Source organism: Drosophila subobscura, chromosome E, assembly GCF_008121235.1.
Source record: "Drosophila subobscura isolate 14011-0131.10 chromosome E, UCBerk_Dsub_1.0, whole genome shotgun sequence".
In the NCBI taxonomy this organism is placed as follows: Eukaryota; Metazoa; Arthropoda; class Insecta; order Diptera; family Drosophilidae; genus Drosophila; species Drosophila subobscura.
The window spans coordinates 11,927,224-12,060,130 of record NC_048531.1 but is presented as its reverse complement, the minus strand read 5'-3'; the positions used below and the strand labels follow the sequence as shown (position 1 = coordinate 12,060,130).

The 132,907-nt window shown below is 47.0% G+C and overlaps 22 protein-coding genes and 1 non-coding gene across 33 annotated transcripts in view; 10 read left to right on the top strand and 13 right to left on the bottom strand.

Moving 5' to 3' along the window:
- LOC117890353 (SNF-related serine/threonine-protein kinase) overlaps positions 1–2,161 on the bottom strand; it is a 20,765-nt gene extending 18,604 nt beyond the window's left edge. The window contains exon 1 of the mRNA XM_034795145.1: positions 1,636–2,161. Within this exon, the coding sequence (XP_034651036.1) occupies positions 1,636–1,669 (34 nt within the window). The 5' untranslated portion in view covers positions 1,670–2,161. The remainder of the gene's footprint in view (positions 1–1,635) is intronic.
- Positions 2,162–10,353: 8,192 nt separating this feature from the next.
- Positions 10,354–20,982, top strand: LOC117891018 (transient-receptor-potential-like protein). 4 transcript variants are annotated; one of them, XM_034796177.1, is made up of 13 exons: positions 10,354–10,663; positions 12,702–12,862; positions 15,532–15,769; positions 16,623–16,765; positions 16,828–17,200; positions 17,264–17,498; positions 17,610–17,883; positions 17,947–18,339; positions 18,519–18,714; positions 18,781–18,945; positions 19,011–19,233; positions 19,313–19,652; positions 19,705–20,982. In XM_034796177.1, the coding sequence occupies exons 1-13, from the start codon at positions 10,592–10,594 to the stop codon at positions 20,309–20,311; spliced, it is 3,420 nt and encodes a 1,139-aa protein (XP_034652068.1). In that variant the 5' UTR covers positions 10,354–10,591; the 3' UTR covers positions 20,312–20,982. The 4 variants fall into 4 exon arrangements, with proteins under 4 accessions (XP_034652068.1, XP_034652069.1, XP_034652070.1 ...); XM_034796178.1 differs by having other exon boundaries at positions 19,014–19,233; positions 19,705–20,980; XM_034796179.1 differs by lacking the exon at positions 10,354–10,663 and adding an exon at positions 11,333–12,371.
- Positions 13,526–14,231, bottom strand: LOC117891019. Its single transcript, XM_034796181.1, has 2 exons — positions 14,069–14,231; positions 13,526–13,996 (listed from the first exon to the last, which is right to left on the bottom strand). Exons 1-2 carry the CDS (start codon positions 14,127–14,129, stop codon positions 13,662–13,664), a joined length of 396 nt encoding a protein of 131 aa, XP_034652072.1. The 5' UTR covers positions 14,130–14,231; the 3' UTR covers positions 13,526–13,661.
- Positions 20,983–21,767: 785 nt separating the features above from the next.
- On the bottom strand, positions 21,768–47,732 carry LOC117890569. Its single transcript, XM_034795501.1, has 8 exons — positions 47,618–47,732; positions 33,175–34,144; positions 31,443–31,682; positions 30,319–30,593; positions 27,354–27,477; positions 26,591–27,253; positions 24,013–24,496; positions 21,768–22,674 (listed from the first exon to the last, which is right to left on the bottom strand). Exons 2-8 carry the CDS (start codon positions 33,512–33,514, stop codon positions 21,981–21,983), a joined length of 2,820 nt encoding a protein of 939 aa, XP_034651392.1. The 5' UTR covers positions 33,515–34,144; positions 47,618–47,732; the 3' UTR covers positions 21,768–21,980.
- Positions 47,733–47,925: 193 nt separating this feature from the next.
- On the top strand, positions 47,926–52,365 carry LOC117890570 (sodium-dependent nutrient amino acid transporter 1). Of its 2 annotated transcripts, none has more exons than XM_034795503.1 (6): positions 47,926–48,052; positions 50,095–50,571; positions 50,659–50,887; positions 50,941–51,315; positions 51,377–52,020; positions 52,078–52,365. In XM_034795503.1, exons 2-6 carry the CDS (start codon positions 50,100–50,102, stop codon positions 52,329–52,331), a joined length of 1,974 nt encoding a protein of 657 aa, XP_034651394.1. In that variant the 5' UTR covers positions 47,926–48,052; positions 50,095–50,099; the 3' UTR covers positions 52,332–52,365. The 2 variants fall into 2 exon arrangements, with proteins under 2 accessions (XP_034651394.1, XP_034651393.1); XM_034795502.1 differs by lacking the exon at positions 47,926–48,052 and adding an exon at positions 48,185–48,209.
- Positions 52,366–65,072: 12,707 nt separating this feature from the next.
- On the top strand, positions 65,073–69,485 carry LOC117891487 (SAM50-like protein CG7639). Its single transcript, XM_034796968.1, has 5 exons — positions 65,073–65,226; positions 67,653–68,210; positions 68,277–68,388; positions 68,463–69,021; positions 69,096–69,485. The coding sequence occupies exons 2-5, from the start codon at positions 67,690–67,692 to the stop codon at positions 69,245–69,247; spliced, it is 1,344 nt and encodes a 447-aa protein (XP_034652859.1). The 5' UTR covers positions 65,073–65,226; positions 67,653–67,689; the 3' UTR covers positions 69,248–69,485.
- On the bottom strand, positions 65,612–77,017 carry LOC117891485 (SH3 domain-binding protein 5 homolog). Its single transcript, XM_034796965.1, has 4 exons — positions 76,411–77,017; positions 67,528–67,590; positions 67,291–67,468; positions 65,612–67,222 (listed from the first exon to the last, which is right to left on the bottom strand). The coding sequence occupies exons 1-4, from the start codon at positions 76,450–76,452 to the stop codon at positions 66,090–66,092; spliced, it is 1,416 nt and encodes a 471-aa protein (XP_034652856.1). The 5' UTR covers positions 76,453–77,017; the 3' UTR covers positions 65,612–66,089.
- On the top strand, positions 73,660–73,741 carry Trnal-aag. The gene has a single exon. It is a non-coding gene; the product is annotated as a tRNA-Leu (tRNA).
- A 735-nt stretch (positions 77,018–77,752) lies between the features above and the next one.
- On the top strand, positions 77,753–79,523 carry LOC117891486 (protein RRNAD1). Of its 2 annotated transcripts, XM_034796966.1 has the most exons (5): positions 77,753–77,850; positions 77,907–78,122; positions 78,185–78,999; positions 79,060–79,250; positions 79,312–79,523. In XM_034796966.1, exons 1-5 carry the CDS (start codon positions 77,773–77,775, stop codon positions 79,407–79,409), a joined length of 1,398 nt encoding a protein of 465 aa, XP_034652857.1. In that variant the 5' UTR covers positions 77,753–77,772; the 3' UTR covers positions 79,410–79,523. The 2 variants fall into 2 exon arrangements, with proteins under 2 accessions (XP_034652857.1, XP_034652858.1); XM_034796967.1 differs by lacking the exon at positions 77,753–77,850 and having other exon boundaries at positions 77,988–78,126.
- Positions 79,458–80,965, bottom strand: LOC117891488 (zinc carboxypeptidase). Its single transcript, XM_034796969.1, has 2 exons — positions 80,632–80,965; positions 79,458–80,573 (listed from the first exon to the last, which is right to left on the bottom strand). Exons 1-2 carry the CDS (start codon positions 80,923–80,925, stop codon positions 79,581–79,583), a joined length of 1,287 nt encoding a protein of 428 aa, XP_034652860.1. The 5' UTR covers positions 80,926–80,965; the 3' UTR covers positions 79,458–79,580.
- A 254-nt stretch (positions 80,966–81,219) lies between these two features.
- Positions 81,220–82,825, bottom strand: LOC117891489 (septin-2). Its single transcript, XM_034796970.1, has one exon. The coding sequence runs from the start codon at positions 82,598–82,600 to the stop codon at positions 81,335–81,337; it is 1,266 nt and encodes a 421-aa protein (XP_034652861.1). The 5' UTR covers positions 82,601–82,825; the 3' UTR covers positions 81,220–81,334.
- A 757-nt stretch (positions 82,826–83,582) lies between these two features.
- Positions 83,583–87,468, top strand: LOC117891483 (RNA-binding protein spenito). Its single transcript, XM_034796963.1, has 3 exons — positions 83,583–83,739; positions 83,963–84,597; positions 84,667–87,468. Exons 2-3 carry the CDS (start codon positions 84,026–84,028, stop codon positions 86,495–86,497), a joined length of 2,403 nt encoding a protein of 800 aa, XP_034652854.1. The 5' UTR covers positions 83,583–83,739; positions 83,963–84,025; the 3' UTR covers positions 86,498–87,468.
- Positions 87,469–88,336: 868 nt separating this feature from the next.
- On the bottom strand, positions 88,337–89,714 carry LOC117891491 (tctex1 domain-containing protein 2). Its single transcript, XM_034796971.1, has 4 exons — positions 89,491–89,714; positions 88,864–88,938; positions 88,601–88,800; positions 88,337–88,541 (listed from the first exon to the last, which is right to left on the bottom strand). Exons 1-4 carry the CDS (start codon positions 89,659–89,661, stop codon positions 88,376–88,378), a joined length of 612 nt encoding a protein of 203 aa, XP_034652862.1. The 5' UTR covers positions 89,662–89,714; the 3' UTR covers positions 88,337–88,375.
- Positions 89,715–89,975: 261 nt separating this feature from the next.
- LOC117891484 (PX domain-containing protein kinase-like protein) lies at positions 89,976–94,097 on the bottom strand. Its single transcript, XM_034796964.1, has 8 exons — positions 93,797–94,097; positions 93,363–93,648; positions 92,887–93,295; positions 92,636–92,817; positions 92,333–92,572; positions 91,966–92,279; positions 91,656–91,854; positions 89,976–91,558 (listed from the first exon to the last, which is right to left on the bottom strand). Exons 1-8 carry the CDS (start codon positions 93,896–93,898, stop codon positions 91,320–91,322), a joined length of 1,971 nt encoding a protein of 656 aa, XP_034652855.1. The 5' UTR covers positions 93,899–94,097; the 3' UTR covers positions 89,976–91,319.
- An 84-nt stretch (positions 94,098–94,181) lies between these two features.
- On the top strand, positions 94,182–95,779 carry LOC117891613 (COP9 signalosome complex subunit 4). Its single transcript, XM_034797150.1, has 2 exons — positions 94,182–94,833; positions 94,895–95,779. Exons 1-2 carry the CDS (start codon positions 94,273–94,275, stop codon positions 95,543–95,545), a joined length of 1,212 nt encoding a protein of 403 aa, XP_034653041.1. The 5' UTR covers positions 94,182–94,272; the 3' UTR covers positions 95,546–95,779.
- A 98-nt stretch (positions 95,780–95,877) lies between these two features.
- Positions 95,878–110,404, bottom strand: LOC117891610 (acetyl-CoA carboxylase). 3 transcript variants are annotated; one of them, XM_034797144.1, is made up of 14 exons: positions 108,361–108,490; positions 106,810–106,968; positions 106,310–106,671; positions 106,112–106,233; positions 104,436–104,802; positions 102,996–103,284; positions 99,193–102,926; positions 98,825–99,127; positions 98,587–98,757; positions 98,094–98,522; positions 97,166–98,035; positions 96,745–97,092; positions 96,536–96,670; positions 95,878–96,467 (listed from the first exon to the last, which is right to left on the bottom strand). In XM_034797144.1, exons 2-14 carry the CDS (start codon positions 106,949–106,951, stop codon positions 96,333–96,335), a joined length of 7,407 nt encoding a protein of 2,468 aa, XP_034653035.1. In that variant the 5' UTR covers positions 106,952–106,968; positions 108,361–108,490; the 3' UTR covers positions 95,878–96,332. The 3 variants fall into 3 exon arrangements, with proteins under 3 accessions (XP_034653035.1, XP_034653036.1, XP_034653037.1); XM_034797145.1 differs by lacking the exons at positions 106,810–106,968; positions 108,361–108,490 and adding an exon at positions 110,131–110,404 and having other exon boundaries at positions 96,326–96,467; XM_034797146.1 differs by lacking the exons at positions 106,112–106,233; positions 106,310–106,671; positions 106,810–106,968; positions 108,361–108,490 and adding an exon at positions 104,999–105,390 and having other exon boundaries at positions 96,326–96,467.
- Positions 105,521–118,020, bottom strand: LOC117891612 (hairy/enhancer-of-split related with YRPW motif protein). Of its 2 annotated transcripts, XM_034797149.1 has the most exons (4): positions 117,658–118,020; positions 117,365–117,579; positions 116,109–116,530; positions 105,521–105,600 (listed from the first exon to the last, which is right to left on the bottom strand). In XM_034797149.1, the coding sequence occupies exons 1-4, from the start codon at positions 117,867–117,869 to the stop codon at positions 105,556–105,558; spliced, it is 894 nt and encodes a 297-aa protein (XP_034653040.1). In that variant the 5' UTR covers positions 117,870–118,020; the 3' UTR covers positions 105,521–105,555. The 2 variants fall into 2 exon arrangements, with proteins under 2 accessions (XP_034653040.1, XP_034653039.1); XM_034797148.1 differs by lacking the exon at positions 105,521–105,600 and having other exon boundaries at positions 115,378–116,530.
- LOC117891611 (nucleoporin seh1) lies at positions 110,533–111,904 on the top strand. Its single transcript, XM_034797147.1, has 4 exons — positions 110,533–110,717; positions 110,780–111,217; positions 111,275–111,483; positions 111,539–111,904. The coding sequence occupies exons 1-4, from the start codon at positions 110,607–110,609 to the stop codon at positions 111,843–111,845; spliced, it is 1,065 nt and encodes a 354-aa protein (XP_034653038.1). The 5' UTR covers positions 110,533–110,606; the 3' UTR covers positions 111,846–111,904.
- LOC117891614 (mitochondrial dicarboxylate carrier) lies at positions 113,753–115,242 on the bottom strand. Its single transcript, XM_034797151.1, has 2 exons — positions 114,787–115,242; positions 113,753–114,729 (listed from the first exon to the last, which is right to left on the bottom strand). The coding sequence occupies exons 1-2, from the start codon at positions 115,197–115,199 to the stop codon at positions 114,279–114,281; spliced, it is 864 nt and encodes a 287-aa protein (XP_034653042.1). The 5' UTR covers positions 115,200–115,242; the 3' UTR covers positions 113,753–114,278.
- Positions 118,021–120,187: 2,167 nt separating the features above from the next.
- On the bottom strand, positions 120,188–121,851 carry LOC117890186 (RNA polymerase II degradation factor 1). Its single transcript, XM_034794891.1, has 2 exons — positions 121,611–121,851; positions 120,188–121,394 (listed from the first exon to the last, which is right to left on the bottom strand). Exons 1-2 carry the CDS (start codon positions 121,650–121,652, stop codon positions 120,426–120,428), a joined length of 1,011 nt encoding a protein of 336 aa, XP_034650782.1. The 5' UTR covers positions 121,653–121,851; the 3' UTR covers positions 120,188–120,425.
- Positions 121,852–124,040: 2,189 nt separating this feature from the next.
- Positions 124,041–125,598, top strand: LOC117890324 (ornithine decarboxylase 1). The gene is made up of 6 exons (XM_034795113.1): positions 124,041–124,346; positions 124,399–124,556; positions 124,620–124,917; positions 124,979–125,227; positions 125,287–125,355; positions 125,411–125,598. The coding sequence occupies exons 1-6, from the start codon at positions 124,074–124,076 to the stop codon at positions 125,549–125,551; spliced, it is 1,188 nt and encodes a 395-aa protein (XP_034651004.1). The 5' UTR covers positions 124,041–124,073; the 3' UTR covers positions 125,552–125,598.
- Positions 125,588–130,324, bottom strand: LOC117890323 (slit homolog 2 protein). 3 transcript variants are annotated; one of them, XR_004648571.1, is made up of 8 exons: positions 130,113–130,324; positions 129,195–129,781; positions 128,894–129,116; positions 128,540–128,829; positions 128,296–128,476; positions 128,076–128,215; positions 127,654–128,010; positions 125,588–127,412 (listed from the first exon to the last, which is right to left on the bottom strand). XR_004648571.1 is itself a non-coding variant. In XM_034795112.1 (8 exons), the coding sequence occupies exons 2-8, from the start codon at positions 129,586–129,588 to the stop codon at positions 127,395–127,397; spliced, it is 1,425 nt and encodes a 474-aa protein (XP_034651003.1). In that variant the 5' UTR covers positions 129,589–129,781; positions 130,113–130,324; the 3' UTR covers positions 125,588–127,394. The 3 variants fall into 3 exon arrangements, 2 of the variants coding, with proteins under 2 accessions (XP_034651003.1, XP_034651002.1); XM_034795112.1 differs by having other exon boundaries at positions 127,832–128,010; XM_034795111.1 differs by having other exon boundaries at positions 125,588–128,010.
- Positions 130,325–131,788: 1,464 nt separating this feature from the next.
- Positions 131,789–132,475, top strand: LOC117889706 (ADP-ribose glycohydrolase OARD1-like). The gene is made up of 3 exons (XM_034794127.1): positions 131,789–131,968; positions 132,029–132,203; positions 132,431–132,475. Exons 1-3 carry the CDS (start codon positions 131,847–131,849, stop codon positions 132,473–132,475), a joined length of 342 nt encoding a protein of 113 aa, XP_034650018.1. The 5' UTR covers positions 131,789–131,846.
- Positions 132,476–132,907: the final 432 nt, after the last annotated feature.

The window sequence follows — 132,907 nt, the reverse complement described above, 5'->3', positions numbered from 1 at the left end:
CTTCAGCCACTTTCTGCCACCTTCAGCCACCTTCTGCCACCTTTGCCACAGGCAGACAAGTATTTCCGTTTGTTGTTATTTGCCAATTTGGGGAAAACTGCCTGGGAAAACGAGACGCGTAACCCTTTTCCTTTTTTCTTTCTTTCCGACTTGTGGTGGCCTGTGAGGGGAGGGGAATGTGTGTGTTGGTGGCACTAAATCAGGACTCTCCTGTGTGTGGTATACAACACAGACCGCTTCCCTTTTCTGCAGTCGCTTTCCTCATGTTACGCGTTCGGTTTTGCCTCTCGCTCTGTCGAAGTTTTTTTTGCCTTTTGGGTTCTTTCATTTCTGGAATTACCCGACGTTCGCCATTTTTCATGCTACATGCTTTTGCGGCACACTCCCTGGGCCGTTTCCCTTTTAAACATTTCCCGCTACGTCCAACTACTTGACACTTCCGTTTCCGTTTTTTTTGGAGTTTAGGATTTTGGACTTGCTTTTGTCTTTGGGCTCCACGGCAGATACTGTTACTACTGACTAACAAGCCACCCTCTCCTTTCCGCACAATTCTCTATCTCTCTCTCTCTTAACGTTCATCTGGTGTGACATTTATCCTTCATCGCCTCTGTTTTCGTACTTCCCTTTGGCTTTCATTTCAGCTTTAACATGGCAAAAAAAAGTGAAAATAAAAAAAGAACGGAGAAATTATTTGGCCTTTCTTTTGTTTTATGCGTGAAATTTATTGTTTCTGACAATGGAAACGGCGTCGCAAATGTTTCCTGATCACAGTCCCGCCTTATCTGGACACCCTTTTTGGGGATGCCATGCCATGCCATGCCTTCCCCAACCAGAATCCGCACAGAACCGAATTGAGTGTCGGGCATTCTCGTATTTTATTGAAATTCATGTATTTTTAAAAGCCTCCATGCCCATTGGGATGCCGCGCTAAATCGTTTAAGCATTTGTTTTCACCATTCACAGCTTGATTTGAACAGATCTCCGTTCGGAACGGGTCGGTTCTGTTCTGTTGTGTTCGGTTTGGTTTTTATCTGTGCATAAAAGTTAATGTCTTGCATCAGTATCAGCATGATGGGCCGAAAATGTTTATTGTTTTGGCCCTTTATTAAAGCGTAGTTATCCGCCGATACTGATAGCTGGGGTGGTCCAAAAGAGAACAGAGACATCTGCTAAGCCATAGATTTGTGTTGATTTGATTTGTCTATTTGCAGTTGGCATTTAGGGGTTTATTCTGCTCCCCCTTCGATGGGTGTGCAGTGCCGAAAATACACTAATGAAAAGAAACAACTGTTCGAAGCCTGATTGAAAGAGTCATTGAGTTGAGCTCTTGAAAATAATTTACAATAATTGCCACAGTCCCCTGGCTCCTATCTCTGGGTGCATTTATCGGGGGCTGTATACACGAGTATACTAAGATAGCGAGACTCATATATATATAGTATACAGATAACCACGGGCAATCGAGCGCTGGCGGCTACCCTTATCAACGATGATACACAACACGAAAACGCAGCACTGCTTTGACAGCGGCCGGTTTTCTGTTGGCCTGTTACCGGAGTGCTCCGTTGGGTGTTGAGGCCTATTTTTGTGGCAGTGGCAGGCAACACCAGTTAGTCGACTGCCATTGGGACTTACCGCCTTCCGGCTCTGAGTCATCAATGTAGATCATGCTGCTGCGTCCCCGGGCGCTGGCTTCCCGCAGACGTTGACCCGTGCTGAAGCTGTTGCACTTTTCCGTTGGCTACGAACAAATATTTGTGAGTATTCCTCGGGCGTAAATGAGTGTGGTTCCTGCTTGTTTACACGTTTGCTTTTTTCAACAATATTTAATGGCAAGTATTATAATTTATTTAGAGCATTTTCGCTATTGCGTTTCAGGTTTTTAAATCAACTTCACTTCACTTTTTGACTGAATTTCCAAATGTATATTTGGGATATATTTCGTTTGCCCGATTCTTGTATTTTCTGCGCACTTAAAAAATGGCACAATAGAATTTTGTTTGCTTTTTGACTTTTGTTTATTTATAGCCGACGGCAGCGGTGGCGCACCACGTTGCGTATGCTTGATATTAGCGCGAAATTCGTTCGCCTGTGCCTCAGCGTGCTATTGTGTCATCGCGAGCGAGCGCCTTGCCTCAAACTGTTTTGGCCTGGCCCCATATTATTTTATTTGAGCCAGTTTCGCTGCTGCCTTTGGCTGCTGCTTCTTCTGCCATTTGCCAATGCTCGCATATGTGTTCCGTTCCTTTGTGGCCGCTCTTGGCGCTCCGTTATAAATGTGTTTTTGGCTGATAACTGCCAGAGGAAGAGGTAGAGGCGGAGGCGGAGGCAGAGGCACGGGGCCACGGTTGGCACGACTTGTCGCCGATCGGCTCTCGCGAGCATTCAATATGTATCTATAAATAAGCCCCCCCACAAATACACCCAAACTTCACTCGATTCCGCTCCCAAAAGCTATATGCACTCGCACTGGCACGAGTATTTGTGTTTCGTCTGTTTTGGTATTCGTATAAAAATAAATGGCAAAGCAATTTGTTTGCTCCCCCATCTATCTGTTTTCTCTCTGGTTTTCCGCTCAGTTTGCGGCTTGTGTTTGCAGACGAGTGAAAATCATTTTCCCCGCTGTCGTTTAGCACATTCGCTGTCGCTAGTATTCCGCCTCTGTTTTGGCAACAGCCAGCACCAATATATGCACTACATGTGCAGATCTATTGCTGGTGTATTCCCTGCTTTATGGCCGCCCCTACCTATTCACAGTTTTCCACTTTTTTTGCAACTTGTTGCCGCACCTGCGATTGTGTCACGTTTTTGGCTAGGACCTAAGTCTGGTCTCTCTCTCGGCCAGTCGCAGGCCATGCGGCGATTACCTGCTACTTGCATCACACAATCACACTGATATGAAGGGAAAAACAAGTTGTCAGATTAAATACTCGTAAATCTTATTGGAGAACAACTATGCACACCGATTGGTGCCAGTCTGGCAAAGGATGAAAGATTCTCCCCCATTCTATTGGAAACAATCAACATCTTGGCACCTCCATGGAACTTTATTATACTCGGAAGCATTATAAATCGTGCATAATAAATCTATTTGCTCGCGCATTCCCTAGTCTTGGTGTCTTTGTCTAATCTCGTAAGCATTCTCGAAACAAGTGTATAAATTCTGGCAATGTGTGAACTATAAATAATTGCAAAACAAACATACATATACGTACATACTTGTAGGTATCTAGAATCGTTATTAAATTACTCTCTTCTATTTTTATATGGGTTACCGGCACGGCGTGTACGATAAGCAGACACACCCCCTCCACTCCACTCCACTCCGCTCCACTCAACGCTCTTGGCCGTGGTCGCAGAGCCGTATCTTATCAAGCGGAAGAGAGTCTAATAGCCGGACGCGACAGCGACGACAACGACGCTTTAAAAGGCCATGCGTCATGGCCAGAATCATACAAGAAGTAGGATCGGAGAAGGGGGAGCACTGATTCGGCTCTCAGGCTGGCTGTCTAATTGGTCTGTGGATAGACGTGGGTGGGGGCAGAACTTAAATGGCTTTAAAAATGCTTCAAATCCCCGCATAAACAATAACAGCGGCTGAGCCGAAAGCGTACAATCCGAAGCCCTGGCCATTAAATTACTTATACGCGCCGCTGGCAGCTGCAGCCATAGAACTTGCCACTCCTGGTCCTAGTTGCCACGCTGGTCAGTTGCCACACGTTAAACCAGCAGGCAGCAAAAGCAAATAAACAAAATGCCTGCCACGCCAGGTCGGGGCAGTGCCACTTGATGCGAACGTGCCCCGACAACGGTGTGGTCTGGCGCCGTAGTCCGTGTAAACCTGTACAGCTCTGCCATCCCTTGGCCATCCCAGCCAAGTCCATTCCATTCCTGGCTGGCTTTAAAGTTTTCAGCCACAGTCCAAAATAAACAGACTGGCTGCCGAACTAAGCTGCGTTTTGATTTGGGCAGGGACTGAATGGCAAGGCTGGACATGTAGCTAGACCTATGCCTGCAGCTGGAACTGCACCTGGAACTGTGCTGGCTCAAAAATGCAGTCTGCTTTGATGTCACGACTACCACTGACCGCTTCCGCCCATGGCTTTGCCTCGAATAATGCAAATCCTATAAATGCGCCTAACGCTGCTGGCGGTCTCTTCGCGTGCTTTTTTCTCTCCCATGGAAAATGGCGGAAAGCACGTTTTGTTTTTAGATTGTACCCTAACACTACCCTAACTAGTGGTGCATCTACTTTCGACTGAAGACACCAAAGGGCTACTCATAAATTTTACGTATTTTGCTCCTCAGAGAACCCAATATGAATCTCCTTAGGAAAAGGGCATCCAAAGTTCTGTTTATAGTGTGAGAAAAGTGTTTTGCTTTTTTTTTGTTAGATTTGCTGTTGCTTTGGCTGTCGTTGTCATTGCTGTTGCCGTGACTATTGTTGTTGATCTTCCGCCTGCACACCTTGCCACGCCAGGGGCAGCAGCATTCAGATCCTCTATCTTTTGTGGGGCGCAAAGTCTGTTTGTTATTTAGTGTTCACGAAATCGTTTAGCCCTCCCCCGTCTGCTGCCGAGTTTTGTATTGTTTGAAACTGTTTTCTTGTTTTGTTGCCGCTGTTTGCACTCTTTTCACCTTATAAATGTTTACACATCACTGCTAATTCCCCATTTTTTGGGGAAATATTTTGACAAATTGTGGCACTCCGATGTCTCGGTTCGTCTCTCCGCTCGCACATTGCACGCGAAACTGTTTCGGCACGTTCGAAAATATTTTTCAATTTCAATCAAGTTTCGGGAAAAACATTGGCATCTACTCTCGGCATTGCCTGCCTCTGACAACGCCTCGTTGTGCGCTATTTTCGTTACGTGTTGTTGCCTCCGAGCACAATTTTCGAAATTATTTTTCCCGAGTTTTCCGCCGAGTTGTACCCCGGCTGCAGGCTGCAACATGAAGTCAGAGTCAGTGTGTTTACCTCGCTAAACTTCTTTGCGAGCTAATAATAAACGATGTTGTCCGGCAGGCAGAGGCAAGAAGCTAGCAGCAGCAGCCAGGAACCGGCGGCATACAGCCTCATTCCAACTGCAACACAGCATTGGTCCATTAGCCCCAATTTGCTGGGAATGTGGCAGCTGATGGGAGTGGTAGTGGCCGTACGTGAGGAGAGGCAGGCACGGAGAGAGGAACTGCCAGCGAAGAGCTCCGGGCTATTGCCACAGGTTGTTGCTGGCCAATTACAATTTTAATCTAAATGTGACATAATGATGGAAAAAATTACTCTTTTTATCGCCCTTCACGTTGTGATTATATCTGCATTATAAATGTTTATCGGTGAGCGATGGTATAATACTAAACTAAGTCTGAAGACGATTCTCGAACGAGCTGTTTTGGAGTGCTATGCACATCAGATATTTCGATATTTGATATTTCAGTTTATAATATGCAGGCACACCAGGTGGATGGTCCGATAGCATCAACTGTTATCTAGAATCCATCAGATGTGATATACAAATCCGTGTTAATGGGTGCAAAACATGCAATGAAAATGTATATAAAAAGAGCTTTCAAAAGGGGAACGGTAGAAAGCAGCAGTAAATTTTTAAAAATTGTTTAAAGGATGTTCTCGTTGTGGCTAAAGGCACTTATACTTCCGTCCACATTGGTAGATTTAAATTTAAATATGTATAGAGAGAGTATATAAGAATCGGTAAAATAATTGTGCCTGTCAGTACTTTGCAGTGCACTGCTTTGCTGGAAGATACGAGTCGGTGGAGAACATTCAAGGAGACGAGGAAACATTATTCGAGTATAACCTGAAGCTGGTGGGACGCGATCGCTTGTTAAACGGAACTATCATCAACCATGTAGATCTTGACGAGGACTTTGATGTAGGGTTAGATCTCTGGACATATAAGAATGGAAAGTGGGTGCCATTGAATGTCAATTTGTACGAGAAGCCCTGTTACTTTGTGAAGAACACTTATGCGACGTATTTCGAGAAATCCATCCGTGACTCAAACCTGCCCACAAGCGACAACAAATGTCCATTCCGAAAGGGTGAATACTTTATGAAGAATGTTAGGCTCAACACTGATAACTGGCCAGTATTTGTGCAGCAAGGTTTGAAAAAAAGCCGTGTTTCTATGCAGAGAAATGGCAAAGTATTTGGTGGCTTTACAGTGGTGATGAATCTTTTAAATGATAGCTTCTGATCTGAACACAACTAATAAAGTGGGCAACAGCTTCGATCTTTCTTTGATGCACATACACTAAGATATTTATCTATATGATTCAATCTCCCCAATGGGTTGCCAGGCATCCCATTCTATTGCAGCCATCGACCTTGCTCTACACATTCCGCCCACTCACAGACTGAATGTGTGGACCGGACCATACGGTGGCGGATCATACGCGAGCTGCGATCGAGTAGTCTAGCATTTATCCATCCTTCCGAATCAATTAGCTCGCCTTTCATCTCAGTGCTTTTAGCCATTCCATTTCATTTTTCAGCTGCTTCGAGGCAGTTCTATTTCTCGGTCAATAATGGAAAATATGCAGAATGCGTAGACAAATGGCGGTATAAATTATTTAATTCGAACAAAACATAGTTCGCCTTAATTATCTGCTATGTGTTAAGTATTTCTGGCTCTTTTCTGACTCGGCTCTTGATATGTCGAAGCTGCTACTAAGGTCGTTGTGGTGTCGTTGACTGTCGCATCTGCTGTGCCGTGCTGTGCTTTGCCTGGCGCCACATTTTATGACATTTCACAAATATATGTATTTGTGGGGATGGTTTTTATTTATTATTAAAAATAAGCGGCATTTGGCCTTTACACGGCTCGTTGACAGCCGGAGATCAATGTTAGAGAGTGGAGGAATGTGAGAATTTATCGTCGCAATCCTCGCAGGCCTTGCCGCTTGAACTTGTGTCAAAGTGGAGCAATGACAATGCTGCTGATAAAATGCGATGATTAATCAGTTGAAGACTGGTGCTTCTTCAGACATTCACACAGATGAACAGATACGAGTACTCGAGCATTCATGTTGATTTGATGATGCTGAGACCGATGCTTGGCCCACTTCCGGCGAGACTTGTTTACGTCTAACTGCCTGGCCGTGTAAACAAATGCACAGGTGAGTCCTATTTATACCCAGACTCTGGCCCATTTCGATCCGATTGGACCTGATTTCGTGGCGTCACTGGGGTGAGTGGTGAGTGTTCTTCCGCCTGATTTGCATCACATGTAAATACATTTAATTGACATTTCTGTGCGCGGCAGCTGGGCACTCGTTTATCTTAAAATATAATACAAAAAAAGAATGCATAATTAAATTCAAAATTCTATGACATTTGAACTGTAAATCGGTGGCCAGGGAGTGGAGCCGCCTCCTCCTAGAGAGATTGGAGAAGATGAAGTAGTCTTGCGGCTAACCGCAAAACAATTAAATTTGATTGCCTTTTAAACCCTTTGAGAGGCTGGAGCGTGCGTCGCAGGAGAGTCTCCGAGGTGGGGGAACATCCTCTGCCCTCGACTTCCTAATCCGTTTGGCAAGTTTTGTATCTCGGCACGTACGCTCCGCTCCCATCCATTGGTCCCACAGCAGTCCTGGACACCTCAGACCCAGCTGTGCTGCTGGAGCTGTCATGAGTTGCAGAAAATTTATTTTACCGCAAGGATTGCTCTTTGATGCTGCTGCTCCTCCGGCTCCTATTCGTCTTCCTCCTCCAGTTTTGGCCCAGTTCGTGGCTGCGGTTGGCAGGGATTTCGCCAGCACAGAAACACCAACACCACCTTGTTATGTTTGTTTGGATTTAACTAAAAGTCGACCCAGGCATTTCATTGATGAAAATTTCGCATTGTTTAAAGGGAAAAGCGGCTCAATGTATTGGCATGCTAGCTGCTCCCGGCTGCTGAGTGCGAAAACAGCGAGAAATAAATATTTAAAGATTGTGCACATGCTGCCTGGTGACGCAACTATCATCCAACCAACCGCCCATCCATACGCCCACACACAGGCCTTTGGTTGGCATGGTGTACGAGAAATATGAGAGAACAAAAAGAATACAAATAGCGTCACCAACAGCGAGAAAGATAAGCGGATGCGCCGCACAAAAGTATGCATCGAAAGAAGTGCTTGCCAGTGAATTGAGCGGGCAAAAAGCGATGCAAACTTTTCGGCTGGTGCTTTTAATGTGGAATGAACCAAATTAATGTTGTTTTACCATCATTTTCAAATGGATTGCCCGGCGCTGAAAATTGAATGATGGATATGTATGTGACAGTCGCAGCATTCCAATTGAATCATTCTGCCTTTCAATTGGAATGGTTAAACAGTTTTCATATTTAATTACATTTATATACATGTACATATGTAAAAATGTAAAAAGGAAGAGGGGAAAAGTGTACTTCGTGGAAAACGCATCTTTATCGGATATTCATCAGAGTCTCTCCTCACCAGGAATATTATTATGCGGCAGCATACTTGAAATAATAGAAGCGGCAGTGAAGCAGCGGCCATGAATATAATGCAAGAAAAACAATTTGATAGAGGCGGTGAGGCAGTCTGGTGCGAGGGTAAAAAAATCTCATCAACAAGAGAGGAAAACGGGAAGAAATATTGAATGCAATTTTATTTGCCACACGCTGCTGCTGCTGTGCTTTGGAGCAAGTGCAGCAGACCGTTTGGCGAACTGCTGGGTGAATTATGGAAATGTATCATATTATCCTGCTGGTGCTCCTGTGCCACAAGGGTGTGTGCGTGTAACTATGCTACTTACTGTCTGTCTGTCGGTCTGATTATGTTTGTATAAGGGACTGCCGCACACACAAACACAAACACTCTAGGCAACCACGTGGCAAATATTCTGCTCTTGGCCTGAAATAAAGCGTTATAAAGGATGGGAAATCCTCTTTACCACCGACGCGACTTTAAGGGCAAACAATGCCATTCCCATACACATTTACGAGTATCTTTCCCAGCTCCATGCATCCTCTACACCTGAGGTCGATCCTTTTGGCAACCACATACAGTTTGATAAAAGACGCAGTCATGGCAACCCATCTGCCTGCCACTAAATGAGTTGACCTGTGGCAGAAAAGACTGCCACCGCACCCACACCCGCACCAGGGCCACAGCCATCCTCCTCTGCACCTCGGCAGATATTTGTTTGTTTGGCTTTCCATGTTTTCGTGCAGTCATGCGAAGCTCCTGCCCCAGCCCCTGCCCCAGCCCCGACTGCATATGACGCTGGAATCTGCTCCGATTGTTCTCCATTATGAAATGGAGGGTATGGCCCCTTCCCTTCCCCCTTTTGGTGCTTGTGCATTGCACGAATATCTCATCAAAATCTAGTTTGAGATTTTTGATTTAATTTGACTTGGTTTTACTGCTCATACGGATGCAGACAGAGTTTATATTTTGATTTGCTTGTGTTGGTCGTAGTCTTGGTTTTGTTTTAGTTGCTGGTCCTGTTTACGACTGTCAAAAGGCTGTCTCTATCAGAGACATAAACGCTTGCGAGAAGCACACACCGGCTGTGCGGTCTGTCCGTCAATTTAGAAATGGACTCGCACTCGCAGTGCACTACAGTAAAAATATGAAAGCAAATTAAACATAAATTGAACGTTTGCCAAACGAAGGGAAAATAATGAAGGAAGCTCTGAGAAATTATATTAAGGAACAATTTATAAACAATTTGAGCATTTGGCCTATTCAGGCAAATTAGAAAAAAGAATGTAAGGGACTATAATAAGGAAGCAAGGTATAAAAAAGAATCCATTTTTCAATTTAGAACAATTTGAAGGTGCACTCAAATCAATTAAAATTGATTAGGAAATACAAAAAGCTGCAACACTAAAGTCTTTGTTCTTTTTTACAAAAATCAAATAACACATATCCATGGGAAACAAAATGAAATACTCGTGTATGGACAAGTTCGAATGCACCACAAATCAAATCAGTGAAAAATTAGTTGTAATTCAATTGGGAACAGTCGCGTCGCCGCTGTCCTAGTCATTGACCCAACTTTCCACATGTCTGGGTCCTAATCCCCTTAGAGAAGCAGCCACCAAAAGGCAACAACTTGTTGATAGCCGTGCGACCCCCGACAAGGTGATGCCTCGACTGTTGGGCAGTTCTGCAATTCATAAAATAAAAACAACTAGAGAGAGTGGTGGCTTTCAGGTGCGAGTGCGAGAATATACTTACTGGTGTGGATGTGGACCTCCAGGTGTATCCAAGCGCTGACAAATATTTGACGTTTTAGTCTAATTAAATTAGCTACAACGCCGCTGGCCGGCCCAGCCCTCGGGAAAGGTATATATTTCCATGTGGCAGTCGCAGCGTGTGAATTCCGCTAGTGCCACGTTCTCGTTCTCGTCTCGACATTGTCGCGTTGTGGCTCGCCGTGTTTGGCCCCAAATATGAAATACAAATAAAATAAAATAAAATATTATACTAGTACACACAAAGAGCATAAAGAGTGTGCGGTGCGGGTGGCCGTAGCGTATGCAACGTGCAATTGTTATAAAGTATATAAATTCATATTCCCAGTCCCCTGCCTAAGCCGCAGCACATCCGTACACGGATGAAACCCCAGCGTCCATTGTGCCATCGAGTTGAACAATTGCACACGTTTTTATGCGCTGGAATGCAAGAAGTAAGTGGCTTAAGAGCAGTCCGAGAAGCCAACTGAATTATGTGGCTCTATTGGACTAGCCAGAGGACGGAGAGCTGAGCGGTGGAGAAACTTCTCTTTCCGTTCGGTTGGGGAATGGGTGAATGGGACAGGGCTTCCTCCCATTAAAAGTTGTCAGTGGAACTTGCCCACAATCAAGATTACCACTTAGTCTCCACGCAGATTAAAGTACTTTTTGTTACATTTTATTTTTTAAAGTTCCGCTTAACTCTGTGCATAATTATGACACCTCAACGGATCCGACACTTTTGTATTTATATATCCTGAAAAGCGAACCACTATCAATCCAAATATAAGCGATGGGTTTTTGTCCTTCCTTTTATTCCATCAACTGGCCTGATAAAACCAAATTTATGATGGCACTTTTATGTGCGAATATAAATGTGTACTCGTATTTATCTGTTAAGCGGCAAAACGCCACCCTACGCACTTATATTTCTATCAAGTTAATTAAACAATTCCCTCTTTTTCCACTGAATATACATATACTGTACACAATGGTAGACCAAACAGGAAGTGTTTTTATGGCCCAGCCCTCTCGATGGTTCAGTGCTTTTTTTCTGCTGCCTTAAGTCCCGCGGAATATGCAACGCGTGTGCATTTTTTATGCGGAACACAAGCACTTTTAAATGCGTCTGAACAATTTAAAGCAAAAACATGTAGTGCGAGTGCAATTTTTTCCGTTTGCGGCATTTGAAACACTTTACGTTCGCATTGATGGGAAAAGGCTTATTAAACATTAATTTCGCTGTGATCGAGGAATGGTAGAGGGAGCAGGAAGCGGTGAGGAAAGATCCCCACAATGAATCATAAAAATTATTTCTATTGGCCAGCCGATAGAAGGGGCTGTAAACATTCAATTAAAAGCCAAAAGAAATATCAATAATAATTACAGCAGCTGGAAATGCAAGAGAGCAACGGGAAGAGTGAGAACATTTAAATGAAAATAATTCCACTTGTGAGGAAAAATAATAATAGTTCGTGTGTACCTCTTGTGGAAATGAGTGAAATAATTTCTTTGCTGAAATATGTAAACTGTGATGTGTGCTTTTCTGTGTAGTTTCGCGAATGATTCTGCCGGGGCCACGACGAGTGCGGAGTCCAGCGTCTGATCTGATCCGGAGAGTTCTCTAATTAAGTTTGCAATTCCTGAAAAGTTGCTGTTCTGAACTCGAAAAGGGCTTAGTCGAGGCGGCCAACGAGAAAAACATTATAAACAGCTTAAATGGAAACTTTTTGCCAGCAACCAGCAGCCAGAAGCCATAAACCAAGACAAAAAGCCCCGGACACGCACATGCACACCCGTCGACACAGTCGGACATAACTATAAAGGCAAAATCAACTTGAAAGTTGCATTTGGCCGGGGCTTAGTGCTGGAGTTTTTTGGCTTAGCCTTTGTGTATTTAAATATATGTATTTAGCTCTGAATGGCTATGTGGTAAGTCCCCCCCTGCCTGCCTGGCATTTGGCTGGAGCTGCAGTGCCGGAGCTGGAAGTTTGCCGACGACAGAACACATTCATGCTGCACCGTATGGAATATTAATTACAATCAGCTTTTTGTTAAGTGAATTATAAACCAAAAAGTGTATACATTGAAAGACAGACAGAGTGAAAGACCTCTTACAAATCCAACATGGGTCGCATTAAGAAGAAGAAGCTGCCGACAGGTGTAAGTACGAGCAGCAGATCAAATATATTTCGTAGAGGGTATTGGCACTCCCTGCCAGTCGCCAGCCATTAGCTGCCACTAAGCTTAAATGTGGGAAATGGCGCATTTCATTTCCATGCCATTTAGTCGGCCAACTCCGACTCTAGAGCCAGAGACAATCAGCAGCCGAGCAGCCGCCGCCGCCACCGCCGCCACTTTGCACTTAATTTTCTTGCAAAAGTGTGTTTATTTTTTATTTATTTGCAATTCCGTTTACACGCACGCACACAAACAGCACCTACACCCACTCACCCACCAGAGCACTGTACATGTCTGTTTAAAATATGCCAGGTATCGTCTGGGAGCGCCACACGCAGTGGCAGTGGGAGGAGCCGCGCCACAACAATGGTGGGTGGATGCTGTATCCCACTGGGATTACCACAACCTTTGCTGCTCGAGGAGAAGAAGTTCCTGCTGGCTGTAGAGCGTGGCGATATGCCGAATGTACGCAGGTGAGTAGCTGCTCGCTTTTTATGCCACCTACAGGGTATCGCTATCCTACAGGAATATTAGCCTCGTCTCCGCTCTCCACACCGCGTGCCTTTGCTGTCGTGTTTGCCGCTGACTCCCTGAGGAGGGGTATCACCCGTTCGTTAGCTGTACTTGCCGTGGGAATAACAGGTGTCGACTGGGTAGCACCGTGTGGGTGGGGCGACATAAATCGCATCAATTGCTGCCGCTACGGCAGCGCGCGGGTTGGTTTCAATTATTTGCATAGCCGCCTGCCTGAGGGCCTCTAACGGTTACCTAACTTGTATCTTACATGCCACTTAAAAAGCAATATGAGGGAACCACACAGCACATACTTATGTACATCAACTTTTACATGTTTGTACATACATATGTATTTCTGTATGTAAGGTCGTTCTTTTACAGCATTATTAAATTTACAATTAACCTCAGGGATCGTACTTCTAAAATACCTCGCCAGGGCTTACTTCCATGCAATCGCAGATTCAGATTTATATATATTATATATTCATCCAGCCATGACTGCCACTCTCGAATATTTCTGATTGCAGCCCTGCATCAACAAGCATAGAAATCGCTTGCATTCGTGGTTGTCATATTATAATTATAAACAAACTATTATATATTACTTTAATCGATAGGGAAACGATACATCTTGTACTTTTTATTTGGTGCTGTGCTCTGCTGTGCTGTGCATGTGCTGTGTAAGGAGCAATCATATGTACATTGTAGTGTTGTGGCCCGTTAATCTTTGTTTATGTATAGTGTGGCTGTGTCGGCTTAGTCTTCGATATCGACTAAACGATAGGGGTTGAGGCTCTTCATCTCCTCCAGTGTGTAGCGGTACGAGTCCTGGGGCATCTTTTCAGCGGATGGCTTCACCAAATAGTCCTCGCGCAGCTGCAAGCAGCCGAGACCGATTCCCTTCATGCGGCAAGCCCGGCGATAGAGCTCCTGCTCGCGGTTCATGTAGAACTGGCACGAAGACGATGGTTGACGGGGAACGAATGCCTGGATAGCCGCCAAGGGGTGGCCGGTGTAGCGTGGTCCCACAGTCGGAAAGGCAGCGACCTGAGCGAACCAGTTGTTGGAACCCATTTTCATGGTCTGCGTCTCTGTTCGGAGTGAAAGATAGGATGGAGCTGAAGAAAGGCATGGCACCCACACCTGTCCTTGTGTGTGCTTACCCTTGTTCTTCTGGGCCATCTTGATGACAAGTGCCTTACACTCTTCGGCTTCGGCTTCCATTCTAAAATCGGTTTAGATTTCCTGACAAGTAATTTAATCACCAAATGATGTTTTTTTTTTTCGTTTTTTTTAGTTTTGTAAAATTTTGTTCTGTTTTTCTAGTCTCTGAATTTTTTACAACAATTTATGTTGGCAAACGAACATAAACTGACGATTTTCGGCTCCACAGCCTGAAAGGCAGACTCAAATTTTGACAGCCAAGATTCGTGGCCAACTTGATTTCGGTTTCGGACAAACTGTCCCTGCACAGAGCATTCAAAAATATCGATGGAAACGAAATGGAAGCAGATATCGAGTTTCCACGTACCCATATTGATTCCTCCGTGGGCCCATAACTGATGGGAGCTGCTTTTTTGGCACTCGATTGATTGGCAAAGTTTTCTTTTTTTTTTTTGTTTGCTGGACCAGTGTCGAGTCCTTAGCCTCAGGGCCGAGCTAATTAGAAACTTCGCCTTCAACTTTGAAAGGACAAAAATATGGTGGGTCGTAAAAAAAACGAGAAGGGACGTGTGAGACGCTTCTTACGCGTCACAACTTTTATACCCGGCACTCAGTACTACATCTGCAACTTAGCGGTGTTTTGTCAAATTTTACATTTTTTCTTCATCTTCCATCTACATCAACAACACTACTCACGCCAACACGCTCCTTTAGCTCGCCACCCTCCCCTATAGACACACACTGCAGACTCACGGCAGAGGCAGAGCCAGCGGCAGAGGCAGAGACAGCGGCAGAGCCAGCGGCAGAGGCAGAGCCAGCGGCAGACGGCCAGTGTTTTGCTATAAGCTGCGGGACAGGGTGGGTTTGGCCACTGAAAATTAATTTCTTCATTGTGGCTATAATAATGATCCAATCGGATCCCATTTTGGTGATCTGATAGATATGGTCATTCCCTACGGAATGGCGTTTTTAGTTTTCTGTTATCTTCAAAATTGTAGATTTGGGAGGTTTTCGCCCTTTGCGGGGGCGGAAGGGGCGGGGGCTCATTTTTGAAATACACTGGTTTCAGTGTGAGCATACAGCAGTCTGGTGCCAAAATTTGGTGGCTCTAGCTCTTATAGTCTCTGAGAACTAGCCGACAAACAAGACGGACAGACGGACGGACGGACAGACGGACAGACGGACAGACGGACAGACAGACAGACAGACATAGACTCGGCTATTGATGCTGATCAAGAATATATATACTTTATGGGGTCGGAAACGTTTCCTTCTGTGCGTTACATACAACCGTTATCCGCACAAATACAATATACCCTATTTACTCTTCGAGTACCGGGTATAAAGAGGGGGTACTTTTTCCATATAATTTCTGGCCGAACTTTTCCATGAATGTAGGGATTGTGCTCCTGTCCCTTTAATGCAATTTTCAATAATTAGAAAATGCGATATTTTCATTCAGAATCCTGCAGAAGGCGCTGCGCCATCATCACATCAACATTAACTGCATGGATCCACTGGGCCGACGAGCCCTCACTCTGGCCATAGACAACGAGAACCTCGAGATGGTGGAGCTGCTCGTCGTGATGGGAGTGGAGACAAAGGACGCTTTGCTGCATGCCATCAATGCGGAGTTCGTAGAGGCCGTGGAGCTGCTGCTCGAGCACGAGGAGCTCATCTACAAGGAGGGCGAGCTCTATGTAAGTCTTAGCCACTCCGTTCCCCCTGCCTGTCTGCTGTGCTCAGCTAATTTGTGGTCGGAACGGGACCCGTAGCCAGAGTGGGTGCCAGCTTAGGCCCAGTAAGACAAGGGCTAACACGATTTTAATCAGTTTCCGTGTGTCGCCGACCCACACTCTGGGAGTCACGTACCGACGTCTTCTGCAGGCTCAAGTGATTGGGTGTGCGCGATAAGCGTCCAATGCCTCCCACTCACCCACTCCCCTCTGCCTCTCATTTATGCTCCTTCCACATGGAGTTGTCTGGGTCCCGCTGCCGCTCCCAAGTCCCGCTCCTGCTGGCTCATATTTATGCACACGAGCACGCTTCATTAGGCAGCCATTGGGCGCTATTGGAGCGTGAAAATTACTGTTGTAACGCATATGCAATAAAACGTTTAACAGGCTTAATGTCATCCACAAATGAAGCGACGCCCTGCTTCCATTCGGATGTTTGTATCCAAACATCAACCGTTGCTGCCCAGAGATACTTTTACGCAAAAATTGAGAGTGTCTGATTGAAATTGACAGTCTGAATGTGGATGAGCAATTCGACAATTAAATTTTCAATTGTTTACACATCCACGAGTTGGATGGCCATAATACAGTAGTAATCTTGCTCGCAAGTTGTCCGTTGCCCTCTAATTTTGAATAATATCAAAACAGTGTGATCGATATTTGAGAAGACGTGTCAACCCTAGAAGTGCGGTCACACTAGGCCATAAACAGAACATAAACAAAAACAGAATCTGTGAAGAATGGACAGCTTGCGCTTCAATCTGCTCTCCCAGAGAACTAACCCCTTGGCTTTCTTTTCATATCTTTTCGCTGGCAGAGCTGGCAGAAGGTGGACATCAACACGGCCATGTTTGCGCCGGATATCACGCCCCTGATGCTGGCCGCTCACAAGAACAACTTTGAGATACTGCGCATTCTGCTGGATCGGGGAGCGGCTGTGCCAGTGCCCCACGACATACGGTAAGTGGGAGGCAGCGGCACCTTGTGTGGGATTACGGATTAGCTTTTCACCGTTTCAACAGTTGCGGCTGCGAGGAGTGTATGCGCCTCATGGGCGAGGACTCGCTGCGGCACTCCCTGTCGCGGGTGAACATCTATCGGGCCCTGTGCAGTCCCTCGCTGATCTGTCTCACCTCCAGCGATCCCATACTGACCGCCTTTCAGCTCTCCTGGGATCTGCGGAACCTGGCGCTGACTGAGCAGGAGTGCAAGGCGGATTACATCGAGCTGCGGCGTCAGTGCCAGAATTTCGCGGTGGACCTGCTTGACCAGACGCGCACCTCCAACGAGCTGGCCATCATCCTCAACTACGATCCGCACATGTCCAGCTACGAGCCAGGGGACCGCATGAGTCTGACACGTCTCGTCCAGGCCATATCCTACAAACAGAAGAAGGTTCAGCTCGCTCTTCTGATGACACATTGGATGGGAGCTAATATTCTTTGTTCCCTTTGGCAGTTTGTGGCCCACTCGAACATCCAGCAATTGCTCTCCTCCATTTGGTACGACGGGCTGCCAGGCTTCCGTCGCAAGAGCATCGTGGACAAAGTCATATGCATCGCACAGGTGGCTGTGCTCTTTCCCCTGTACTGCTTCATCTACATGTTTGCCCCCAACTGCCGGACGGGACGGCTGATGCGGAAGCCATTTATGAAGTTTCTCATCCATGCCTCCTCCTATTTGTTCTTTCTGTGTGAGTACAACGTTTGTTGCGGCCTGTCCATTGTCCAAAGTAAACAGCTGGAGCTCCGATTAATGGCGATTCTCTGGGCTGGACGCTCACTCATTGCTGTTTGTCTTTCAGTCGTCCTCATCCTCGTCTCACAGCGGGCGGATGACGACTTTGTGCGCATCTTTGGCACGACGCGTATGAAGGCGAATCTGGTGGAGCAGGAGCTGCGTCAGCGGGGCCAGGCACCCAGCAAGCTGGAGCTGGTCGTGGTCCTGTACGTGGCGGGTTTTATGTGGGAGGAAGTGCAGGAGATATTCGCCGTGGGCATGAAGAACTACCTGCGCAATATGTGGAATTTTATCGACTTTCTACGCAACACACTCTACGTGAGCGTCATGTGTCTGAGGTGAGTACCAGTCCTCAGTCCCAGTCCTGCTACTCTTTCAACTTTCTGTTCTTTCACTCGCAGGGCCTTTGCCTACATCCAGCAGGCCACGGAAATAGCCAAGGATCCACAGATGGCCTACATACCGCGCGAGAAGTGGCATGACTTCGATCCCCAGCTCATAGCCGAGGGCCTGTTTGCCGCCGCCAATGTCTTCTCCGCCCTAAAGCTGGTGCACCTCTTCAGCATCAATCCCCACCTGGGCCCACTGCAGATATCGCTGGGCCGCATGGTCATCGACATTGTCAAGTTCTTCTTCATCTACAGCCTCGTGCTGTTCGCCTTCGCCTGTGGCCTCAATCAGCTGCTCTGGTACTTTGCCGCGCTCGAGAAGAGCAAGTGCTATGTCCTGCCGGGCGGAGAGGCGGACTGGGGCTCGCACGGCGACTCCTGCATGAAGTGGCGTCGCTTTGGCAAGTAAGTCCAGTCACCAAGCCAATTATCCAGCCAGGCCTCATAAGCTTGCCCATTCATTCAGCTAATTATGGTCGCTTCTCTTTATGGCCAAGAGCATATCGGTTTCTTGTACAATGGGGAAGGTACTGATGCTTGCTCACCTTTCCTTTCCTTTCCTCCTCTTTCGTTTCATGTGTCAGCCTGTTTGAGTCGTCGCAGTCGCTGTTCTGGGCCAGCTTCGGCATGGTGGGCCTGGACGACTTCGAGCTGAGCGGCATCAAGTCGTACACCCGCTTCTGGGGCCTCCTCATGTTCGGCTCGTACAGCGTCATCAATGTGATTGTGCTCCTGAATCTGCTCATTGCCATGATGTCCAATTCGTATGCCATGATTGATGTAAGTAGCTTCACCCACTCCCCATCCCGCAGAGCGTAAATTGTCCAAGGCATCTCGTGTTCGCAGGAGCACTCGGACACCGAGTGGAAGTTCGCACGCACCAAGCTGTGGATGAGCTATTTCGAGGACAGCGCCACCCTGCCGCCGCCCTTTAATGTCCTGCCCTCGGTGAAGTGGCTCATTAGGCTGTTTCGAAAGTCCAGCAAGGTCATCGATCGGCAGCGTTCCAAGGTACACTTCGGAGTTGGAATGCATTTAAGTGCACATTCTGATTTAATTTTGTGACCACCTCCCAGCAGAAGCGACTGGAGCAGGAGGAGTTCAACAAGTACGACAACATCATGCGCTCGCTGGTGTGGCGCTATGTGGCGGCCATGCATCGCAAGTTTGAGCAGAATCCCGTCTCCGAGGATGACATCAACGAGGTGAAGAGCGAAATCAACACGATGCGATACGAGATGCTGGAGATATTCGAGAACAGCGGCATGGACGTGTCCTCGGCGAACAAAAAGGAGCGGCGTAAGTGGAAGCTCGGCCATTCCTTTGCTGCCTTTGCTGGGTCCATGCTCTTCCATTTCTCATGTGTGGAGCTTTGCAGATTCCCGACCTCGACGCATCAAGGTCTGGGAGCGACGCCTGATGAAGGGCTTCCAGGTGGCTCCGGTTCAAACAAGCGGGGAATCTGATGCCTGCTGCAATGTCAACGGCGAAGGCGATATGCGGGAGGTCAAGGTCGAAAACATACCCTCCCGGCCGGCCAAGGAGACGGCCCGCGAGAGATTCCAGCGGGTGGCGCGCACGGTGCTGCTGCAGTCCACCACCCACAAGTGGAACGTGGTGCTCCAGGGCACGCTGCCCAACTCCCAGATCGGACGCTGCACCAAGAACGAGCGCAAGAACCTACAAAATCAAGGCAAGGCTATCGAAGAGGCCAAGAGGTGGGTCTTATTATATGTTGCAGCTCATATTTCAAGCTGTTTTCCGTTGCAGGCTTATCATGCTCAATCCCGGCTGTTCCTCGGGTCGCGAGTCGCCCATCCGCATCGAGTTCGAAGATGAGAAGTCGAGCACCTTGCTGCAGCTGCTCAACCAGATAAGCGAGGAGATCAGCGACCGCGAGCGTCCCCGAATCAAACCCATGTGGCGACCACCGCTGAAGTCCGTGAGCGCTAGGGCAATGGCAGCCAACAATGGCAGGTCTCATACGGCGCCCGAGTTGAAAATTAGCAGGAAGTCCCTGCCGCCACCAACTGCAGCTAAAACAACAGCTACAGCGCCTACTCCAAGTTCCGTTTCTCAGCTGGCTAGCAGTCGATCACGAGAGCTGCCTTTGTGCCCTAGCAAACTAGCGACGGCTGCTCCTGCTCTCAAGAAGTCAACACCAATAGCTTCAGGCACATCTTCACGAACTCCCTTCTCCGTGGAGCTGAAGGGTCGAGGACATATCTCAGATGGTGTGTCGGCGGGTAATGCAAACTCCTTCGACATCCACGTGGTCGATTTGGATGAGAGTAGAAGGCGCGTAGGCGGGGATAATTGTTCCGATATAAGCTCCATTGCCAGCACGAGTCCCCAGCGGCCAAAGAAAGGAAACTAAATGTGGTTGTGGCACGGACACTGACACTGACACCGAAACTGGTGATAATTCGCTCCACAAATGGAGCCAGCAGAGGCAGATGTCTCACAAATCTATCCACAAATACTTTACTTGCGAGTACATTCGGCCAACAATACAATTATTTGGGCAAATTCAATTGAAATGCTGCTCATTCAATGTAATTCAATACGAATGGAGCTAATTTATTCACACAGCATTCACATGAACGGCCAGGAATTAGCTGGCATAAACTAGGACAAGCCGAAGTGGGTAATACACTTTGTCGTTGCATTTAACATGCCAATCAATTCAGTGTGTGCACTGAAGTACTCCTACATATAATCAAATTGTTTTCCAGTTTTGAAGCCAATTTGCACATTTTGAAATAATTTAAAAAGTAAACTGAATACTCCTTACGGTAATTAACTGATCCCCATGTATGCATTTCCTACCCGGTGGCAATATTCGATTAAAATTGGAGTATACCCATCCGTTTTTACGTAATCCCCCTCTGACTGTGTCCCATAATGCCATTTACATATACCCAATGAAGCGTACATAGAGATGGCGGACCCTTCGAGCTTAGTGCCCTGCCCTGCCCAGTCCAGAGTTTTCCGGGTAAAACGTGCGTAAAGTCGTGATCCGGAAGCATCAAAGGCAATTGAGACATCAACATAAACAAGTCGACGGCTAAACGTTCCCTGAATTTCGGGGAAGAAAGCGAAAGAATTATAAATTCAATTTGATGTCATATCAATTGATTTTGTGCTACATCTCTCCCTCTGCTTCATGTCTGCTGACATGTTGCCATTCTCCCCAGGCTCTGACATTTCGACTTGGTTGTTCTGGGGATTTTGATGGGATTGGCCTGGGTTTAGCCAAGCTCCTTGGACTGAACGGAGCTGTGGCTGGTGCTGGATTTTGATGGTGCGTGGCACTTTTAAATTTATGCGCCACTCTAAACACACTTTGTATGCGCCCAATGCCTTGGAAAGATGATGAACGCTTCAAGTTCGAAAGGATCCTGCGAGTACGTGTGTATGGTGTGAGCAAATGTTTTTCCACCCTGCTCAGAGTGTGTGTGCCGGAAACTTGGTGCTATTTGCTGACATTTACGGGGGTATAAGCGCAGGTATTATGAGTATTATTATTCCTTCTTCTTTCATTTCGAGTTTCTCGGGCAAAATTAAGATAAATATAAATGTCATTTGCCCCTTGGTTTTTATGGCAACGGAGAGGTCAAATATGCGGCAATAAAGTACGATATGTTAATGTGATTAGGTTACCTTACTCATTACGAGTGTGTACAAGTATTTGTGATGGATATTCTGGGGAGGAAACTTTGTTTCTTCTTTGTCTCTGGTATCGTCATCTAGTTAGCATGCAAGCAGCGTCCACAAGAAGCTATCGAATGACCTGCGACGACAGTGAAGACGTTTCCAAATTTTGCAAAATTCCATTTATTTATTTACACAAATTCATTTGAATCTCAGACAACATACGAGTACGCATTACATTTCTAGGCAGACGAATTTACACAGAGACGGGGCTAGTTGATGTCTGTATGGATTATACAGTAAACTTATCCTAGAATGGTTCAAGCATGAGGAGGAATGGGAATTGCTTTAGATTAGTGATTGGAGGTTTCTGAACGGAGACAGATTAAGTTTCAATCGGTGCGGGCCAGCTTCAGTCGCACCGCTATCCTCCTGCACTTCCACATGAGCTGCGTTTCGAGTATGCTGAAGGACATGGCCACCAGGACGAGGCCCAGCAACAGGTAGGCACAGCAGGCGTACAGCTGCAGCGCCGGTCCGTTGAAGCTGCGGGCGGGCACGAAATCACCGTAGCCGATCGTCGAGAGCGTCACGAAGCAGAAGTAGGCGCCGTCCACCAGGGACCAGTCCTCCCAAAGGGCGAAGATCACAGTGCCCGCACTGATGTAGCACATGAGGATGAGGAGCACCAGACTAATGGGCACTCGGTGTTGCCGCTCCTCGCACTCGTCCTCCGTCTCCTCGTCCTGCCCACCGTCCTCGGACTCGCTGTGGCATCGCAGCTTCCGCAGCACGAACTGCTCGCTGCCCTGCTGCATGTACTCCTCGTCGTCGGAGGTTTCCGTTGCGGTGGCTGCCCCGTCGTAGAGCGCGGCCGTGGCATGCCGCTGGCAGCGCCGTGTGAGCAGCATCTTCTTGCGGCTCAGTGGCTGCATCGTGTGGCGGTGGAAGGAGGCGGCCGTGGCATTCAACAGGCCCCGCGAGCCACTCTGTCCGCAGCCTCCAGTCCTTTCACCCGAGTCCTGGGGCACACTCAGGGGGCTGGCTATCAGCGGCACCCGCGAGGGCGTGCCATGCGGGCAGTTGCTGTTGGCGAGCAAAGGAAAAAGCACAAAATGCCAGAAAATATATATTATTTTTACGCTGCAGCTGACCATAAAATAAATCAATTAGGTATAAAAAACAACCCCCAGGCAGCCTCAAGCCGTAAAAGGAGAGCCGCCTGCCAGGACAGGGCCAATCAATAAGGCATAAAACGTGCTCTATACGTGCAATCTCGGGCACAACACACACACTCACCAGGCGTACATATACGTATGGCCATGAGTGCCACAGAAGTAGCTTTCCCTTTGGAAAAATATCAAAATTTATTTTGGCAGCAACTTGCTCCTGCTCCAGCTCCAGCTTAGCCCACATTCAATAGGAAGGAGCAATCCAAACTGAATTTGATGCCAGTCCGACTGTCAATCCAATAATCTTTTAAAGCAACAGTCTCGAGGGAGCAACACTCGACCAACTGCACTCGATCTCTGGAGTTGACTTTGTCGAATCAATTTGGCCAAACATTTATTGGTCTGGCAGCCACTGCTCTGGCAAACACTTGCTCCAGATGCACTTCAACTGCTGCCAGAAGGCAGGCACAGACAGGACAGCCTCGGGGCCTTTTCGCCCTGTAAATATGTACATTTATACAGTTTGAATTTGTCAGCAAATTCCATTTGGATTCAACAGGAATTACTTCACAAATATGGGGTCTGGGTATGGGGAAGGCGATTCGGATGAGATTAATTGACCCGATTCGGTTTCAGTGCGAGTGGGTGCGCTGCTCGGCATACAATTAATTACAGACAAGGCTGAAACTGGAGTAGCCGCGCATCTGCAGCGTCGCGGGGGCACAGGTTCACTGTCAAAATTAATTACCAGCTGACGCTCCCACCGCTGTTTTATTAAATAAAACCCTCAAAATGCACGCTCAAAAGGGCGACGGAAAGCATCATCATCATCCGAGGCGAGGCATGGCGAGGCCCTCGGCACTCTGGCAGAAAATGGCACCTCCCTCCTCACAACCAGCCAGTGCATAATCTGAAAGGAAAGCGGAGCAGGGATGGGATGCACTGTGCCGTGCCGCTGCTTCTGCTTCTGGCTCTGGTTCTGAAGTGTTGATTTAAAGCGTGGCTGGCATGTAGAAAGTTTGTTTACGCAATTAAATTAACAGTTTCCAACCAAATTTCACTTCCAATTGGTGGCTGCAGCAGAGCTTTACTTTAGCCTTTGAAGAGTGCTTCAATTTGTATACCAAAAACCGATTTAGGAGGCCTTTGCCTACTAACTGCTGGCGACCGGTGGCACGGCACTTAACCTCTGACCAACTCATTTATGTGGCCATTAGACCAGTGCACTGGCGGTCTGCCACATGATACGTACCTCAAGCGCTCTCGCTCCTGCTCGTCCTCGTCCTCCATGATGTCCACGCTGCCAGTGGCGTTGGAGCATAGCAGGGTCGACAATGTGGCCGCAGCACTCGAGGATGTTGGTGGTGTTGTTCCTGCTGCTGTTGCAGCCATGCCACAGACACCTGCGGCTATAAAACTGTTATCGGACATTGTTGCGGCCCCGCCTCCTCCTGTGGCAGCTTTAATGCCGCCAGACAGTTGTGGGCTCGTCGCCGCCGCCGCCGCCGTCGCTCCTGTTGCTGCAGCCGTGTAGGTCAACAATGCAGGAGAGGAGGCTGCTGGCGATGCTGAAGCTGCGGTGCTTGTTGCTGCTGTTGTTAATGCATATGGCAATAAATCATGCCTGCTGGATAAATCACAGTCTCCCGTTCCCGCGCCCGCTACCGTTCCAGAGTCCATCAGCGCATTGATCTCGTGTGGCAACGGTTTGGTCACGAACTTTCCGCGTCGCACAGCTGCAGGGATTAAAGGTAAAGCATAATAAAAACACATTTCAATTTGATTCCAGGTCACAGAGGGAACAATATAATTAGCCATTAACCAAACTACAGAAAGAACTCCATGGAATGTTGGCCAAAAAGTTGGATCACAAATTGGCAAATGCAACTTCCGGCAACTGCCTGCCACACACGGTTAGCCCCAGTCAGCCGCCAGTTTAGCCCGTTGAAAGTGGCATAGGGAGTGGCAGCTGGGATGGTGCAAGTTTAGCTGCAGTTAGCGGGGGCACACAGCGGGTGGGTGGATGAACAACCAAAATTATTTGCTTTGCATTTACAAAGTTCGCCGAACAATGCAACAATGTGGCCAACGGTTTTTGGATGCCACTTCCACTTTTCCACCCCATCCCACGCCGCGCAGGGAAAGTTTGGCGTTGACTTTCATTAGCGGCTGGCAGTGGCAGTGGCAGGAAGGATGTCAGAGGCTATAATAACATCTGGCGGTGCTTACAGTGGAGCAATCTTCGGAGGTACGAAAAATTGTGCAACTAAAATCTGCAGAATAGACGATGGTCTGAAGGGAAAGGAAGGGAAGAACTAATTCAGAGAAGTTTTTAGCCCCGGCAGCGTTGATATTTTAGGAAAAATGGCAACCACAGTGGCTGGCTCCCATTTGGCGCCAAGGACCGAACAAACGGAAGCCACTCTTGGGACATCTTTCACTGTGGAGCTGTCAGCAGGACGCTGGCAAAACGCGATGCGGTCTCGGGTCCGGACATGGCCAATTTCAAAATATTTACTTTAACTTGGATGGCAATCGCAGCACCCTGACCCACACACGCACACACAAACACACAAAACACACAAAACACACACACCATGGAAGGATGGAAGGGTGTGCTCACAAAGATTCATTAGAGTGCATGAAATGGCGCCTGAAAGTGACTTTGGTCATGTGGCATGGCAGCAGCAACTTTGGTAGTACTTTAATGGTGTGGTCTGCCACAGAGGGTCGCTGTTGGTGTTGGTTTTGTAGCTGTTGCTGTTGCTGCTGTTGCTGCTGGTGCCTTGTTAGGTGTAGGTGTCGGGGGCAAGGACACTGGGGACAGTGGCTATCCCTTTTGATCTGTGTCCGAATGCCAGTTGAGGACAATTAACATGCATAATGGAATCAATGGAACACTCCGCTGACAAATGGCCAAATCTCACGCTGCAATTTGTTGCGGAATTAAACGGAATTCTCGGAAGGTGGAGGAGGAGGAGTAGGAGGAGCGCCTGCTCAAAAGCGTCACGTGCCGCAGCGAGTGGCACACGAAGAGGACCAACAACAAGAGCTGTTAACTTTAATGAGTTTTGCATGCGTTGCACAAGCAGCAGCACGAGCAGCCTGTGGATACCCCACATTCACTTTATTGTCGTTGTTGTCGTCGTCGTCGGCGTTGTTGTCGTTGTCGTTGTCGTCATCGTCTTTATGCCAAGTGCCAAGTCATCATTATCGTCAATAAAACTGTCGCACATGTCGAAAGTTGCCTCAAGTGCATGTTGTCCTTGTCCTTGTTATGTCGCCTCGTTCCTTGCCTTTCCTTTGCCTTCCTCTCCTCGGCGTGTCAAGCGGCTTAAGTTGGAAACTTTTAATGCCACAGTGGGTAAAGTATGTCTGCTTAACTCTGTCATTTTAACACGCTGCTGCGTCTGCTGCTGCTGCTGCTGCGGCTGTTGCCTGATGATGATGCTGCCAACAAATTGTTATATAATTGAACACGTAAATGAGCTCAGGGAGGGAGCACATACTGAAGGTGGGGCAAAAGTGCAGGGCATTGCCGACGACAACTGGGCGTATGATTGATTGATTACAGTTTGGGTTTGTTTCTGCTCCCAGGTTAGGACTAAAGCTGTCAGGGAAAACATTTTGCGGCCTTTGCATGTGCACAAAGCTGGCACAAATTGTTGATCCAATTAAATTCAGTTTTCATTGTTCGATTTATGCAAATTTACCCGCTCGACGACTATCATTATCGTTCATTAGCTGTTATCCAGTCTATGCCTACCATGCAGGCGCATCGAAGCATTTTAAGGTAAACCGCAGAGCCGTAGCCATGGAACAATACTCACCATGAATACTGGCTGTTTGGTAAGCTGGCGGCGGTGGCAATGTTATGGATTCCAGGGTGGCCGTGGACTCGGCGCCTTGGCCCACAATGGGAGGCTGGTCCAGAGCCGAAGCCAGCAGTCGGTGCTTCGAGGAGGCAGGCTGCAAATGAATCGTGTGGTACTTGACCAGCCCAGGCCCAGGCCCAGATCCGGGGCCATTGGCTGCATCTGTCGTCGCGGCCAGATGGTGGGAGTGCTGGGGACTGCCCGCTGCAGACGGTGCAAATGGAAAGTAAATCGTGGCAGTGGCAGGCCCATAACAATTGGGCGGCATAGCCAGAGGCATTGACCGTAGCATGCTGCTGGGCACCGCGACAAAATTCTGTTGAAGTTGCTGTTGGGGATGGCCATGGGCATGGGCATGTGGATGTTGGTGATGTTGCCGCGGTAGAGTCGCTGTCGATAATTGCTGCTGCTGTTGTTGTTGCTGATGTTGCTGTTGTTGCTGCTGTTGCGGTGCATATTTCAACATTGCGCTGCCCGTTGTTGTTGTTGTCATTAGCATGACATCCGGCTGCTGCTGCTGTTGTTGCTGTTGTTGCTGTGGCGGGTAAAAATGTTGCTGCTGCTGCTGTGCCATCTGCTGCTGCTGCTGATTCAAGCTGTGCAACAATTGACAGGCATCTGGTGACCGGAAAAGAAGTGTAAGCAGAAGCAAACGTGTTAAAAGATGATTAACGACTGGCCAATTGTTAAGCTGACATATGTTGAATCCTTCACTTACCTTCTCCCTTACCCGGTGGCAGGTTGCCCCTTGCTGCCGCCTTCTGTCCTTGTCCGTATTCGTAGCACTCGTTCAGACTCGTCTCCGTGTTGGCCGCATCGTATTTGCAGCTCCTGCAATTGGCCTGTAATTGGATGGGACATTTCTCCTTATTAATTGTCCGTATTCATCGGAGTAAAATAAGGCAGAGTGGGATAATCATCAGGCAAAGGATCTTTTTCCCTTGATTCTGAAAGTGTTCGTTGCGGCTGTCTTTCAAGTCTGTTTTCGGGTTTGATGGAATGTCAATAAAACACGTAATTTGCATGCCTTGCCCTTGTCCCTGATGCCAAGTTCGTTCCCAGGCGACTGATGTCATACTCGTGGTCCGCCCACAAAGCTGTTTGCGGCTGATGCCTGCCATCATGTGCGTTGCGGTTCTGTGGCATCATCATGATTTGCCAGAGCAATCTGATGGACACACAAACGAAACGCTTCATGTCCTTTGGCTTGTGGTTGTGGACGTTACAGCATGCGCATGATAATTGCAAAAGACGAAAGCCAAATGCCAAAATGGCAGAATGGAGAGTGGCAGCAGTCAACACGATGACGATAATAATTCATCCCTTGGGAGCGAATGCGAATCCCCGGAACAAACCGCAAGGCTAAAGTCTTATCGGAGTCTTATTCTCGTACATACGCATCGTGTCCGTGTCCGAACAGCCTCAAAAGCGGACAAGACCCCAAAAAACACGCCACACTCCACCACATTTGTGACTTTTCCAGTTCGGATTACGCGCTAATGACTCGCTAAATGCATCTGAGAAGAAAACGTGGCAGGCATATCCTAGCGAACCCAGCAAATGCACAAATCTTGTTCAACAAAACGAAAGAAAAGAGAAGTGGCAGTTGACAGTGGCTTTCATTGCAAATGCAAAAGAGTCTGGAAAACTATTCGGTTCATCGCGTGGCACTTTCAAGCGATGCTGACTGAGACTCTACCCAATTTTGGACCACAATTGAGACATTAAATAACTCTATTATACATACATATATTTATACGCTGTATATATAAGTAAAATTTAAGTAGCTTTTAGCGGCTGCCGTGTAGTTGTTATACGGCGGAAAAACTTTTACCCTCGTGGCATTAAAGTGGCTCGCACTCATTTCAATTTACTTAGCACGAGCCCTGCCATGGAAGGAGCAAACTTGTGGAAATTTATGCGGCAGGCACTGGCATTTGACCCAACTCAAATTGCAACAGGGCGCCAAAGTTTTAGCCTGGCCAACTCTTAAAGTGTCGAATGGGCGAAAGACCAGTGAAGTTTCTCCGGGGCGAACCCCACAACAGCCCTCGCCATGTGCTTGGAAATATGGGGCTGAAGTTTGCAGTTCATTAAAATCGACCGAGTCGAGTTTGCTTTCAAAATGTTAAGTTATGAAATGAACTTTTTGTTTGCCGCGCTGTCATCTGACAATCAGTCGACTGGCATCGCGATCAAATTTGCTCTGGCGACCGCAAACTCAATTATTTATTTATTTAACCGAGTTGTGACGACCTTTTTTCAGCAGCTCTGCCATTCGCTGTTCGTTGCCACATGACCATAAAGTGGCAATTAAACAGAAATTTGACGTAGCAAAACCAACCAGAGCATACCGCGACGAATAATTGAAAAACCTGTGAATGGAATGCAAAATATTGTGCATTCTTAAAGCATTTCAGGGGAGAGTGGGAGAGGTCCACTGATAGTTCGAATCTAGGGAGGTCTCCTACGTACATGGAAAAACTGGAACTTCTAGCTCTGGCTGGGGGCGCTCTGGCATAAATGTCATTACGGGAGGCCAGCAAATCACTTACAAAACTTATGCACGAATGCACAGAACACGCAAACACAACAAAAGGGCTCGGGGCACCCTAAAAAATATTTCAATATGTATATACACATACACCTACATATAAATATATACATTTTTGTATACTGCGATAAGGAGTACTGTTGGCACAGCAAATAAAACGCAACAAAACAGGGGAGAAAATCAAAGCTCAGCCACGACCAGAGCGGAATGGAACACCAGAACAATCCGCACTCTGCAGAAAGTATAACAAATACCATAGAAGAAAAAACAACCATAAAAAGTTCTGTTGTTTTTGCCCAAATCAATTACAAACTTTCAGTTTTCCGTTAATAGAAATCGAGCTTACACCCGAAACCGAATCAGAGGACCGAGATCCACTTAAAAGGTTTCTGCTGTGCTGTCGTAATTACAAGTCGTAATAGGAAACCCCGAAATGCATTTTGATTTTCCAAGGATACTGGTGCTGAGAGCTAAATCACGGCAAAATCAGGGAAGGAGGGAGCAAGGATCGATAGGAAAAGCTCCGGAACTGGTGGTGGTCAAAAGGATAACAAAGGTTTGATTAGCATTTAGGGCATTTCTCCCTCTTTGTTTCTTAAGACCACAATTTCTTTGGATGTTCAAAGATCCCAATCACTTCCTGGCAGGATTAGGCCAGCTTAGGACCCTGCCATTACCATACATACATGTATCACACAGCATAGCATAGCAGAGCAGAGCCGAGCGGAGAGCAATACCAGAGCCAACCCACGCTTTTGTTACTTTATTGCTGGATAAGTATTTGTTAGTGGAACTATAGAACAACCAGAGCACCGAAAAACACTTGGTAAGTAGTGAGAAAAGTTGGAAAAAAGCGAGAAAATAGCAGCTAACAAAACTTTTGCCCCTGCCCCTCTGGACACACAGAACAATGTCAAAAGTTTGCTCTGAAATGGAGAAGCCGACAAATAGCAGGAGCCATCGTCTGGGTGAATTGACCAGCAACAGTTGCTGCTCTTTCCGTCCATCGAATTAAAATCCATAAAAATGTCAGCATGATGAAGTTGCAGTCAACTTTGCCACTGCTCTTATAAACTGCAGCTGTTGCATGCAGTTAAATAATATCAATCATACGCCATGTTTGACTTACCCCATTGCCAGCTGCCTGGCGACGTTTTGTCGCTGTCGTCGTCGCTGTTGGTTTCGCTGTCGTAGCTGTCGACGCGGTGCCCCCCTGAGCTGGCTTCCTTCGCTTCCGATGCATTTGCAGCTGGCAGCACAGTCGCATGTACGTGCACTGCAATGCCTCGGCGAGCAACGCGCCCAGACTGGACAGGCACATCAGCATCAGGGGCACACCGATGAGGGCGTAGAAAATGGTGGCCAGCTTTCCAGCGGCAGTGCGGGGGGTAAGACTGCCATGACCTGGGGCACACAGAAAGCAAGAAAGAAGGAGATAAAATATTTATTTTACTTATAAGAGTGGGAGAACACAAGCGAGCTCCTTTATATATAAATTGATGTAACTTTAATGGGAAATCCCCCCAACAGTGGCATTCCTCATGATTTACGGGGAGATTTAGCTAGATTTGGTGATTCTTTTGCAATTCCTGGAGTATTAAATATATAGTTATGATTCAACTAAACGATAAGGATGAAGTTTATTTAAGTATTTTCCCCACGTTTCACTTTAAAACTGCAGATAAATCCCTACAACTCGTTGGAAAATGTTGATCAATGTTCGCTTGTTGCATAAATTTGTATGCACTTTAACTTTTGGCGTAGCAATTCTCATATTTAATCCTTGCTTAATAATTTCTCTTTCAGTTGATTTACGCCTCCGGATCTCCGCTGAGGAAACACCCTCGTCCGTCCCAGACAACGGACGGAGGTTAATGGCAACCAGATACAGTTAATTTGTAACAACAAACCCATGGCATGCCCTTCGCGCCCATTCACATTGTTCGGCATATGCAAATATTTGGAATAGGCCTGCGGGGCGTATACACAATTTGCCTGCTGCTGCTGTAGTTTGCACTCGAAGGCGTCGGCATGTTGTCTATTTGCCCGCAGTGCCCCGCAGTGTAAATATTTGCAGTCCTCCCCACTGGTTGCCCCAAATCATAATAAGCTGCTTCAGCTCCTGCTCCTGCTCCATCTCCTGCTTGGGCGCCCCTCTAGATGAACATCAAACATAAATCTAAACGGCTTAGTCGACGCCTTGAGTGGGCACACAAGAGGCCCTGGCCTGTTGAAGGCTAAAGCGGAACTTACCAATTGTCGTTATCACAGTGACGGAGTAGAGTAGGGCTTCGCTGAAGGTCCAGCTCTGTGGATCGCCTAAATCGTAGCCAAAGTGGCCCAGGGCACTGGCGCTGGCTGGCTGGAAGCTGGCTGCACCACCCACTCCTGCGGCTCCTTGGCGTGTGGCAGCCACAATGGATCCCTCGAAGCGACGCAGCTGCTCGTGCACCAGCATCGTCCAGTTGCGTTCGTACAGAACGTTTAGTTTCTCTGCAAGTCGGCCCGAGGATGGTGAAGGGAAGAGTAGAAAAGGTTAAGTGTCATCGAAAGGATGTCGAGGGCAGCCCGAACCCTTGTGGTAATTATGCAATTTCATGCCAAGTGCAGTGATAACCTCTGGCAGCCTTCCATCTCCCCCTAACCATCGACACGGCTGACAAGTGCTGGCAAATCGCTTATCCTTGGCTCACCTTTTCCCACCCCCACCCACGCTTGCTCCCCCATTGATTTGGGCCAAATGTCTTGAGGCATTTGCTAGCATTTGATGTCGTGTTCGGGTCTGGCAAATTGCAGAGGTCGCTTGTTAACAACAACGATAACAGTTCGAGTCTAGTGTGCTGCCCCGCCCCCGTGGCCTTGAGGGGGCTTTTTTCAGGCATGCCGCTAGGGCACACTTTTTCCACCCAATCCCACGCCCATTCCCATCGAACTGTAACACTCCGTGAGGAAAACATTCAGAGCAAAGGTTTTTTCTGTTGTGAACAGGACAAAGTGCTTTTCGCCTTTGGAAATGCTTTTACCTTTTCTTTGAAAACATATCTGCAAAGCATAGCCTTTTGGTAGTGTTTAATTAAATGCATTTTCCGAGTTCTGCCACCTACAAGGAAGAATGGACTACGAGAATTTAATTAGTGCTCGTATCGAAGAATTTGTGATAGCATTACTCTCCTTATTATTGATGCAATGCATTCCCAAGACACGGCAGACATTCAGACGACATTCAACAAATATGCTGGGAAGCAGCGCAAATTTGATTCCCCTTTTGCCTAAACCAATTCACTTTAATCCTGAAAAATCGCAACTCATGCGCGTGCGGAAGATAAATGAAGTATGTAATGGGTATCTACGTGGGATGGCTGGATGAATGCTGCACATCATTAAGCGCGTGGCGAAGTGCTTGCCATATTAATCATACGCCAGGTGGGGCTCTCCACGAAGACAGATGCGAAAGAGCTAAGGTTAATTGGTTTATTTATGATGCAGAATTTTAATTAAACAAAAACAAAGCTCCAGCACTCGCGGGGTGGGCTTCTCAAGGCCACCATGGCATCGCGTGAATTGGCGGCGTGCTAGTCGCAGGTGCGACAAAGTAATTAATTTCGGGTAAATCAATGCAACAAAAAGCCGCACGACGGCAAAACGCAAATGGGTGGAAAAATTATTGAAATTCCGCGCCTGACCAAACATTTGTCTATGCAAATATTTGGGCTTTATTCAATTTGGGGCAATGGAAAATGCAATTCGATTCGATTCAGCGGAGTGGAGCGTGGGGTGGGTTGTGTGGTTTATTCTAATTAAAATATTTGCATTGGCTCTATTTGCTCGGCACTAATGGGCAAACGGTGTCCGGCTTAATGCTAAAGTTACTTTTACCCATTTTCAGGAAATCAAGGGAGCCAGGCCCGCCAGCCATTTATAAACAATGCGGCACAATGCGGTACACAGTATTCAGAGGTAGGGCATTAAATAATTGCTCACTCACCCGTTATGATCCAGAGTTCACGGAGACAGTCCTCGCGGCTCTTGGCTATGGCCGCCGATTTGTTCAGATCCTGCGGCGCCTCCAGCAGTGGGAAGATCAGGGCGCCCAGCACCGAGTAGAGCGTTACCAGCAGCATAAGGCCAGGCGTCGAGAGCACCAGCTTCAGCAGGTGTCCGAGACAGCGTTGCGGGCAGCTCTTCTTCTTGGCCATCAGTGTGGCCGTGGTCTTAACCCCCACAGCCGAGCATGGCCCTGACCCTGCCTCGTCAGCAGCATCTCCGTCATCCTCTGGCAGGCGCTGCTTGCCCTTAATCTTGGTCGCCTTCTCAACGTCGGACATGATCGCGCGATGTTCCGTTAGTGGCCACCTCCGTCTCCGCTAAGTGGGCCGTCTGTCGCCAGCATTTCCGTTTCCGCTGCGGGCCAGGCTTTTGATTCATACGCGCTTTGGCAGCACTAATTGCACCAACGATTTCTCGTCACTTCCAATGTCGCTTTGTACTCTCTCCCATTACTGGGGAGCGGTCTCCCGTCTCTGGTCTCCGGGTAACGTCTCCACCTTCCGTCTCAGTCTTGTCCTCCCCTGTGCTTCGCTTTTCTTCTCCCTTTCTTGCTGTCTCGCCGTCTCTCTATCCGCTTGTTGCCTTCAGATAGAGGATTATGTTTTAAGCTGTTGTTGACTCGTTTTTACGGTCGTTGTTGCACGTTCTTGCTGTTGCTGTTGCTGTTGTTGTTGCCGTTGCTCTTGCTGTGGTTGTTGCTGCTTCTGCTTCTGCTTCTGCTGCTGCTACTGCTTCTGACGTGGCATTTACTATTGTTCCTGGTCTATGCACTTCTCATGATGGCTCTTCCTCCGCCTCTTCTTCGGCCGCTTGTACTTTTAAAGTTGTTGGCCCAGTTTATTCCCCTCCGTTCTGTTGTATTGCCTGCCACGCCTGCCGCCTACAGCCTACCGCCTGCCGCCCGCCGCCTGTAATTGAAAACATTTGTATGCTGTAGTAGTGCTAGTGGCAGTATACGAGTATTCATCATGTTCAGTTGCCCCTGTTGCAGTTGCCGCCTGGCTGCTTCTGTTGAAGTGCACTTGGGAGTAGGTTAAGCGCACACAACTGGCCCGGCCAGAAGGAAAAGCTACCACGTACTAAATTTGACACTTCACTTAATCTAATTAGCAACTCTTTAAGCCACCAGCCATTGTTGGACATCTGTCGCTCTATGGCACAATGCATATGTGTGTGTGTGTGCTTGTGTGTGTGACAATCAGTCGGGTGCAAAATGAATTGTGCGAGCATAAAGTTGATTGTGCATATAAACTCATTACAAAATGCCAACAGTTTTTCGTACTGATTCAGGCAAGGCAAACAAAATCAAAAGTAAGCCAATAAAGTCTCTTAATTAAATTATAACTTTTTATCAGTATGTATAATTAATGTAAATTAAATACGTGACTGCATGTTAATTTATTTAAACGTACAAAAAAAGATTTTATTGAAACAAACAAAGCGGAAGTCGACCGAAACAGGCATCGACTGTCGGATATCGTGAATGCCATTTAACTATAAAAATGTTAATACCATTAAGATCAACCAATGGTTCAGTATCCTTAAGCGCATGCTGTGCGTTTTCGTCATGGTTATTACTCATGCTGATTATGGCAACCTCGAGTAAGTCACTCTTTTGACTTGAGTACTCTTACTTCACTTCCAATAATTCTATTACAAGTTCATGTTCTCCTTTTTACTTTCCCTTAAACTAATTTGCTTGGCTTCTACGCCATTTGAATATCGATTCGCACTTCAGTGTCGGCGGCGAAGTCTTCCCAGCACACATATTGTTCGCGGTTCATTTAACCCGACTTTGGTACAATGATCTCATTATCACAGCCCATCGACTAAGCCCATACAAATGATAAGAATCAGAAATCCCAAGTCCACAGAGGCATTGTATTATACAAATTGGATGAGCGTCTGGCAAGACAGACAGACTGGCAAATTGAAGTTTCCGACTTCATCTTCATTTCCATCCACATCCAACTTTCACACATCAAAGTCCATAATCGTAATGAAGCCGATTCGTGTGGGTTGCTGCAGAAGGCGCTCAGGATATTTAGACATTGAATCAATTAAAGCCCAGCCACAGACTGGGCGATTAGGTATTGAGGCTCTCTGAGGAGACGGGTTTTGGTAGCAGGAGGACGCCCACACGCAACAAACATTGATGTTCAGCGCCAAGAACACATGAGTACACCGAGCAAAAGGTTGTTCTACTGCACGAGGGTGCAGAATAACGAATACCCAAAATATTTATACAATTTTCCACAGTGTAGGGAAAGGAAAAGCATTCGTTTTTTCTAGCCACCCTCCTGTGATGAATGCCACAAAAGGAGAGCCGTCTTCGTCCGACTCACGCAATTTACTTAATTGGAAAATAAAATAAGCCAAGGCAGTGTCTGGGCCCTTGGACTGGCACTGGGGCAGGGATTGGAGCTGGCACTGGAACTGGAGCTGGCAGGGAGAACTGAATGTGGGCCAGGGGAGGGTGGGCTGGAGCCGGATACTGTTTGGTCACTGAAACAATGGCCACTTGAGTTCCCTTTCTTTTTATGGGTGGCGCGCATAATTTAATTCGGTGGATGGACGGGCGTATGGGTCGAAGAGGGCTCAGAGGCAGGCAGACTAATGCAAAATTAATGTCAATCGCTGATTTTACCCGCTTCCTAGAAATGCCAATGCCCTCTTGATTGTGCGCTGGCCGACATTTGAACTGCGATGGAGACACGCACCAGCACCCAGGCCACACCACACACTGAAGTGGAAAAGCGAGGCACAGAGAAGGGCAAAATGTCGGTCCGGAAGTTATCCTTTTAGCCAGATTGAAATCAGCTTACAGTCGCTGCTTAATTGAAATGTTTGCATTTCACTATAATTAAAGCGTTTCTCCAGCCTGCGACCCAGTCCCAGCCGAACTCCAACTGACAAAAACCCTTACAGGGCCAGGACCCTTGCTTCATCAACACATCTGAGTGCACCCTCTCCCCCTCGCTCCTACCGTAGTTTCCCAGAGTTTCTTTTATTCATTTTGCTTATCCGTTTTTCGCACGTCTTTTTATGAAGAGCCCAGCTAAAGTTTTTAATAGTTAAATATAACAACTTGCTGGCTGGCTGCTGCAGGCAGCTTTCCATTCCATTCCCTTCCCTTCCTTGCCATTCCATTCATTTCCTCTCCGCCTTTGTCCGGCTCTTCCCTATTATGCAATATTTATGATGATTATTTTTAAATGCAATGACAACAAACGCAGTTTAATTACAATTTTCAAGTCATCAAATGCAGCTCCAGCCTCAGCGCTAGCACCAGCCCCCGCCAAAGCCTCAGCCCCAAACCAGTCGCCGCCGCAGAGGAAATCGCGGAGCGAGGGGTGGAGTTGCTGTCTGTCTGACGCGGAAGTGAGGAACAGGACAACAGGGACATCCAAGCAAAATGGCGCTAATGGCACTAGCATTTCCTGTTCTGTCCCTTTCTCCCACTGCCTACTGGGAACGGGAGAGCTTGGAGAGCTGTTCTTAAATCCAATTTCGCTTCATAATTTTATAGCTTCGCCGGCTCCCACTGCCATCTCTGTCTTGGCCAGCTCGCTGTCAGCTCGGCTTTCATCGTTGGTCATTCCCGATTTAATTGCATTGCTGACATTTAGCACCCAGCGCAGAAATCCCACAAAAAAAAATAGTAGGAAAACAGGACAAAATGGTAAATGAGCGGATGGATGGCAAAGAGCAGATTTTTGTCCAACTGACCCTTGGGCCAAATACGATTTGCTGGTTGGTTTTTGGTAATTGAAGTCGGGTCATTTCCCCCACAATCGAGATCCTTTTAATTGGTTTAAAGCTGCTGAAAGCTCAAACGAACCAAATGGATAGAAGTTCGCTTCAGGTCCCAAAGCGTTAATCTCATGACAATCTGTTGATACATAAAACTGCTGCCTGGTTTAATTTATACACAAAAGCAAATCAATTTCAGCTGAAAGAATGCTCAATAAATGTTTAATTAAAAGTGACAATATTCCATGGAATATCCCAAAAACAATTGTCTGGCAAAACTAAAACTAAAATATAAAATAAATTGGTAAAACACTCGCTAATAGGTCAACAAATATTTGCAAGCAACATAATACAAAGCACCTACAACAACCAACAAACAGACAAGAGTTGCGCAGTCAAGTGGCAATAATGAAAATTAAATGCGGCACTATTATGGTGGGTTTTGTGTGGGTATATGTACATATGAACATGAGTTTACACTGCTTAGTGGCCATAAAGTCAGTGGAGCGTACGGCAGAGAAGTTTTAGCACATTAGCCACACGATTACGAATGAGATTGTTACAGTGCCTTCGCCAGAGGTGCGAAACAGAAGGATAAACACAGATAAACAGATGCAGATATGGATGCAGTGGGATATCCGCATAGAGCAACGGAGATGGGGACGGAGCAATGCACATGATTATGCAATTGAGGGCAGTATGAAGGAAGGAAGGAAGGAAGGAAACCACTTGAGAGAGTGGCGCACATAATTCATAAAGCAGATAGAACAAAGAGCCAGCAAGGAGCAAGTATAGCCACAAAGAAAGTGGCTGGCAGATGCAGACCAAGAGCAACGGACATTAGATGCAGCCACCAGGAAGGCAGGATATAATGACCATGTTAATGCCCAACACAAAAGTGCACTGAAAGGAAATGAGCAAGATAAGTAACGAGCCCGAAAATTCTTCAGCTTCACCTCCCCGGCACCTCGAACAAGTTTCCACAAAACAAACTATGCTCCAGACGAGGCACGGACTGGGGGCCGATTTCTTGGTCGGTTCCTCATTAAACGCACTCAAGTTTCTTGCAACATTCTTAATTATGTTGTAAACTCCTTTGGCCAAGGCACCGAGAGTACAACTTAAAGGGGCAGGGCGAAAAACTGCCCAGCATCTTGGAAAGGATGGGAAAAGGAAAAGTTGGCCAACGCTGATTAGTTTTTCGAGTGCCTCAAGTGCAAGTCAGCCAGTCAAGCGTTTTCCCTCAGTCTGTCATCGAGTCAGTCAGTGGAGCTTCAACAGCAGCAGCGGCAGCAGCAGCAGCAGCAGGTCCAAGAGAGGAACGTGAAAAGTTTGCCAAACTGCCTGGGAAAACAACAAAAACTCATTAAAAATAGCACAACTGCAGCGCTTGCCCCATAAATACGCAGCAGCAACAGTGGTGGTGTAGTTGCAGGGGAACAGGATCTGGAAGGGAAGGAAAAGCCAGGCCAAGTCAAGCAGGAAAATGCAAAACTGGCCAACAAATGCACAATAATTAGACGCAAATTTAAAACTCGTTTGGCTGCTAATGAAGGCTTCCTTTGTGGCCCAAACTTAATGGCAAGCAACAACAAAACGATGGTCTGTGTTGCAAAGATGCCGGCCATAAAGCCATAAAGAGCCCAAGAATGAATTCTGAGAAAACTTGTAAATTTCGCTTGCGGTAATTGTAATATAATGTTCAATGTTTATATACATATGCGTTAATGTATGTATAATGTGTGCACTACTCGTACTACCCCTAAAAGGTTAAGTAGCTTTCAACAAAAGAACAACCTTTAAATTTTAACTAACAACAAATTAAAGTTTAAATAATAACCCAGAATTGTATATTCACAACTCTTTATTTCTTTTAAAATGGTTTGTTTGTTATTTTAAATATTTATCAGCAAAGGAAATTGAATACCAGGCAGACAAACAGTTGACCGAGGCGGAGCCACAAGTATTCCCCTCAAGGGCCACAAATATTGTTCTGTTGAGAGGTATATCAATATACGAAAAGTTACTCAAACTTGCCCTGAGTGTGTTTTAAATATCCGTTTGGTTTTTCCACTCGAATAGTTAAGGAGATTCTGCCCTTGGCTGTTGCCTTGTGGCTGTAGTTCAACTTAAACTCGTTAACTTTCATAATTAAATTGTTAAACATCAGTTGGGTTTTAATTGACAGCAGTCGTCGAAGGAGGAGAGACAGCAGGATTCGGGCGGAGAGGAGTCCGGCGGAGAGGAACCACGTCCTGGCCTAGAGGCCAGCTCAGCACAAAATTTCTTAAGTGCCAATTTAGTGGCAATTTGCCTTTGTCTTAACACTTTTCGGAGTGCTGCAGGAGCCCTTGGTCATGGCAGGGGAGATGCGGTTCTGTTGGGTTGTACTCTGGTACACGACAATTTAATGTTAATTAAGCAAAACGTTGCCAATGCCATTTTCCCGCTGTCTGTGAACTCAAATGGCCAACTCGACTCTTCAGCCACCCTGCTGTTTCGACCAACGCCACGTGTGAGTGTGTAAACAAATATTTGAACAGTTGGCCTAATTGACTTTCCCAAGCAGAAGCAAAAAGTTTGCATCCCACGAAAGAAGGAAAAGAAGCAACGAAATTAAATCAAATAAAATCGAATTGTTATCCAATTGAACGGGGGATAAAAACCAAAAATGGAAACGAAAAAAAACGGGGAAAGGGTAGAGGATAAAAAGAGGCAAGGGCATGCATAAAATGCATGCAAAGGTTGCTGGGTAAAATTTACATAAAAGCTCCCGGGGCACGTACTCAGCTTGAGGTCCTGGCCCAGCCACATACATGTGTATATAGCTAAAGCCACGTGTGTGTGTGGTAGTGACTCTGATAATGTCATTTTGAATGCACTTTATGCGCACTTTGTCTCAGGGTCTCGCTATCATTAAAAACATTCCCATTTCGCAGCTAATCCCATGATATACCGAGTGTCATTGCGATTTGCATGGATATAAAGAGAAATATATGTATCCTACATACATATGTATGTACATCGTAGCTGCGGCTATTCTACCCTTAAAATGACAGCGTGGTCAGAGAGAACAAACCAACGCGGCAAGTGGTTATGGTCTGTGCCGTCAAAGGCCGACCACAACAACATGTCAACATAAACGGAGTTTCCAGACGGAACTACATGGAACTACTGCTGAACTACTCTCTCCTGTGCTCCTTCCCAGCAATATTTTAGTTAATTGCATTTAAAGAGTGCATAAAATGTTGCCTGCGACTGCTTAAAGAGGAATAATTAATGCTGATTAATCCCCCTTTCTCCCTGCACGGACAAGTTCATCGAACTTGATCAAACCTCAAACTTCAGCGGGTAATCGATTTCCTGTTGGCAAGTGTTGTCCTCCACACTCCTGTTGGCATTGTAATTGGCTTGTTTTGCTTACTAATTGTTTTGTGGCTGGAACGGCAAATTAACTTGGTCTGGTCACGTTGCCGCCGACACTGCGGACAAGGCGGCTTCTTGTGGCCACTCAGTCTCCGTCCTCGGGGTGGCTGACAAGTGTTATTGATGGCATTCCCGATTTCTATTGCGTATTAATTTGATGCACGAGTGGGCACTCTGTCGCCTATTGACTGGGTGCTAATGGAGCAAACGTGGCTCAAGAAAAGAAATCGAGGAAATTGACACAACCCCCACCCCACACCCGCGGGGCATGTAAGCGAAATGGAATAAAATGCAAACCGAGCTACAGCGACTATTGGGTGGGTGTCCAGTCGGAATGGGCTTTCAATGCACTGAAAGCGGCTGCAGTGGAGGGTGGAGGGGAGGATGCATGACCGACACATGTTTGCAGAGGGGGTAGTTGCGTGGTGGTGGCTGCCCCTGCCCTGGTCACAGATGCAAACACTCAGATATGCAACGCAAAGCACACACACACACAGATGGACTTGTTGGCACACTAGCACACAGCATCCCGAGCAAGTGTGTCATGGACATGGCGAGGCTGTTGGGTAGGAGACGTAGAACACATGTTCCTCTACCAGCAACGGCAGCGACAACGACAACGACAACGACAACGATGATGACAACGGCAACGATGATGATAATGATGGCCGGAATGGCGATGGAGATGGCTGCCTGGGATTGCTTTTACGGTTGGTGCTGTAAAAAAGACGCATACTAAAATGGCAATTCGAAGGACAAACAAACATGCCCAATACACACAGACACACATACACACTCACACACATTTATGTACGTAGAGACTCTCTCACTCATTTGGTGTGCTGCGTAATTGTGCTTCAAAAACTCGGGCGTACGCATTTATGCAAGATTGCAATTATGATATAAACCACCGGTTGGAACGATAAAACCCACAGATACTCGCACAGAGAGAGAGTCAAGCAAAGGCAGAGTCAGAGGCAGGGGCAGCAAGTGAGCTGAGATAGCTGAATGGATATACTCGCCCATTGTCCGAGGTTCACATTGAATGCCGTGCCCCAGAGCCGTAAGGTCCAGCCCCAGCCACGACCCAAAGAGCATAGTTAAGGATTTGCTTTGGCTGGGGTGGCAGCGACTTCTGAAGGTCGTTAAAGATTCAAATTTCTTAAAATATTTACCAAAGAACTAGCCAAAGCTGATAGCTATATAAGCTCTTAGTTGTCCGAATAAAGCCAATCTGATATTTGTGCTTTAAATTTCCTAATAAGCTTATATTTAGTTATACATATACATATGTACATAACCTATGTATGTGTTAGTTGGCTTCGATTGCGAGTTTAATTTTCCATAATTTATTAACAATCGATAATCAAATGAAACCCATTCTCTACGTACATTCTCTCATCATCTCAAAATGGCCAATCAATGTTCTCTAAAGTTGACCTGACCGCTGGTCGGCATGCACCCACATTCGCAGACCCCAATTCCCGTGTTGAACACTGTCCGGACAGTGACATCGACGGACTCCCATTTTGGCCCTGCAAAACTGTCAAAGCGTTAATTGAGTTTGACACTAATGAGCGTGCAATCGCTGCATAATTGATTTATAAATGGCAAACCATCGTGTCACGCCCCCGCTGTCATTTGCCACTTGAGTTTATGACGTTGTTGCAAATTTCGACTAATTGGGTCAGGCAAACACAATGGATGGCTAGATGGCTCGATCTGAGCATCAGCTCTGGCAGCTCACATAATTCAAGCAGAATTAGCATTTCGTTAAAATAGGAATTTGAGAGGACAGACGGCAGACGGCCAACACAATCTCTCTCGTAATTTAGGCCGAGCATCGTCGACGGCATCGACCCATCTTGGGTGGGGGATGGGACTCGAGATGCGGGACTGGGGACCGAAACTGGGGTCTGGGCCCTGCCACAAGCACTATTTCCACACAAATTGTAATTAATTTGAATTAATTATGTTCCACTTTCCAAATGCAGCTTCCACAAAGGCAAACAGTTCCAGCCAGGCCCCCCAAACAAACATCACGTGTGGGCGGCGCAGGGGCGTGGCCTGCGGCATATTTTTTGACTCCGCTCGAGCCACAAATCTGCCGCTAAGCGGAAGGATAAAAAAGGGGGCGACGGCGGCAAGGGAGGCGAAGTCGTCTGTCTGCCTGGTGGCTGATTTCGTCTTCATTTATCTTCCTTGTTTTCTTTTCCTACTTCTGGGCGAACATTTAAGCTAATGAATGGCAGAGTGAGAGAGCAACTGAGAGACAGAGAACCAGCTTAAAGCTGCTTCCCATGGATTCCGGGTAAAAGCAAAACGGAAGTAAATTTGCCGCCCACAGACAAGAAGCCAAGTAGGCTCTCAGTTTTTTAGGTCTGTGCAAATGTGATTTCTATTCTAGAAATCATTTAGCATTTTAGACAAAATTCGATATTTCAAAAATTTTGTTTTGGCCTTTTACGACCAAATTACGCTTTCAGTCTGCATCACATTCAGCGTGGCACACGGCACCCAAGAGACCAACAGACATGCATATAATAGTGATAACCCCGACGGGGCAGACCGTGAAAATGGAGGTCCCTGAGGAGGGCGTGGAGAAAGTCGTCGAAGCCAGTAAGCAAACTATCCCTATGACACTGGACAAGGACACAGACGACGAGCGTCAGTGCACCTCACGACAATCGATACAAAATATGCAAAAGCCATCGCCCAATTGATTTATCCATGGAAGAGATTTGAGGAGGAGCTTGCCAACTGCTTGGGGACTTTTCTCTAACAGAACGTGGAAGATTGTTTTTCAAGCAAGGAGAAACATAATATAACCCATAACCAGCCGTCTATTCCAACTTCCACTTAACAAATGCAAATGTTATTTCCTTAATGTTCCTTAAATATACAATTTTATGGGAACATAAAAGATGGGGGAAAGGCATAGCATAAGTTGCAATTAAAATGAAGCAGGAATATTTGGGTTAATATCAGGTGTCTGGCAAGAGGCGCCTCTAAAAGATCACATCACTTCTCATCTCTTGGAAGTTGTCAGAGCAGCCGAAGAGTAATTGCTATAATTTACTAAGAATATTTCTTAAATGGCAAATGCAGTGTGGCACTGGGTTGCGGCATCTCATCTCTTCATATTTCAACTAAAACGGAGCAGTCAGAACGGCACGTAAGCAAGCCGTAATCTCTAAAGCATCAAGTCAAGGACTTTACCACTTAAGACAAATGCAAACACACAGACACAGACACAGACACACTGCCATAATCACTGGGGCCCACGTGCTAGGGAAATTAATTTGGATTCCGGCACTGGATTCTACAGAAAAGCAGAACAAAAGGGAAAACCCCAAAAATATCCCTGTAGCCGGAAGCCGGATGCCGGTATTCGAGACAAGGAGCAACAGACAATGTACTCGTGCACACAGTGGAGTGTTGTATGAGGGAACGTTGACAGCCAAAAATGTAACGCTTAAAATGCCAAACACACAAATATTTTGACATTCAAAGCACAGATACAACACCAACACATGCATATGCATGGAGAGGAGCGAACCCATGTGCCAGTTGTTGTGTTTGCTCTTCCCTCCCTCTCTGTCTCTCAGTCTCTTTTGGCGAAGCAAATTTTCCATGAAAATTGCATGAATTGCAGATTTTGTTGCCTTTTTTTCCATACGCACGAAATGCGCTCTACTTGGACCCGGAAAGGGGGGTCTGGACTTGATTCCCCGTACCCATAGTCGCACCCAAAGTCGAGTTGCGTGTGCTGTAGTCATTTTTATGGCATGCAGTGTAGCAGTCAGTTGGCAGCTGCCGCCTGGCACTTGGCGTCAAGTATGGGGAAAAATGCTTTACAATATAATAGAATTTGCCAGAAATGTGACTTTAACAAGCTCTCAGAGAGTCCACTTGCTCCGATCCGCCTCCTCGCCCAGCCAGAACTGCACGACACACGAATGACTTAATATACTGCAACGCTGATATGTGGACAATGTGACATATGCGTGATATGCCATGAATAAAAGGAGAAAGGAGAAAGAGAAAGAGAATCAGATGCAGAAGCACTGGCCGCAACAGCTCAATTAAATTTTGGCTCGCGCTTGTGGCACATGATTAATGTTGTTTATATTTAAATGGCCCCGCCCGAAAGTGTGCAACAATAAAAAGACCAAGACACTTGTGGCATGTCAAGTGCAGCGTGCATTTTCACACAATTGGAATGCCACCATAAAAAGATACACACAATTAAAATGTATATTTTCTATTCCCACAATTTGTGGCAATTTCAGATCAGGCTTTACACAACATTGAAACTGAATTTGAAATTGAATTTCACTCCCGGCAAAAAGAGGGCAAATAAGTTTAATTTTATTCCAAGGAAAATGGAAAAGTGATGCAGAGTAATCTGTTAAATTGGCTAAATGCAAAACAAGTTGCCGTATCTCGCCCATCTGCAAACTAATCCAATTCGGAAAGTGGCAAAAGTTACACAAGTCTGCGAGTGGTTTTAATTAAGCCTGAATGGATGCTCGCTCGGTTAGTTGCAGCAATTTTAATCAAGTAAACGCGGTACAGGTGCAAGCCAGGGGATAAGAATCAAATCAAATCAAGTCCGATACACTTTACTCTCGGAATTGCCCTCTGAATAGGAATTCTAATGCAGTGATATCTCTTCTCAGATAGAGCTGCGATTAAATTTGTCAATTTTTCATCTTTCTGAACCGCATAAATCAAATGCCAGCCACTGGTTGCCTAGAGTTGACAACGTGCGAATATGCCAGGATTTCAGGATGTCGTACTGCCAAGCTGCCAACCTGCCACGTGGCATATGCCGCAAACACTGACCCACAACAGCAGAGCAACATTAACCTGGCTCATTGTCCTTTGTCCTCTCGGCTTGTGCGACATTTGTTGTCTCTTGTTTTTAATGTCCAACAGCCAAATGCCATAAAATTTAATGCCCGGCAGAGAGTGCCTTCCTGCCCGTCTCCGTCTACAGCGCCAGAGACAATTGCGTGTCGCGAAGCATTTTGGTTACGGCCTGGATTTGACTCTTAGCCAAGACCCTTCCTCCTGGCTTCCTAGTTCCGCTTACCTCTGGGCCAGAACATTTGTGGGCTGTCATTGCGATTTGCTTAGACAAGATTTATGCCCCGCTGCCGTTTGATAAATGACTGGGAAAATTTGTAAGTGGGCTTTACTTTTTGTCAACTCGAATCCGAAACTGCTCTGCTCTTAGGCCATAAATTTACAGTCCGTTGCTCTCTCTCCATGTCTGTTCTGCTCTCGGCTGCTGCCAGTGGCTCATTAAAATAGTAAATTAGTACAGAAAATTACTAAATTGGGGATCTTTGGTGTAATTGCTGTTATTTGGCATGGAATTAAGCTCGGGTCAGACAATCCAAATTAACTCCAGTGTGTAACTACAATTTGGGAGTGAAAGATTTCGAATACCTTGGAACAAAACAGGAAATTTATACATTTGATAAGTTCATTTGAAATAATTTCTCTTTCACAAGTTCCCGTGAACGCAAATCAAATATCACAGCAATTCATTCATAAAACCAATTAAACGAGGAAACACACACACAGTATTTTCAAATTGATTTTACAGCACATTTCATTTCATATTGCAACATTGCCGCTAAACCTTTCAGCCGAACAATTACCGGTGGGCGAATAAATAAGCCGCAGAAACACAGGCGAAAGCAGATAGGCGAGAGAAGAAACATCCATAAACAGACGGATTAAACACATCAACGTCATCCCTCCGTGTGCGTGCCATTAAAAATTAATTACATTTTAAATGTGACAAATACATATGTATGTATGTGTGTGTGTATCCTCTGCTATCACTGTAGATAATTGAAAGGCAACAACGAAATGTTCTCACAGTAATTCATTTATGCAGGAATCCGATTTGCTATTAAATTGTGAAGCACCTTTGGGATTGGTCTTTTTAATTGAATTGTTTGCATCACACGGGGGATTTTTTGGGGCTTTGGTGCGGTCAATTCTGTGTGTTAAGGCTGGCAAAACCAAATTTTTCTGCCACTCTGAGTACATTATGGTCCTCTGCTGCTTTCTCCCCCCTGTGACGACATATTTATGTATCTGACGCTGAGCCGCAGTAGCCAAGCGAACCGCAAACGGCTGCAGCCAAGTGTCGAAAATGTGCATCCAATTAAAATGTTTGCTCTGCCACACATATGCGAACACACAGCCACAAAGCTTTTACTTTCACAGCCAAAAATGGGCGTGGGGTTACCAACTTTGCAGCACTTTTCACCTGAAATTGCAATTAACTAGATGCTCCACTCGCAATGTCATAGTAATAAATGAATAATAAATATTCCTTCTCCGAATTGGCAGAAAAACCCATTGTAAGCTTATAATTTAAGTTTATTTATTGCGTGTCACTCACTAAGCAATTCATTTTATCATTTATTACCTTCTCTTCGTAGAAACGCCCTGATAAACAGTCAGAAAAACCTATTTTGGTTTTATAAGAATCCGCTCTTTGATCACCCCATCTAACCCACCAACAGCCAGAAGCGCGGACATTTACTAAATGATAAGCTACATATTTGAGTAGATTACACCAAAAGAGAGCACACCAAGCATCGGTGCCAAGAACGAAAACGAAATGATATAAAAGCTGGAGAGCATGCACCGGCTCAGGCGAATATGCAAGACAAAACGAGAGCGAATTGATGAGAGAAGAGAACACCTACGATGAGAGCGAATCTAAGCTGCGGCGAAAATGCAAGACAGAAAGCGAGAGCAAGGGTGAGAGCATGCGTCAGCACGTTGAGAATTGCAATGCAGAATGAGAGCAAAACAGATGAGAGCACTAATTTCAAAGCACGTGCGCAAGTGCAGACGCAGAGAAGCGATAAGTGATTGAGACAGAGACAGAGACTGAGGGCAAGGAACGGAGTGCAAGCAGCGTAAATTGTTTTTGGCATCGAACAGCGATGCGCATAATTTACGAAACTTAAAACAAAGCAAAGGCCGGCCAAAGCAATTTATTACAATTCTCAAACGGGCTAAACAAAAGCTTGAAACATCTATAAGCAATCTGTTATGTCATTCCCTTCTTTGTGCCCAGGCACGTCTACAGGCATGGCCCCCTACATAAGTGCGACGCGCAGGCACTACCCATACTCGTAATGATTGTATTTTCATTTTTAACCTACCTTGGGTTATGTCAAGTCCAAGCGCCGGCTCCCCCAAATAACCAAAAACACCTTTTTCTCGTTTTTGATTTGGTTTTTGTTGTTGTTTTTCGTGGGTTTGTTTTGCTTCTTTTTTTGTTTTCGGCTCCGTCTACGAGTGTGAGTCGGAGTGCAAACGCCGCTGGGCCTGAGAGCCTGCCTCAGTGAGCTTTTGACATTCGCGGTGAGAGGTAGTTCGCCTGAGTACTTTATCGTTTTGCGGAACTCAATCAATTGTTTACACTCGAACCGTGCTGTAAAGAAAAACCAGAATTTTAACTGAATTAAATATAATTATTTGTGACCAGGAATACAATTTATACAACTACAAACAAGTGTACCTGAACATGAAAACTGACCAAAAACTGAGCATCGATATAGAAGTGATCGTCGCAAAGTGAAGAAATTTAAAATAATGTAATAACAATAGCAGAATAAAGTTTAACAAAAAATCCCATGGTCTGACTGACACTGTGATCCCGCAGATAAACAACATATAAAATTCAGATCTGTGGCAGAAACGTGTCAGGTGTGGTCGCGTGCGCAAAGCCCTGAACAGAATATATGTACATTTGTATGTATGATCGCGCTACAATCATATCTAATTGTCTTGTATAGCCACAGCTGGCTGGTCATACATTTATTTACACATTTCATATGGTTATAGAGTTAGATGAGAGCAAATATTAAAGTACCAGCTAATGCATATAATTGTTAAATAAAAGGTGAAGTCATCGCCGGTACTTTTGACAGCGAACAAGGACTGATGGGTTTAATAGAATGAACAAAAAGCCAAGCAAATCATTCCATCTTATTCAGAAGAAAGAAGTTATATTCTTGATATCTTTATAGATATCGTAAACGGAATGAAAGAAGAATCAGGCAACATATTCACTGCAAGATAAGACCGACCGTAAACCAAGCCAAACAAACTTTCATCTTCTATCGCATAACTAGAGCTAAATATTTTATCATCTATGACAGGTTTTCATGCAATAAACAGAGAGCGCTTGCACAAAGGAAACTGCAAGCGCGCCGGGTGCAATTAAATAATTGACTCTTGCCAATATAAAATAATAAAAACCCATTCAGAACCGCCTGGCGATGTCTGGCACTCAGCCTTTATCACACCTCCAATGCCACACAAAGCGGTGCGGAACGTGCTAGTTGGTGCTGCTATCGGGTCTTTGTCCGGGCCCAAGTTGTCGAGTCGCATAATTGCAGGCTGCACGTTACTCTGACATTTCCAGGCAACGCTTTGTTGCAGCAACAGCAAATACACCTTCACTTTCCAATAGTTACGAGAACAATCAGACAACATTGAGGCAGCTGCGCATGCGCAAAACACACAGACGAGCTATGGCAACACAAAAAGTAAGCCAGTGACGACGAGTTTACACCCTTTCGCAAAATATTTATCGTGGATAAATAGGGAATGACGTATGCATACATGCACTAGATTGCTTAGCATCTGTCGTACCAAAGACTTCAATTATCTGAAAGCTGTTGGATGTCGGATCTTATCTTATTATGCCAACAAAATTATCTTTTGGAATTTTTGTATGTGGTCGGGGAAATCTTTCGGCTTCTGGCATACCTGCTGATAAGTGACACACATTATTTCAATATCAGTCAATTACAGAGAACGGTCGCAGGCAATTTACAATTTACCACCATGAATGTTTCCTGTTTTACAGTGCTAGCAAGGCCAATATTGTAGACTGGTTTTCAATAGCGTTGTAATAATTAATCAAGCTTTCTATACTTCAAGCCACTTGAGTGATTAAGCAAATGGAATAGCACTCGAAGCCTTATCGAGTAGTCTCCGAGGTCTTCATCGAACCTCTCAGTTTTCCTGCTTTCTCTAGCACTTCCATTTGTAGTCTCGCAAAGCCTCGCAAGTGTCCATATATTGGTTTTCATTAATCTATTACTTAGTCATCAAAGGCCACGAATGAACAAATATGCACCTAAATTAATGAGTTGCCATGCACAGAGTCCAAATGCCAGAGGGCCCTAGGTAAAAGTCAGTCAGACAATGAAGAGACCTTTTCCTGAATGGGCCAAGAAACTGGTTTTGGCCTGTTGACAGGGTGGCAGCCAAATTGCAAATGCTTGTCCACGTTGCATTTACCAGTTCGATGCAGTTTCCGCTGACTCAATGCGGCGGCACCCCTCGATTGTATTGTTTTGAATTACGTAAGTGTCTAAGTCAGTGGGTCAGTGACTTCCAGAGGCAGTGCAGCTCCCCACCATAAACCGGTATTCGATGGGTGGCTTGGCACTGGGCACCGCACTTGGCTCTTTTTCCATATCCATTAACAGCATAATTGGGGAAGTAAGCCACAAAACTTGACCACCAATCGAGCTAACCTTAATTTGAAAGCCTTGTCAGTCACCGGCAACGTCACGGCGGCTTGTTGAAGGTTAGTTCAACCGCATTTTTGATTGATTTGCAGCTGCAATGGAGAGCAGAAACAACAACAACAATGGCTTCGTGAATCAGGCATTCGTCGGCTCACTGAATGCCTCGAACATATCCATACCTGGAGCGTACAAATCGAAAGATCTCACAAATGGCAACAAGCCAAATCCAGCAACGTCAGCGGCAGCAACAGGAGCAGAAACAGGAGGAACAGGAGATGCACACAACCAGCCCGAGGTGGAGATGGGTGAGGGGCAGCAGGGAAAACAGCGCGCCAGCTGGAACAATGATATTGAGTTTCTCATGTCCTGCATCGCCCTGAGCGTGGGCCTGGGCAACGTCTGGCGCTTCCCCTTCACTGCCCTGGAGAACGGTGGCGGCGCCTTTGTCATTCCGTATCTGATTGTGCTCATATTGGTGGGCAAGCCGGTGTACTACATGGAGATGCTGCTGGGACAGTTCTCCAGTCGTGGCAGCGTTAAAGTTTACGACTTTTCGCCGATTATGAGAGGTGAGTGAACAAAAACCGTGTGAAGCTGTCGCTATCGATAAGGAATCAATCCCTAAACAACTGAATAATGTTTCTCTCTCCTTTCAGGCATTGGCTACGGTCAAGTGCTGGCCACGGGGATTGTGACAACGTACTATGCCACACTAATGGCTCTGACGCTGCGCTACTTTGTGGACTCGTTTTACCCCACGCTGCCGTGGAGCTATTGCCGTCCAGAATGGGGTCCGAATTGCCTGGACTCGGCACCGCAGGAGGCGAGTGGCACCCACGCGGCACAGACCACCGTTCGCACCACCTCGGCGGAGTTTTACTTTACGTGAGTTACGCCTCTGTGCACGAGAGCGTCCCAATTCATCATTTTGCCCGCAGGAATATCATTCTGCGCGAGAAGGAGAGCATCGATGACGGCATTGGGTATCCCAGCTGGAGCCTGGCTTTGGCTCTGGCCATTGCCTGGGTCATTATAGCCAGCATCATGTTCAAGGGTGTGAAGAGCTCCGGCAAGGCGTCCTACTTCCTCGCCCTCTTCCCCTACGTGGTGATGCTCATATTGCTGGTACGCGCCCTCACCCTGCCCGGCGCCTTCGACGGCGTGCTCTACTTCCTGAAGCCGCAGTGGCACAAGCTGCTGGAGGCCCAGGTGTGGTACGCGGCCGTCACGCAGGTCTTCTTCTCTCTGGCCATTTGCTTCGGCAATATTATTATGTATTCCTCGTACAATCGCTTCGGCCACAACATTTACAGGTGAGTGCGGACATCCTGAGACGGGTCGGACCAACCGCAAGGCTTATCATTTCATCCGCAGGGACGCGAACATTGTCACCACCCTGGACACCTTCACGTCGCTGCTGTCGGGTGTCATTATCTTTGGGATACTGGGCAACCTGGCCTACGAGAACAACACCACGGATATTGCCAGTGTGGTTAATGGGGGGCCGGGGCTGGCCTTTATCTCGTATCCCGATGCGATAGCCAAGTTCAAGGTGCTGCCACAGGTGTTCTCGGTGCTCTTCTTCCTCATGCTCTTTGTGCTCGGCATCGGCAGCAATGTGGGCATGGCCTCCTGTCTTACCACAGTGATCAAGGATCAGTTTGGGCACATCAAGAACTGGATGATTGTGGTGGCCATTGCCGTGATTGGCTATCTGCTGGGTCTGCTGTACATCACGCCCGGTGGACAGTTCGTGCTCAACCTGTTGGACTTCTACGGTGCCACCTTTGTGGCCCTGGTGCTAGCCATTTTCGAGCTGGTGGCCATCGGCTGGGTCTACGGAGTGAAGCGGCTGTGTCGCGATGTGCAGTTCATGCTGGGCATCAAGACCTCCTTGTACTACCGCATCTGCTGGGCAGTCGTCACGCCGCTCCTGATGTTCACCATTCTCATATACACGCTGGCTCGCTACGAGCCCCTAAAGTACAAGGATTACACCTATCAATCCGGTGTATACGGTGAGATTACGCCCTTTATGGTTCATGGTTCCCCCAGCTAATCGTATCCATTTGCAGTCTTTGGCTGGTGCCTCAGTGCCTTCGGCGTGGGGCAAGTACTGTTTTGGGCCATACCCGCTGTTCGGCGGCAGCCCTCTAATCTCAGCCTCTGCGCCCGCATTCGCAAAGCCTTTGAGCCGCTGCCCAACTGGGGACCCGCCGACCCGGGCACCCTCAAGCGGTACCAGCTGTACGTGCAGGAGGGACAGGCCAACGCCATATTCCAGCGCAGCAGTATCTGGCATAAAATCTATGACAATATCTTCGGTTAGCTCTGAATTAGCAATAAAACTATATACCATTTAATGCCGCTGACTCCGTGCCGCTTTACGAGGCGCATCTAAGGGTGTGTGTGTTGGTGTGTGTGCTTGGGGCAAGAGTGGAGCTGCAGCTACAACGCAACCCTTTTATAATAAAAATCAGTCCCAGTTCCAGCTTAAGTGCCAAATGAAATCGCAGTTGGTAGTTGGCCTTAGGCGATCATAACACCAACAGAGATGGCAACGTGACAAGACTGAGAATACTGTCGGACAGGGATGAAGCTGCAAATTGAAGAGAGTTTTTACAAGAGTTGCCATAATCATAGACTTATCTCATAAGCTAATTCTCACATGAAACCCCCCAAAAAAATGAACCACATTCAGTTATTTGATTTAATCGAAACTTCTTCTCATCTCTGTCGTGCAACTGGCAACTGGCAGAACTATAAAAGACAAGACAATTGCAGCCAGAGGCGCTTTTGTGCTGCTGCTGCTGCTAGTCCCTTTCGAACTCTTCCGGTCGGGCTGTGACTCTGGCTCTGGCTCGTGTGCTTTCACTGATTATGTCATAAACGGGTAGAAAGTTCTGATTTTATGATTGAAAGAAAAAGTTTAATATGCCGGGGAATGTGTCTCCTGTGGGTGCGTGCTGTACAACACTTCCGCGTAACAGCGGGCGCAAAGTGTTAAAGTAATTTGTACAAAGGAAACAACTGAATGGAGAAGAACTGAGTGCCTGCTGTGCAGATAAGCAGAAATGCCACACGGTCTTCGAGGGCATAGTGTCGGCTAACCCACGATACAGAGCCAAGACGAGGATGTAACTAATAAATCAAGTAGATATTTGGAGGAGAACAAACAGAGAGACATGGCGAGCTGCACACAAGTGAAGCGACACCTGAAAGTGGTTATATTTTTGGGCTGTTGTCGTCGTCCAACGCCGCAGGAGCCGTCAGCTGCAAAGATGTCAGCTTAATGAAGATGCCAGTCCTTAAATGGGTTGGAATGGATGTGGCCTGTTTTGGCCTGCTCTCTTCTGCGGGGGGAGGTGGCGTGTAAGCAACATGGCAGCGTAATTGCACTGATAAAAGGCATTTTCATTTCAACAGGATGAAGCGACACTCGTTCACGCTGTCATGAGCACACGGCGTATGCGCAACGCCCGTGCGTAAAGCCAATGCATTTCGAGTTATTTGTCAAGCCATTGTGCCATGTTAATGCGTTTTTAATGGCCAAACTTGAACAATCATACGCAACAGCGAGAGCATCGGGCTCTTTGTGCTCTCGGGGCTGAAGTAGTCGCTCGAGTGCCTGTCTGCTGTCTGCTGGCGGGCTGTCGGTTTCAGCTTAATTGTATTGTTTTCCAGCGCAAGTCAAACATAATAAGACATTATGGCCGCGTCACCGGTTCGTATGGTTAATTGAAATACAAAGCCATCGATCCGAACCGGAATGACACCCGCCACGACCCACGACCCACGTCCCACGACCATTATTGAATTTAATTTCCATTCATTTGTCTGGAAAAGAGTCTGTGATTTGGCACCGAGCAGGGAATCCTGAATCGGGCCATAAAAAGATGGTTAATTTCCACAGTTTCACAGCCATCATTGATTTTACTTTTACTATAACCTGACAATGATGCCAGAGATAAACATTTAAATAACGTACGAAATGTGCAATAAATCTGAGCTAAAGCATATGACTGCAAAAGGGAAAATATCTGACGAATTCTGTATTGAATTCCATAAAAAAATCTTGTGTTTCCCAATTTATAAATTATTCAAATTGATTGAAAACTTTTGGGGGACAGAATAAATATATTTTCGTGCTTACTTTGCAGGGTATCGGTGTTGACAGCATAGACCCTTGATAAATAAATAAATAAAAGCTTGTACAATGTCCATTAGCCGTTAGGGTTCGTTAGGGTGAGGTTGCCTCTTGAACGTGATTGTTGTGTCAAAGCTGCATTTTTTAATGGAATTAATCATCAAGTGAAAAGGTATTTATTAGGGTAAAATAACTTGTTGAGAGCTCGAATCGGTCAAAAGGACAATCTTTAAACTCTGACTTCTGCATATTTAAATATATATTTAAGAATTGAGTCAATGCCTTGGCTGGGAGTCGTCCCCAGCTTCCTTATTGGAATTTACGTTTATTATTGAATGGGTGCGATGATTTATGGCCACGTAATAACTACGGAAAATCATAGCAAACAGTTTACTGAAGAGGAGGAATCACGACAGAGCAAGCCCAAGAGGGCGGGAATATAAATCAGACGTCGAGGCAAACAGAAAATGACAGCACAGGTACACACCGTTTACCTTTAACGCACATTTCCCCAAAGTAATCAACACAGTGGCCGCATACAAAGCAACCGATCCGTAGCGGGACAGGACCGGACCCAGGCAGGAGACGACATGAGATAGGATCCGGCAGTCGGCTGTTGGAAGTCGGCTGTTGGCAGTCGGCAGTTGGCACTTGGCGGATGTGGGCCATTTGGACGGCTTCACCTCCTCAACGGGTGTTAGCGCAGCCGTGTCAGGGGTCGTCCATGTAGCTGCTACTTAGGCACACATTAACTTTTGGCCTTTTGTTGGCCCCGGTCTCTTTGTCTGGAGGGCCAGGGCTCCGTTCTTATCTTACGGCAATGACTTGACTAGACACAGCTGCTATTATTTCGCTTTGTTTTGTTTATTCTGGGGCCGCGGGGCTAGCCTTAAATTTTAAATTATTTAAATAAATTATCCCACATTCTTCTGCTGTCCGAACAGATTGCCGTAATTTGGCATGAATGGCATTTAGTTGGATTTGTTTTTGAGCCACACGCCGAATGTCTGCCGCGGGATGCATTCGCCGGCAGGTGCCCCGATGCTTCTGCCATCGGACTGAAGGTTGTAAAAATTTACAGCCAAAGTTTATATCCCACAAGTGTGCACCGCCGCATGGGATGCCCCGAATTTGGTTGCCTAAATGCCACCTTATTCTGAATTGCTCGGAAAGCCCACATAAGAGAGTCTTAGTGAACTCTAATCGCTCCGCAATTGTCAAACATTTACATATAAATTGGGGAAAATAAAAATAAAACTGTTACACCTGGGCCACTGCTTACCCCGTAGAAGCAGAATTCGATATCTTTGTCTGTCTATGGCTCTGTTTATTTAATTGATGAAAAAGCTTTTTTGTGTCTCTTAATGATGGCTAATTAATTAAATTTCAGGGGGACAGCAAGTCGAAGCCGCCACTCGCTCTGAATCGAAGTGGAGCGGAAAAGTTATGAGCGGGAAAAAAAGACATTTCAGAGACAGACATTCCATCAAACGTTGCCTTGACGAGGGACAGACTGTTTCGTGTACCTGTGCCTGCACCTGTACAGTTTGTTATGTCGATGGTCGAGTCGACGATTCGATTCGAACGAGCCCTGGATGTCAACTAATGTATGTATGAATTTATGTAACCCCCGAATATGTACGTATGTATGTACATAGTTTTTGGCCTGCCATATTGTGTGTTTCATATTTATGGCAGTCTGTCAATGGCAGCCACCAGAGAAAGCAAACAAATCATACGACATACATATTGTACAATGAGCAAGCCAAACAAACACTAGACATTCGTACATATATCATGTACATACATACATATACATATGTACAAATGTATGTACATATGAACACTTGAACTGTTTTTATTGTTTGCTTGGAGTGGGCCATGGCTCTTGAGCCATCGATTGGCCACTTCGAGTGGAATGTCTTTCTCCGGCGAACTGTCGATTTTATTAGCTGTTTATAGTGCCAATTAAAGCATACCAAATTAAACGTTATAGCAGAGATATCATCGGGAATGTGGCCGGGAGTAGCGTGTTCTCATTGCATACTTTGCCGAGCAACAACTCTCTGCCGGGATGGTATGGGTCTGGTTTATTGGTTTTTGCTGTTTGTTTGTTTGGCATTTTACCGTTTTCCTGCTTTTAAGTTATTTATAATTATTTATTTTTGCCAACCACTGCACGAGCAACATATAGATAGATCGAGCAAGGGCACGGGATTGTGGGCAGAGGACAGGCAAATGACAAAAACCTTGACAACTTTGCAGTTTTGCCAAAAGTTTTATGATAAGTTTTTCATCACAAGACGTAAGGCATGTCGTGCCAAGAAACCAAATAGACATTAGGATACCCAAGGGGTGTGGGGTAAAGGGGCAGGGACAGGAACAGGAACAGGGACAGGGGCAGCCAGGCGTTGCAAAAACTGACATCACAATGGTTGACTGTCATCCCATTCTGCACTGTGGGTCAAAATATACCAACAACTGGCACGCCACGGAGCAACCACCAACACAATCTGGGAACACAGTCTGGCCGAAATGTGAATGTAATTCCCATAAAGATGGGAGAGCATACCCATTGGTGATTTTATTTTAACATTCCTTTGGGAGAAAGGGCTTAGCCACGACCAAGAATATCTGTGAAAAGTCCCCAGAAAAAACACTGAAAGGTGAATTTAATTAAAAGTTCTGCCTCTCGGTAATTGAAAGCACAAAATTGTGAAAAATATTATATGTGTATGTGTATATTTGCTTTTAATAATGCAATGCCCACAGTGCGAGTCGTTTTGACGTGCCATCTGATGCGGCGGAGACGAGACGAGTGAAATGCCTGCGAAAGGCAGAGCAGAGGCAGTGAAAAGAAATATCTCCGGATGTCGTCAACGCAACGACGATAGGACTGGGGAAGACACGGAAAAACTGTGAAGCCGCAGATGGCAGCCAGCACAGGGCAGAGCAGAGCAGAGCAGAGTGGAGTAGGGAAGACGAGCCCATAGTTATGCCAGCTGAAGTTCATGAACTTGTTCAACACGTGTAGTTGGGTGTCTTAAGAGCCCAAATAAGTCAACAACAGCCAATGGAAACTCTAGCTTTAAGTCAAGGGCGATAATTAAAAGACGGAAATCAAATTACTGACTTTGACGTAAACGGGTTGCAGCCCCAAGCTGACATTTAAATGCTGGTTTTGCGTTTACCTAATTTGATTTTAAGCAAATGGCCGGCGGCTCTGGCACAGCTCTTGAGTGGCTCAGCAATCAGACCCTTTGAGATGCCAACTACTCGAAGTTTGCCACATGCCTCAAATCTTTCCATCTAAATGGGCCAACTTTCAAGTCAAGTGGAGTTCGGTACGAATTTATCTTTCCGCCATGAAAATTCTGGCACAGCCAAGAGCCAGACGGAGTCAGCGAGACGGCTCTGTGTTCCGGATCTTTGGCCTGGTTATAGACAGGCAACAAGCAAAATATTTCATGACCCCTTTAGGGCCAGGGTTGGGGCGGTCTGTGGCATAATTTCTAGGACATTACACCCACTGGCTGGCTGGCTGGCTGGCTGGCTGGCGGCGTCACGAGTCAAAAAGTTGGGGGGCACAATCAACATTAACATTCATGCGTGCATCAAGCCGGAAATGTCTATAAGATCTAACCGCAATGTGTGCTCCCAATGTCACCCAAGTCGTATAAGTAATGCTCTGTAAACCCAAAGCTTGTTTCCTTATACAAATCTCCCCCCCATTTCCCTCTAGACCCTAGACCTCTACCAGCCACATCATTGTGTTGTGAGGACAGCATTCGGGTTCAGGTAAATGTCCCTCTTTCAGCAGTCAAATTTCTGTCCATCGACACACAATCCATCATCTGGTACGTACTTTTTTCCTCTTGTTTTAGCTTTTTTATGCAGTGTCAATACCAACCCGAGTCTGTCCTAATTATGTGAGCTGTTTTTTTTTGTTGTCTAGCAAAAAAATATTCCACAATTTATTTATTTAAGCAATGGCACGCCTCTGACCCCGTTGACAACGACAACATTTAGATGGCTTTCTGCCATCGAATGACATACCAGCATTGTGATGTTTGGGTGAATTATCTGAGAAATTGATTGATGGCGGTGCCACAACGAATGAAATATAGACGCAGACACCTGGCAAAGCAAATCAAAGGAATCATTTACTTAAGCCACTCTTCTGCGTCTATTTTTATCTCAGGCATGCCACAAAGATACAACAGCCTGACAGCAGAGGAAAGTCATCTGGGAGTAGCTGGCGAAAAACAAAGCTAAAATATATTCCATGGCTCTTTTTTTTGGCGGGGGTTTGGTTTGATGAATCTTCTTAACGATTGCTAAATTAACAGGAACATCATCAGTGTTCACCAAAGAGGTTTGAAAATTGCTTGACAACCTTCGCACCAAATAGCATTCTCAATTGCCTTCCGAATTTTTACGCCTAAGATGTCTAAGAAAGGTTTAACAAATTATTATAATGCCCCTACACAAACCCTTGCAAACGAGCATCCATCCACAGCTTGTGTTGTGGGACGATATATCAACATTTAAATTAAATGAAAACAATGTTTTTCCATCCGATTGCAAATCTATAAGGATAACTCTTCGAATGGCAGAGGCAAATGGGCAAAGCCCAAGGATAAGCAACCATCAGATGGGGATGGGCGTGTGGCTATGGGTGGGGCTGCGGCCTATCTCAAGGACTGAGAGCAAACAAACAAAGGAATAGGTTTTGGGATGGAGTTGTGTAGAAACAACCGCAGAAACAATTTATTATTTGGTGATTCCATGCCCCAGTACTTGGAGGGAAGTGGCAATATGCAAGTTTGCTTTTACGAACTTGAATAAATAATGAAATCGGTGAGCAAGTGGTCCAAGATGGCACAAGTTGGGAGTTACTTGGCCCGGCTCTGGCTTTCTCTGGCCAAATGGCCGCAATATTGACTGGACTCGAGCCAGCCCAAACAAGTCTGAATAGACTGGCTGTGACACTGCCCAGAGAGGACCAGACAGGACCCAAAGCTGGTCCAAAGATCGACCACGAGAACCGGACAGATGGCTGTGAATATTCTACCTCTGTCTATATGGGACACCCATTCGTCATCTCAGCAAACAAGGGGGTGGCTGGCGCTAAGGTAAAGCTAAAAAACCTGCCACTTCGTGTACAATTTCTCAATCAATTTTATGCACTGGCCAACGGCTAAAACCGACTGCAACCAAGCAGCGTTCAATCCCCATTAGAACCTTTAACCATCGACCTTTCCAGCTCGCCCCTGAACCTGATAAAAAATATGAAAAACCTCACCGAAAATGAAGTGGTCGGGGGAAAATCATACAGCAACACCAGAACAGAACAGAGCAGCAGCAGCAGCTCAAGCCACTTGGCCTTTTGGGAGTTTATGGAAGAGCTTAGCAAACAAAATTATATTCAATTTCCTTTAATGGCCAACATAAAATAGCAGTCAGCAAAAGTAAAGCCGGCCAAAAGCCGTCAGAAAAAAAAGTAGGCGTTGTGCCGCGAACTTTCTCCCAAGGAGAAAATCAGGGCTCGAGCAGTTTTCCACACACTTCTCCACTTCCCTCTGCTGCTCCCTTGCTGCCAGTCTGCCATTTGGTTTTTGTTAGGTAAGCAACTTGTTTGAAGTACTTCCAGTACTTCACAATGGATTATGTTTGGATGTATGTTTATCACCAGATATGAATATTCCATACTGCCAGGATGTACTGGGACGTGGAAACCGATTAAGCATACGCCTTGGTGTGCGGTCCAGTCAAGCGTCTTTAGTGCCCCTGGCAAAGTGGCAACGGAGTAATAAATTAACACACACTCATATTTCGCTTGTCCGGGGCAGTGCCAGCCAATTTGTTCAAGATGATTATTGTTAATCGACAATTTATATAAATTATGCACACTTCACATTTCATGGAGCAAAATAACTGAGGACTAGAGCAGGTCAGCAGGTCCTTAGCGAATGGATAAAGTTCTGCCCGTGCAAAATCAAGTGAATGGCACGGGGCAGATGAAAGGAAATTCCTCAAAACTTTTGGGAACAAGAATCGAAAACTTATTATTAAATTTGAATGCTGAATTCAGCTTTCAATGGCATATCAATCTTTATCGATTGAGTTGGTTGAATAGACACGTCTATGGCATTCTAATAATTTCATTCCCTTGCCCAAATCATTTGGTTCTTGGATTCTCCTGAAGGTGTGGAACTTAAAGTATTTCCTCCTCCCCAACTATGTCTTGGTGCAGGTTCCAAGCTGTTAAGCTTCATGTACGAGACAACCTAATCCCTCAGATAGAGTCAACAAAGGGAGATGTTTACTATTAGGTTTATCGGCAGCCAAATAGGCGAATTTAATGCGGCTCGTCCACAGTTTTATGGTCGATTTCCCGCTCCAAGCGAAGCCTGAAGTTCCTATAGACCAGCGCTGCGGTTAATACATCAAATTCCAGCATCTTGACAGAAAGCGTTCGAGTTCTTTTCGTTGGAGCCTTTTGTGTGTGCCAAAGATAGCGACACTTGTCAGAGGAAGACAGAGGAACAGACACAGCCACAGACAGAGGCAGAGACAATTCGATTGACATGAAATGAATTGTGAAATTAAACAGACTGCACAATGACAAACGCAGAAACGAGGACTGGGAGGGCTGAAAAGGATTCCCAGTCATAGTCATGGCCACAAATTGCTAAGTGATTTCTCTGAATAAACTGTAGGGAGAGTGGAGCGGGGACTGGGACTGGGACTGAAATAATCAGTTGCCAGTTTTCTGGCAATAAAGATGTGTCCCTGTACACGGGTGGCGCTTAAAGTCAACGACAGGCATAAAATTGTTTTGAAAACGGTCGGACAGCAGTACGTGTTCTGTTGTCGCTCTGTCGGTCTGTTTTGTTTCTGTCCGATACATGTAGCCACTTGGAGATCATCGCCTGCATTGTTGACACCATAAATATGCCCCTTCCACACAAAAAACTTACCCCAAAGCGAATCACTAAAGCCAGATCCAGATCCCGATTCGAGACGAGCCGCAGCATTGAGCAATTAGTGGGCTTGGAGCATTTAGGCAGCAAGAGAAGACTTTTCCGATTGCATAGAAAGTGATTCACGCGCGGGCTTTAATCAAAACGAATTTCAATCACACAGCCACAGCCACAGACACAGTTGCACCACCAACAAATATCAATCAACAATTGCGCCGCCTAAAAGCATGCAACAATTTCTATTTTTCTACTCTTTGTGCAGCCAACACTGCGTATGAGCAATCAATTCGCATCGAGTTCACTCTGCAGTAATGTTCAGCACGCGTTGCTTCAATTATTCAAAAGACCGTTGGGATTGGATTGGATTGAATTGGATTGGACTCGACGATATTTATCCCACCAGTTCACTGCCAGGGAGCGAGAGCCGACAGAAGCGTCCGGTTTGAGGGCCGAAATCGCACTGAGGCGCCGTGGCAAGAACAGCGCTTAGGAGGCCAAGCCAAGCCATCGCCGAATGCGTTCCACTCGAATTGGCGCAGGCGCCTACGCCATGCCGTCTGTGTGGATGCCATTTGGAAAACAGTTTGCGAGTTTTTCAATTGTTGCCCACAAAAGAAAAGGCAACTGCAGCACTGCATGTTGCTTGTTTTGTGCCAGAAACGAAACACAAATCAGGAATTTCAATTATGTACCTACATCCGTCGCAGCTGATCCAGCTGCCAGCAGACTCCTGAGGGATGGGCACTGGTCTGCCACTGGGTCTGGTCTGCTCTACCTCTCGTCTGAAATTGCATCTTAAGTCGATGCATGCTGTGCACTTTGTGTCTGTGTGTGCCCAAGGTGTCCATGGCTATGGCAAGCATTTTATTTGAGACAAAAACTAAACGCAAGCAAACCCTACGGTGGTTCACGGAGACATTTGTGACTGGGCTTCCACTCGGCTTCCACTGTGTGTGTCAGCTCCAAAGATCCTTTGGAATGGATCATTTTGATGCACTAATGTAACGAGCAGTTCGAGTTTTTTACAGTCCAAGTACTCGTATTACTCTGAATATTTATTGGCTATGAAAATAACCAAGGAGTTGTCCGTAGTCAGTGCAAGAAATCGCATTTAATGCCCGCATTTATTCCATTCCATTTCCTCGCTCAGTCTCTGGCACAGTCCTAACATTAATCTAATGCTTTGTATATGTATATGCAACACCTTGGCGAACTCTGGACTGGGGTCCTGGTCCTTTGCTCAATGGCTGCTATAAAATGCGTGCACAGTTGGCGACAGTCTGCCTAAATGCAATTTCCCTTTGCTTTCACCTCGGCTGAAGCTTCAGCTTTGGTACTCACCGCCATCCACTTAATATGTATATGTATATCATTACTACCACTACCGCCAGTGGCTGTTGGCGGCAATAGCCGGAAGAAATAATTGAATTTGGTGCAGACGAGTTAAAAGACGATTGCCGGCAATCGCGGCGCTCAATTTATTTTGTTACATTGTTGCTGCAGTGGCAACCATGATGGCTTGGCGACTGAAGTGCTTGAACCAGATTAGTTTAAGGACTCCCCACTGCCAGCTGCACTCCTTGCCATGCCATAAATCGTCACTTGGTCGATTGTCACGCTCCGAAAGATAGGAGTGATGGAGCGCCCTGATACCCAGATACCTTGATACCCCGATACCCTGACACCCTGATACGGAACGGTAGCAGCTCAGGCTCTGCTAATTATGAACCTCGTTAGGAAAAATACACACAGGCAGGAAGAGGGATGTAGGGGACAGGTAAGCCAAACTGTCAATTAATGACACGCTCTTCGCAGTGGCCTGACCCCGGGGGCCATACAGGCATGTCTCCTGGAAGCCACAAGCTGATAGCCATTACACGTACATGTGTGCGGTGGCCAAGTGACAACAGAAACGAAAACCAATTTATAAATCAGCTCAGACATAAATCAGAGGCTGACCAATCAATGTCGTATCAGGGATTAGTCTGTTCGAGCAGGCAGTGCAGCTCAGCTGTAGGTTTGGAAAAACATGGGAAAATGCGGCAATTCGCTCTCAAATGCTTTTACCGATTTCTAATGCCAATTTGCGTGCCCCTCGTGGCTTTTAGTTACTGTTGGTGCACACATTTTCTGTTTTTTTATGCCTTCGACTGACGTTTAACTTTATTTACGTCTCCTGCGACACGCGCCACTGCCTCAAATTGTGGCTCAGTGCACATCGTTCACATCGTTCACATCTCTCGCACTTCCCCTACACATGTCCGTTCAGCTGACAATTACAAGCCATTTGTTGCTGTTGCTGTTGCTGTTGCTGCTGCTGTTTCTGCAACTGTCGCTTGGTGTTGGTGCTTATTTAGCATGCAGCTGGCAAGACACGAGCGTCAACGTCCATTGAGTCCCATTCCCAATTGAGCTAATGGCTCCATCGTGATGGAATGCTCAGAATACTCATACATACATGTGTACATATGTGAGCGTATGTGCATGGGGCAGGGGCACCTCCAGGCCCAATCAGTGGCTGGCTGACGCTTAAAACTTCCACCAAATGTACTCGCAATCGTAATTTTAGTTACTCTCACTTGCCATGGGCCGCTAATATACGTTGTGTCCCTTTTCCTAATTGCTCACACACGCGCGCATTAAAGTTTTGAGATAAAATTAACGCCAGCGGCCACTGTTATGGTCGCCACTTGCCAGGATGAGATTATAAAAGGTGTTCCTAAAAGCGAAATTTCCCTAAAATTATATCGAAGTAATGTGAATACTGAAACAATAAACTCTAAGTTTGGCGGAACACACTGGCAGGGGAGACTGGTTGGTGCTGGCGACCCACGGTGACCGGAACGTGGCCGCACGCCATTTTGTTTGGGGTAACATGAGCTAGGTGCATGTTACAGCATGATTAATTCGTGTTGATAAACAGTTATTTTAATTAATCGCCAGGTGTCGGTGGTGGCTTCAGTGGCTGCTCGAGCTTCTGGCCTCCAAAACATTTAAATTTAAATTTAAATCCGCTCGTGGTCACAGCGGCTTCCCCGAATAACCTAATTGCTTTGACGTTTTGTCGGTTTGCATAAATTTTGAATGTGGCGCCTTCGCCACTGCGGCGACGGCGACAACGCCCACGCTGCTGGAATGGAAATGCATTTATCATTGCTCCATTGCGTAGTCAACAGCCAGTTTATCTGAAATTAAAAATCGTTTCCACCTCAATTTATGTCAGCCCCTTTGCTGCCAATAAGAGAAATTTGCCCTTTGGCTTCTCCTTTGTCCATTCATATTGAACTGGACTGGACTGAGCTGGACCCTTGAAGTTGCTGCAAGTTGCGGCCATTTTCTAGCCACAATAAACTTTTACCCATAATTAAAAGCTAACCACTTTTGGCTTTTGGCTGGCGCTTCGAAAAAAAAAAGAGTTTTACAAAATATCAACAAATTTGGGTGCACAAACATGAGTGCATCTCTAAATTTCAACGTGTTTCGGTCAATTTGTATAGATCTCAGCCAACTGACGTTGAACTTTTCCACCTTTGTTTAAAAGTTTTCCCTCTAAACAAGTTTGCAAAGGGATGGGAATGGTCCCCAAAAGGCATTCATTGAAATACAAAAACGTTAGCCTCTGCTGTGACTATCAGTAAGAATAATATTAAATACGGTTCCGGTACCACGTAAATTTTGTAAATCTTTTAACAGCTATTAGTTCTATCTATACTATACTCTTTAAGTAATGGTGATAAATATTTGGCGCTAAACGTGATACAAACTAGAAATTCCCCACACCAAAATAAACTTCAACTTTGAAGAACGATTTTCCACGATGTGGCAGCACAATCAAATTATATGATTTAAGATTACGGTATATTTTACAAATTAGAAGGTATATTTTGGTATCTTTTCGAGGGCTGTGCGGTATATTTGATCGATAATTCTGCGATCACACTGTTGTTGATGTTTTGCCGAAACACGCGTAAATCGGGGAAAATTGTTTTAAAGTAAACCTGTGACACTATTCTATTGCACGAGCTCCCTACACTAGTCAACACTAAGTACGATACCCGCGGGTGCTCATCTAAACAGTAGAAACCACTCAGGTAAGTCGGCTGATGGATTACATTTAGTGACAATTCGATTAGCTTACATAATTTTGGCCGGAATTTGAATGTTACCTCAATATAATTCGCAATTGTCACAATCAATGACATCATTGTTCGATTTTAGAGCCCCTCTCAGTAGCCACACACTGTGTATTTTCGGCTGCACTATTTCGGTTGATTATGCCTGCAATTGCATCAGCTTTAATGCCAGTGCAAATTCGTCATGGCAGCAGCTTTGTTGGATTTCCCCCCAGAAACACACATTAGTTTATGTTTGTGAATTAGAGTTAATGTTTTATTTTTCTGTTTGGGATATCATTATCATGATTATTTACTACCCAATCTAGAAATACTTTTATTTGTGGTTTAGACGGACTTCATCTACAGATCTGGGTTATCTTTATTCACTTTGAGAGTTCCTTCCACTTAATTACCTAATTAAATGTTGTTACATTTCGAAAATGGTTTCTATTTTGATTTATTTATGGGTTGTGTTATTTTTAGGCAAAACTACTTAGTGCATGTGCCCAGCATTCGTTTTAAATTAGTGATTTCTGCCCATTCTATTCATGTTAAAGTTAACTTAAAGCTGCTTATTGTTTGCAGAGCTCGCTCTTTGCTCTTTTACGCATTTCAATCACAAAACATTTACATAAGTAGTTGTAGTATTAACAGTGAGAAACAAATACAGACGACATTAGATTAGAAATTGTTCAACATTTATACGAAAATATATCATGTAGGTGTGTAGACTTATCGTTGAGAGTGTACTTAAATGCGGCATTTAACTTTTACAATTATTCATTTAATATAAACAAATCTCCCCCTCCCTGCTGCTGCTGCTGCTCCTACTGCTTTTCCTATTCAAGAGAACGCCTGCGTAGCTGACGGCGCACTCCAACAATGGCAGCATTGCTGCGGTCCAGGAGCTCGTTGGAGAGACGCGCCAACAGAGGCAGCTCCCGCATGGAGACGTTTACCGACGGCAAGGGGGCCAGCTGCTGCTGCAGCTTCTTGATGGGAGTGGGCGGCTCCTGCTGATGATGCTGGGGCGTTACTGGCAAGCTGGTTGTGTTTGTGACGGTCACCACAACATCGCAGTGGCGGTTGAGGGCCTCGGCTCCCAGGGAGTCGGGCCGCTGCTCGGTTGATTTCATCCGTTCGGTTTGCTGCCGTTTGGCAGCCTCCTTAAGCATCATTAAGTGATCCAGTTTATCCACCGTGGCCTTCAATTCGTGCTCCCAGACATCGTTCTGCTGCTGACCATCCCCGCCCTCGATTGGGCGCACTGCGAGGATTTTCACCTTTTGACGCAGGGCCTCCAGATCGCCTTCGTCGACCGCGCCTCGAAATTCTCTAGCCCCCGTCTCATCGTAGTCGCAGGCATCCTCCTCGTCCTCAGTTTCCGCAGTGTTTGCTGCCTGCTTTACCGCCAAGGACATTTGACTGCCGGCTACGGAGGGATAGTCGCATTTCTCCAGCTCCATCTGAAAGTCCGGCAGCGAGGGCAACGCACTGGATGTGGGCGTGTTCAGCTCGGCTCCGACGCCCGGCTCGCGGGGTCCCGGCGGTGTGGGAAAGTCCCCGCGCTGCCTATGTATGTCCTCGCTAATCCTCTCCAGATTACGCAAGGCCGTTGAATAAGTGCTCTTGGCACCGGCCACCTGCTGTTGCAGCTCTTGAATGCGGTTCTTTTGGGTCTGCAGCTGGTCCTGGCAGACTTGCTTCTCCTCGAAGTAGGGTCGCGACTTGTTGATGCTCCTCCTGAAGCGATCCTCCAGCTGCTGCAACTTCTGCTCGGCCGCGTGGAAGAGACGTGTACGTCTCTGGTGCTCGGCATGGCAGTCGGCCTTTTGAGTCTCGGCATCCATTACCTTTTGGGTGGCATGGTTGAGCATCTCCTGCCAGGCGTTGTCGAACTGCCATTCGTGTGAGTTGGACATGAAACGTTGCTCGGCCAGCGCCACCGTTTCCTTCGCAGCGGCATGAATTTCTATGCAAATGGGGGAATATCGAGTGTTAATGATCCAAAGTGTGGCTTCTTGTACTGTGTTTTCTCACCATTGGCTCGTTGGAATTTAACCGCTGCCTGCTGGCACTCGATCTGTGCCTCGCGTGCCTTGTCCAGAGCTTCATGGTAGGGTCGAGCCTTCTCGATGCAGCTGCCCAGCTTCTTTGAGGAGAGCTTCAGGCGGCGTGTGGACTCGTTCAACAGAATCCGAAACGTGGAATTGGCCTCCTGTGGGTGCAAAAGTATGAGTAAAGGAATCTATAGACTGTAAGCCATTCTTCTCTTACCTCCAACTCGATTTCCAGCTTGTTTATCTCATCCGTAGCACTATTGAGATTCTCTAGTTCAATCTGTGTATTTAAATAGAAAATTTAACATTCATTAAATAACTTTATTTATACTTATTTTTCAGACACTTCTAATCTCCTGCCCTAGGGACCGCCTCAAAGATGCCCCAATCGAAACAGCGCGGCGGGGCCGCGTCAGCATCCTCGAAGGATTCGAAATACGATCTTGGTAAGATTTCGGCACGCGTTGATCGCGTCAATGTCAGCGGCTTGTTGCGTACCCACAACGACTATGTGATGAGGGCAGCGGACGGGCTCTTCAAGGCGGACAATTTCCAGGACCTCATGCTGGAGGCCATGTCGACCAAGTCCTATCTGCACGAGCTGGGCATCTTCAAGGATGTGAGCGTACACATAGATGTCAGTCGCGGTGCTGATGCCTCGCCCCAGGGCTATGAGATCACATTCAAGGGCAACGAGTACTCCCGCCTGATGGGCTCAGCAGGCACGGAGGTGGGCCAGAACGAGGGCTCCCTGCGCACAGAGCTGACCATACCCAACATCCTGGGTCGCGGCGAGAGCATCTCCCTCCAGGGCAGCTACAGCAACACCAGAGCCAATGATCTGCAGCTCAAGTTCTGGAAACCATTCTTCCACACACGCTTTCGCGAGAATAGACCCGAGTAAGAGGCAAAAATAACTCCACCCTCTTGTGCAGCAATTAACGAGTCATCCCTCAATCTTTACAGATTCTCGTTCAGCATATTCAGGCAAACGGATCGATTCGACATTAGCTCTTTCCAATCCACAAATCTGGGCTACTTGATTGACTTTTCGGCCCACAGCAGCCTGGGAGTGGATGTAAGGCACAAAGAATTAACAGCTGAGAGAGCATCAACTCGATTTAATGAAGGTTCCTTTATCTATTTCATTAGCTAACTCACTCGCTGCAGTACGAGAACTCGATCAGGAACGTGGGTCTGCTAAACAAATCCGTGCCGTTCAGCATTCGGGAGCATTGCGGGCCCAAACTGGCCTCATTGGTGCGCTACTCGGTGGTGTTTGACAATCGGGATGCCAATGTCTTTGCCACCCGCGGCATTCTACTGAAATCCACCAACGAGTACTGCGGTCTGGGTGGAAACATCGCCTACACCAGCAGCACAGCTCACGGCGAGGTGAATGTTCCACTCTTCTCTGGCTTTGTGGCACAGTTCTGTGGACGCGTGGGCATTGTCAAGGAGACCAAGCAGACCACCTTGCTGCCCATTGGTTCGCTCTTCTATTGCGGTGGACCCATGACATTGCGAGGATTCAAATACGGCGGCGCTGGACCCGTGGTCGATGGCACACCGATTGGAGCGCAGACCTACTGGTGCACGGGGGCTCATCTCTGGGCGCCTCTGCCATTTGCAGGCGTCTTCAAGAGCCTGGCCAGCAACTTTAGAATGCATTTCTTCTACAACATTGGTAACACCAATAGTTTTAGCTTTGGTAAGTGCCTGCCTGCCTGATCCCACCTCATTTCTTTGGTAATATTTTAACCTTTTCACGTCTCTCGTTTTCAGAGAACATGCGTACCGCCTTTGGCATGGGACTGGCCTTCAAGTTCGCCGATCGGGCACGCATCGAACTCAACTACTGCATCCCAGTGCGTCGCCAGGCTACCGACAAGATTCTCAATGGCTTCCAGTTTGGCATCGGCTACGAGTTCATCTAAAAAGTGTTTGTTCGACAATGACTGGGACTGGATGGAGTTGTCCCCCCACAGCAAAGAGCCCATGAGAATCGCTAACAATCCAACGAAATGTAGCTTGTCCTGTTCTGTATTTTTTGTCAATGCATTTTTTTCCTATAGCAAATTTATTTGTAGTTCCAGCAAACACATTTAAGTAGTTCCTAAGTGGCGTGTGTACATACGTAAAACGAGAAACGAACAATATACAAAAATGTTTAAAGAAGTTTAAGTGAATTCTTCAAAAAAAACAAAAAAATTGGTGAGGTGAATGTCGGTGGTCTAGATTTGTCTGAATAGTGAAGAAGACGCTAGGACATTGAAGTGAACGCATCTTCTCCGTGGAGTGGAACCGAACTGTGGTTATGCTATAGCCCCATGACAGAAACGAAATTGCACTTTTGAGCATACAATTCCATATACAAATCTAGGGGCAAAAGTCCTCCTCCAAACGTCAAACGGAAATATAATTCTACTGTACGAAAAATGATATTTTTTATCGGCCGGTACTAAACATAGCACGATTTGAACTCGGGCTGGGCTGCACACAGCAACCATATTCTGTACGAACACCAAACGCTCAACGCTCTGCGCCACGCGAGCTCTATAGGCATTCGCATCTTAAAATTAAAATTGACAGCGGAAGGGAGGAATCAGTGCTGTCAATGTAGCTTTTTTGTAGCTTATCACGATAGAATTTAGTGATTCAATCTTTAAAATTCAACTTCAACTTTTCAGACAAGAGAAATTAAAGACTTTAGATTTGTTTATAACAAGAATAGAAGGTTCTGGTTATATTGAATACAGAAATTATGCACAGAAATATCTCAGTTAACGTTTTGAGTGAATGCAAGGCAAAATGAATGAAAGAATAATGCAAAAACTAAAATTATAGTTTGAAGAACATTGCAGACAGGATAAATGTGTTTCTTAAACACAAATGGCGAAAGTATAAAGTTTATTATTAAGTTAACGTAAGCATTTTTGCATAGCCAAAGGTGGTTATTCTAAAATTTACATTTATATATTAAAATGCAGAGCGAGGGCAGGTATGGTATGGTATGTTACATATGTACATAGTACATATGTACATCTGTGCACATGGATGGGGAAGCGGACATGTTCATGGATCGCTGAACTGCATGCGGTTACAGTTTTTTGTTTTGTTTTGGGCTTTTTGTACATTGTAAGTTTTGTTGTGGTGGTGGACCCACACACGGTCCACAAATTTCGTGGTCGACCAAACTGGTTTTAATTATAATATTTTGGTTGGTAGTAGGTTTACCGCTCTCTGCGGCAGCTTTTGTTATTGGGCCTGTCCCAGTTTGATTTTTATCGTGTCCGTTGAGCATTTCTTCACATCCCGGACATAAACATGAGCCCAGTAAGAGGGCAGGTCTTCTCAACGAGTTGCTGCTCGAGTTGCTGCCCCTGTAATCGTGATTGATTTAAGAGTTAAGACAAAGCCCAAAGTGAGAGAGCCCAGAGCATCCATACATACAAACATATGTATGCACAATGTATGTACATACTTATGTACCCTCCAAACGGGTTTTGTGCCTGTAAACAAACGAAACCAGTTTGGGGGGCATGGGCATCAGCCACAGATGAAAGGCAGCTTGAACTTTTCTGGAATTTTTTCTGCTCAAGGAACGAGCAGGGAACAAGTGAGCCAAGCCAGCATTTTGTGTCTGGCATTTCCCTAACAAGTTTTTGGTTAATTAAAAGTTTATTTATTTCCACCCTTCACTTTTACACATTTCCACAAAAAGTGCAACAGCAGAAGGCAGCAACATGCAATGGAAAAAGTTGAGGCAAAGACCTGGAAAAACAAACAAAAAACCCCCCACACAGCAAAGCTTAAATATTAATGTTGTCGTATGCAGCGAGGCCTAGACCTAAGGGAATAAGGTATTACATCCCATCCGATGGGGGGTCTTGACCTCCCTACCCTCCCACTGCAACAAATGACGCACAATCAAGAGTTTTATTACCATGCAATTTCAATTGTAAATGTCGAAATAACATTTTACCAACCAAGGTGGCACCGGCTGTGTGTGCATTGTGGCAAAAAGAAATATTTGGTTATCCACAAAAAGAATATAAAACAAATACAAATAAATACGAACTCGTAGGTAAATTATGAATGGCAAAATGACGTTGGAAAAATATGTACAAATATTTTCGCAACTTTGGCATCAAAATTAAATATACAAAAAAGGCAAACTGGGGAACTGGACTGTTTAAATATCAATATTATTTCCAAGAACTGGATTCTTAAGCATATGGCAAATATTCCTGGAATTTATATGGCAAAAACATTCATGAGAAACATTCATGTGTGCATTTTCCTTCTTTAATTATTGATTTTATTATTTTACACATCTAAAGCACATTTGAAGCTTCCCCAAACAGGGCCAAAATCATGTGGTACAAGGTCTATTCTCGGGAGGTCTGGGCCCAAAACGTTACCAAATCACGCGATGTGCCGACGCTTTTCTTGTCTTTCATTGTGCAATATCGTCAGAGTGGCGTTGCCAAAGGGCAGACCGTAGCGAAGCCCGGCTTGAGTCACAGCCACAGAATGAATATAACAAATCGCCAAATGCAAAAGGTTACAACCAGGCGCGCGTCTCTTAGCCAGAATTGGCAGATGACGTGAGTGCGGCTCGTTAGACTTCCAAACCATTTCGTCAGACAAGAGGGCGCCGCCCACCGCCTCATGACAATAGCCAGTCAGTCCTGGGGGGGTTATACTCTTAGCGTAATGACTATATTTAGGATATTTGCAAACAGTCAGAAGCAATTAATAAAAGGGAGAACCGCCAGTCATAGACGGACACAAACAGTGCCAATAATTGTTGGTTCTGTTCCTGCATTGCTACTCCTACTTCTGTATAAACCTTTAGAAAGGATAGCACCATAGCTTCCCCCATCGTATTTTATCCCATTAGAGAAACTCTTTCCTTTCCCTTTCCTTATTAGCGCTATGCACATAGCACCCAAACCCACCCGCTTATCGGTTATCGTATTAGTATTATGTAGTCTATTTGCTTATCCCTTCCACTTCTCCACTTTCCCTTTTTAATTTTCATAGGCATTTTCCCTGTTCCGCTCAGCGGTTCGGTTCCGCCAGTTCCGTCATGACGACATCTGCCTTTGGTGGCGTGATGCCGACGTCGGGGCTGACCTGACCTGACCTGACCTACAAATGTACATACATACACATGTACATTCGCTCTCTTCTCTCTCCAGCTTGCCAACTTGACTGCGACAATATTTTGCCAAAATGGCAATTGGATCGGAACTGTTATGGAAGCCATAAACAATTCAAAAATACAAATGTACATCGATTCGACTTGCGCAGCAGGGCCCACAAAGGACATTCAACCCAAAATATAAAGGCAATAAGAGCTCCCGTAGAAAGTACTCGAAAAAAACTGGAACAGCACTTGGCTAAGAAAGTTGCTGCTCAGGGCACCGAGAGGTCAAAGAAATGGTTATATAAAGGAAAACCACACGGTACAGCGTGTGCGTGAATGAATGTCAAGCGACTCGAAACAAACTTATAATTAGTTCAAGCTCTAGTACCTCCACACCGGGTAGTCTCCAAGGGATATGTCAAATTTGGATGGAGTGAGGGAACTTTCAAAATGCTGAATTAAATAATGAATTCATGTCGAGTGAAGGTTGGGCTGGGGAATGACCCACTTTGTATTGAAACTAAAATGTGTATACAAATTAATTTCAATTGCCGAAATGTTCTGGCACCAGAGCTCTCTCCCTCATTCTCTCTCAAAAGCCAAGTTCAAAGTTCAAATAAAAGCAGTTGGAGTGCAATTGTAAAATATTCATTGGTTTAACAAGTTCATGCGCCTTTTTGACTGATAAGATTGCCTCTTATATGAACATTTATACGCCAGCGTCATGCTCCCCACTGCCGATTCGATAACACAGGAAGTGGCCACTGTAGTGCATAATAATTGTTGTTGCACACTGAAATTCATTAACAATTCCAATTCAAAGACAACGAACCACAAACGAATCAAAGCAAAATGTAAATTAATTCATTCAGCCTGAAAATCAGACGAAAATAGTTTGCCTCTCTCTCTCTCAGTTATGCATCGTTGATGATAATGAAGGTAAGGTCCCCAACGAGAGGGAGGCACTGCACTGCTTTCATTTAAAGGTTCAACAAACAGTGAAAAATCAGTGGGATGACAGAAAATTATTCCTTTATTTATGCAAGTGCAATGTGTAAGGCTTCTTTATTTTCTTTATTGTATTTCAATAAACTTCCTACAGTTGTTTCGTATTTTTTTCACACTATTAATAAACCTAAAACGACGATCATGGTCTGACGACGAGAATCAACTCGGACCGCGACCAGTCACAGAGGTAGCGTGGCCGAGCGGTCTAAGGCGCTGGTTTAAGGCACCAGTCTCCTCGGAGGCGTGGGTTCGAATCCCACCGCTGCCACATAGAGAACAATCTTTTTTATTCTTTTTTTTGTAGTTTATAAGAGACTTTTGTGAGTTTCTGTGTACCTTTTCTAGTATTTAATAGCGTTTAGCTTTTACTTCATCAATACATTTTTTCAGTAGTTGATTCTATCTACAATTGAGTTGGCATAACATTTAATTTAATACACGTTAACGCCCACAGTGACTCATGGCGTTTGCCATTGTTTAGTGATTCATTTAATTTTAAATCGTGTTCTCCCACTGGTATTATAAGCAATTTTTAAAATAGAGGGATTTGATCGATTGATAATTGACAAAACTACGATGTCCAGCATGGAATGTAGCCCAGGAGCTTTTGTCTGTCCATGCTCCTCATAATTTCCGTTATTTTTAACTACGATTATGGGGCACCTTTTATGTTTGGCCGTTGACTCAATTCTGATTCACCGTCCACCCAGGGTAGTGTTCTCTAATTGACAAAAATCCCCTTGTAAGCACCTTTCTTTCTCTCACCTTTCTGGCGCAACCGACACCCAGAAATTCAAGTATGAATTGTTAGTCATTAGTCATTGAACTTTATCAGTGAAGCCATGGATAAAGTTTCCTTCGCTAATCGAATTACCCAATATTATCAACTGGGGCAAGGCTGAGCGGTAAATATTATTTATAATTTACTTCAAAGTTTTCCCACCAGTTTTCTTTCCAAGAGAGAGACAACAACTCCCCGTCCTCCCTGCATTGGCCTATGGAAACAATTATCGTATAATCGATAAGTGCCAAACAATTATACACTCCATGAAGAAGAAAGTTTTGGGCAAAGCAAACGAGCAGAAAAACTCCCCCAGCACGCAAATGATATTTATGCTTCCAAGAGCTGACGCGTGTGGGATTTACAACAGAAATAAAAACAAAGACTCGCTAGTTTTTGGGTGAAAATAAACACCGAAACAGCTGTCGAGGAGACACACGAATTGAAGCTAAATAAACTTTGGGCCACCGCCACCCTAATCTTTCCATTGTCTATTAATTCCTTTGTCGTCATCAAGCTACTTCTGATAAGAGAATTCGCACGCGCAAAGAAGCCATTGATAAATCATTGACAAGCAGAGAACTGAATAATAATCCAAAGAATTGTCTACAGAGGAATTCAAGCATAAAACATTGAAAAATCGGCAACAAAGCAAGATGTTTTTGCGTATTTGGTAATCTATTTTTTATAGATGAGAGAGCTCACGCTAACCGGTTTCCCATTCCGGTGTGCATAGCGAAACAAATTCTGTTTAGAGTAGAACCTTATCTCTCTGAATGTATGGACATACATATGTACATACATATCTTTCCCTCTCTCTATGATTCTCCCATTCGTATTGTATATTTTCGCACACACCATATTTATAGACATTATCGAGTGTTTCAATCAAGTCACATGCCCAGAATCAAACAAATGTGGTTAATGTTTTTACGCCGCGTGTGACGTCTCCCGCTAGGTTTTCGGGTTTTATAAATAGACAAACGAAGGTCTAGGTGCGATCCAATTTTATTGAAACGGGGAACATCTCTAGATTCATGTACTCCTAATGCCCATTAAGCGACTAGAAATTTGCAAATTATTTCGCGTTGTTGAGCAAGTAACAAAATAAATCTTAATTTATGCAAAATGATACGAACGACCGCACCAGAGACGCAACACACTTTGTATTGTGTTGTTGTGTGTCTCTCTTGTTTTGGATTGCCTCACACAACAAAAAAACCTGAGAACGGACATGCCTCGGACATAAAATACCCACTACATTGATTATATTTAGGCTTCTTGAATTGTGAAGACGCCAATATGTATCTCTAATCCAGGTTCCCTACTGATGTTACCTTCTGCTTTAATATATTCAAAAATAATCTACCTTTCTTCCCCACGAGTACAGGGTGTACAGTGCGCATTTCTGTTAATGTTGTTTGGGCTTGCGTGTGCGCTTCGGTATTTCCATTTATTAATTTTGCATTCATCCGCCAGGGCTCTCCCGAAAATTACAAAGAGCGATAGAGACGGAGGCAGAGCGAGGGCAATAACTGCACTTGAATCTGTTTTAGGTCCCTCGACTGGAGAGGAAAATTCCCAAATTACGCACGGAAGAACATATAATCCTATTACCAGGAAGTGAGTGGGAGAGGAAGAGAGGGAAACGAAACAAACACTTGACCCTGAGGCGCTTTATGATTATGTGTGTGTGGAGAATTACAATTCCTGGAGAATTGTTCACAATGAAAACTGAACCGTTTTTCGCCGGGAAAGGAAACTTGCAATTTGTTAAAGCGCTTGGCTTGGGAAATTGATTTCTGCTGTGTGATTGTGGCAGAAAGCCAACCGAGCGTAAAAAAGGTTGCACGCAATAAAGAGCAAACGAAATGGAATGCAAAACATAACGGCGCTTTCCTGTAAAGAGTCTGTCAAAGCCAATTAAAAGAGAGCTCAAAGAGAGACAAAGAAAGAGGGGGAGAGAGCTAACAAAGAGTGGGAACAACATTTACACAAAAACAAACCAACGTGCCAAGGCAGCAATTTCCATTTGTATATTGTATCTGGCTGAATCGCCTGGCACTGCCTGGTACGGGCACGTGCATATCTGAGGGACACAGGGGTTGCACAAAGCGAGAGGTGAAGGCAAAAGCAGCCCCAGCCCCTCCACTCACCTGAATTTGCGGGTCCAGCTCGCTCTCTTCAGTATTCGACATATTTGCGTTTATTTGTGCCTGCAGCCAATCCCAGGAGAATGTCAATTGAGTTAGTTTTCACTTTTTTTGTCGGGCACTTTTCAAATTAATTCCAGTTGCATTTGCATTTGCACTTGCATTTCGCTCAACTTGATCTTGTTGTTTGCCCCACACACTCTCCTTCGTCAAGCAAATTGTTAATTTTCCTCAAAGCGCAAGAGTCTGCATATGTGTTGTGTGTGTGTGTGTGCTTGTGTTTTGTTGCTAATATTATGTAAATAGGCCTCGGTTGGCGCTAATGCTGCTTAACTCGCAAATTTTGTTATGAGAAAACAATATTATAGCATTTTCAATGCTGTCTCTCACGCCACCAGCGAAAAAGTTACGGACACAAGGCACACGCGCAGCTCCTATCAACTTTTAACTACTACTACTTTAAACATGGACAAATTACACGTAAACATAAACAAAGTACACTGCTGCTCGCCTTTTGCCCTGCGTATAAAATATTTTGGTTAAATGCTAAACCCTAGGGGAAGGGGGAAAGTGAGACGCGACCGACCGCGGTGTTTGTTGAGAGCAGTGTGACCGTGGGTGTATCGCTCAAATATACCGCCTGACATTTTAAATATACCTTTCAATGCTGAAAATATACCGTAACTTTACTTTTTTAATTAAATCATTGCAGGGATGATCGGATTTTGATCGCAGCTACGTTGCCACATTGATCAAAAGAAGGGATATCCTGGATTGAGGTAATTTTGGAAATCTCAGTCTCCAATCAATGCAATAGCAAGTCACTCTGTGTTTTAGATTTATCTCAACGAAATTTTGAACATGGGAATGTATCTAGATCTAGATATACATATGTATATATATAGAAATCATATTAAAAGGCTAAATACATGTCAGTCTAGGATAAAGTCATTGTTAATGTTTGAGAGCAGCTTTGAAAATAAATGGAAATAGGGTATGCACATACTATACATACTATACCTACCGGTTGACAAGCAACAAATTGTCAAATTCGTATCAATGAATTCCCACTCACCTAACGTTTTAAGCCTTGACCTTTTCAGTTTTAAACCCAATTTGAAAACATTCCAAGAAAAGAAAGTCGTGAAAACTAGCCAATCTTATGGAGCATTGATTGATAAATTGGATAAAATTATAATTTTAGCGCGGAGACTCCTAACTAGCTAGTAATATCAAATAGAACAACAAAATCGCGGAAAATAATTTAAGATTTACGGTATATTTACAGTATATTTGGAAAATGCAAGGGTATATTTTATCGATAATTCCGCGTTCACACTGGTAATGTTATCAAGAGGACCCCAAATGTCAACAAAACAAAAACTGCAATCCGCTTTGGGATTGCTGAAAAAGTACGAATGGCTTTTAAACTCCTACGTTCTGGTAAGAAGATTGTTAGAACTGTGCACAGTTTTATTAATTGACTGCTCCCCCCATAGGACTTTTATGTAGATGACCATTGGAGCAAGCTGCCGGCTAGTTGGCAACATCAACTGGAAGGCATTCCCCTGGAAATGTTTGAAGCGCTACTCCAAACAGATGACTGTGAAAGTGGTCCCAAAAACACGAGCATAGTTTGGCCACTGGAGGTGTTGGTGCTGCGTGAAGTCCTTCGCAGTCATTGCATTAGCCGGACACAGGAATATCAGCCCAAAGTTGGTAAACTCTAGCCATAGTCTGAGTGGGGTCTTGTTGTTAATCATCTCCTCACATGCAGGAGTCGATTCCTTGTCCGCTGCTTCGACATCACAAGCTGAAGCACCTGTTCATGAAACGTGTCAAGCCCAAGAAGCAGCATGAAATCACCCGAATGGCTGAGATTTGTGCCTTCAGCTGCCGGACGACACCAGTGGACTTTATTGTCGATTTCGGAGCAGGCGTTGGACACCTGGCACGCATTCTGGGCTATGGATATGGCATACAAGTCTGCTGTTTCGAGATGCAGCCCGAGCTGAATCAGCAAGCAGTGGCCATTGATGGGAAGCTGGAATCGATTGCAGCCAAGCTCACAGAAGCCAGCGGCTACAAGCGGCCAGTGCATCTTACTCAGCGTCTGGAGAGTAACACGCAACCGGCGCAATTCATTGCTGGGATCCGTGATGCCCTGCAACTGGCAGACGATGACTTTCGTTTTGGCATTGTAGGCCTGCATCCATGTGGGAACCTAGGGGCGACGTTGATGCGAATGTTTCTTGGGTGTACTCAGGCCAAGTTCCTGAATTTCGTGGGCTGCTGCTACCAGAAGATGACCACTCCAACAACGCATCCCCGGGTAGAGGTGCATGGCTATCCGTTGAGCTCGTTCCTGCAGTGCAAGCGAGCAACAGATACGCACCTCAGCTACGAAGCCAGGGAGATCTCTTGCCATGCCATGGAGGTGTACCGTGACCGCTTGCAGGCTGGTCAACATGACTATCTGAAAATACACTCGTTTCGGGCCGCCGCGGAACGCATTATCGTCCAGCAGTATCCCCATCTGCGACACTGTGCGCTCCGCAACGTTAAGCATGCCCCTGGCATGTCTTTCCAGGAGTAAGTGAGACCCATTGTTATCTTCATAATTCGATACCCAGGTGACCAGGTGTTCTGTAGTTATTTCCAGAAAGCCGTGCAGGGAACTCGATTTGAAACGCTAGATCCCCTGGTTCTGGGTATCGAGCAATGCACTGCAGACGTACAGCACTGGCAGCGGCTCGTTATCTTCTATACGCTTCGCCTGATGCTTGCGCCGCTCGTGGAAAGCATTATCCTCTATGATCGTGCTCTGTTCCTGTCTGAGAATGGTATCCTTGGAACTTTTTAAGTTGTATGTGATTCCCTAACAATTAAATTTCTTTCTTGCAGATTGTCTGGTTGAGCTTCAGGCTATCTTCGATCCCCGCCTATCGCCGAGAAACCACATATCCAGGGCTGTGAAAATGTCAGACGTCAGCAATAAATAAACCGCAGGCCTCATAAACCTAAAGTGGGTTTATCTTGAAGACTTCAAGTTATTTTTTATACGCTTTTATTACAGTAAAGATAAAGATATTATCATATGTCAGATACACTAAGTACTTAAAGTCTGTCTATATCGTTGAACGGATAGAGATTGGTGTTGCGTTCCTGGGTTCCTAATTGTAGTAGCCCTTCTCGGCGGCGGCCTCCACAATGGTGCGTATGGCGGTGAAGGCCTCGCTGGCCGTTGGCTGTATCTCCACGGCGGGGAGGATGAATAGGTCCTGGCTGTCGGGCGGACCGCGCAGCTCGAATGTATAGGCAATGGGAATGCCCGCCTCGGCATGCGCCCAGTCCATGCTGCCACCGCTCGAAGGATAGATGGTCTCGTAGAGACTCCCGCTGACATAGTCGCGTCCACTCTCCGCCTTGATGGCGGCCGCCGCCTTCTTGCCAAACTCCTGCAGATCGTCGTAGTTGGACACACGCTCCTTGGTGTATCCGTACGGGAACATGAGCATCTGCGAGTACGAATGCAGTGCGATGTACGTTTTGATCTGCTCCTTCTGGACATTGCTGCGTATGAACTGGAGCAGGCACTGGGTCTCCAGCTCGCTGCCGGCCGAGGGACCAGCAAAGTCATAGCGCGTAGGGTCACTGCTGGAGCCGGTGGAGTTCCAGTGATCGGGATAGTTGCGGTTCAGGTCTACGCCGCGGCAGGTGCCGAACAACTGACGATTCTTGCGCCACATGCGGTCATGCTCGAAGGTGTACTTGTAGCCGTCGGGATTCACGCAGGGAAATATGATCCAGTTGTAGTTCTTCGCCAGCCCCTGCACGCCAGCGTCCTGCGAGGTGAGCAGCTCATTGATGATGTACGTCGCCGTGGCCGGCGCAATCCACTCGCGAGCATGAATGCCGCTCTCAATGAAGATGGCCTTGTTCTCAGGATTGCTGGACAGCTTCAATCCCTTAATGGCGTGGCCCTGGGTACTGTTGCCCATGTCAAGTACGGTCAACAGATTGGGATACTGCTTTGCCATCGCATCCATCCAACCGTAGATGGTCTTCAGGTGGAAGAAATGCTGCCAGTCGTACTTCGTGGCATCAATGCTCTCGGGCAGCACCTCGCCCATATTGCGGTCGATCTTTTCCTGAAAATTGTACGTCTGCAAAGAGCCCAAATGTAAGTCTATGTACCGAATCGATCCAGCCGTAATGCCATACCAGAACGCGATGTTTCAACTTGTAGGTCTTCAGCAGATCGGCAAAGTCTGCCACCCGATGCGCCGCCACGAGAATGGACAACTTTTGGCCAATCTCGCGGGCATGGCCGATGAATGTGAGGCTGTCGCTCTGTTCCTCCAGCTTCTGGAACAACTCGATCTGCTCCTGGTTGTCAAACTGCACATTGTAGATGCGGTAATGGTCGTAGCGTGCCAGATCCGCCGGGGGCGCGGTGCCAGCGTCCAGCAGGCACTCTCCGTCGCCGCTTTCCAGTTTAATACCACTCGCTGCCATCGTCAGAATCGGAATGACTAACAACTGCGCGACGACTTGCCATGTTAGCATATTTATAATATTATTTCTGTTTTCCCCCTCCTCGGAATGTAGACTAGTTCACCGATGAGCGTGTGTGTGTGTGTGTGTGTGCAGGCCCAGAGAGTTTTTTTCTGTGTGTTGTTATCAACACTTGGCAAGCGGCTGGGCAGGCAACATATGCCTGTATGTATGCGCTTGTGAGGGTGCGGGTGTGGGCAAACCAGATCCGTCACAGCTGTAGGCTAATCCGGGAAATCAGGAGAGAGTTGCAGATATGTTTCGCTGTTCGTTTCATTTATTGTTTCATGGAAAATGTGCCACTTAATCCTAGGTACTGCAAATGGTTTTGCACATATTTTATTCCCCCCTCAGGTAATGTGGAACTACTTTACTTCTTCTTGCCTCGACCCAGGGTCAGAGTGGCTAGGTGGCTGCTGCCATTGGAGAGCTGCTGCTTGCGGCGCTGCAACTCCTGGCACTCCTCCTCCAGCAGGCGGCGAGCCTCCTCCAGGTGGGTCTTCTCCTCCAGATGCTCCCTCTTGAGGCACTCGAATTTGGTGTGCAGCTCCTTCTCGGTGTCTTTCAGCTCGTTCTCTTTCTGCTTGACGCGCTGCACAAACATTTGGCGCACTTCCTCCTCCTTGGCCTGCAGACAGGCCAAGTGATTGGTGCGCTTCGTCTCGAATGTCTGCTGGAAAGACACCGGCTTGTTGTTGCTATCCACGTCCACAAATCCCATCTGCTGCAGCCGCCGCTGACGATAGAGCTCATAGTGCCGCGTGTGAGTCAGCTCTCGCAGATCCTCCATGTTGGTGCGTATGAGCATTTCCCGCAGCTTTACAAAGTCGCAGTGAGCCTCGTTCTCGATATGCACCGTGCCCCAGGGATACTGGCGCGCGCGAATCATCTTGCTGCCGACCTTCACGAACTCGGTGCTGCCGACGACAGCGAAGGGAACATGGGTGTTCATCGAGTCGTTCGACTTGGACGCCGTCTCGTCGTCAATGGGGAACTCGTAGATGTTAACTTTGTTGTCGCGTAGCTCGGCGAGAATCCTCGCCTTGAAGCCTTGAAGCTCTGACTTGGATATGGTGTCCGCCTTGGCTATGACCGGTATAATGTTGACCTTGGTGTCCAGCTGCTTCATGCACACCAGATCCATCGATTTTAGGCCATGCCCGGTCGGGCAGATGAAGTAGAGACAAACGTGGACGCGCCCGTCATGGGCGGTGGCCAGCGATCGCTGGATCTTGAGCTCCTCCTGCAAGTAGGACTCAAACTGCGAGTCCACATATTCTACGAGCGCCTTGTAAGAATCCTCCTTGTTGACCTGGTCGCCGTAGCCAATCGTGTCGCAAATGGTAAGCTTCAGCCGAACGTTGCTCTCCTGCAGCTCGTAGGTGTGGGCCTTCAACTTGACATTGGGCAGGTTGTGGCTGCTGGGCGTCGACCCAAAGCTGGTATTGAACAAGGTGTCCATCAAGGTTGACTTTCCCAGGGCCGTCTCGCCAATGCACATGATGTTGAAGCTGAAGCCGTTCTGCACGCTTTTATTGACCAGTTGGTCGGGCAGAGTGTCGAAACCCACATGGCCCCCAAGTTTGAGTTGTCGCGGAACTGCCACAGATGCTTTTTCCGTTGCTACATGCACCATTTCGTCTGTGTTTTGGAACTATGTCTCCCAATATCTGGCCGCTCTCCTTTTATATGATTAGATGGCCACTTTTCCAGAACAGCAACCCGTCAGACTAATCACCCATCGGGATTCCCAGCATCTGCTCCGATAATGAGAGTTTAATTCCTTTTTACCTGTCTGCAGTTTACCTGAGTTACTTTGAATTCGGATTTTGAGAGCACCCACATTTTCCCTCCAAAAAGGTTACATCGAGAAAGATGAGTTGCATTGCCGATATTTGTACTATCGGTGCGCTACTTTCCACTCATCGCCACAGGTCCATCCCTATCGCATACAGCATTTCCCCGACCATTATATGAAAAATGCAAATACAAATTTGTAAAATATAAGGTCATAAGGTATACACTCCGATAAAAAAGAGTATTTATACTAAGCGAAATAGATTCTTAAATCGGATTAAACTATTGTTTCAGTGTGAAAGTTATTTGCAAGCTGGTAATATCAAATAGAACATCAAAATAGAGGAATATGATTTAAGACTACGGTATATTTTTAAGATGAGAAGGTATATTTTGGTATATTTTGAAGGGTCTGAAGGTATATTTGTTCGATATTTCCGCGGTCACACTATTTGCATTGCCGATATTCGGGATATCGGTGCGCTACTTTCCACTCATCGCCACTCAGTCCATCCTTATCGCATACAGAATTCAAATATAATAAAATAGAAGCTCATAAAGTATACACTCCGATAAAAAAAGTATTTATATTAAGCCAACTAGATTCTTCAATCGGATTAAATTATTGTATCAGTGTTAAAAGTCTTTGCACGCTGGTAATGTCAAATAGAACATCAAAATCGAGGAATATGATTAAGACGGTATATTTACGGTATATTTTTAAAATGAGATGGTATATTTTGGTTTATTTTTGATCGTCTGAGGGTATATTTGATCTATACTCCGCGGTCACACTATTTGCAATGCCGATATTCGGGATATCGGTGCGCCACTTTCCAATCATCGCGACTCAGTCCATCCCCATCGCATACAGAATTTGCAACGCCGCAGAAAACAGAAAATTAACTTTTAGTGGTTTGTTCTACCGACGAATTGCTTAAAGTTAATATATATTTTAAGTTGAAAGTGAAAATAGTGGTAAGGACATACTGGGCAAACCGAATTTCTTTTCGGCATGCTCACGGCAAACATGTGAAGAATTTTTTCTTTGTCGCTGGCGGCCGCCATTTTTTTTTCGTCACTGTCGGTCTCGTCTTTCTTTTTTTCACCAATGGGCACTTTTACGATGCAACGAATTGGTTAATACGGTGGCAATTCATTACTTAGCTTTCAATTCGCTCTGTTCTTGGCCATCTTGCAGACTTAGTCACGAGAAAAAGTTCTCAGGCAGCCCCATAATTGCAAGAGCATAACGCACCCGCTCATGAGTAGTCATAGAGACGGACCCGGAGCTGAACTCGATCGCATCACAGTCAAAATCCACAACATGAAACGCAGCGCCTCGCGCTCCCCAGGCCCTGGACCAGGCAGAGGCAACCTGCCTCCCAGAAACTCTAGGAGTATGGGACGTGGCTACGACAACGGCAGCGGAGTGCCGGGCGACTCCCCCGAACGCATCTCTCCGGAGCGCATGCGACGCCGCTTGGATCGGTCGCCGAGCCCACGTGGCCGCTACGGATCGCCTCATCGGGAGCAGTACATGCGTGGGCCGCCGTCTGCAGAGCGCCCTGCCGCTTACAAGGTTTTGTGTGTGAGTGCACTGCCCCCCAAGGCACCGGACGAGTTCGTCGAGGAGACGCTGTACCGCGAGTACAAGAAATTCGGCGACTTTAGTGTGCGCATTGCGCACGATCTCGATGAGCGGGTGGCCTATGTGTGCTTCCGCACACCCGACGATGCTCGTGAGGCGAAGCATCACAAGCCACGCCTGATCATTTACGACAAAATGGTGATGGTAGAGCCGGTGTACAAATCGATTCCACGGCCCGACTACAGGTATGAGTCGCTAGCTCTAAGCTGTAGCTATTTCCCGTGAGCAATTACCAATATCTGATCAATTTACAGACCACGCGGACACTCTATCTCGCCGCCGGACTACGAACGTTACCACTACTCGCGGTCGCCCATGGGGCCAGGTGGGCCAATTGACCACCGCCGTCCTCCGATTGATCCGTACGATCGTTACGGGCCACCACATATGCATCCACATGCGGTGCATCCGCGCGAGTACCGTCCCATGCACCACGAGTATCCTCATCCCCCGCGCGGTCCTCCGATGCACCGTGGCCATCCGCATCATCTGCACGGCCATCCACCGCCCCATCAGTATGTTCCCATGAGGCCCATGGCCCCGCGGGCTCCGCATGTTCCGTACGAGAAGCCAGAGAGCAAAAAGGATAAGTTTCCCAACTATCTGCACCACGTGCAGCCCGAGGATGATCCGCTCTCGACGCGCACCCTCTTCGCCGGCAATCTGGAAGTGACCATAGCAGACGATGAGCTGCGTCGCATCTTCAGCAAGTACGGTGTGGTCGATGACATCGATATAAAGCGGCCACCGCCTGGAACCGGCAACGCGTTCGCCTTTGTGCGCTACCAGAATCTTGACATGGCTCATCGGGCCAAAATCGAACTATCCGGACAGTACATTGGCAAGTTCCAGTGCAAGATTGGCTACGGCAAAGTGACACCAGCTACACGCATGTGGATCGGCGGACTGGGTGCCTGGACGTCGGTGACACAGATTGAGCGCGAGTTCGACCGCTTCGGCGCTATCAAGAAGATCGAATATCAAAAGGGAGAACCCTACGCGTACATACAGTATGAGACAGTGGAAGCAGCCACTGCAGCGGTCAAGGAGATGCGCGGCTTCCCTCTGGGCGGTCCGGAGCGCAGGCTGCGTACTGACTTTGCAGAGCTTCCAGGAGCCACACCAGCGGCACCGTTCAAGACCTCCAAGCCGCCGTACGATGAGAGTGCTCTAGAGTATCGCCGCCCGGAGTACGATCCTTACTATGAGGAGGCACCTGTTTATGCTCCTCGGGGCGGCTATTCCCCCTATCCGCCGCGTGGCGGTTACCGCGGTCGTGGCGGCTATCGTGGACGTGGTCGCGGCATGTATCACTATCACAACGATGTGCACAGGCCTCCACACCCTGGCTCGCTGGGCGGAGGGCCCTCGTCGGTGCCACCACCAGGCGGAGCGGATGATGAGTGGCGTCGTCCACCGGGCGAATCGTACGATCGGACAGCGCGTTCAATTTCACGCGAACCTGGCGTTGAGCGTTCCCGCTCCCGTTCGCCCCTCAAGCGTGGACGTTCTCCAGGCTCCGACTCGGACACATCGACGCGTCGCAACGATGCACTCGGCACGGCCACCACAGTGCCAGAAGTGGCGCGCAAGTGCGGCACGGTATGGACAGGAGCGCTAATTCTAAAGAGCTCTCTCTTCCCGGCAAAGTTCCATTTGACAGACGGCGACACGGACATCGTAGAGTCTCTGATGCGGGACGAGGAGGGCAAGCACAACCTCCGCATCACCCAGAGGCTGCGCCTAGATCCTCCCAAGCTGGATGATGTGCAGAAGCGCATCGCCTCCTCATCGGCACATGCCATCTTCATGGGTCTGGCCGGATCCACGGTGGACACCAATTGCGATGACACAAGCGTTCAGACGCGTCCACTGCGCAACCTTGTGTCCTACCTGAAGCAAAAGGAGGCGGCTGGTGTGATCTCCTTGCTGAACAAGGAGACCGAGGCGACAGGAGTTCTGTATGCCTTCCCCCCCTGTGACTTTTCCACAGAGTTGCTGAAGCGCACATGTGTCAGCCTCACCGAGGAAGCCCTCAAGGAGGATCATCTCGTCATTGTTGTGGTGCGCGGTGGCACGGCCTAAGTTGGATGGGGCAGGGATGGGGGAGAAGAGCGAAAGTGCTGGACAAACTGCGAGGTAAAAGCTATCCACAGGGCTCTATGGAGTAAACTCCCCATCACAACGTAACTATTAAGTAGAGAACCTAATGTATCTAAGAGTCCCTTAGATGGGGGAGACGACATACACGCAAGGGTCGTGTATGTGGTGGACATCAAGACATACAGACATCCTAGACATCACACATCCATACACATAAAACACATTCGATTCACTTGGCCATAGACATATGTTATACACCCATGCACCGCCCCCGTAGAGAAGACCCGGAGAATCGAAAAGACATCCCCCATTACCAGTAATAGTACCAGTACCAGTAACAGTAACACCCCATAACCCCAATTAATTAATCAATTATTGTTCTTTTTGCAGTTCTTTGAGAGGCGACCTGATCCCTTATGGTTTCTTAAGAGCTCTCTCAATGTGTTAGTGACAGTGTACAGTTGTGCTTAAAAAGTTTGTGGAACAAAAACCACAGGAAAAGTTTTTAAATTTCTATCTGAAACTAAAGAGTTAACTTCTTTTTTTTTTAATTTGTAATTATATTTCATAAAGTGTCTAATTTCAGTATGAAACTCAAGATATCTATCCCCTGCGAAACCATTCAGAAAATGTTCAACGAGTGCAAACCAAAAAAAAGAAAGTTTTGTGTTTTTTTATAAAATTCATCCCCATTTCGAGTTGTGTTATTTTCAATATCCGGCTATGGAAAGTTATAGTTTAAGAACTTAAAACAACAAGTGCGACAAGTGTGCACCCTTATTATCAGTCTGATTTGTCGACATTAGATTCGACCAACGGCAGATTTTATTTCTGAAGAAGAAGATGGTAAAGTGTCCTCCGAGTTGATGTCGTTGCCTTTGTGCTTGGTGCTTGGTGCAGTGCAGCAGTTTCTCCCTGTGCAAAAAGTGTTTTAAATAAAACAATTATTTGAATTGTTACATTAGAATTGGTGGCCTGTTGCCTTCAGCTTCACTAGAATCTCCTTGAGGCTTGCTTGGCTTGGTGCGCCTGCTGTGGTGAGTGAGGTGTGAGGTGTGGTGTGGTGAATCTTGTGCTGTATTCGGTCCTTTCTGGACCTGGACCCATGTTCTTCATCCGATCCGATCCCGTTCAGATCACCTTCCATCCGAATAGAGAACGTCGTGTAGCATTCGCTCAAAAGTGTTTTCGCTGTTTGAATGGGTTTGGCGATTGTTACATTGGTTCTCTTGTGGTTGCTCTCAACAACAAAGTGGTGTGGTGTGGTGTTTCGATTATTAATTCTACAAAAGTACATTCATATATGATTTGGCGTTTCTGTGTGTTCAAGTGTCCATTCCAAGAGCCGGAACAAAAATCTATGCTGCATATTATGAAATATATGTATGTATATCCATAGCTATAGTTAATAGCTTCCCCAGAAACAAAAGTGCATGTGTATGTGTATGCGTGCGTTGTCAAATAAAATATCAATAGAGAGAGGGAGAGAGAGATACGTATTTATTGAAAAATTCAAAAATAAACCTTGGAATGTGTACCCTCAGAGATAGTTGTACCGAGTAAAAATAACAAATAATTCAAGTTGAAAGCATTATATACCAAAAGGATTAAATAACTATAAAAATATTCCCATGCTATGCTTCAGAAAATATTACAAAACAATTGTCTATTATACTGATACTTAAATAAAATATAATCGTCAACTATCTATCAATATGTGTTCAAAGAATTTCTGTGCAAACAAAAAGTGAGTTCTAGTGCCGTCGTGATGCAGTGCAACGATCCAATCCAATGAAGGAAGGTAATAATCCATGCCATGGATATGACACTAATGTTTGATTTAATAATAACAATTCAAGTTCAATCGTAATAAATATAAAATGTTGTGCAGATAGCATAATATGTGGGTTGCTCAACCTTATATGTGACGAATCCATCCTTTTCAGCATCCCACAAGAAGTTGACCATCGAGTAGAGGCCCTGCATCAGACTCTCGCCTACAGTGACGAGTACTATGTAGCGATATCTGTGGTAAGGCAGACGGATCAGTATTATAAATAAGATTGGGGAGGCTGTAGACGTTACCTGTCGTAGTTCATTAATTTAATGCGATTTTTGATCTCCTCACTGATTTGGGCTGCCATGTGCAGCGAGTGCTTTGGGTGGAACGTGTACTCATCGTTGTAGTGCTTGTTCATCACCGCCTTCATGATTATTTCCACCTGCTCCTTGTTCAGTGGATTTTTGGGCTCCAGGCGATAGGTGGGCATATAGCGCATTGTGGGCTGTCAGCGGAGAGGAGCGTTATGAGGAGGAGGACCAGATTCAGTGGATCTACAATAACTTACTTTCGGCTGCTGTCCCATGCCCAAGGGGCTGGTCACGCCCCCACTGTGAGATTGGCGCTGGCTGCCAGTCTGTCTCTGCATGGTGGCGGAATGAAACAACACATTAGTTCTAGATTAGACATGTGCCCAAACCCAAACCCTCGGCACTGCACAACACAACACATACAAATCCAAATCCCTATCCCAAAAGTGACGCCTGCTCTGGCCTGGATATGCGTGACTGTGCCAAATTTCGTCCAGTAAATGCATTCCCATGTTCACATTTCGTTACAAGCATCAATTCATTAAAAAGACATCAAATACCCATGGAATCATAATGGCAAAATCAATCGTGTACCTTCTCACGCTCCTGGCCCAGGCAGAGGGTAACCAGACCCGACCAGTTCTTGGCTGCAGAGTCGGCCATTTCGGTTGAGCGCCTGGCGTGCCGTCAATATTGGAATCGAGTCGAGTACGTCGCGGTTAACCATAAAACCACAAATGATTAGCCATTCCCAGCATGACAAAGTGCCGCATGTCGCCGTGGCAATGCCCCGAGTCATTGTTGAATCAATAAATGGCACACAAAAAATATGCCCCCAATCCGATGTGGATTTGTGCCACTTGGCAGCCGACAGCCGAACTTACCTCTCCCTTGGCCGCTTTGTCCTTGCCCTCCTTGTCCTTGTCTTTTCCCTTGCCAGTTTTCTCCTTGGCAGTAGCAGTAGCAGCAGTGGGAGGCGTAGACGCTTTATCCTCCTCATTGGCAGCGGTAGCCGCATGCCCATCCTCTTTGGAAGCGTCTGGAGACTCGGACATTATCCGAATGTTGTTTAAATTTTTTTTTTTTAATACGAAATAATATTAAATGGGAAGCCCTTGTCACTACAAATAAAGTTACAAGTTTAGATACGACGAAGACAGAATTCCGGAGATGTGGGATAGCCTGCTAAGATTCTAGGATTTCATAACTTGAAATGATGTTAAACTAAATCTTGTTCCAAGTAAGTGGGTTTGTTCATCAGACGAGATGCGGTATTCCAGAGCATTCCTTGACATCAAAGCGAAGCCGTCCCGCCCTCTCCCTTTGGGGATATTCTCTCCTTATATGTAAATCTCGAGTTTAGATCCGATTACAACGGCAAATTACTTTACACTTTATTCGGTTTGCAATAATTGTTTGGGGGAAGTGGATTGCGGTTAGGTGTTGGATGTTAGGTATCGCGTTTCGTTTGTCTTTAAGTATCGTTAAACATAATGTATACACAGTCAGTAGAGTAGACAATAACACACTTATACATGCATACATGCCATACATATGGTATGATGCATGAAGTTACAAGTTTATCTTAAGTTTTTGTGCTCTAAGGGTGAATCCGTTGGGTATGTTATGCTATGGGCCATACTACAAAACATCGAGTACACGTATATACACACACATATTCAAATACGTACACATTATTCTGATTATATATAATATGGATAATTACACACATAGTAAATTCTCTATAAAAAGACGGGGGAAAACAATAGTCATGCAAGACTCTGGGCTACCTTTGCTTGTCCTTCGTTTGCGAGTCCATGACTCCGTGGGTATGTATAGAGACTTTAACGAACAGTTGAGTGTTTTTGAAACACTCGTGGCTCTTCGAAAACCAAAACTCAAGTAAGATACAAAATTTCTACTAAAAATTGGCGATCCCATAAAAACGCATGTGTGTTGGTGTGGAGACAGAGAGATAGAGAGAGCACAACACTGAGGAACAAGTTCTTAGACATCTAACATCAATGTATTGTACGAAAGTAACCCTTGGGTTGGGTTTTTATAAAAGATATTTGTTTAGATAGCATCGTCCGTGGTGCAAATTTTGGTGCAGACTTATGTATATGTATGTAAATATTGGAAAGTTTTACATTTCTCTGTATGTCATTTGTTTTTCAGATTTCAGTTTTCTGTTTTTGGTTTTTTGTTTCTTTTGATATTCATTTCGTACCAAAGTCAGTTTCAGTCGTGTAGTGGACACATTTAAGTAAAGCTTTTGTTGCGATACGGAGCCTGTTTTGGGATTCGTTAGACCGCTTCGCAATGTGTTGTGACTCGTAACATTCATATAGTATAAATAGATCCCTTTAGCTGATTATTTGTACGAGTATGCTATAAATAGTGGACACATATTGTAGGCTGTAATTATAATATATGTATAATCAGTGGGTTTCGTAAAGACAAGTAGTGTTAGGCTGGATTGTTTCTCTGGGTATGCTAAGCGTAGCGATAGATCGATCGATTTTTTCTCATTTCTTTCATCTGCCGCCCGGCGTGCGTGTCGTGTTTCTCAATATGCATCTAAAAATGTAGCTTTCGAAATTCAATTGGGTTTTATATATTGATTTTTGATGGCACGGTTATTTCATAACGCCACATTTGGTCCAAATTTTAACATTTATAAATCTCGATTTTCCTGCTCATCGTTTCCTGCCTAGTCGTTTGATCGCACTTTGCGCAGGGAGCCGCGATTGAATTTGCAAATAGACTCGAGCAGTGCGGAGCGCGTCAGTCCGTCGCCTTCGCCTTCAGCGGCTTCAGGATCCTCTGCCAGCATATTGGGGGTGGAGGACTGCCTTTCCACCGATCCAGACGCCGATGTGGATGCACTGCCTGCAGGTGGGTCCCGCCGGTAGATCGAGCCAAATGGTGGGGCCGGTGTAGGCGGTGGGGCTGCGAGGAATACGAAACAGCATATCAGTGGGGTAAGTATGAGGAGATACAGCAAGCTAACTATCAATTTTAAGGTGTGGACGACAGAGATAACTACATTTGAGGGCGGCCAGAGTGGGTTCTTCAGGAGTGCTGTCGGAGCGGTTGAAGGAGTCTGCCGCGTTTAGCCCACTAGCTGCCAGGGTGCTGGATGAAGCGGTCGCTGCAGTTGCAGTCGCAGCCGCAAGCGACAAGCGTCCGTTGTTCGTTTGCAGTGAACCTTGCTGCTTTAGCTTGGACTGTTTGTGCTCTAGTTTCTAGATATAAGCGTTAAATGTTTCAATAAACGAAAAAGAGAAATCAAAAGTGTTCGTTAAATTGCTGTGAGAGGAAGGAGCTACGTGAGATGCTAGATATTGATAACTAACTGCTTTCTGCTTGGACTTGCGCTTCTCCTCCTCCGAGCTCATCAGCTCCTGCACACGCACAATCCTCTTCTGGTTCTTCACCGACTTTTGCTCGTCGCGCAGCCGATTCTCCGTTTTTATGGCTGCCTGCTTCAGCAGCTCTTTGGCGTTTAAGGACAATTTGAAGTGTGGCTTTTCGGTGTTAGCCCCACCGGCAGCAGCTGCCTCACCCGTCGATGCGTATTGTGTAAAAAAACGGTGACCAATCAGTTGCTCCAGTGTTGGGAGGCCAGTTTTGCAAGCCTCCTTGGAGAGAATGCTCTCCAACAAACATTCTGCCAAAGGAAATCGCTTAAATAAAGAAACCACAGCAGGACTTATGACTTACTTAGCGTCTCGGGGCATTCTGTGATTTGTCGCACCACCGACTCTTGAAGGGGATAGCCCATGGTCATTTCGAACAGGACATGACCGAAGCAGTACACGTCCACCGTCTCCATGGTATGAATCTTGCTGTGCTGCATGAAGAATGGCCGATAGAATGCCGGCACGCCCAGCAGTTGATTCTCAATGTCCAACAACTTGACACAATCGTCCAAAATAACTATATTCCCGGAATGTAGGTGGCCTGCAGCAGTGGAAACTATTATATTAGAAACTGCGCGACCAGGCGGGTCAGTACTCAACCCACCGTAGGCATAGCCCTTGGAATGCAAAAATATGAGAGCCTCCAAGATCTGCCTGCCGTAGGTGGCCACTTGCTTCATGGAGAGTGCAGTGCGTCCCTTCGGATTGCCGTACTTGCTCAGGAAGGGGTTCTTTGGGTTCGTGGCCATGCACAGCACATCCTTGAGGGTGCCATGCTTGTGGAATCTGAAAGAGAAGCACGCAAAAGGTAATCCAAACGCTCTACAATATACCCAACCCGTTTTTCAGTTTTACTTTCTGATGACGAGACATCCGCTTTCGGTGTGGCCGGCCAGGATAACTGGCTCGATGTGCTGATGCTGGAGGCCCATCAGACTCTTCAGAATGCCGGTCATCTCCTTCTCTTCGATAAACTTGTCCGGTCCAGCCTCGAGCCATTCCGCCACCATCTCGGCATTGGGGTCATACGAGCCACCATCCATGGAATGGCCGCTGCCATTGCTGCTGCTGCCGGCGGCGAAGTGCTTGCTCTGATGCGTCTGCGAGCCGCTCTTCACCAACTTGTTGCTGCCCTTCTCCGGCGGCTTGGGCGTCACCTTAAAGTAGTGCTTGCGTAGACGCCAGCCTATGGCACCCATTGTGGCACCCAGGGCCCACGCCGAATCGTTGCGCAGGCAGAACATTGCATTCTGCACAGCATGGTCTGTAATGAGTTATTGGAACTGTTTAATATATGTCAACCGGTAATGTGGTATAGGATATGGTGTTACCATGAAATGATTGCGAATAGCTCTCGGGGTCAACGAAGCGCTTCGCTGGCAACGATGATGCCAATATGGGATTCATTAGTACAGCGTTTATGTATACTTGCAGTGCTTGCTTTCGTTCAGCTACAAACTCCGGGCGCATATTACCGAAGATGCGCTTGCGAGGCAACGGCAGCTCAATGCCAGAGATGCGTAGACACTTGTCCAGCTTGTCGAAGTCATTGTAGCGGCGCAGAACGTTCCAGGAGTTTTCTGTGGTCGGCCCCCTTTGCACACGCAGCAAGTACTCCTGCAGTCAGATAAACAGACAGACAGACATGCACATGCACATACATTACGGGATACATACATATTATCATTCGCATGAAATCATCAACAATTATTGATTTTTCTTGGGTGCCCCCAGGAAAAGTTTTCGCACTGCTGCTCCCACTCACCGTATGCCCGTCGACCTCCTCGACTGTGGTTATCTCGCAGCTCAGCGCTTGGGTGTCATCAATGGGCAATTTTCGTTCATATCTGCTCGCAAAAATTGCCATTGGTTGTATCTGGATACATTTTCTCTTCCAATCAGCTCGGACCAGCCACTCTACGAAACGATATGTTTTGTGTGTATATGTGTGTATAGTAGATTGTCGCCACCCTTTATTGATTGCACGTACAATTATAGTTAAACTTTACAATTTAGCACATAGACCTAATCGCGTTTTCTAGGATTTTCTATTGTTAATAAACTGTTTTTTCACTGTTTACTAGAGCTGCAAAAACATCGATGCTTTTATAGCCGTGCGATGTATCGATGTTTCCTTTTATCATCGATAAGACTGTGTTACGGACAATCGATTAGTTGCGTTGTTGTTGTTTTAGTGCGAAATCTTAATATTAATAAAATAAGCTAGCTGCATCCTCAAAAATGGGCATTTCGACGGCTATCCTGCGCAACCAGTTGATGAGCCTGATCAACTTCACCGGCACACACAAGGACCAGGCGGACAAGTACCGCCAGCTGCTGAAGACCGTCCTGTCGAACACCGGACAAGAATTGATCGATGCGTTGAGACTCTTTGTTGAGGCAATTGTCAATGAGCATGTCAGCCTGGTTATCTCGCGACAGATCCTGAACGATGTGGGCGTTGAGCTGAGCAAGCTGCCAGATGATCTCTCTAAGCAGCTGTCGCACTTCACACTGGAGAAGGTCCATCCACGCGTCATTTCGTTTGAAGAACAGGTTGCCGGCATCCGCTTTCATTTGGCGAATATCTACGAGCGGAACCAGCAGTGGCGCGATGCTGCCACTGTGCTAGTCGGCATACCCTTGGAGACTGGCCAAAAGCAATACTCCGTCGAGTGCAAATTGGGCACCTACTTGAAAATAGCCCGACTCTACCTGGAGGACAATGACTCCGTGCAGGCCGAGCTGTTCATTAATCGAGCCTCGCTGCTGCAGGCCGAGACTAACTCCGAGGAACTCCAGGTGCGTATAAACTGTGTACTAGTGCTAGGCGCTTCGTTGACACTTGCAATTTTCTTGCCAGGTGCTGTATAAAGTGTGCTATGCTCGCGTGCTCGACTACCGGCGCAAATTTATTGAGGCTGCACAACGCTACAACGAGCTCTCCTACCGCAAAATCGTCGACCAGGGCGAGCGCATGACGGCGCTGAAGAAGGCGCTTATCTGCACCGTTTTGGCCTCGGCCGGACAGCAGCGTTCTCGCATGCTGGCCACACTTTTCAAGGACGAGCGCTGCCAGCACCTGCCCGCCTACGGCATCCTAGAGAAGATGTACTTGGAGCGCATCATTCGACGCTCGGAGCTGCAGGAGTTTGAGGCCCTACTGCAGGAGCACCAGAAGGCTGCCACACCCGATGGCTCGTCCATTCTGGATCGCGCTGTCTTCGAGCACAACCTGTTGTCGGCCAGCAAGCTGTACAACAACATCACATTTGAGGAACTGGGTGCACTGCTGGACATACCTGCGGCCAAGGCGGAAAAAATCGCATCTCAGATGATCACCGAGGGTCGTATGAACGGGCACATTGACCAGATCTCTGGGATTGTGCATTTCGAGAATCGCGAACTACTGCCACAATGGGATCGTCAAATCCAGTCGCTCTGCTATCAAGTCAATTCCATCATAGAGAAGATAGGTGTCGCCGAGCCCGAATGGCTTGATAAACTGAACTGAAAGAGATTCCAGCTACTCTGCTCTCCCCACTGAAATTCTCCACTTCATCTCATCATCATCAAAACGTCTGCATCCAAGGCGAAAACACCAAGAAGACCCCTCCCGCGAACTGAACCCAAACCCAAACCGAACCGAAACCCAACCCATTGCAAGCGAAGCATTTCAGAAACGTTTCACCTGTGCTGCGATAGATTTCATTTTTAATTTACGAAATAAATGAAATTATGTACATTATCGATCCTGTGGACTCGAGATCCAGTGTGCGATGAAAATGAGAAACCAAATCATAATCTTGAACCCCTTGAATCTTGTTTGTACCATACTCATATATGTATAATGTATTTTCAATAATTCGTATAATTCAAAAAGCTCTGTGTACAAAGGACTTGGTTCTTAAACAACTAGTGGAAAGTATTTTGTATTCAAGAGATATACATACCATACATACACAAATATGTACATGTTACTACAAGTTAATCGGGGCTATTCATGCAAAATCCAACCCATGCCCCACAACTCCAATGTAGGGCTCTCCATTTTAACATACTACATGCTACTTTTATTCTAATTACGTTTAAACAAATTCAACTAAACAAAATGCACATCATGCTAGTTTCTCCAGTATTTTACAATTGCCAAACGGACTAGGCCAGGCTTCCAAACGGGATGATGGATGAAGGATGATACTCTCTTCCAGGCATTCAGGCGTCCAGGCATAGCCATTGCGTTGACTTCGAGAGCGGTAGGGTAGGGATAGGCTTAAAAGAACTTAGAATCTAGCGTACAATCATCCCTGGGTATTGCTAGAGTTCTCCTCGTTCAGCTGCATTTGCGCCAGTGTGCGTACGACCACACCACGATTGACGGGCGTCAGGCCTTGGCAGAGACCAACCACAGCGTCCAGCGCTACGTCCGGACAGTCCTATTAAAACCGGAGAATTCCATTTAATATTAATAAGTATTATTAACCAGCTGTGTAGCTGTGCTTACCTCGAGCATTTTCGAAATGGTTGAAATGATTGCATCCCGTCTCACGGAACTCACATTGCGGGAGACAATAGATTCTGTATTCGTTTGCTCTTCATACCAGGCCACCATTTCCTCATTCTTGTCCCACAGATATGCCTGCAAGAAGAAACGGAACGAAGGTTGGTGGATGGTTAAGTAAAAGAAATCGACAGATTTTGTTATCATTTTACCTCTGTGGCTCCCTTCTCTTCGACCAGCCAGCGTCTGAGCATCTGCTTGGCCTGTCCCACAGAGAGATTGTCCTGTGCGCGCAGTATCTTCTTGATGTAGGCATCCTCCAGCAAGAGACGACGCAGGCGCCAGTAGAGCCAACGTCTCGAGTCGCGCCATGGCACAATCTCGCTGATGCACTCCTTCTCCAGCATCCGTTCGGGCGTGTCGTGTAGGTCTGCAAAGTGCACGGCCACCGTATGATAGACATGCATCAGCATCGCCATACGAGACTTGATCTTCTCATCCACCTGTGCTGCCAGCGTTTTATCCCCAGCAGCAGTTGCCTCCTCGAGTTCTTTCCTCAGCTGCATGGAATCCGAAATGATAAAAATGGATTAGTCATCGAACGAACAACGAACAATTTCAGATGAAACTTACAGCAATTGTGGTCGCATCCAGGCGATTTATCGTCTTGATGAGGTCTTTTTCTTTGTATTTGATTTCCACAATACCCTCGGGCTCGAGGACACCACCACGGGCCTCCGGATCAGCATAGGTTTCCATATAGCGCGGATTGATCAACGAGTCCAGCACAGCCCAGGCTCCGCCACGAAGCTCGGCATTGGGCGGCAGGTAGATGAGCACCGGCTTCTTGTACTCACGCAGTCCGTCGACGATGTAGGCTCCAAACTTGACGATCTGCTCGTACATGTCCTTCATGCCGCCGGAGAAGCCACGCCAGTTCGCGAACACAATCAGCGGCAGCTCCTCATGGCCAAAGTCCTTGATGGCTTGCGCCGTCTTGTAGGAGGAATCGGGATACCACACCTGACCTGCCTGCTGCAGCGTCTTCGCCTCCGAATCCAGATTGGCTGGATCCGCGGGCATTTCCACCTCCACAGTCCGCGTCTCCACGGCAATCACGCCCACAGGCACACCTCCCAGACGAGCACGTCCCGTGACTACAGTCTTGGCCCACGGGGCCATAATCTCGCTCCACGAATCACGATCAAAGAAGCCATTCTCCCACTCATTGGCATTGGTGGGATTCACCCGACCGGCCAGCATGCAGCGCGGATCGTATGGCGACTTGGTGGGCATAAAATCGACGGGCCGATCAACGCGATCGCACGGCAAAACGATGGGCAGGTCGCAGCCAATGTAGGCAGGAATGTACGAGAGCCAATCGAGAATGGTGTACACGCCGTCCAGGTCGATGGCCTCAGTCTTGTGGGTCACGCCATTGTTGAACATGATCTGTGTGCCGCCCAGTTGGTTGTTTGAGGCGTACACCTTGCGACCGAGCAGCTGCAGGAAGAAAAAATATGAAGATCCACACATCAAGATTCTGATTCCAAGGACTTACCTTATTCAGGGCCGCATAGCCCGTGAGAATAATGTGCGAGTTGTCAATCTGAATGACCCGCTGACCCAGACGCACCACATACGAGCCGATGCCGATGGTGCGGCACGTGACCATTGCAATGGTGACAATCTCCTCGTACGCCTGCGACGTTTCGCCAGCAATCAAGCCAGCATAACGTAGATTTTCAACGCCCAGGCCATCGTCCTTGCCAATGATGTCGGTGATTTTGTAGCGCTGCTCTCCCTCGTCCTCGATGAGAATGGCACGCACCGAGTTGAGATTGGCCACCTGGGCATAGTCCTCGGTGGTCAGATAGAGGTACTTGAAGCCCTTGTCCGGCTCCTCGGGATCCTCCCATGCGATCTTGAACATTGCCTTCACCTCCTCGGCAAGTCCAATGCGTGCTCCGCTGTTTACCGATATATAAATCTGTGGGAGGGTTTTTGTTAAGTGATGAATAGTTGGAGCATGTAAATCTGTGCTTGATGCTTACCCTGGGCACTTTCCTTTCGCGCGCAAGCTGCGAGGCCTTGGCAAACAGAATATCCTCCTTGATGCCAAAGGAGCCAATCAGGTAGGTCAGATCATTGGCTATCACAATGATCTCGCGCCCATTCGGATACTCAGGCGTGGCCAGAACAATGCGCCAGGCCACCATGCCACACTGCAATATCAGAAGTTTATCAATAGAGAAGCCGCAAAATGCTGTTCGGGCTGCCAGTAGAACCTACATTGTTTTCGCCCGGCAGGCGCTGCATCTCGATGAGGGTGTCGCCCTCGAGGACCAGCTCCTTGCACTCAATCAGTATCTTGTCGGGTATGCGTATGTCCGCAGAGGGTCGGGCGTTGGAGAACTCCTTCCAGTGTCGCTCGGTCATCTGGCGGAACATGTCGGGCACATCGTACACGTAGGTGGTGCCGTTCGACTGCGCCTGGAAGCGCTTCTGCTGCAGAAAGTCTTTCGTCATGTAGGGCGTCGAAATGGGATGGCCATGCAGGGAGCCCTGCTTGTCTCCGTAGGCCTTGAACTTGATCTGAAACGGTATGCAAAAGGTATCAATCAGCAATTAGAAGGGATAATGAATTCGATGACACTTACAATTCCCGTCTCTGGCTCCGTTTGCTCCGTGTACATGGAGATGTCCAGGAAGTACCCAGAATCGTTGGCAATGCACAGGCGCACCGCTTGGGTGGGCGACTGCGGCGACTGCCGGATTACCATCTTCAGCTCTGCCTGGAGGACGCGCAGCTTCCACAGGCGGGGGCCGTAGCGCATGATCATCTTGGTGACGGACTCCTCAATCTTGGCCGGGTCCATGATAACGGTGGGCACGAAATTGAGAAAGATGTGATTGCAGTCGGTGCGCTTGGCGTGCGGATGGGAGAAGGCCACCTCCAGCTCGTCCATGGCCTCCAGCAGCACCCGTTCGCCCTCGTTTTGGAGGTACTCGAAGGATGCCTCCTTGGTGATGAGGTCCGAGTGGCGGATGATCGAGCGGATGAAGAAACGATAATCGGTCACCTCCTGCCCCTTCGACACCTTCGCCCTACCCAGATACAGATGCATCTTCTGGTTGGCCGTCGGCAGTGCCTCCAGGTCGTAGGTCTTCATGCGGTTCAGCTCCAGATGGAAGGCAGAGGCCGGCTCCAGATGCCGATAAATGCGATCCTCCTCGAACTTGTCGCGGGCTCGGTATGTAAAGAACTTGGGGAACTGGCGCTTCTTCAATGAGGCGAACGTTATCCTGCGAATGCGGCGCTGGAAGAGCTCCTCGTTGTGCTCCTTGCAGTAACTGCCAAAGATCTGCGCCATCTGCAAGTCGTCCATCTCTCCGGTCTCCCTCACAGCCACGCTCACAATGTGAATTGGCTCCGTGGACTTGGCCTCCTCGGCGGCATTGGCTCGAGTGACTGGATCCGAGAGCGACACGTTAATGGAGGTGCTGTGACGGCCGTCCGAGATGGAGTCGGCTGCCTCCACGGCCTCCAGCACCTTGGCATTGACCATTGCGGGCGAGACAAAGTCCTCGAGCAGGTCCAGTATCTCGTCCGAGTACATCTCAAAGTGCTCGAACGAATCGAAGGCGGCAATCGCTCCGGTGCGCACAAAGGAGCTGCCCATGGTCTCGGCCGCCGCCTGGTCCAACCCCTCCGGCGAGGACATGCGCGAGAACAGGCGATTCGGGTGTGCAGTGGGTAGTAGGAACTGGAAATGCACCAGCGGCAGGCCGCCGGACAGCTCCAAGTGCTGCAGGCAGGTCAGCTCATAGGAGGTGTAGGCGCGCCTCACGTATACCTCGAGGGCGGCATTGCACACAGCTCTGTTCGTGTGGTAGAAGAAATCGTGGAGAATGTCGAAGATCGAGGTCTCCGAGAGGATGAGGCGCTGCAGATTCTCCGGATGGAAGTCGTGGCCGTACATATCCACGGCGGACAGGAAGATCGACTCCATTTGGTTGTGGCGCAGCTCGTAGGCCGGCTGGTGGGCGGCAATCAGCACCTGGCGTGAGCGCAGAGCCACCCGCGAGTGCTCGGCCCTGTTCAGGGACGTCAGCTCGCTGAGGGTGTTAGCCAGCTCGTCGGTTAGGCCCGGCTCATTGGCCCACAGATGGTCGATGAGCAGGGTGACGAGCAGATTCTTTTTGGCCACTTGCGAGTGCGAGAATATCGTGTTGACCACCGTCAGCATGTCGTCCTTGTTGTGCTCGCGCACCAGGCCTACGCACTTGTCGTAGTGTCCGTGCTGGAACTGCGACTCCACGTCGTAGTACTGACGCAACAGCTCGTGAACTGCGGCCTTCATGCGGCCGCGAATGCCGTTGCGGTAGCGCTGCACCAGCTGCACAATGCTCTGGGTCGTCAGGAAGAAGACGTCGCGATCGGCGCGCTTCTGCAGGGTGGCCGCATGGCTGTCGATGACGCTGGCAATCTGCTGGGAGGGGAACTGGGCCAGCACGCTGGTGATGTTCCGCTCGTAGAGCGTCATCAGCTTTCGGATCTTCTTCTCCACGGAGATGGGAATGCGGCCCGAGATGGAGGCAATCACCTCCTGGAGCTCCAGCAGCGGCAGCGAGGGATCCCTCAGGCTCTGCATGAACTTTTCGATGATGTCGCGCAGCCGCTGGGCATTGAAGGGCTCCGGCAGGCAGTAGCCGGCCAGGGTGTTCTCCAAAATGTTCTTGTACGTGTTGTGGACGCGGTTCAGCTTCTCGGGAAGGGGCGCGTTCTCGGCCTGATGGAACTGGCCCTTGCAGGGCTGCGCCTTGGTCACCAGCGAGGGATCATCGAGCTCCAGGTGGCCAAGTAGGGAGCCGGGGTCGAGGACGGCGCCTGGACGCCGCACAAAGGTCACCGTGCCGGCCTCCTGGGAGGTGAGAGTCATCACCATCTTCATCACCTCGATCTCCGCAAAGGCCTGACCCTTGGCCACATGAGCCCCATCCTCCACAATCAGATTGATGAGCTTTCCCGCCGAGGGACTGCGCAGCAGCGAGGGATCGTTCTCCTTCTCAAAGACGCACGTCTGATTGCCGATGACGATGCGGTAGCGGTCCACTTCCTCCTTCATGTAGGTGGTGTACGAGGCGCCCTCGAGGGAGATTAGCAGACCACCATCGGACAGCCGGTGCACCTCGATCTCCTTGAAGGAGTTGTTCATCAGCAGGAAGTAAGAGTTGGCCCCGCTCTTGGCCGCCTGTACCTTGTACCGGATGCCGCCGTTGATCAGCTCCACGTCTATCACATTCGTTAGGGTGTTGGCCGCCTGGATCTGTCCCCTCTCCAGGGACGTTTGGAAGCTGGAGAAGGATTCGGTAATCTGGCGATCGGCAATGTGCAGAGCTCCGCACATGACGCCCAGCAGTATGTCCGGCTTCTCGGACTGCATGCGTTCGGCTATGAGCGCATCCAGCCAGGCCGTGTCGATAGTGTTCTCCAGGAAGCGATTCGTCTCGAGCAGCGTGATCAGGTACTCGACAGTGGTGCGGAAATCGCCACGGATCGACAACTCCTTGAGGGCAATCACGAGATTCTCGCGTGCCTGCTGCCGGTTCTCGCCCCAGGAGAAGCAGTGACCGAATTGAGAGTCGGCAAACTCGTGCAATCCCCCGGAGGCGGCCACACTGAAGTAGCCCCACACGTTCTTGCTGGAGCGGAAGTTAAGCTCCTGAACTGTGCCCGAGCTGGGCTTGAAGCCCTCGTCGGGATTCTCGGAGGTGATTCGAGCAGCGATCACATGGCCCGAGGGCATCGGCTTGTTCGGCGGATTCTCAAAGTCAATGATGGAGGAGCCCCACGGCGACTCGCCGTACAGCAAGCGAATGTCCTTGAGGCGGTACAGGGGGATGCCCATACCGATCTGGAGCTGGCAGGCTGGCAGATTTACATCGGCCACCATCTCCGTGCAGGGATGCTCCACCTGCAGACGCGGGTTCAGTTCCAGGAAGAAGTACCTGCCCTCCGGATCGTACAGATACTCCACGGTGCCAGCGCTCACATAGCCCACCATCTTGGCCAGACGCACGGCCGCCTTTTCCATGTCCTCGAACACCTCCGGCTGGGCCACAATGGCCGGTGCCTCCTCGATGATCTTCTGATGGCGACGCTGTATAGAGCAATCGCGTCCAAATAGACTGATGGCATTTCCGTACTGATCCGCCAGCAGCTGCACCTCCAAGTGGCGGGCGCCGCGTGCCAGCTTCATCACAAAAATGGGCGATCCGGGCACCTCCGCTTGCACCTGACGGAACAGGGCGGGGAACTCTTCGGTGGTGTCCACGCGACGAATGCCCTTGCCGCCGCCGCCTTCCGATGCCTTGATCATCACGGGAAAACCTGCAAGAGGGAGACACAGATAAAGATAAATAAAGCGCGTTCCACTCTAAGATTTTCATTGGGACTTACCAATCTTGGCGACTGCCGCCAGACCCTGCTCCACATTGTTGACACAGCCGCGGGCAAAGAGGTCGGTGGTGATCTTGATCTTCTTGCCGCTGTACTGTGCCTTCAGGTCGGAACCGGACCAAGGCAGCGTGGGTATATCGGCTGTTTGGGCCACAATCGAGGAGGCCACCTTGTCGCCGAGCGCCCACATGGCACGCTCTGGCGGCCCGAGGAACACCAGGCCCTCCTTGTGCAGCAGCTCCGGCAACTTTGGGTTCTCCGAGGCATGACCCCATCCAGCCCAGACGGCCTGTAATCATAATTTCATTCATAATCAATTCATTTAAACACCAAGGACAACAAAACTTTATAACCTCAGTTACGGATGATAGCACAAAATATTAAATAGATAATTCACACTGTGCAACAAGGTGTTGGTTTAATCCCCTTTTCATACTAATTAGTGAAATGAAGAGCCAACACACTCCACTCATATCAATTTTTAATATTATCGCTATCTTCCGCATTCTCTAAGTGTTTGCCAATTGATGGGTGGTTTAGATTAGAAGTGAAGAAAACAAACTATGAAAGCTTATTCGCTACGAAATTTGCTAGAAAGAAGGCTATCAGGACTCGAGACGCACACGCGCATTCTACTAAAAGAGTATTCAAAAGAATTGCTAGACATCTTCTCGACTTTTCTAAACATCTAAAGATCACGTAAATAATTACTACTTCTACAATTTCTCAGAAATTTGCAATGCTTGTAAACCATTATTAGCTATTCCCTAGAATACTCGAATCTCTACGGAATTTATATGCACTCAAAAACAGCAACTTTTTATCTCTTAATCAACTTTGTAGTATACACTCATGCTATGCTACTTATTTCTATATAATAAACTAAAAGTGCCCTATTAAGATCAGATATACAACAAAGCAAAAGTTAATGTGCAGCAACCGTTAGAGAAATGCTTTTACCTACACATATTTGAGAAGTGATCTCTTGCTATTTTCAGTGAAATTACTTAGCATTCGGAAATGGAAGATCTACAGCAAATAAACGTTTACGTGAATAACAAATAATATTCGTACGCTCACTTATGTGAAGGAATTCTAAAGGTACACAGAGGCAGGAGAGATTCCAAAAGGTTGAAGGTTACAACAGACTTTTTGTTGCACAGTGTTACAACCCATACACACACATAGACAATCTTTCGCTTTAACAGATATAAACAAACTTTTTGGTAGAGCGCTGGAGAGCAGTGTGAGAGCTTTTGCATTGGTATGCGATATACGACATACGATCGACTTGACTTTTTCAGCCCCCGGAGATCGACAAATAGTAAATACGAATCGTACGATGCGATGTGGTTAAGGCGCAACCAACCCAAACGGATTGACACTGGGCCGGCTACATCTATGGCTGGGCACTGGCGGCCTCCAGACGCAACTACTCACCTGCACTTGAGTGCGAAGTGCAATGTCCACAATGAGCTCAACATTCGCATAGTTGTTGTTGTTGGAGCCACCGGGAACGGGGACATAGTGATCGGCCATCTTAATGTACTCGGCATTCGCCTTCAGGTCCTCCGGCGTGACCATCACCACAAATTTGATGGCTCGCTCGTTCTTGAACATCTCGTAGGCCCATCGGCGAATGGAACGCATACACTTGACAGCCGCAATGCCATTGTTGGCAATGAGGACGCGATTTATGACACGTGTGCCGCCGAAACGCTTCACAAACTCCTCGGTGGTGGCTATAAGAAAGTCTCGATCCTGATGGCGATCCTGGCCCAGGCCAGTGCCTCGGGACATGCTCGGTCTGAAAGAGATTTAATAATCGATAAGTAAATATTCGCTTTAAAACAATGACTTTGTTGCTCAGTGTAGAGCGGAAGGTGAGAGCGCAATTTTAAAGAAGATTTGGCGAAACCGGTTCTGGGGCTACTACCTGTCAAATCGAATCGAAATTCTAGCAACAAATTTATTCTTATCCCTCCCATTTTATGTGTATTTACTTTAGGGTTCCAACGGTGGGCACACTAAGGAGTCCTGGCGTTGGGTTGCTGGTGTTGTTGTTGTTGTTGTTGGCACTGATGCTATTGATGCTGGAGCTGGGATTCATCTCGTTGTGATTGCTGTCGCCCTGTCCACAGTCCACGGCCACAAAGTGTGGAATGACTGGTGCGACCGATCCTGATCCTCCTGCACCCGCGCCTGCCTGTCCCAGCGGCTCCTCGCCAGACTCAACAAGTACAAAACGCTTACTGGCACGACGCTTCAACATGCTGGCTAGCTCAACGAGGGCCAATAGCATTCAGGGGTCACAGTGAACTGGCTGGGTGTAAAATGGCACACCCCCTTAGGCGAATTATGCAAGTCTGACTAATAACCGAAAACGGAGAAAAAACAAAACACTGTTTATGCCACACCACACCACACAAACACACACCAGTTCTTCTACCAGCAACACTTTCTCCGCACTCCGACGATATCACGATGACGAGTCGCAGGGCCACACGGCAGAAAATCAATGTCGAACGGAATATCCACTCCACACACGCGAGAAACCTATTTAGGCAACGAGAAATTCGGCGACTGCTAAGGTTCGACTTTGCTGCTGCTGCTGGTTTCTGCTTCTCTGACCGACGGAACCGACGACTGCTGTGCAACTGCTGGCGGTTCGGTTTCGAGCGGGCCAAAACAGATAGCCGGCCAACAGATAGTTTAGGCCACAGTTTGCTCAGGGGTCGCCTGGAGTGGAGAGAGAGAGAGAGAGAGAGAGTACCGATTCCGAGTCACAAAAAAGAAACAAGTTTTGAGGCAACGCTTTCCGTTATGAATGAAAACAAAATGTGACGGCGTCCCAAAGGCTGCGCTCTCTATCGCTCTCTCACCCAGAATGCTTTGCTCTCGCCCTCTCTCAGAGTACTCGAAAAAGCTTCGCTGCTTCTCATTCGCACTCTGCGGAAGCGCTTTGCTCCGTCTCTTTTTGATAAACTCGCGCGATATCTATGACGCAGTCCACCTGTTCTTTGTTTTGCTCAGTCACCCCATTCCCATACCCATCCTCCCCCCTGCGTTTGCCATGTGTGGAGGGTGGGGCGTGCCCCTCTTGGCGGCGTTCATACCTCAATCTCTTGCGTTTCTCCGATATATCGCCATTCGGCCGGGCATCGTTCTGCATCTTCTGAGGGAACTCGTCCACAGCTTCGCCAGCTTCGGCTGCCTTCTCGTCAATCTCATCGCCCACCTGACAGAGCCAGAAAAATGATTTAAATTCAGATTATCTGCTAGAAAAAGTGGTTGCTCCGGTGTCAAAGACCTACCAAGAAACTTGGACGCTCAGCGTCCGTGCCGGCCGCTGCATTTGTTTCCTCGCTCATCTCGTCTGATGTTTTCTTGCTGATGTCGACAATGCTGTTGTTGTTTTTGTTTTTGATAACGGTTGTGTTGTTGTTGTGGTTGTGGTTCTGGTGATAGCTCAGATCGGACAAGGCAATATCCACCTCCGATTTAAGGCTTTCGCTGGAGAACTGTACCTTCTTGATGCTGGCCCCTTTTGGGAATCGCTTCTCGTTCAGCTTTGCTGTGTCTCCCGCTCCTCCCTTTGTGGACGACGACAAACTGCTTGTGGCTGTGACTGTGACTGCGACTGGTGGTGCTGTAGCGGCAATCACGCTGGAGTTGGCTGGAAATAAATCATGGAAATATTGATTACTCTACGGATTATTATAGTAGATTGATTTGATTATCAGTTAAATGTGCTTGGTGTGACTATGGCCCTTCAAGTGCTGCTTATGGATTCATAAAGTGTTCACATTCTTACGATTAATCGGTGTTGTAGTTTCTGTTTCTCTGGCGCCTTTGGTGGTGGCCGCGTGGACTGGTCTTTTCTGGCCCCGGCCAAAGATCAGGGTGAAGAGGAACGCGAGAAATGCTGCCAGAGTGCCTAATAGTGTGATCAACATCGGCTATATCCAAAAAGCTGCTTTAAATCGGTGAATTCAAATTGGATTAGATAATGAATATCTTTTGTTTCCTGCTCCACTACGAATTATTGTACATATTATGTATGCCTGTTATGGGACAGTGAAAGTGCCAAAAATCTACATCAATGTTATCATAGTAGTAGGTCTCTCGTCTCGAATGGGCATTTTTCAAGTTCAAAAACTTTGCCACGCTTTTGTGGGCCAAAGAAGCAACGACAAAGCAAAACAAAACAAACCCAAACGAAAATGCTAATCTAAGCATAAACTAGTTAGCAGATACAATTAAGAAACCAAAAATCCATAATATAATACCCAAATACCCGAATCAAATATCGTTGCCAGGCCAAAGAATATCCGAAATCGGGATACTCTTTAACAAAACAAAATCCTTTGAACTGTGAGTGTTTGCTGTCATGTGGGAGCAATGGGAACAGTTGGAAATATTGACACGATAACTGGTGCTCCATAAGAATATTGTTTCTGTGAAGATTAGGACTCAAGGGCATTGAATTATGTAATTGTGATTTACGAAAATACGTAGGAAAAGTCAGAATACTGAATATTACAATGCAAAAGTCCATGGGTCAAAGGCCAAAGATTCCTGCGCTAATGACGTACACCTATGTATAAGTATCTCACAATTAATACCCTACGAAAGGGTAATTAAAACTACAAAATACACAAATTTATAATTTGGTTATTGGGGTGTTCAATGTACGGGCGCTTCGCATTTAAGTTTAAAACAAAAACCAAAAATCCAAAAAATGGGAGAAGGAAAATGAGAAATAACAAAAGCTGAAACACAAAAAATCCCCTGCACAGCGACTAGTAGTATGGTATGTGGAAATGCAAATTGGTTTTGCTTATAGAAGAGGTCAATGATTTTGCCATTACAATATATATATATGTAAGTGTGCCAGCCACCCAGAGCCGGGGCTTTGAAAGGCACAAAAAGGTGAATCGATCCACCACTAAGTAGCACAGGCTTATCAGGTAATTATGTAACAGTAAGCTACGGATCATTTTTTCAGCTTTTTGCCAGAACATTTCCTGGGAAGGATTTGAAATACAATCCTAGATCGGATGGGATATTTGATCTGTGAGTTTTGTGGCCCAGTTCTATAAACATTTCTTATTGCCATGCTGTGAGTCGTATGTTTTTCTTCCCGTCGATCCGATAAGAATTCTGAACTGAACTGCTCGACTGGTCTCGGAATCTCTTTCAAAAAGATTACTCAATCGCAGTAAGCACACACACAAAAGATTCAACAAATTCAATGCCAGGGGCAATTATCTTTAGGGCCACACTTTTGGACACTTTTTAGGGCCTTGACTCGCTTTTATATATTTTGTATGTATATTTAAATCCGAGTTAATGGGAGTTTTACCACTCTGCTTTTATGTTTCTGTATTTCTTTAACGTATTTCTGTAGACTACTGCATTCGTAGCTTTAGACGGGCACAAGTTCCGCACGAGTGGTACTGCAGTGACCGACGCTTAAAATCCAACTGTGGCGCTATGGGGACAGGCTCCTCGTCTGGAACCCACTATCGCGAGGGCTGCTGCCGCTGTCCAGCGGCCAGTGCTGCTGGCGTCGCTGTCACTATCGATATCAACTATACTGTGCGTGCATGGACAGCACGGGACGGGTGTGCTCTTGGTGTGTGCGTGTACAGGTTGTTGCGCCTGTATGTTAATCGCGACAGAGGGCCTCAGAGGTCGAGCTGTTTCAGCTGCTGCTGCTGCTGACTGGACAAAAAGAAAAGGTAAACGAGCAGCAGAGCACCGTGTTTTATTTACAGTTCGTTTTTGCTAGTTGCCATCCATTTTTCCATGTTTATTTGCAGTCCATAAGAGTCGATAGCGATCAGCTGTGTTTTACCGTTTCTCCGAAGCTCCTCTCCTACCCCTCCCACTGCGAGAGATTTCAAAGTCAAGGTTGCTGTTGCTGTTGTTGTTGCCGTTGTGTAAACCTTAAGCTGACCCTTTCCTAGTGACGACAGTGCACTTTACGGATGGAACATTAGCAAAAATAATCTATCAATTTGCAACCGTAAGTAGCCAGATGATTCTGATTACGCATTCGAGTTGAATTAGCGAGGTAATACAAAATTGATTATCTCGATTCAATTGCCCTGAGATGCACTTGAAATCGGAATTAATAACGAATTCAGCACGCTGCCACGAGCAGAACACGCGAATCTCTGGGATTCGTGTTTGTTTGGACATCAGCAGAGGTTTTTTTAAAGTCATAAAAGAAATTCCCGTCGACGACGCTTGCTCTCTATAATCTCTGCGATAAGCTCCATGGAGAATCTTCCGATTTTGGCATTGAAAACAGCCGACCGGTATGTTCCGACGAATTATTAATCATAATTGGTGCCGACGGTTATGTTCCCCGCTCTTCCGCCATCCCATGCCATCAAGTGGTGGGCCGCCAACGCTTATCAGAGGCTGGTGGAAATTTACTGTTTTGTATTGGGATCTACCAAAAAGTCGGTCGCATTATTCATGCTTGGCGCGTGGCCAGTAGGTCTGCTGCTGATACCACGGCCAATAATAGACCGTGGAGAAGGGGGGACGCCTATCAGCTGGCTGGTGCCAGGCCTCTCGCTCTGCCTTACATATGGATGCACTCTTATTAGGTAATGGAAGCCGGCTTGTACTGGGTCTGGAATGCGGCTGCATGACTGGCTTCCCATCCGCCCACACGCAGCATCACACACAAATCCATATATTTACTCTCTCTCTCTCACCTACATACACACATACATAGAGACAAGTCCATCGCGCGATGTTCACAGTCCAATGGGAATCAAGGTCAGTAACAGTGGTGAGAGCGAAAGAGAGTGGCGAGAGCAAAAGCACAACATATTGGAAGGAAAATATGCTGCCCTGTACTTTGATTGATGGAACAAAACACAAAATGTGGACTTTAACAAATGAATGCAAATGATAAACAAACGGAATCTTGATATATGCTAGGTCCCGACAGTTCCCAGACATACATAATAATGCCTCTCCCCAAAGGGTGAATAACCCCCAGGTGCGGCCACTGTTGTTATTTGCATATGCGCATATTATCTCTGCCGCTGCCACTAATCAGATCGTAATTACACGTTTACCGACTAGATTACCGCACTCTCCAACGACTTACTTTTCTCCATCGTATTGCGCTGCTTTCCACGTTTCTTTCTGTTAGCAATTTTGTTTTGTGTAACTGTTCTTTTCCGGGTGGGAAGCTCTGGCCTGGCTCTGTGTTGCACTGAGATTTTTGATTCCGAGGGGAGTGTTCCTAGCACTTTCACGGCACTGGCAATGATCGTGTGGCACCGTTGATTAGTGGCCCGGGTATGATCAATGGGGCAGCTTGCCTGCTTTTCTCTGTTCTTTTACTTTTTCCACTTGATTTTTTCGTATTTCACGCGTAATTCAGACTACAGCGCCAATGTGACCGTTTTCCCGCCCCAGAAGAATATAAACAGAACAGACGAAAAATACTGCATATACCAAAAACAGCTGACTGAAGCAAGTTTACCCTCACAGGGTTGCATTTATCTGCCATTATCTGCAAACCGCGCGTGCATTTTTGTTTTGTTGCATTTTTTTAGAAACAAATCGCACGAAAGAAAGATGTTCGATGTGGAGCCCATTATTGCCGACCACAAGGATGTCATACACGACGTGGTGTTCGACTACTACGGCCGCCGCATGGCCACCTGCTCCAGCGACCAGACAGTGAAGGTGAGTTATCCGCCGGTGGTGTAAACATTCGCCTCTACGATACAAAAAATCTACATTTGCAGATCTGGGACGAGGATGCGCAGGGCAAGTGGAGTGTGACGAGCAGCTGGAAGGCGCACTCGGGCTCGATCTGGCGCGTTTCGTGGGCTCATCCGGAGTTCGGCCAGGTGGTGGCGACCTGCTCCTTCGACCGCACGGCCTCCGTGTGGGAAGAGGTGATTGGCGAGAAGGTGTCCACCACGAACACGCCGACTCGTCGATGGGTGCGCCGCACCACGCTCGTCGATTCGCGTACCAGCGTCACGGATGTGGAGTTTGCCCCAAAATACCTGGGTTTGCTGTTGGCCACCGCCTCCGCGGATGGCATCATACGCATTTATGAAGCGCCCGACATAATGAACCTCTCCCAGTGGCCGGTGCAGCATGAGATAGCCAACAAGCTGCCGTTGAGCTGTTTGTCCTGGAACACATCCACCTACATGGTCACACAACTGCTGGCGGTAAGTAAATGATTCAGCAAAAGGATCTCTTAGCCCTGTACGTCCTTTCTCTTACAGGCTGGCAGCGACGACTCAGCCACGCCCACGGGCAAGGTGTTCCTCTTTGCCTACAGCGACAATGCTCGCAAATGTGTGAAGATTGACACTGTAAACGACATCACGGACCCCGTCACGGATGTGGCCTTTGCCCCAAATGCCGGACGAACTTTCCACATGCTGGCCGTGGCCAGCAAGGATCTTTATATAGTTAATCTTCGCGGAGTGACGTAAGAACGAGCGAGATTTTACTGCTAGAACTGTCCTAAAATGTATGCATTTTAGGGATTCCACGGGCACCACCAAGCTGGACATCCAGACGGTAAAGTTTAGCGACCACAACTGCCCCGTGTGGCGCGTTTGCTGGAACATGTTGGCCACCATGCTGATCTCTACCGGTGACGACGGCTGTGTGCGCCTCTGGCGCATGAACTACAACAAGCAGTGGAGGTGTGCCGCAGTCCTGAAAGCAGAGGGCGGTGGACCCACCTACGAACCGGCTCCGCCAACTCCTACGCTGGCTGCCACCGCCTCGGCCACTGCCAAGTTCTACAAGAAGGGCACCATTGGCAACCAGGTGCCGTGGCACTAATGGATCAATTAATGTTGTAGATTGCTTAAGTTCCGCATTAAATAAAATCTGAGAGTTGATTCCCCTTTTGTGATGACTGTGTGGATCTCATCCCACTTACGCCTTACGAGTGGAGCGGCCATCCTGATGCAGCATCCGTGTCCGTTGCAGCAGCGGTTCAAGAGCGTCCTGGTCAACATTTCTCCCGATCACATTTTACGGAACTCTCACTCTCGGGTTACATCACATAAACGTGCGGAACGCGTGCAGCAGCCGCATGGCTGTGTCATAAACGTGTTCCCGGCAAAACTGAAACAATTCGATTATTGATTTTGTGAAAAGTCCACAAAATATAAATTTAAAACAAATCAAATGCGTTCACTAACAAAATAATAAACGAAATTCGCGCTCTTGCTTCTTGTCAGATCTGGTACAAGGCGTATTCGAACAAGGTGAGGCCACTCTCATACAAGAATTTCTGAAGGAATCACAAATTTCGTTGAAGTAAAAGTGTGACCATTCAACCTGCACAAAATCGGTTGTCAAACGATTATTTTGGACTCCATACACATGTTGATTTGCGGTAACAGTTTCAATTGCAAAGCCATACAAATATGCAAGCAATTTTTGGAGGCACTCGCCAACTATGCCCTACCTTTTATTAATAAGCGATGGAACTGGTGTGCTAACGGATCGCTGGGCTATTTTTAAAAGCATGGGAAAATAAAGAAAGGGAGAATGCACCAGGGGGGGAGAACGATGGAAAAAGAGAACTCACATATTTCAAGTTCATTTATTTAATTGAAATTGAGTTGATTTATTTGGACGCATATTTTGGTTCGATTAATCAACCCCACACAAGTTAAATGATCTACATAATCGCCGATTTCCCATCCTCAAATCAATGGACCATTACGGCGCACATGGAAGGAATCCTTTTCAGCTGCACATGTGCATAAATTAAACAATCCCAACAAGTGGCCAGCTTTTATGGATATTTCCGTCACCTTTAACACGAAAATCCATTCAGGAAAATACATGGCAAAACTATTCCACTTAATTGACTCGCACCGCAATAAAAACGAAATCATTTGACTATTTATGACATCCATTCACACAATGAAAACTACACCAAAGCACACTCCACGAACATCCATCCACCCTGTGGCAGGTCCTGCTGGTAATATCTGCTCCTGTGTGCTTGTAGCCTGAACGTAATCCAAGGAATGAAACCCACTTCGTATCGCTCTTTCGGTTTTGTAGCCACTGCACTGCCGAGGACAGTAAAACCACCCCATCAAAGTGCCCCTCCCCGACTGTCCTGTATCCGAATGATTGTCTCTAATTGGAAGTTGTGACGTGTGTATTATGCTGATGGTGTTGACGCCGATCTTCGGGACCCACCCTCGACTGCGATTCCAATACGGGACTTGCTCTCTCCGCCCTGGGTGGTGGTTAATCGCAGACCGGCGTGGGAAGTCAAAGCTCAGAGGTCTCTCACTCGGTCGTGCGAGTATTGACAACATTTATTTTATATGTGTTTAGCTGGCAAAAAGAAATTAATGCGCAAAAGATTGTTTCTTCGTGAGCGGCAAGCCAAAAAAACAGTTATCCGTGGCAGTTTAGGGGTGGCTGGAAATCAGAATATTCCCACAGAATGAAGAGCAATTATGGTTGCTCGGTTGCAAATGTAATTTCGGGATTCAAGTGTTTTTCGAGTGTGGAAAATGAACTATCATTAGTTTTAAATGGAAAATATTGAACAAGTTTCCAAGTTCCCATAGATACCAAGAAAACTTAAACTTAATTGCATTTATTAGAAACCAATAACGAAATATAATTTTAAAATATCTCTCATTATAGAACGTAAAAGAATAAATTGTTAAAAAATATATACATATGTACCTATGAAAAACACACGTGTGTGCAGTGTTCAGTGGTGACAGAATCTTGAGCCCTTTCCGGTTTTCAGTTTTGCATTTTGTTTCGTAAATTCTTGTTTCTTCTGTGGCTCCCGGGGTTTCGGTGAGGGTTTGGTTCGACCCTTGCACCTTGTGGCCCCTGTTTCCTAATTACGAGCGGCGAACGTGCAGCCGGCTTAACTAACTCATTTGGATTGTGTTTGTCTCGGTCTCTGTTTTTAGTTAGCCCTGGCCATAGACACACAGACACACAGGTATATGGGGTATGGGGTATACGCGTATGCCTGCGCTTATGCAAATTTCATAAACCATAAACAGCATTTCCATTTGGACACGCAGGACTGCCGTTGACCCCCATCGTTTGCTGCTGCTGCTGACCAACGGTCAGTGGCAGCTTATTAGGCGCGATTACGGCAGGAGGGGATTACTTCCAGGCCAATAGATATGCAGCAATACGACGAGGGTTTTGGTTTGCTTAAAATTTGAGTTTCATGACGGAGTGGGAGGCCGTCGATGATCGATTATATTATTTCTAGGCGTTCGGCGGAAGGTAGCCAAAGCGCAGGCGCGCCTGCTCGTACAGCATGAAGGTGATGATCGTGTTGGGACTCACTCGCAACAGGGCCGGAATGAAGCCCTTGTAGAATGCCAGCGGCGACTGCTTGAAGATGCTCAGGACCACCGCCATAAGGCTCGAGTACTCGCCCGGCTTGGCATTCATGTACCTGGTCTTGATCACGTCGATGGGCTGCGTCATGATGGTGCCAATGCAGCCAGCTATCGTAGAGGTTAGAAAGTGCAGAGGCAGACCCTCCTCTGTGCGGAAGGAGCCCTGAATGAGCTGCTTCACCTGGTCATAGGTGGCGTTAGTGCCTATCGTCAGCACCACGGCTCTGGTCACAGCGGGCACGGCGCCCCGAAAGAGACTCTTGACGCCCTCCTCCTTCTGTATGCGGTACAGCCCATCGAAGACGTGCTTATAGCTGGGGAAGCGATACGTTTGGACTCGTCTCTGATCCCTCCATATGTCCGATACTCACTTTCGCCGCTTCTCCGGCGGCATCTTGATGTCGTTCTGCAGCCGTACCGTCACCACATCGCCAGGCACACCCACAATGCCTCCGAAGATGCCGGCAAAGATCGCCAGCTGCACCTTGGCACCGACATTGCTCGAGTCCACGAACTTCTTGCCGTACTCATAGAGGGCGAAGCGGGCCGTCGTGTAGGTTAGCTGTCGGAACCAGGAGGCAGAGATGCCGCTGTAGAAGCCCGCGAGCCCGCCCTTCTGGTAGATGTTTGATATGACCTTTCCGACCGAAACCCTCTCGCCCTGCGTCTGCGTCTGCAGCTGCACTTTGACCAAATCCAGCGGATGGGTGGTGGTCACCGCAATGGCCGAGCAGACTCCACCCGACCACCAACGCGGCAGACGCTGCTTGTCGATATCTGACATGGATCGGTCGATTGGTTGCTTTGTGTGGAATCCTGCAACGATACCGATTTCCACATAGCACAACAAAATTACAAATCTGTTTTGGATTCCATCTCTCTCCAGGCCGGCTTTCTTTCTCTAGGATTTATGCTACGATATGGCATGAATTTCCACTCGTATTTATATTTAGTTCTCATTCTTTCTTATTAAACAATTTCCTTTATTTACAATATTTTCACAAAAGGTTCATGGATCTTAACTCTAGATGATTGATGGCTGCTTAGGGCACTAGGTAATGTGCCTCTTCCTATATCCAATCTCAACAAGATGATCTCTCTAGGATCTCTCTGGATGTGGCTAGACTTACGACTATCACACTGGGTCCTGACTAGACTCTGTTTGGGGCTTTCCATTTACATTTCCATTTTTCTGATCATGTTTCTATTTTCTGCCACCTCTTCAATAGGCCATCTCCGCTCCCCAGGGTCGATAGGGTTTGGCACCGTTTGGCGTGGCATATTGCAGGACGCTGGCATTGTTGTAGTCCTGCCCCCCGCTCACGGGATACTGGGGAGCTGTGCTGTAGCTGAGGCTCTCGCCGCTGGCTGGAGGTCGGTGGCTGTTGGTCAGATCGATGTAGGTGGGAATCTGTTGCTCCGGATGGACAACCGTGTGATCGTGTGTATAGTGTTGTTGTTGCTGCTGCTGTTGTTGCTGTTGTTGCTGTTGCTGTTGCTGTGGCGGCTGAGGCGTTGTCTGAGTCCGGACATGGGTGGGAGGTTGCTGTTGATGTTGCACCTGTTGTTGCTGCTGTTGCTGCTGCTGCTGCTGTTGCTGACTGCTGGTATCGGAGTGCAGCTCATGTGGTGGCAGCGGCTCACCATTGACACCACCCGATCCACTTGTCCTGGACACACTTGTCCTTCCACCATGCTGCTGCTGCTGCTGCTGCTGCTGTTGCTGCTGTTGCGGTTGCTGCTGCTGCGAGGGCGATGCACTCAGCGTTGGGTAGCTGTGCAGTGATGAGCTGGAGACATAGGCACCTACAGGATTTCCGGCAGTCGCATAGGTCTGGTAGGGAGTGGCCGCACAGCTGGCGGTTGCCTGGTAGCCGACGGCACTGGCAGCAGAGGCGGACCATCCACTGGGACTGGCACAGCTCTTGGCCGAGAGTTCCCGCTGCTGCACAAAGTACTGCAGGTGGGACATGAGGCGCAGGCGCAGCGGATCCTGGATGTCCATGCCCTCGATGGTCACCAAGTAGCGTGCCACCTCGGCTGCGCACTCTCGGAACCCGATGATGTGGTAGTCCATGGCCACGCGCTGCGGGTCATAGCTGAGCGAGTCCAATGCTGCAACAAGAAGAGGAGGCGAAAGTCAATAAGCTGTCTAATCCGTCGTCAGAGACCAGAGCAAACAATTAAAATAGTTGTTCCCACGCGACTGCCTAAACAACCACCCCCATGTCCTTGTTCGGGATGGGACAAGCCTCAGGGCAGGGGGTGGCAGTGCTAATGCTAATGGTTGGCCTAGGGGTGGAAGCGCCCTGTTCGCCCGCTTCTGGGTATAAAAAGTGAGCGGTGTAAGGGCAGTGGGAGGCGGGCAATGAGCAGCGTGGGAAGCCCCGAGATTCGAGATTCACTTGGGCGGCCCAGTGTTATTGTCTCTGAATTTTGCGGCAATCATAATATTTTTCCCATAATGCCAGCCGGCAACCCGCACCCTAATCCTCCCTCCCGTTTATGGGAACAACAGGTTGGGATTTATAATGAGAGATTTCTAATAATTTGTGGAACATTTATCCCAGTTTAGTGTTTCAATTTGTTACCAAAGTGGCGGGATCCCGATCCCTAGCGTATCCGATTGTGTGGGATATCATTTGTGGAATTATTAATTTAAATGGCAACTTGAAACTGATTCTTAGGACTCTGTGAGAGAAATTGTGAGGCTTTTTTTTGGCTAAGAAAATGATTCAAATTAATATTCAACATCAGCTTTATCCGTTGTAAAAAAATAACATTATTAATTGCCCTTGAACGATCACTAAATATGCTTTATCTTGAAAACTAAACTATGGCTTGAAACTGAAAATAAAGTTTACTAATTCCCACTTTCCAAACTTTCTTTTATGCCCTTAATACTTATTCTTTGATTCCTTTTCCCACAGGTACGAATTTGAAACTTACTTTTTGACTGCAAATTCTTGAGATGCTCCACCGTGAGCTGGAGTATTTCGGCCTTCTCCAGCTTGGCGGATCCCTGCTTCTCGTAGGCCGAGGGCACCAGACGCTTCAGTTCGGTGAGCGAGGAGTTGATGCGATCGCGTCGCTTCTTCTCGATGACTCCGCGACGCTTCTTGCGGCTCATCAGTTGGCAGCTACCCGGCTGACTAGGAGAGATTCTGTAAGCGAAACAGAAATAGAACAAAATGTTAGTAAGAAGAACTCAGATAATTTTTGAGCAGATTTCGCATACGCACTGTTCTTTGGAGGACTCCTCCGAGTAGAGGTCGTCGCAGTCGCTCTCGGAGAGCGCACGCTTCAGACTGTTGTGTCCGTGGCTGTGATGGCTCTGCGGCGGCTGCACCCAGTGGCTCTGGGGGGTGCTGGCGGTGGCTGGCAAGGCCACGGCCGGACCTGCGGCATATCCCCAATGGTGGAGTGGCGCATTCGCGTGCATGTTGTGGTCCATCTTTGTCCTTTGTTGATCCTGCTGCACACTTGACACTTGACTGAGAGCACTGGGCGATTGTCCTATCACTTGAGGTTCTTTCTTGCACTTGGACTTGGACTCGGAACCGAAGAGCGGAGCTGGCTTGAGCACGTGACTTATCGTGTGCGCGAACGGCGTTCGACTGATTTTGCAGCACACGACTAACGGACGACCTGCCCGCCGTTGCCGTCGTCGCTGCCGCCGCTCAACCCCTTTCGAACGCCGCCGGCAGCCGCCCAATAAGATGCAGCAGCAACCACCCCCTGGCAACGCGTGCCGCCGCTCTCCAGGATGCTTAGGCTGGGGGTAGGTAATAGTCCACGATGATCGCTGCTAGGTGAGAGAGACCAACAAATGAACAAGGGCGGACAGCGTGCGTGGCAGAGAGAGAGAGAGGGATGACCTTGGAGTGAGCAGCGCGGAGTTAGCGTGCGAGAGGAATAGATGGAATGAAAAGAGCAATCACTGAGCCGGCTTTATATCCGCCTGTCATCGATGTCGATGGCATCAGCATCAGCATCGGTATCGGCACCAGCATCATTGCCGTGGGCGTCTGTCTGTCTGTTTGTCTGTCCGCCTGCCCGCCGGCTGACTTGTGCTGCCACTTGCTCCTGCTGCTGCCAGGCCCATGAAATGGCTGGAACTGGAGCACGCGACCCGAACAGCGGCCGGTCGTGTGGCATTGGACCTGGCGCCGTGCCCCAACAAGTGCAGCGGACGACGTTGACCTTTATCTGCATACAAACACACGTCCCGTGTTTGGGCCAACTTTTCTAGGTCAGTGTTGCCTCAAGGTTACGGGAGCCGCAGACGCACACACAGCCACCGCCGACGTACCCCAGTGCGGGGACAAGCCAGAAGGATGCGTGGACAGGTGCCCGAAGGCGGTGTGGTGTGTTGACCTAGTGCCTCGGATGAAATCGATACATTTCCATTGTGCAGTGGCCATGCTAATTGTAAGGCACTCAAGGAGGTGAAGCACGTTGTCTTTTCCAAAGAGTAGATAAAATCCTCATACTTAGAATTTGCAAAATACCTCCAAAGTCTGTGCATTTTCATTTAATCTGCAACCTGATATGCAAAATTTAAAGGTTTGAAAGAAATCCAATGCAAGCAGGTATCAATGCAATATCTTCACGTAAAGATAAATCGAGCCAAACTTAAAGTTTTCAAGCATTTTAACCACGCAGCAATTGCGGTGGCTTATCAATAGAGGAAGCACCAAGACATTGAGAGCTTAGAAGCGGTCTGGCTTTACGGTGTGCAGATGTGGGGAATACTTAGCTGCAAAGTCAAATTAACAACGCATACAGGTGCAACAACATCGCGCTATGGGACAAATAACAAATTGCTAACTTCTTCCAACAATTTGTGCAGAACAAAAAGGCAGGCTTCCACATTGAAAGTGCTCAAAGAATCCTCCCACTTTTCTACCTATCTTTTTGACTTTTAAATTCAATTGTACATATGTATGTAGCTACGTAGCAATATAATTATTTGTTGATTTTTTTAAATTGTTTGCTTCTTTAGGAATGCTTTAAAAATCTAGCTAGATATTCAGATTTGCGTTTGAACGAATACAGATCCTGCAGGTCTTTTCACCTTTGAACAAATATTTTGTTTATGCGCTATAGTCTGTCAATCAATTATAATCTGCCTTAGAAAAATCATTAAGATTAAGAAATTAATATAAAATGTCTGCAGTTTCAATTGCATTCCATTCCCCTCTCCACAATATTGTCGGCATCAAGCAATTGCCATCTAAATGTGACCATTTCAGATGTGATATCCCAAAACTCTGCTCATTTCCGTGGTGGCGTATGCTTGATATTAATGCTTGAGCTCATATCAATTTCGAAATGAATTGAAAATGAAAAATAATAAAAAAGCGCTTTTAATTTGATTCGGCATGCTGTCGCTCAGGTTTCAAATGTAACAAAAAGTAAAGTGAAAATGTTTAATGGCCAATGCCAGGGCCAGCGTGGGACAATCTCTAAGCGGCGGCAACTATGGAACTGAGTAGAGACCTGAAATCCACGAAATCCACCCCTAATCGAGTGGATGGATAGTGCACGGCGAGAGGCAGCAGCGACAACGACAGCAAGTTGAACTTGCACCACCGACGCTCACTCGCAATCGAGACCCAAATCGCAGCCGTGGCTCGTGGCTCGTGGGAAAGCCAAAGGTCCGGGGATTCTCACGCATGTTCAGCACGTGCAGGACGTGCGCCGTCCGCTTCGTAGTGAGAGAGAGTGGGTTGGTGGGTTGGAGGGACAGCGAAGACAAATTGTTTGAAGTGCATTCAAGGTATGGAGCCAAAGGAGCGTCGCAAACACTTTATTTTAATGGATTTCTAGCAGCAACTTTCTATAATGAAAATTGCGGTCTACCATATACAATACTCGTACACACATGCATCGGCTACAAACATAAGTACATAAGTATCTGGTTGGGTCTTTCTCACATATCTGGTTACATCTAATTTCATTCGGGCGGAGGTCAAAGTCGAAGGCCACCGAATTCCGAATACCGAATCTAGAAGCTCTTAAGGCAAAGACTACTGTGCGTTCCAGCGTTCACTTGGGGATTTTCGTCGACGAAGGGCCCCAGGCTGAGCGGCTCCGCTTCATCGATCCACGTCTCCAGGGTGCAGGAGCTCGATTGGTGGCTCGACCTCTGTGACTGCGACTGGGACTGGGACTGGGATCGGGATCGGAAGTGGGAGGGCCCGGTCGCCGCCTTGCGCCACCGACTATCAAAGTCATCCCAGTGGGTGGACAGCTGCCAACGATCGATGCTCTCGTCGTCCATGGAGTTGCCATTGATGTCCCACTTGACAATGGGGTAATCATCGTGCGGCGGCTCCATGATCACAACGTTGTGGTAGTTTCCTTCGATCTTCGATCCCAGGCTGAAGCTGCACGGATGGAATCTGGCCACAGTCGGCATCTGTTGCGGCTGCTGCGGCTTCGGTTTGGGTTGGGGCTGCTGCTGCTGCTGCTTCTGCTGCTCCTCCACCTGCAGGTGCAGATCCAGACTGGAGTTGGACGGGGTGTGCCGCAGATATCGCACGTTTTCCCTGTAGGGCACGCGCTCGAACTCGATGCCAGAGTCTGGGACGGGTGTGGACTCGAGTACCTCATAGTTGCTCGAGCTGAGCAAGTACCTGCTCCTCAGGTCTAGCTTAGTCTCCGGATAGTGGAGCTGCGGCTGCGGCTGCTTCTCCTCCTCTGCCTCGCTGGCATACTCAAAGTGTTGGACGGCTTGTGGTTGCGTTTGGTGTTGGTGTTGTTGGTGTTGGTGCTGGTGCTGGTCGGGTTTGGGACTACACTCGTTCAGCTGCAGCTCCTCGTAGATGGCCTCCGCTGTGTGGCAATTGCTGTTCACATCCTTCTGCAGATAGGCCTCCCCATCGGACGGCTCCATCTCATCCTCCTCATCGCCATCCTCCTCGTCCAGGCGCTGCACAAAGAGCTGCCTTGAAGTTGATATCTTGCGCAGCAACTGCAATGCAAATCGTTCAAAATAAAGTGTTCAAAGTGAGCGGCCAACGCGACGCAAGAGTAACAAACTGCACGGAAGGCGGAGGCTCCTTGTTTCCTGTTCCGCCTGTTTGCTTAATGTTTATTTTAGTGCCTTCAGGGGCATCGATTTTTTATCGATTGCCCCCACTGTCGCTCGGCCAGCACATTGCCTCTCCCCTCTCTGCCGCCAACTCACCTTCAGACAGGACTTTTTGGTGCGCCTCAGCAAATGGGACATTCTGCTTGCCGTCTCCGTCTCCGCCGTCTCTGTGTTCCAAAAATAAGGCAGAAATGTGTGTGCAATTATCGCTGCTATTGTTGTGGCTTAAACGTTGTGGCATGCCTCATCGCGACGGTTGTGACGGTTGCGACGGCTGCTGCAGCACCTTGGCCTAACAAAACAAAACTGAAACCGTAATGGGAATCGAACCCTCGCTGGCGGCGTTGGCGGCAGTTTGCAGGTGGAGCAGGCGGCAAGGACACCCTGCCTCGGCTCGGTCGTGTGCCACATGACTCATGGCAGCCACTGCAAATGCCAGCTGAGAGGCGACCCTAACGCGACGAGACGCGACGCCGCGGTCGGCACAGGCGCAGTATAATCCGCAGAATATGGCCAGACGAGCGCACAGATTGCGGAATCTCGAGTGGGGCATTGGGGCGGGGCGGGGAGAGAGGTCGCCTAATGCGGTAATAGCGGTGCTTAAACCGAACCTAGCCTCCTCAGAGAGCCCTCGAATGGCCGGTCAAGTGGTTGGGCTCCCTACGCCCACCAATATCCTGGGCCAAAGGTAGTTCCTGCCCTCGGACTATTGGCTTCGTGCGGCAGTGTTGGCGCCAAGAGTCTCGAGGGAAAGTTTATTATGAAACTATTTCCTGACAGGGGCTTCCTTTAGATTATTGGGTATTTATATATTTATACATATGAGACATGTATTTATGTATATAATTTTCACTTCATGTCTGCAGAACATTTTCTATTCATTCACGTTTTAATAGTAAAATTCAGTTTCTTCCTCGTCGGGCTTATCAGCTCTTAAATAGGCTGGAATGAAATCAAAGCTGTCTGAACCTTTGACCCTAGACGAAATGATAATGAAATCAAGTGTAGTCGAGTAAATTCCGCACATAAAATCCCTGTCTATCATACACCCAGCAACTGTTCAAGAGGTGGAATAAATGAAGGATCAGCTAGGACCACAGCAAGTGGAGATTGTAATAGCTGGCTGTTTGTTTCAGAGTGGGGAATCGAAATGGGTTTTAAGTCTTAATCAATTGAAATGGTTGCCGAAACTCCAAGGCACTGACTGCTGTCCGGAGTGTCCTAATTAATGACATTTGCATGTAAATTTCAAGCAAATTAAGCAAATGATTTAAATGCATTTTCGTGTAAATAGCCAAACCAGTTTCACCATTCGAGTTCTCTTTTTATTTGAGTGTCGAGAATGGAAACACTTTCGGCTAGCACTTTGAGTCGATTTGTCACATCACTCAAAGTGAGGGGAAGGACGCAAAGGACACACATTGCTGTGGTTTCGGGTTATTTTGAAATCCGAATTGGAAACTGAAATGAATCGTAGTGTGAATGATGACACTCGCAGCAAATTGCAATCAAATCGCAATGATTCGGCACTCGCACCGACAGGACAATCCCATCTCTGGGTCTCTTGAGCGTGACAAGATCCTTTTTTCGGCCATCGCTCAATATTTTTCGGCTTTTCGACTCTGACTTTTGACAGTTGTCATTCTCGGCTCTTGCCAGTTTTTTCTGTTTGTGTTTTTAAAGAGATACTCTTTGCTTGCGGCCCAAAGGGGTGCCATGTCGTGTCCGATCAGAGGCGGAAGATATTGATGAGGTTGCCCAATTAACAATTGATTGATAGACCCATCTCCGCCAAAGGCGATTGGAAAGTGTAGAGTGCCGCATGAAGAGCGCCGCAATTGCCAATATCGATTACAAAAGTTGGATTTTAATTTTTAATTGCCGTTCGATGTGCCCTCAGGGGGGGTTGCGCTCGATTTGTCAGGAGTGCAGACCGCAATCCTCCCCTGCCCATCCCTCTCCTGCTTCCAGGACACGTACTCGACTATTTTTATGGTCATTGCCGTGGAATTTGTTAGGGGTGTGTGGAGGGCTTTGACACGGCTCGAGGACCGGAGAGGAGTGTCCATGTCCTCGGGCAAGTGTCAATTATGCACGTCTTGATGATGGCACGGCGTGGGCATGGACATGGGCCTCAATCGCTGTTGAAAATTTACATTTTATTAGTTTTACATGCTCGGGCAGCGGTTCAAGGGCATTAAAATTATTTACGATGCCAAATATTGTTGGTTGTAAATTTCGCATTCTGGCAAATATTAGGGGCACGCGGCAGGAAGGGCTGTGGATGTGGCATGGAATTGTAACGGACGACACTATCGCTGCTTGACCTTTGCTGCTAATTAGAGCCTCATTGTTTCGTTTCGTTCCCCCGGAGCCAACGACCGCATTCACTTTCCAGCTTAAATGGCCCGCAAGTCTGTTCGGATTTGGCCCCTAGTCGCACTCCGATGATGCTGATACTATTCTTATCGCCAAGCTAAGGCACTCAAAGTCGAAGTCGAAGTCGAGGCCCTCGCTCGTTCTCAATCAGTCTCTTTCTGAGTGGGCAGCCGTGCTAAGATGTCGAGCGGAATGCAGGAAATCCAATACTACGAGCACAAGCTCAACATTCGCCGGGTTATCGAGGAGCAGGCGAAGCTGCAGAACGTGGACGAGGCCCTCAACATTTGCGATCTGTCTAGCTTGGAGCGGAAATATAATCTCTGGGTGCAGCTCCTTCCCCGAATCACCCCCTACTATGCAGTCAAATGCAACGATGATCCCATGATTGTCAAGGTGCTGGCGGATCTCGGTGCTGGCTTCGACTGTGCCTCCAAGAACGAGCTCAAATTGGTGAGAGAAATCCACAAAAAAATCAGAGGATTACATTTTCTATTCTCCGCAGGTTCTGGGACTGAACGTAGAGCCAGAACGGATTATATTCGCCAATCCTTGCCGTCCGGTCAGTCACCTGGAGTACGCCCAACAGCAGCGGGTGGCCAATGGCACGGTGGACAACGAGTTCGAGATCTACAAGCTGCACAAGTACTACCCCCAGTCCAAGTAGGTGCTCGATCAGATCTTTCTCTCCGACTACACTCTTATCGATTGATCTCTCTGTCGCAGCCTGATTGTGCGCTTCAAGAGCGAGGCCAAGGAGGCACAGTGTCCGCTTGGCGACAAGTTCGGCTGTGATGCGGACGCGGACGCCACGGCACTCATGCTGCTGGCCAAGGCTCTCGACCTGCAAGTCACCGGCACCAGTTTCCACGTGGGCTCAGGCTGCAGCGAGCTGGAGGCATACGATCGGGCAATCAAGAAGGCCAAGAACATCTTCAACTTCGGAGAAATGCTGGGCTATGAGATGAATTTCCTGGACATCGGTGGCGGCTTTCCCGGCAGCGATGATGACAAGTTCCAGAAGGTGGGTTCAGTTTGACCACAGAAGCACAGGATGTTTGGATACTAATACGAGTACTTTGCAGATTGCGGAGAGTGTCAACAGCTCAGTGCAGCGCCACTTCCCAGATGATCGCGTCCAGATCATTGCCGAGCCCGGACGCTTCTTTGTGGCGGCCGCCTACACGCTGGTCTGCAAGATCCATGCCAAACGTGAGGTGCGCAATGAGGCCGGAAAGCTGGACACTATCATGTACTACCTGAATGACGGAGTCTACGGCTCCTTCAACTGCATTCTCTACGATCATCAGGTGGTGACGGCAGAGCATTATTTGGTAGGTACCGCCGGCACGTACTTCAGCGAAAGCTCAAGTGAAGCTTCATTTATTTCTAGGATGAAGCCGAGGCCCTGCCCGAATTCAAGTCCGTGATCTGGGGTCCCAGTTGTGATGCCTTGGACAAGGTAGGAACTCCCCTGTCACCATCCATGGATTGATATTGATATTCGTTATTTTCAGATCTCGGAGGACCTGCGACTGCCCAACCTGAACCGAGGCGATCTGCTGGGCTTCCGCAACATGGGTGCCTACACGGTGCCCATTGCCAGTCCATTCAATGGCTTCGAGCTGCCACGGACCCTGTACTTCCGCGCCATGTGACTAAAAATGCTGACAGGCATAAAGAACACAATTTCGTGTATTTGTAACCATCATGGATTCTTTATTATTTCGGCTGAGTAGACATAGCTCCTCCTCTAGTGGAAATCATCGTTTGTTCCCCAATTTCTGCTGCGGTTCTACAATATTTCGAAGAGAACAGCTGCTGCCAAAATACTGACCCGATTTGGTGGTATAGCGCATTCTCTTGAAAATATTTCATGTTCGTTTCGTCAGAGTTTGTTTCTCTTTTGGCTGGGCTGTCGGGTTGGCGAGCCGCTGGAGTGCCACTTGGCCACCATCGCACCAGAGAGTGGCTACTGACCGAAGCCTCGGACTGGCCGATGTGGCGTGGAAATGGGTCCGACTGCTGGCCAACCCGGCGGAAGCCCGTCAAGTGTCAGTGTCAGTGTTAATGTCAATGTTAATTGCTAATGGAGTTTACAACTTAGTTTGAATAGACAGAATTCATATATGCATGTCTGTATGTGTATATAAAAGTAAATATGTGTATAAAAACATTTCTAAAATTCCACTTTGCATACACCTTGCTAATATTCTCTGTGTTGAGGTTGAGTTTCCTCTGCTCTGCTCTGCTCTGCGCATAAATATCAACTTGTCACATGATTTAAAAATGTAAGTAAATTCTATAAAATGCCTATATTTTAGGTGTGTGCGAGTCATCCAGTGGGTGCACTAGGAGCTCTTGATATGTCACGATAATAACAATATAACGATATGTATTTATATGGGGATCCTGTGGGGAACATAGGGAATGGATAGGGAAGGGAATGGGTAATTGGTAATTGGAAGTTGGAAGTTGGATGAGTGTCGACTGCAGTTACAATTTGCAGTACTTGCCCCATGTTTTCTGGCAAATAAAGAGTACAAACTACTTATTCCATAATCAGTTCTTGGTGATTGATGCAAATGATTTCTTTTTGTTTTGTTTTTCTTGTATCTATTCCTGATCGCCGATCGCCTTGCCATGTGCAAATGTATTTGCCTGCCCAAAGTGGGTAACCGCATTGGGTTTCATAAATTGTTAATTAGCTATACACGCATATGTGTATCGATATCTTTATGGATTTGACAATTTCGACTAGGTTAGATTGCTTGTAAGCTGCTTTGGGGGCGGGTGCAGTTGGAGGGCAGGACGGGAACAGGTCAGGAAACGAAGAAAACTTGCTTATAATGATTGTATCTCACAACACCGACGACAAAACGACGATAAACTACGCATAATAAATATATATATGTATGTATATATATGTACTTGTAAGTATGTACACAATACGAAAGATGTAACATGTAATGCTCAAATGTAATCGTAACAATAATTTCGCGTCCCTTCTTAAACGTAACACTTGTCGCTTCTGCTTCAAAATTCTGATATGTTTGAGTTCCGTCTATTACATCAAGGTCTTAGGTCTAAGCTCTATCCGTATCGATATGTAAGAGATGCTACCATCTATGTAACTCCCTCCTCTCGGGGTGTGTGTGCTTCCAGGAGAGCGAGCTGGAAAGGCGCTGTCGCTGTCCCTGTCGCTGTCGAGCTACTGTGCAAGTGTCTGGTGGTGTCGTAGATGTTGGTGGTGTTGCAACTTTGTTGTGGACTTTGGTGTCTTGTCTGTCTGTTGGGTGCATCAATTCAACAGGGTGAAGGTGAGAGGAACAGACACGGACATGTCGCTCTGGATTGCCTGATCTGATCTGGTGACGTTTTGCTGCAGGTGGGTGGTGTTGGTGGTAGGCTGCTGTTGGAGCGAACGCTACGGTTCGTTTCGGTTCGGTTCGGTTCGAAAAGCGTGCTTTTTGGGTCTAATAATTGGCAGAGTTGCATAATTCACGGATTCACTATAATCTATAAGAAAATATACAATACAACAACACAGAAATGGTTTGCAGGCATACAAAAGGTATCTATGGGTCATGTACTTTCGTGGGATTTTCTAGTTCAGAATCGAATTGGATCGAATCGATTTGAATAGAATTAAATTGAGTTGAATGGGGAGCCCGCAATAGGAGGACTGCCCATCAACATCAACATCAACATCACTATCACTGTGCTAGAATCTGAATCTGAATCTGGATATGAAACTGACCCACATGGAAAAGTGGTCTCCGGACCTAACTAGACTGGGGACCGACAGGCTTCAGATCGGATCAGATCGAAAGCGATTAAACGCTAATCAGAAACGCCACGCTACACATGGCAATGTGGGCCAGAATGTTCACTTGCAGTATCCGCATCAGACCGCCGCTCGTGGGTGAGGGACTCACATTGAGGCCGGCGCAGTGCATCTTTTCGGTGGGCATGGCCTGCACGAAGTACTCGCGGTTGTCCAGCGACATGTGGCACAGCGGCTTCTTCTTCTGCGACATTTCGTCATCCTTATTCTTCAGGTCCTCGAGCAGCTTTGGGAACCAGGTCAATTCGCAGGAGCAGTTCAGCGGATTATCTGCAATCGATTGAGATTAGTGTGATTGAGATCAAGGGTGACATGACTGGATGCCCACGACTTGCCATTGATATCGATGATGCGTAGAGTGTCAATGACCGGTTCCATGATGTCCTGCGGAATGCGTTGCAGCTTGTTGTTCTGCAGATTCAGCGTCTCCAGTGAGTTGAGGTTCTCGAACAGCACACTCGGCAGCACCTTGATGCTGAAATTGAATTGCAGAATGGGTCGGAAACGGATGAGTAAGAGTATTCCCCGAAATGGCATATCATGCGGCAGTTTTACTCATTCTTTTGCAGGTTGAGGAACGTGAGCGAGTCTCCGAATCCGGTGAAGGCGTCATCGGCCAGGACGTTAATGTTGTTGTTGCGCAAATCCAAATGGCGAAGACGGTGCAGTGGTCGCAGTGCCTCGCTGGGAATGGAATGGATCTGGTTGTCTCCCAGGCGCAGATATTGCAGGTTCTCTGAGGAGTGAAAGTTCGAAATTATAGCAGACTCTAGAGGTAATGTTGCCGATGAACACATACCCTCTAAGCCCTTGAACGCATCCTTATCGATAACACTGATCTTGTTGCCCTCCAATTCCAAGGAGTTTAGCTGGGTGAGGTGGATGAAGACATTCGCCGGCACTGTTGTGATCATGTTGTGGGCCAGAATCAAGGAGTCAAGGTTTACCAACCCCTCAAAGTCACCCTCACTGATGGTGCGGATCTTGTTCTCCTGTATTTCCAGCTTCTTCAGGGTGTCCAATATGGACAGGGACTTTTGCGGAACTGTGCTCAAATCGTTACCCCCCAGATTCAGACGCTTCAATTTTCTGCAAGACCCACAGATTTTAGTTGCAGAAGGAACATACACTTTAGGGACTAGGTTATTCTTACCCTTCCAGTCCGCGGAACGCCTCCGGGTCTATCTGGGTGATCTTGTTCTCGTAGAGCGTCAGGATCTCCAATGTCCCTAGTCCGTCGAAGGCGTTGTTGTGAATCACGGTGATTTTGTTGTGGTTCAGGTTCAAGATCAACAGGTGGTACAAGTTGTGCAGCGCCTGGGATGGCACGGTTTTCATTTGGTTCAGCGACACATCCAGCTGTGTGAGTCCAGTGCCTGAAATATGGTAAGGGACAAGTTATGCTGTTGTGTTACAAAACGCACGTACAGTGTGTGGCTTTTTGGTCCACTCACCCAACGAGCTGAGAGCGTTCTCCTCGATGGCCGCCAGGCTGCTGTTGTGTATGGTCAGGTGGCGAATGTCCAGGGCAAGGAAAACGAATCCCTGCAGCTTGGGCAAGTTGTTGTGGCGAAGCTTTAGGTAGAAAATAATGGGGCTTTTGCCCTTGAGGGTGCCCATGGATTTGGTGATGTGCGCCAAGTCCGTTGTCTCACAGAGTATGTCCAGGCCGTTCTTTTTCACCGTGCAGATGCAAGGCGAGATGTCGCCCTGCTCCGGACACACCTGCTGTTGGGGAGTGTTCTGGGAGCCCGCCTGACCCACGCCCACCACCGCCGCCAGCATGATTATCAATGCTGCGTGACTGGAGTGGAACTGTAGTTTCTTCAACTGGATCATGATGAACATTTACTGGTAGATGTGGATCACGGATTTTGAGCTTTCTCTCAGCAAAGAACCGTTCTTAAGATGCCGTCACTGACCTTTCACGTGGATGCTGTGGATGTTGTGGATGCTGTGGAAGTTGTTGATGTTGTGGATGCTGTGCCTGCAGTAGATGCTGATGGATGCTATTTACAGTATAGTGGCTATTGCTGTATTCCTGTCGAGAAGAATTGTGTAGAGTGGAGAGTGGAGAGTAGACAGTGGGGAGAGCGGAGAATGTGGGTGAGTGCTTGTACGGGTACATTCATTGAAATCCGGCACGGCACCAAATGAAAGCTTCAGCAGAAACAACAACAACAACAACAAAGAAACGCAAATTAAGCGCACAATGCGCGATTTTATTTGGGTTGTGGAATCATGGGTTCGTGGATTAAATATAAATTGCCCGCAATTGAGCCTTACGTACGTACAAATGTACGTACAGTGGGATCGCTCCTATTGTTGCTGCCGTGCCTGGTTACGCTCGTTATGGAAGTGTTGGCTCTCACCTAAATGGTTTGTCCGTCCGCTGACAAGTGCCAACTGAAACATGCTTCCAGTGCCGCCAAGATGCACCAAATTCGCTCGCGCTAAGCCAGCTCCGGCTTAGCTCTTGGGGGAATCGGGAATCGCGAAGAAAAGCCAACAGATTAGCTCTGCCTCTGGCTCTGGGTCTGTTGCCTCTGCTTGCTGCCGCCGCGCATCGACCCGCCTGCTCGCACCGACCTCAACTTAAGGAGGGGCTTGACGCGTGTGGGCGTGTGGGCGTGTGGGGTGGGGCGTGTGCGTAATGGCTGGGTGCGAAGTCGGTCAAATGTGTGTGTATAACGATGTAACGGAAAATCGATACTGCCACACAGAGGTTGTTGAATGGCACTAACCGTTTTGTTGTCTTCTCTTCCCTCCTCGCTGTAGCTGTGGACACACACCCGAACGCGAGAACCACACACAGACACACACACGCCAGAAGAGGAGAGTCTTGGTATTTGTTTGTAATTGTTGCTTCTGACTAATTCAACAGTCCGTACATCTATTATAGGGGATGCTATAACTGTTCCTTGAATGTCCTACCCGACGTATCCTCAAATTACGTTACACACACACACCACACAGAGCTGGGACAGTCAGAAAAACGCCAATGGGGGCTATCAGTGATTATTCAATGCATGGGCTGACGTTGTTTTCACTGTAATTCCTGTTGCATTATCTTTGGAATGGGTTTTCATGCAGCAGCAGCAGCAGATTCGGAAAATAAATAGAAGTCTATTTTTACTAGAATATGAAGCACGTTTGGTTGGCAGAACCGACGATTGCGGACTGCGGACTAAAACTGGGGGACAACTTAGCGTTCAGGGGGTTGATTTCATTTCGGAGCTTCTAAAAGCTTACTTGGGAGCTTCTGTACTCGCTATATTTAAACAGTGCTTGCATACTCAGTTCTTGGGATCCATATTTAAACAAACCAAAGCGCCCAACTGTGGCTCATGTTGTTTACAAGGAGATCACAGTTTTATTAGGTGCCATAGATGAACAGTCCACGCAAAAGATGAACAGAGCCTTTAGGGTATCCGCGATTGTGGGCAAAGCGAGGTACCTTTGGATCCTGCGTCCAGAGGCTGCAAGGATTGAGATTAAGATAGATATATCCTCCATGCTCCTAATTATACCCGGTACTCGAAGAGTAAATAGGGTATATAGTATTTGTGCGGATAACGGTTGTATGTAACGCACAGAAGGAAACGTTTCCGACCCCATAAAGTATATACATATATTATTGATCAGCATCAATAGCCGAGTCGATTGAGCCATGTCTGTCTGTCCGTCTGTCCGTCCGTCCGTCCGTCCGTCTTGTTTGTCGGCTAGTTCTCAGAGACTATAGGAGCTAGAGCCACCAAATTTTGGCACCAGACTGCTGTATGCTCACACTGAAACCAGTGTATTTCAAAAATGAGCCCCGCCCCCTTCCGCCATTCCGTAGGGAATGACCATATCTATCAGATCACCAAATTGGGATCCGATTGGATCATTATTATAGCCACAATGAAGAAATTAAACCGCACAGTATGACCGCGGAGCTATCGATAAAATATACAGTCTGACCCTAAGAAATATACCGAAATATACCTTTCCATTTTATATATACCGCAAAGCGTTAGCACGTATTTTTGCGCGCAAATAAAACTAAAATTTTGTAAACAGAGCCACAGGTCGACTTGAAAGAAATTTGGATTAAGCTGATAGAAATGTCAGGTTTTGTTTATAAAGAGGTGAACGGGGACTTGTTCAGCGCGAAGGCCGACTATTCCATGTGCCATTGCGTGGACGCCGACTTGCGTATGGGCAAAGGGATCGCTGTCAAATTTCGGTATGTCCTACGTTCTCCTTTGCAGAACACAAAACTTATAATTTGTATGTATTTCCGCAGCACTAAGTTTGGCCAGCTACTGACATTGCAGAGGCAGAATGTCCAGCCGGGTGGCGTTGCCATCCTAAAGGATCAGGAGCGTTTTATCTACAATCTCGTTACCAAGCAAACGAGCTGGGGCAAGCCCACCTATCAGCTACTCCACAGCACCTTGACCGCGATGCGGCAGCATATGGTATGTAAAAACTATGCATAACTATGCATAGATGACAGATGAAGAAAAAATTTAAAATTTGACAAATAACCGCTAATGTACAGATGTAGTACTGAGTGCCGGGTATAAAAGTTGTGACGCGTAAGAAGCGTGTCACAGAACGCCTTCTCGTTCATTTATTTCTTTTGGCAGAAGTACCCGATTTGTCGTTGTTCTTTTCCGGAAATACCCGTTTGTTGAACTTTTAGAAATATTGCCAACAGGAGGCGCTTTTGAACCGGTTGAGTTTCTAAGGGAATACACAGATGGCGCCACACTAACAGTTTCCAACATTGTAGCTTTTGTCAGTGTTGTCAGTCGATAACGATAAGTAAATTTGTGTTGGCGAGCTTTCGTCAGTATGTTAGGTAGGTGACAGTAAATTACTCTCAGCTATGAATCTGGCGCCAGTTTTGAAATTTTACCATCTTAATTATTGACTGATTGTCCTGGCGTAACTAACTTTTGATTGTTTGGATTTTTGTAAGTTGCATTCACTGGCTCATTGGATCTGGGATTGGCATTCATTTTTTAATCCTTAGTTGATTGGGATATTATATTAACTGTATACATTGTATGTATGACCATAATATAGGTAATTTACATATAATGGAACTTGATAGAAGCTGTGAAAGATTGTACGTAAATTGCCTTTACTTTTATAATTTCATTCTGCCGCTATGATA

What these genes read in the sequence shown, in the direction of transcription:
- LOC117891018 (XM_034796177.1), top strand. Translation starts at nt 10,592, where the DNA reads ATGAAACCCCAGCGTCCATTGTGCCATCGAGTTGAACAATTGCACACG. An exon ending in TATCCTACAAACAGAAGAAG is followed by an intron (nt 17,201 to 17,263) that starts GTTCAGCTCGCT and finishes TCCCTTTGGCAG; the next exon opens with TTTGTGGCCCACTCGAACAT. An exon ending in CTCCTATTTGTTCTTTCTGT is followed by an intron (nt 17,499 to 17,609) that starts GTGAGTACAACG and finishes TTTGTCTTTCAG; the next exon opens with TCGTCCTCATCCTCGTCTCA.
- LOC117891489 (XM_034796970.1), bottom strand. Translation starts at nt 82,600, where the DNA reads ATGGTGCATGTAGCAACGGAAAAAGCATCTGTGGCAGTTCCGCGACAA.
- LOC117891487 (XM_034796968.1), top strand. Translation starts at nt 67,690, where the DNA reads ATGCCCCAATCGAAACAGCGCGGCGGGGCCGCGTCAGCATCCTCGAAG. An exon ending in TTTCGCGAGAATAGACCCGA is followed by an intron (nt 68,211 to 68,276) that starts GTAAGAGGCAAA and finishes CAATCTTTACAG; the next exon opens with ATTCTCGTTCAGCATATTCA. An exon ending in ACAGCAGCCTGGGAGTGGAT is followed by an intron (nt 68,389 to 68,462) that starts GTAAGGCACAAA and finishes CTATTTCATTAG; the next exon opens with CTAACTCACTCGCTGCAGTA.
- LOC117890324 (XM_034795113.1), top strand. Translation starts at nt 124,074, where the DNA reads ATGTCGAGCGGAATGCAGGAAATCCAATACTACGAGCACAAGCTCAAC. An exon ending in ATGATGACAAGTTCCAGAAG is followed by an intron (nt 124,918 to 124,978) that starts GTGGGTTCAGTT and finishes AGTACTTTGCAG; the next exon opens with ATTGCGGAGAGTGTCAACAG. An exon ending in GTTGTGATGCCTTGGACAAG is followed by an intron (nt 125,356 to 125,410) that starts GTAGGAACTCCC and finishes CGTTATTTTCAG; the next exon opens with ATCTCGGAGGACCTGCGACT.
- LOC117890186 (XM_034794891.1), bottom strand. Translation starts at nt 121,652, where the DNA reads ATGTCCCATTTGCTGAGGCGCACCAAAAAGTCCTGTCTGAAG. An exon ending in CCAAAAAGTCCTGTCTGAAG is followed by an intron (nt 121,395 to 121,610) that starts GTGAGTTGGCGG and finishes TTTGCATTGCAG; the next exon opens with TTGCTGCGCAAGATATCAAC.
- LOC117889706 (XM_034794127.1), top strand. Translation starts at nt 131,847, where the DNA reads ATGTCAGGTTTTGTTTATAAAGAGGTGAACGGGGACTTGTTCAGCGCG. An exon ending in GGGATCGCTGTCAAATTTCG is followed by an intron (nt 131,969 to 132,028) that starts GTATGTCCTACG and finishes GTATTTCCGCAG; the next exon opens with CACTAAGTTTGGCCAGCTAC. An exon ending in CCGCGATGCGGCAGCATATG is followed by an intron (nt 132,204 to 132,430) that starts GTATGTAAAAAC and finishes TTGAACTTTTAG; the next exon opens with AAATATTGCCAACAGGAGGC.
- LOC117891485 (XM_034796965.1), bottom strand. Translation starts at nt 76,452, where the DNA reads ATGTCGAATACTGAAGAGAGCGAGCTGGACCCGCAAATTCAG. An exon ending in AGCTGGAAATCGAGTTGGAG is followed by an intron (nt 67,469 to 67,527) that starts GTAAGAGAAGAA and finishes TTGCACCCACAG; the next exon opens with GAGGCCAATTCCACGTTTCG. An exon ending in TAAATTCCAACGAGCCAATG is followed by an intron (nt 67,223 to 67,290) that starts GTGAGAAAACAC and finishes CCATTTGCATAG; the next exon opens with AAATTCATGCCGCTGCGAAG.
- LOC117891488 (XM_034796969.1), bottom strand. Translation starts at nt 80,925, where the DNA reads ATGGCAGCGAGTGGTATTAAACTGGAAAGCGGCGACGGAGAGTGCCTG. An exon ending in AGTTGAAACATCGCGTTCTG is followed by an intron (nt 80,574 to 80,631) that starts GTATGGCATTAC and finishes GGCTCTTTGCAG; the next exon opens with ACGTACAATTTTCAGGAAAA.
- LOC117891612 (XM_034797148.1), bottom strand. Translation starts at nt 117,869, where the DNA reads ATGGACCACAACATGCACGCGAATGCGCCACTCCACCATTGGGGATAT. An exon ending in GAGGAGTCCTCCAAAGAACA is followed by an intron (nt 117,580 to 117,657) that starts GTGCGTATGCGA and finishes TTTCGCTTACAG; the next exon opens with AATCTCTCCTAGTCAGCCGG. An exon ending in CAAGAATTTGCAGTCAAAAA is followed by an intron (nt 116,531 to 117,364) that starts GTAAGTTTCAAA and finishes TTCTTGTTGCAG; the next exon opens with CATTGGACTCGCTCAGCTAT.
- LOC117891484 (XM_034796964.1), bottom strand. Translation starts at nt 93,898, where the DNA reads ATGGCAATTTTTGCGAGCAGATATGAACGAAAATTGCCCATTGATGAC. An exon ending in CTATTCGCAATCATTTCATG is followed by an intron (nt 93,296 to 93,362) that starts GTAACACCATAT and finishes AACTCATTACAG; the next exon opens with ACCATGCTGTGCAGAATGCA. An exon ending in TTCCAAGGGCTATGCCTACG is followed by an intron (nt 92,573 to 92,635) that starts GTGGGTTGAGTA and finishes CCACTGCTGCAG; the next exon opens with GCCACCTACATTCCGGGAAT.
- LOC117890323 (XM_034795111.1), bottom strand. Translation starts at nt 129,588, where the DNA reads ATGTTCATCATGATCCAGTTGAAGAAACTACAGTTCCACTCCAGTCAC. An exon ending in GCGTTCCGCGGACTGGAAGG is followed by an intron (nt 128,830 to 128,893) that starts GTAAGAATAACC and finishes TGGGTCTTGCAG; the next exon opens with AAAATTGAAGCGTCTGAATC. An exon ending in CTCAACCTGCAAAAGAATGA is followed by an intron (nt 128,216 to 128,295) that starts GTAAAACTGCCG and finishes ATTCAATTTCAG; the next exon opens with CATCAAGGTGCTGCCGAGTG.
- LOC117890570 (XM_034795502.1), top strand. An exon ending in TCGGCGGAGTTTTACTTTAC is followed by an intron (nt 50,888 to 50,940) that starts GTGAGTTACGCC and finishes TTTTGCCCGCAG; the next exon opens with GAATATCATTCTGCGCGAGA. An exon ending in CTATCAATCCGGTGTATACG is followed by an intron (nt 52,021 to 52,077) that starts GTGAGATTACGC and finishes ATCCATTTGCAG; the next exon opens with TCTTTGGCTGGTGCCTCAGT.
- LOC117891019 (XM_034796181.1), bottom strand. Translation starts at nt 14,129, where the DNA reads ATGGAAGCCGAAGCCGAAGAGTGTAAGGCACTTGTCATCAAGATGGCC. An exon ending in GATGGCCCAGAAGAACAAGG is followed by an intron (nt 13,997 to 14,068) that starts GTAAGCACACAC and finishes CACTCCGAACAG; the next exon opens with AGACGCAGACCATGAAAATG.
- LOC117890569 (XM_034795501.1), bottom strand. Translation starts at nt 33,514, where the DNA reads ATGTCCGACGTTGAGAAGGCGACCAAGATTAAGGGCAAGCAGCGCCTG. An exon ending in CCAAACAGCCAGTATTCATG is followed by an intron (nt 24,497 to 26,590) that starts GTGAGTATTGTT and finishes TAATCCCTGCAG; the next exon opens with CTGTGCGACGCGGAAAGTTC. An exon ending in CAGGAGCGAGAGCGCTTGAG is followed by an intron (nt 22,675 to 24,012) that starts GTACGTATCATG and finishes GCTCGCCAACAG; the next exon opens with CAACTGCCCGCATGGCACGC.
- LOC117891614 (XM_034797151.1), bottom strand. Translation starts at nt 115,199, where the DNA reads ATGTCAGATATCGACAAGCAGCGTCTGCCGCGTTGGTGGTCGGGTGGA. An exon ending in CCGCCGGAGAAGCGGCGAAA is followed by an intron (nt 114,730 to 114,786) that starts GTGAGTATCGGA and finishes TCGCTTCCCCAG; the next exon opens with CTATAAGCACGTCTTCGATG.
- LOC117891491 (XM_034796971.1), bottom strand. Translation starts at nt 89,661, where the DNA reads ATGTCCGAGTCTCCAGACGCTTCCAAAGAGGATGGGCATGCGGCTACC. An exon ending in GCATGGGACAGCAGCCGAAA is followed by an intron (nt 88,801 to 88,863) that starts GTAAGTTATTGT and finishes CTCCGCTGACAG; the next exon opens with CCCACAATGCGCTATATGCC. An exon ending in AAATTAATGAACTACGACAG is followed by an intron (nt 88,542 to 88,600) that starts GTAACGTCTACA and finishes GCCTTACCACAG; the next exon opens with ATATCGCTACATAGTACTCG.
- LOC117891483 (XM_034796963.1), top strand. Translation starts at nt 84,026, where the DNA reads ATGAGTAGTCATAGAGACGGACCCGGAGCTGAACTCGATCGCATCACA. An exon ending in ATTCCACGGCCCGACTACAG is followed by an intron (nt 84,598 to 84,666) that starts GTATGAGTCGCT and finishes ATCAATTTACAG; the next exon opens with ACCACGCGGACACTCTATCT.
- LOC117891610 (XM_034797144.1), bottom strand. Translation starts at nt 106,951, where the DNA reads ATGTTGATCACACTATTAGGCACTCTGGCAGCATTTCTCGCGTTCCTC. An exon ending in CTGAGCGTCCAAGTTTCTTG is followed by an intron (nt 106,234 to 106,309) that starts GTAGGTCTTTGA and finishes TGGCTCTGTCAG; the next exon opens with GTGGGCGATGAGATTGACGA. An exon ending in GCGAAAGGAAAGTGCCCAGG is followed by an intron (nt 98,523 to 98,586) that starts GTAAGCATCAAG and finishes ACCCTCCCACAG; the next exon opens with ATTTATATATCGGTAAACAG.
- LOC117891613 (XM_034797150.1), top strand. Translation starts at nt 94,273, where the DNA reads ATGGGCATTTCGACGGCTATCCTGCGCAACCAGTTGATGAGCCTGATC. An exon ending in CTAACTCCGAGGAACTCCAG is followed by an intron (nt 94,834 to 94,894) that starts GTGCGTATAAAC and finishes TTTTCTTGCCAG; the next exon opens with GTGCTGTATAAAGTGTGCTA.
- LOC117891611 (XM_034797147.1), top strand. Translation starts at nt 110,607, where the DNA reads ATGTTCGATGTGGAGCCCATTATTGCCGACCACAAGGATGTCATACAC. An exon ending in TGGTCACACAACTGCTGGCG is followed by an intron (nt 111,218 to 111,274) that starts GTAAGTAAATGA and finishes TTTCTCTTACAG; the next exon opens with GCTGGCAGCGACGACTCAGC. An exon ending in GTTAATCTTCGCGGAGTGAC is followed by an intron (nt 111,484 to 111,538) that starts GTAAGAACGAGC and finishes TATGCATTTTAG; the next exon opens with GGATTCCACGGGCACCACCA.
- LOC117891486 (XM_034796966.1), top strand. Translation starts at nt 77,773, where the DNA reads ATGTCAACAAAACAAAAACTGCAATCCGCTTTGGGATTGCTGAAAAAG. An exon ending in TTTTAAACTCCTACGTTCTG is followed by an intron (nt 77,851 to 77,906) that starts GTAAGAAGATTG and finishes CTCCCCCCATAG; the next exon opens with GACTTTTATGTAGATGACCA. An exon ending in TCTGTTCCTGTCTGAGAATG is followed by an intron (nt 79,251 to 79,311) that starts GTATCCTTGGAA and finishes TCTTTCTTGCAG; the next exon opens with ATTGTCTGGTTGAGCTTCAG.